This window comes from Stegostoma tigrinum, chromosome 20 (genome assembly GCF_030684315.1).
Source record: "Stegostoma tigrinum isolate sSteTig4 chromosome 20, sSteTig4.hap1, whole genome shotgun sequence".
NCBI classification, from domain to species: Eukaryota; Metazoa; Chordata; class Chondrichthyes; order Orectolobiformes; family Stegostomatidae; genus Stegostoma; species Stegostoma tigrinum.
In genome coordinates, this window is record NC_081373.1 from 55,953,919 (window position 1) to 56,098,097 (window position 144,179).

The 144,179-nt window shown below is 43.9% G+C and overlaps 1 protein-coding gene across 1 annotated transcript; it reads right to left on the reverse strand.

Annotated features, from left to right (window-relative positions):
• Positions 1-15,081: 15,081 nt before the first annotated feature.
• Positions 15,082-120,412, reverse strand: LOC125462063 (broad substrate specificity ATP-binding cassette transporter ABCG2-like). Its single transcript, XM_059652940.1, has 16 exons — positions 120,366-120,412; positions 118,044-118,103; positions 112,296-112,410; positions 107,265-107,417; positions 84,832-84,989; positions 72,459-72,610; positions 68,871-69,002; positions 65,747-65,752; positions 63,003-63,241; positions 62,811-62,893; positions 55,738-55,827; positions 49,744-49,868; positions 47,930-48,084; positions 39,846-39,935; positions 34,812-34,930; positions 15,082-15,229 (listed from the first exon to the last, which is right to left on the reverse strand). The coding sequence occupies exons 1-16, from the start codon at positions 120,386-120,388 to the stop codon at positions 15,082-15,084; spliced, it is 1,848 nt and encodes a 615-aa protein (XP_059508923.1). The 5' UTR covers positions 120,389-120,412.
• Positions 120,413-144,179: the final 23,767 nt, after the last annotated feature.

A 144,179-nucleotide genomic window follows, 5' to 3' on the forward strand; every position in this document is an offset into this window, starting at 1 on the left:
CTTGTTTGAAAGTTCTGGCGATGAGGCATTCTGCCAAACGACTTTGGCAGTCTGTGTGGGGAACCACATGACGGGATCCACCCTCTACTTTTCCCAAAGGTTCTCGAGGATACTACGTGCTGACCACTGCCTGATGGCCTTGTGGTCAAAGGTGTTTCCCTTCAAAAATTTCTCCACGAAGGACAGGTGGTACGGGACGGTCCAACTACTCGGAGCGTTCCGCAGCAATGAGGCCAGGCCCATCCTTCGCAACACCAGGGACAGGTAGAACCTCAGTAAGTAGTGACGCTTGGTTATTGCGTACTGAGGATCTACACACAGCTTGATGCAGCCGCACGCAAAGGTAGCCATCAGGGCGAGGGTGGCGTTTGGTACGCCCTTTTCCGCCATTTTCCAGGTCTTTGTACATGGTGTCCCTGCGGACCTGGTCCATCCTCGATCCCCAAGTGAAGTGGAAGAGGGCCTGGGTGACTGCAGCGGCGCAGGTCCAGGGAATATGCCAGGCCTGTGCCACAGACAACAGTACCGAAAGCCCCTCACACCTGACAACCAGGTTCTGACCGCGATGGAGAGGGACCGGAGCGTCCACCTGCACAGCTTCTGCAGTTTTACGATACAGTCCTCCCAAGTCTTACTGCACACCCCAGCTCCACCAAACCAAACTCCCAGCGCCTTCAGGTAGTCAGTCTTGACAGTGAAGGGGATGAAGGAGCGGTTGTCCCAGTTCCCAAAGAACATGGCCTCGCTCTTACACCTATTGACTTTGGCATCCGAGGCCAGTTCAAACTGGCCGCAGATGTCCAACAGCCTACTCACTGACCGACGATCGGTGCAGAAGACGGCGACATCGTCCATGTACAGGGAGGTCTTGACCTGAAGGCCTCAGCTGACTGGGATAGTCACGCCCTTCAGGCTCACGTCCTTCCTGATGGCTGCGGCAAAGGGCTCCACACAGCACACGAACAAGGCAGGAGAGCAGGGGCAGCCCTGCCTGACTCCAGATCTGACAGGAAAATTGTCTGATTCCCACCCGTTGATCGAGACTGCACTAACGATGTTGATGTAGAGCAGCTGGATCCAATTGCGGATGCCCTCCCCGAACCCCAATTTGGAGAGGACGTCCCTCATGTAAGCATGAGAGACCCTGTCGAAGGCCTTCTCCTGGTCAAGGCTGACGAGGCAGGTGTCCACCCGCCTGTCCTGTACGTAGGCGATCATATCCCTGACGAGCGCGAGGCTCTCAGATCTTCCTGCCCGGCACAGCACAGGTTTGGTCAGGGTGAATCACCGACTCCAGGACAGACATGACCCGGTTGGCTATGACCTTGGCCAGGATTTTGTAGTCCACGTTCAATAGTGAAATGGGACGCCAATTCTTAATTTCTTTCCTCTCCCCCTTCCTCTTGTAAATGAGGGTGATGATGCCCTTCCTCATGGACTTGCACTTTCCCCCTGCCCGAAGCGCACTATCGTACACCTCCAGCAGGTCCTGGCTGACTAGGTCCCACAGAGCGGAATACAGTTCGACTGGTAAGCTGTCGCTCCCGGGAGTCTTATTTCTCTCCAAGGACTTGAGGGCTCTGGTCAGCTCATCCAGGAATATCGGCCGGTCTAGCCACTCCCTCGTGCTGTCATCTAAGACCTCCATGATAGACGACAGGAACGACTCGGAGGCCGTGCTGTCCATGGGCTTCGCATCGTACAGTCCGGCATAGAATGATCTGCTGATCCTCAAAATGTTGGGCCGAGACGACGTCACTGAGCCATCGTCCTCCTTCAGTCGGCTAAGCACAGAGCTCTCTTTGTGCACCTTCTGAAAGAAGAAACGCGAGCACGTCTCGTCCTGCTCCACGGAGCGGACCCTGGACCGGAAGATTATCCTGGAGGCCTCTGCGACAAAGAGCGAGCCTTGCTGGCCCCTCACTTCGCGGAGGTCCTCCGTGACATCGACCCCCATCAACTGCAGAAGGAGCAGGTTCTGCACCCTTTTCTGGAGTCGCGACAGCTTTCCCCGCCTCTCTCTCTCGCCTTCCGTACACCCTTGAGGACAAAGAACCTCTTGATGTTCTCCTTCACCGTCTCCCACCAGTCGCCCAGAGACTCAGAGGGGTTTCACAGTTCTCCAACCGGCGTACTCCCTCTTAAGCTCCTTGATGTTCTCTGGAGTCAACAGATTCGTGTTGAGCTTCCACGTCCCCTTGCCAGCCTGCTGGTCATCCCGTAAGTGACAGTCAGCCAACAGGAGGCAGTGGTCAGAGAAGAACACCGGCTCGACGCCGGTGGACCTGACCAAGAACGCCCGTGACACAAACAGGAAGTCTATCCTTGAGCGGATAGACCCGTCTGGTCGCGACCAGGTATATCTCTGCTGCGCTCCTCTATCTTGGTGCCTTTGGTGTTCAGGAATTCTTGGGTGGAGCAAATGGAGTGGCGGGAGTCTTTTACTAGGTGTTTTTAGTCTTTGGTGTAGTTCCTTGGCTAATCTGTAGGTTGGTGTTCCAAGAATTCCTGAGCACCATCAAAGACACCAAGATAGGAGAGGATGAAATAATGGTCTCCTTTGACGTAACAGCCCTGTTCACATCCATCAACATCAACCTGGCCAAAGAAACACTGACTAAACTATTAGAAGAACCGAAGACACATACACCAGACACCATCTACCTCATCAGCAAGGATAACATCATCAAGCTAGTGGACCTATGCCTTACCACCAATTTCACTTTCAATAACAAAACCTACAGACAAACCAACGGTACACCCATGGGATCTCCGACATCAGGGTTCTTAGCAGAGGCAGTAATGCAGAGAACTCGAACAAACAGCTCTGTCAATCATCCAACCCAAACTTTGTGTCCGCTACGTGGATGACACCTTTGTCATCACTAAACAAAACAAATTAGAGGAAACATTCAAGACTATCAATAATACCCTTCCTGGCATAACATTCACAAAAGAGGAGGAAAACAACAACAAACTGCCATTCCTAGATGTCACAGTAGAACAAACAGTCAATGGGGAACTTCAAACCAGCATCTACAGGAAAACAACACATACGGATCAAATACTGAACTACACTGAACATCCACAAACGAAGCAGCATTAGAACATTATTCCAGTGAGCCACCACACAGTGCAGCACAGAGGAACTACGAAGAGCAGAAGAAAATCACCTGTACAGCGTATTCAAAAAGAATAGGTACCCAATGAACACAGTCCGCCGATTTTTCTCAGCAACAAACCCAAACAAACAGACAAAACGGGCTCAGAAACCATAACCACTCTCCCCTACATCAAAGACATTTCAGAAATGACTGCCAGACTACTCAGACCTCTTGGCATCAGGGTAGCCCACAAACCCACCAACACACTAAAACAGCAGCTCATGAACTTAAAAGACCCTATACAGACAACAAGCAAAACGAACGTCATCTACAGAATACCTTGCAAGAACTGTGACAAACACTACATTGGACAAACAGGCAGAAAGCTAGTCACCAGGATACATGAACATCAACTAGCCACAAATTGACATGACCCACTATCACTCGTATCCTTACGTACAGATGAGGAAGGACACTACTTTGATTGGGACAACACATCCATCCTCGGACAAGCCAAACACAGACATGCATGAGAATTCCTAGAAGCATGGCATTCCAACCGGAACTCCATCAACAAACACATTGATTTGGAACCAATCTACCATTCTCTGAGAAAAAGGACAGGAACTGACATCACCAATGCAGGAAATGACATCACCAACCCAAGGAAACCTAAACAGATAAATAGAAAGCGGGACATAACACCAGCGCTTCGTTGGAGGCTCACTGATGATGTTACCTAGAATGGTGACAAAACATCTGGGAACAAACCTTCAAGCTCAGTGAACCAGCTTACATCTGGAACAAAATAAAGACCCACTCTCTTGTGGACCGAGAGGAGGAGAGTGCTGTCTTGGAGGTGAAAGGAGGACGTCGGGTTAGCTGTGCACCCTTGTGACCAGTGGATCTTAATGCTGGCTTCGGCCTAACGCTGGTTCAGGGGAGCAGCCAACCTGCAACGATAGCTGCGGCAAGTGCTCGTGCCTCAGGCCAGGGGGTCCGGAACACCATCCGTGTTTCTGTAAAGAAGGTGGATGAAGGTGCACCTGTGGACCGCACTTTCTTCGTGAAGAGGGTCCTGTTGGACTGTTGTGGGTTCATTGCTGTGGACACTTACTGCCTGCAGGATTTCCCCGGAGGAGGTTTTTACGACGTGACCTTCAGGAGTGCCAAGCTTTGCGAGCGCTTCCTGGAGGTTTTCAAGGAGAAAGGAGGTGAGGGCCCCCTCTCTGTATTGACCGCTGTCCCGCTGTTTGTGATGCCAGCACAGAGGAGACGTATGGTGACTGTACATATGTACAACGCATGTGCCAGCAGTTGATGTCCTGACCTTTCTCGGAAGGTCAGGACATGTGAAGGTGGAAGGGGACCTAACTGACATCATGGACCCCTTTGGCATCTGGACAAGTAAGAGGCAGGCCAAGGTGATGCTGAGGATGGGCGCGGACGAGAATGTCGTACACCCACCATCCAGCTTCGCGATCGGCGGGAGCAAGGACTACCTGACCTATGCAGGGCAACCTAAAGTCTGCCATGCCTGTGGCAGGTCAGGTCACGTGGCGGCCGACTGCAAAGCCACCATCTGCAGGGAAGAGGGACACCTTGCAAAGGATTGCCCACAAGAGAAATGCTGCAACCTTTGCGGGGAAGCGGGCCGCCTCTATAGGGCATGCCCGCAGCGGGGGACCACCTACGCCCAGGTCGCCGGCAGGGGCAATGCGGGGCCAGCCCCCCCGGAGGAGAGGAAGGCACCAGGGCCCAGCAAGGACCCCACTAATGTGCAGGAGGGCCCAGCCCCGCAGGACGGACCTGAAGGCCAGCAAAGCGCCCCTGCAGGCTCCGCTCCGCTTCCCGCTCTGGTCCCCGTGCCCCCCACCGACAACCCGGAGTTGATGGAGGCTGCGACAGGTGACCCAGGGGAGTGGACGACGGTCCGGAAAGTGAGGAGGAAGGTGCATCGGCGGGCCCAGGAACCGCAAACATCAGGCGGGAAGAGGCAGCTACAGGGGGGCTATAAGAGCTCCTCTGCGGAGGAGGATTCAGAGAGGGCCCGCCCGAAGCAGAAGTTAAAGATCTCAAGGGAGAATGAAAGCAGCACCACGCTTCCAGGTGACGGAAGGCAACCCGAGGCTCCCTCCGACACCCAGTCACGTGCTGCTGGGGCACTGGAGGGCCTTCCAGGCGGGAAGGAAGAAACAGCGCGTCCCCAGCCTGACCCAGAGCCGGACTCTCCTGCCTCCGTACCCCCGACCGGGGGCTGCTACCTGGAAGGCAGCACAGACGGTTTCCTCAGCCCGGAGAGCATCCAGCATTTAGCCCGGGCAATGGGCATGAAGGGACAGATGGAGGGGCTGGACCTTGGACTTGGGGAGAGTACTGCGGTCACAGCCCACAATGGGCGTACGGGTTGCGAGCATTAATGTGCGCAGCGCAAGATGTGTATCCACGTTGGCCGACCTGAGCACCATCAAGGCGGACCTCCTGTTTCTGCAGGAGTGCAGGATACTGCACCTCGGCAGGTACGGGAAATGGTCCGGCGCCTGGACCTGTGGGCCTCCGATCTGGTCGGGGGGTAACGACTGTCGCTCCTCGGGCCTGGCTATTCTGCTGCGGGGGCGCGACTTCACCACCTTCGGAACTTGAGAGATGGGAGGGAGGCGCCTCCTAGTGGCTGACGTCACCTACAGGAATGCTCCCCTAAGGCTGATCAACGTGTACGCCCCTGCGGTACGGAGTGAGCGGCTGGCCGTCCTGCAGCAGCTTCCACCCCTGCTGGCTACGTCCAGGCCGGTCATCCTGGGCGGAGACTTCAACTGCATCATCGATGCAGATGGAAGATCCGGCGTGGGGACAGTGGGTGGGGGGAGTCAACTGGACGTCACGTCCAGATTCCTGATGGGCACGGTGAAGGATGCCAAGCTGCTCGACGTCTTCAGCACCCCTGCAGACGGAGTGCAGCGGAGGTACACCTGGTCGCAGCCAGACGGGTCTATTCGCTCAAGGATAGACTTCCTGTTTGTGTCACGGGCGTTCTCAGTCAGGTCCACCAGCGTCGAGCTGGTGTTCTTCTCTGACCACTGCCTCCTGCTGGCCGACTGTCACTTACAGGACGACCAGCAGGCCGGCAAGGGAACGTGGAAGCTCAACACGACTCTGTTGACCCCAGAGAACGTCGAGGAGCTTAAGAGGGAGTACGCCGGTTGGAGAACTGTGAAACCACTCTTTGAGTCTCCGGGCGACTGGTGGGAGACGGTGAAGGAGAACATCAAGAGGTTCTTTGTCCTCCAAGGGTGTTCGGAAGGCGAGAGAGAGGCGGGGAAAGCTGTCGCGACTCCAGAAAAGGGTGCAGAACCTGCTCCTTCTACAGTTGATGGGGGTCAATGTCACGGAGGACCTCCGCGAGGTGAGGGGCCAGCAAGCCTCGCTCTTCACCGCGGAGGCCTCCAGGATAATCTTCCGGTCCAGGGTCCGCTCCGTGGAGCAGGACGAGACGTGCTCGCGTTTCTTCTTTCAGAAGGTGCACAAAGAGAGCTCTGTGCTTAGCCGGCTGAAGGAGGACGATGGCTCGGTGACGTCGTCTCGGCCCAACATTTTGAGGATCAGCAGATCCTTCTGTGCCGGACTGTACGACACGAAGCCCACGGACAGCACGGCCTCCAAGTCATTCCTGTCGTCTATCATGGAGGTCTTAGATGACGGCACAAGGGAGTGGCTGGACCGGCCGATATCCCTGGACGAGCTGACCGGGGCCCTCAAGTCCTTGGAGAGGAATAAGACTCCCGGGAGCGACGGCTTACCGGTCGAACTGTATTCCGCTCTGTGGGACCTAGTCAGCCAGGACCTGCTGGAGGTGTACGATAGTGCGCTTCGGGCAGGGGAAATATGCAAGTCCATGAGGAAGGGCGGCATCATCACCCTCATTTACAAGAGGAAGGGGGAGAGGAAAGAAATTAAGAATTGGCGTCCCATTTCACTATTGAACGTGGACTACAAAATCCTGGCCAAGGTCATAGCCAACCGGGTCATGTCTGTCCTGGAGTCGGTGATTCACCCTGACCAAACCTGTGCTGTGCCGGGCAGGAAGATCGCTGAGAGCCTTGCGCTCGTCAGGGATATGATCGCCTAGGTACAGGACAGGCGGGTGGACACCTGCCTCGTCAGCCTGGACCTGGAGCCCTTCGCTGCATCCATCAGGAAGGACGTGAGCCTGAAGGGTGTGACTATCCCAGGCAGCAGAGGCCTTTAGGTCAAGACCTCCCTGTACATGGACGACGTCGCCGTCTTCTGCACCGATCGTCGGTCGGTGAGTAGACTATTGGGCATCTGCGGACAGTTTGAACTGGCCTCGGGTGCCAAAGTCAATAATAGGGGTAAGAGCGAGGTCATGTTCTTTGGGAACTGGGACAACCGCTCCTTCATCCCCATCACTGTCAGGGCAGACTACCTGAAGGTGCTGGATGTTTGGTTTGGTGGAGCTGGGGAGTGCACTAAGACTTGGGAGGGGAGTATCACCAAATTGAAGCAGAAGCTGGGCAGGTGGACGCTCTGGTCCCTCTCCATCGCGGGTAAGAACCTGGTTGTCAGGTGCGAGGGGTTTTCGGTACTGTTGTCTGTGGCACAGGCCTGGCCTATTCCCTGGACCTGCGCCACTGCTGTCACCCGGGCAATCTTCCACTTCATTTGGGGGTCGAGGATGGACCGGGTCTGCAGGGACACCATGTACAAAGACCTGGAAATTGCGAGAAAGGGCGTTCCGAACGCCACCCTCGCCCTGACAGCTTCCGTTTGTGTGCGGCTGCATCAAGCAGTGTGTAGATCCTCAGTACGCAAACACCAAGTGTCACTACTTACTGAGGTTCTACCTGTCCCTGGTGTTGCGAAGGATGGGCCTGGCCTCGTTGCCGCGGAACGCTCCGAGTAGTTGGACCGTCCCGTACCACCTGTCCTTCGTTGAGAAATTTTTGAAGGGATACAACTTTGACCACAAGCCCATCAGGCAGTGGTCAGCACGTAGTATCCTCGAGACCCTTCGGGAAAAGGAGAGGGTGGATCCCGTCGTGTGGTTCCCCACGCAGACTGCCAAAGTCGTTTGGCAGAATGCCTCATCGCCAGAACTTTCAAACAAGCACAAGGAAATTGCTTGGCTGGTGGTGAGAGGGGCTCTGCCAGTAAGATCCTTTATGTATGCCCGGAATCTCTGCGCCACGGCACGCTGCCCTCGAGATGGCTGCGGGGGGGATGAGACTGTGTCTATCACTTCCTTCTGGAGTGTGCCTATGCGCAGGAGGTCTGGAGGGGGATGCAGTGGTATTTGTCGAGGTTCGTCCCGAGCACCTCCGTTACGCGGGACTCTGTGCTCTACTGGCTGTTTCCCGGGACGCACACTGAGACCAACATCAACTGCGCCTGGAGGACCATCAATGCGGTGAAAGACACTCTTTGGTCTGCCCGCAACTTGCTGGTCTGCCAGCTGAAAGAACTGACCCCAACCGAGTGTTGCAGACTGGCGCACTCCAAGGTCCAGGACTACGTGCTGAGGGACACACTAAAGCTCGGGGCAGCCGCTGCCAAGGCGCGGTGGGGAAAGACCACGGTATAAAACCCCTCATCCAGAATAGAAAAAAGGGCCCTGTCTGGTAACTGGGCCCAGCTGGCGCCTTCCCCAACTGGTCAGGGGGCCAACTGGGACTGTGCGGGGTGACGACTGCCGGGGTATTTTCTTTGCTTTGTGTTTTTTTCTTCTTTGTTTGTTTGTTTTCCTTTTAGTTGGTGTACGCACCCCCTGGGTAACCCGGAGCGGCTTGCATGACTGGGTAGGTGTATAAATATGTTTTATTTTTTGTACATCTTATGAATAAAGTATATTTTTTCAAATAAAAAAAAGTGACGAAACGTCTGAAAACTAACCTTCCAGCTCAGCGAGCAAACTCACATCCAGAATCATGGCTTATGGGCATTTCAACTCCACTTACCCGTACTCTCCCCGTAGCCCTTAAATTCTTGCAAGATCAAGAATTTATCAATATCTGCCTTGAGACATTTACTGTCCCGGCCTCCACTGCGCTCATGGCAATAAATTCCACAGGCCCAACACTGTCTGGCTGAAGAAATGTCTCCTCATTTCCATTCTAAGTTTACCCCCTCTAATTCTAAGGCTGTGCACACGGGTCCTAGTCTTCCTGCCTAACGGAAACAACCTCCCAACGTCCACCCATTCATTATCTTGTATGTTTCTATTAGATCTCCCCTCAAACTTCTAAATTCTAATGAATACAATCCCAGGATTCTCAGCTGTTCATATGTTAGGCCTAGCATTCCAGGGATTGTCCATATGAATCTCCACTGGACACGCTCCAGTGCTAGTATGTCCTTCCTGAGGCGTGGGGCCCAAAATTGGACACATTACTCAAAATGAGGTCTAACTAGAGCTTTATAAAGTCTCAGAAGTACATCGCTGCTTTAATATTCCACCCTCTTGAGATAAATGACAACATTACATTCGCTTTCTTAATCACAGACTCAAACTGCAAGTTAACCTTTAGAGAATCCTGGACTAGCACTCCCAGATCCCTTTGTACTTCGGCTTTATGAATTTTCCCACCGTTTAGAAAATAGTCCATGCCTGTGTTCTTTTTTCCAAAGTGCAAGGCCTCGCATTTGCTCACATTGAATTTCATCAGCCATTTCCTGGACCACTCTCCTAAACTGTATAAATCTTTCTGCAGCCTCCCCACCTCCTCAGTACTACCTGCCTGTCCACCTAACTTCGTAGCATTGGCAAACTTCACCAGAATGCCCCCCATCCCTTCATCCACATCAATAACATATAAAGTGAACAGCTGCAGCCCCAACACTGAACCCTGCAGTACACTACTTATCACCGGCTGCCATTCCGAAAAAGAGCCTTTTATCCCAACTCTCCAACTTCTGTCGGACAGCCAATCCTCAATCCATGCCAGTAGCTCACCTCGAACACCATGGGTCCTCACCTTACTGAGCAGCCTCCTGTGAGGCACCTTATCAAAGGTCTTTTGGAAGTCTAGATAGATAACATGCACTGGGTTTCCCTGGTCTAACCTACTTGTTACCTCTTCAAATAATTCTAACAAGTTTGTCAGGCACGACCTCCCCTTACTAAATCCATGCTGACTTGTTCTAATCCGACCCAGCACTTCCAAGAATTTAGAAATCTCACCCTTAACGATAGACTCTAGAATTTTACCAACAATCGAGGTTGGGCTAATCGGCCTATAATTTTCCATCTTTTGTCTTTATCCTTTCTTAAACAAGGGGGTTACAACACGATTTTTCAATCATCTGGGACTTCCCCTGACTCCAGTGACCTTTGAAAGATTGCAACCAACACCTCTGCTATTTCCTCAGCCACTTCCTTCAGAACTCGAGGTTGTAGCCCATCAGAGCCAGGAGATTTATCAATTCTTAGGACTTTCAGCTTTTCTAGCGCTTTCTCTTTTATAATGCCTGCCATAGTTAACTCTGCCCCCAACACTCCTTAACTGTTTTGATATTACTCAAGTCTTTCACTGTGAAGACTGAAGCAAAGTACTTACTAAGTTCTTCAGCTATTTCCCTATCTCCCATCACGAGCCTTCCAGCATCAATTTGGAGCAGCCCAATGTCTACTTTTGCCCCTCGTTTGTTTCTTATGTATTGAAAGAAACTTTTACTGTCATTTCTAATATTACTGGCTAGCCTACCTTCATGTTTGAACCCTCTCCTTCCTTATTTCTCTCTTTGTTGTCCTCTGTTTGTTTATGTAGCCTTCCCAATCTTCTGATTTCCCAGTGCTCTTGGCCACTTCGTAGGCTGTCTCTTTTTCTTTGATACATTTCCTGACTTCCTTTGTCAGCTATGGCTGTTTAATACCCCCAACACTCCACGCACCCCCACTGCCCCCCCCGGCCGATTTAATCTTTCTTTTCTTTGGGATGAACCTCTGTACTGTGTCCTCAATTACAGCCAGAAACTCATGCCATTGTTGCTCTACTGTCTTTCCCGCTAGGCGCTGCTTCCAGTCAATTTTCGTCAGTTCATCTCTCATGCCCCTGTAATTACATTTATTTAACTGTAACAGCATTACATCTGGTTTTGCCTTCTCTCTTTCAAACTGCAGAGTGAACTCTATCATATTATAATCACTGCCTCCTAAGTGTTCCCTTACTTTAAGATCTTTTATAAAGTCTGGTTCATTACATAGCACTAAGTCCAGAATAGCCTGCTCCCTTGTGGGCTCCATCATAAGCTATTCCAAAAAGCCATCCTGTAAGCATTCCATGAATTCCCTTTCTTTGGATCTACCGGCAACAATATTTCCCCAGTCCACCTGCATATTGAAGCTCCCCATGATCACCATGACCTTGCCTTTTTGACATGCCCTATCTATTTCCCAGTGCATCTTGCACCCCTGGTCCTGACCGCTGTTAGGGAGTCTGTACATAACTCCCATTATGGTTTTTTTGCCTTTGTGGTTCCTCAACTCCACCCACACAGACTTCACATCATCTGACCCAGTCATCATTGCCATAGATTTAATTTCATTCTTAACTAACAAGGCAACCCCGCCACCTCTGGCCACCTCCCTGTCTTTTCGATAAGTTGTAAATCCTTGAATGTTTAACTGCCAGTCCTGAACGTCCGGCAAACACGTCTCCATGATGCCTACCACATCATAATCATTCATGATAATTTGTGCTATTAATTCATCTACTTTGATATGAATACTACGAGATTTAGGTAAAGTGCCTTAATGCTAACTTTCTTATTATTAGAGATATTGGAAATCATAAGATGTCCTAAGTTATCCTTCCTTTTTGCTGCATTCCTAGTCTGCCTCGAGCTTAAACCCACCTGCACACATGCTATCCTGCTGCTTATCTTTCCATTTAACTCCATACTCCCTGTTGCTTTTGCTTTCCCTCCCGCCCCCCCCCCCCCCCCACGACTCAGAAGTTTAATGTCCAACTGACCACCCTATTTATCCTTTTCGCTAGAACACTGGTTCCAGATCGGTTCAGGTGGAGACCGTCCCAACAGTACAGATCCACCCACCCCGCACCACTCCCCCCCCCCCCCCCCCAACCCCCGGTTCCAAAACTGATGCCAATGCCCCAGAAATGGAATCCCTCTTTCCCACAACAATCCCTTCGCCACATGTTTACTTTCCTAACTTTCTTATCCCTATGCCAATTGGCATGTGGCTCGGGCAGCAATCCGGAGATTATGATCCTTGAGGACCTGTACTTCAATTTCCTTCCTATCCCTGAATAGGTCCTCTACCCTAGCTTTCCCTATGTTGTTAGTCCCAAAGTGGACCACAACAACTGAATCCTTCCTCTCCCACTCCAATATCCTTTCAAGCCGGTCAGAGATGTCCTGCACCCTGGCACCAGACAGGCAACACACTATGCGTGACTCCCGATCTGGCTTGCATAGGATACTATCTGTCCCCATAATTATAGAATCCCCTATAACAACTACTTGTCTTTCTACTCCCCCACTCTTGAATGGCCTTCTGCACCATGGTGCTGTGGTCAGCTAGCTCATCTGGTACACAGCCTTTTCCCTCATCCATTCAGGGAGCAAGAATCTCATACCTGTTGGACGAGGTCAAGGGTTGAGGCTCCTGCACTCCTGAACTCAGAATCCTCCTACCTGCTTCACTTACAGTCCCTGAACACTTATTGAATTTGAATTACTTAATCTACCGAGTGTGACTGCCTCTTGAAACAAAGTTTCCAGGTAACTCTCCGTCTCCCCGGATGTGCCGCAGATTTTGAAGCTCAGTTTCCAGATCATTAATTCTGATGCAGAGTTCTTCCAGCAACCAACACTTGCTACAGATGTGGTTGCTGCCGATCACAATGGGATCAGCCAGCTCCCACATCATACAGCTACAGCACATCACCTGTCCAGCCATAACTACTTATTTAATTCACTTTTACAATTTATGTATTAAATAATTTCTAGTACTTCTCTGCTCCGGTCTTATTCAATTAACCAATTAAACTTTTAATCAATCACATGATACACAAGAAATATAAATTGAAACGCCTTACCTTAACAACATACGAGAGTCCTTTTTGGTTCGAACATCCATGCTTAAATAGCAATCACTTGCCTTCCCAACCACCTCTCTGCTCCGACTTCACTTCCACCCAGCTTCTGCCACTCTCTGCTGTCAATTGAACTGCTGTCTATTGAACTGCCTGTTGAACTACTGCTAGTGCATGTTGTGTAGGTTCATCCACAAAGCTGTTAGGAAGTGGGTTCAAGGCCTTTAACCCAGTGGCATGAAGAAATGGTGATGAAGTTTCAAGTCAGGATGGGGTGTGGCTTGCAGTAGAATTTGCAGGTGTGGTGTTTCTGTTTCTGCTACCCTGTTTTTCTATGTTGCTGAAATGGTTGGTCTGGCAGTGCTTTTGAAGGCATCTGGGTGAGTTGCTGTAATACATCTTGGAAATGGTACACACTGCTGCCACTGTGGCATTACAGGTGGAGACACTAAATGTTGAAGGTGCTGTTGGAAATGATCATTGCCCGGCAGTTGTGTAGTGTGTTACATGCCAAAAATCAAACAAAAGCCTGAAAACTGTCCAGTTGTTTCTGTATATGAACATGGACAACTTCATTATCTGATAATAATAGTGCTAGGCACAGTGCAATCATCAGTAAATATTCCCACTTTTTACCTTATTGTGCAGTGAAGGTTTTGTTGAAGCAGCTGAAGATGGTTTGCTCAAGGATACTAGGCCTGATACTAGTTTGAGGCCTGAGGAACCCCTGCAGTGATGTCTAGGAGTGGAGATGATTAACCTCCAACAACTACAACATCTTTGTGCTAGGTATGAGTTCTGTCAACAACAAAAACAGAAATTGCTGGAGAAACTCAGCAGATCTGGCAGCATCTTTGAAGAGAAAGCAGAATGAATATTTTGAGTCCAATGACCCTTCTTCAGAACAGTCCTTCTGTGCCTTGACTGTGGCTTATGATTTCTGTGTTGTAGCTCCACCGGGTTGGTACTTCAGTTTAAAATGTACATGCTACTGTTCCTGGCATGCCATCCTGAATTCTTTATTGCAGCAGGCTTGACAGGAACATTGGACTGAGGAGTATGCCAGCTGGTGAGGTTATAAATTCTGGTTGAATACAATAATGCTGCAGTCAATGGCCTACTGCATCTCATGGTATGCCAGTTTTGAGTTGCTAGTTAAAAGTATAACTCATTTTATCTAGTCTACTAAAATATTCTCAAAACTGTTTAAGTGCTTATGTAAAAGTATAGCAATCATTCTTAGTTCCAGAATGTGCCTTTTTTCGATTTTAATATTTCTAATACAATTTACATATAACTTCCCATCACAGTTATAATAATTCAAAAGGCAAATCTGAACCAGAATCTTAAGTAATTTTCTTCACTTTAAGACAGATAAACATAAGAAAAAAGTTCTTGTGTATATACAGTATTTTTCATGACATCACAGTGCTGAAAAGCCAATGAAGTACTGTTCAGGCATTGTCACTGATGTAATATAAGAACATACATCAGTCAAACAGTACAAAATCAATTGAATAGTATGTAATAAATGGCTCAACAATCTCTTTCAATAATGTTGGCTGAAAGATAAAAGCTGGCTCAACTAGCTCCCCTGTTCTTTTAAATAGCACTATGGGATCTTCCATTTCAACTTGATGGAACATTAAGGCATCACATTGAGTACTACAAAAGAAGACAACACCTCTGGCAGTGATACATTCCCTCAGTACTGCAGTGTGCTCTCAATTCACACCATGTGCTGAAATTTCAGGAATGAGTTGTTTTGTTCTACAAATTAGAGTGTTGCTAGTTAGCCAAGCCTGACAACCTATCTCAGTTATGATTATCCATTGAAACAATGAAAGAACTAGTTCTTTATTGGTCTTGAGGATAATATATGATCAGTGTAATTTTTAGGAGAGTTATGTGAATTTCTTCATATGCCTAAGATTAACATATGCAATGATCAGAAAAATTATTGTGATGCATGCAAGTGCAGTAATGTTCTTCCATATGGCCCACAAATCAAATCCACTTCCTTGCCCACACAAGTACTCTTCACCATAACATCTAAAAGAAAAACAAAATTCAGTTTTAGATGCACTGAGAAAATACAAATCATATCATATCACGAACACATGTAAGATATAAATTTGGCAAAGCTGAAATCTAATTACAAAAAATCAATGAGTCAGCTGGACTCTACTCAAACATAAATTATTCTCCAGCCATGTTTCCATTGGATTAGGTTTAGCACTGAGATGGCAGCTTTGAAAACTCAACCCTCTGAAACAAACCAACGCAATGATCCAAATCATACGGTATGAGAGCAGCAAATAACTCAACTTAAGTCATTGATACACCTTGGAACTCTGAGCATGTCCCAATATATAGGCATGTGCAGTACTTATGCTGTCAGCTAAGTACGAGTAATAGGGCAAAAACAGACATTGCTGGTAAAACTGAGTAGGTCTGGCAACATCTGTTGTAAGAAAGCAGAGTTAAAAATTCAAGTCAGACGACTCTTCATTGTGCATTACGATGAACCCGAAACATTAAGTCTGCTTTCTTCCCATAGATGCTGCCAGACCTGCTGAGTTTAAACAGCAATTTTTGTTTTTGTTTCGGATCTCCAGAATCTGAAATTCTTTGTTTTATTTTACATGAATAATGAGGTTTGGCTGAGAGCCTGGAATTTCATTACACTGTTGAAAGAGAGAAAGAAAACATTACTTTATTGACAGTTTTATAAATTTAATTTCCGGGATTTGTTTTGTCACTGTTTATTTAGACAAGATGATAAAGTGTAAAGAGCTAATAGCTTCTGTTGCCTATACTTTAAAGGTCTGGTTGATTTACACATTTAATGGGGTTGTTGCAATAGCAATTTTAAAAGGAAGTGTTATGATTTCAGCTGATGATATTAAGGAACCAGTCAGATCCCAGACAGAGCCCTGGTAATAGATCATTTGTTTTATCCGATAAGACCATAAGATATAGCAGAATTTGACCATTTGGCTCATCACGTCTGCTCCACCATTTGACTATGACAGATACATTTTTCAACCCTATTCTCCAGCCTTTTCCCCATAACCTTTGATCCCCTTATTAATTGAGAACTTATCTATCTGTATGTGAAATACACTCAATGACTTGGCCTCCACAACCTTCAGTGGCAATGAGTTCCACAATTAACCATCCTTTGGCTGAGGGAATTTCTCCTCATCTCAGTTCAAAACGATAAACTGTTTACTCTGAGGCTGAGATCTCAGGTTCCAGTCTCTCCTACTGGTGGAAATATTTTCTCCACATCCACTCTATTCAGGTCTCTCAGTTTTCTGTAAATTTCAATGTGATCTCCCTCATCCTTCTGGACTGCACTGCGTACAGACCCAGAGTCCTCAACTGTTTCTCATATGACAAGTCCTTCATCCCCAGGATCATTCTTTTGAGTCTTGTCTGCATCCCTTGCTACAGCAGCACATCATCCTTGGATATGGGGCCCAAAACTGCTCACAAAATTCCAAATGTGGTCTGAACACAGCCTTATATAGTCTCAGCAGTACATTCCTTTCTTGTATTCTAGCCCTTTTGTAATGAATATTAACATTTAATTTGCCTTCTTAACTGCCAACTGAATCTGCACGTTAATCGTAAGAGAATCATGAACTAGGACTCGCAAGTCCCTTTGTGCTTCAGACTTGCAAAACCTTTCCCCATTTAAAAATACTCTATGCCCCATTCTCCAACCAAGTGCATAACCTCACATTTTCCCACATTGTAGTCTATCTGCCATTTCTTTGCTGACTGTTCTTGCCTGTCCAAGTCCTTTTGCATACTTCTCTTCAATACTACCTGTCTCTTCACCTATTTTTGTACCATCTGCAAACTTAGCAACAATGCCATCTGTTCCTTCACCCTCATCATTAAAACGTAACACGAACAGTTATGCCCCAACACTGTCTCCTGCAGAGCTCCACTCATTACCAGCTGTCTTCCGCCAGTTAGCCAATCCTCTAACCATGGTATTAAACACTCTTTTATCTTAGCAGTCGCCTGTGCAGCACCTTGTCTATTTGGTAGCCTGAATAGATCATGTCCACTGGCTCTGACTTGCTTGTTATCTTCTCAAAGCATTCTAACAGATTTGTCAGGCATGACCTCCCCTTGATGAAGCCGTACTGACTCAACCTTATTTTACAATGCACTTCCAAGTATTCTGCAATCTTACCCTTAATAATGGACTCTACAATCTTTCCAATGACTGATCTGAGGCTGACCGACCTACTGTTTCCTGTACTCTGCCTCCCTCCCTTCTTATACAGGTTTATTACATTAGAATTTCCAGTCTTCTGGGACCTTCCCTGACTCCAGTGATTTTTAGATAACAAGGTGTGGAGTTGGAGGAACACAGCATGCCAAGCAGCATCAGAGGAGCAGAAAGGCTGACATTTTGGACCTAGACCCTTCTTCAGAAATGTTCCTGCTCCTCCGATGCTCCTTGGCCTGCTGTGTTCATCCAGCTCTACACCTTGTTATCTCAGATTCTCCAGCATCTGCAGTTCCTACTATCCAGTGATTCTTATATGGGTGGCACAGTCGTTAGCACTGCTGCCTTAAAGCCCCAGGGACCTGAGTTCGATTCCACCCTCGGGCGATTATGTGGAGTTTGCACATTCTCCCCGTGTCTGTGTGGGTTTCACCTGGGTGCTCTGGTTTCCTCCCACAAGTCCAAAAATGTGCAGGTTAGGTGGATTGGCCATGCTAAGTTGCCCACAGGGGCGTGTAGATTTGGTGGGTTATAGGGGGATGGGTCTGGTTTGGATGCTCTGATGTTCTGAGTGGACTTGTTGGGCCGAAGGGCCTGTTTCCATACTGTAGGGATTCTATGATTCTTGAAAGATCACCACTAATGTCTCCTCAATCTCCTCAGCGATTTTCTTCAGAACATTGATAAGGGCTACCATAGTGTTAAAGATTTGAATGGTGAAGAATTTGTCAAATCCGTTCAAGAAAATTTTCCTTATCAAAATGTGGACGCTCCTACTAAAGAAGAGGCAAGCCCAGACCCTTTTTTAGGCAATAAGGCAGGGTAGATGACTGAAGTAAAAGTGGGGGAGCACTTTGGGTCTTGTGATCGTAATTCTATTGCTTTCAAAATGGTTATGGAAACGGGTAATCCTTCCATGAAATTTAAAGATTTTGATTACAGTAAGGCAAATTTTAATGGTATGAGACAATAACATTCAAAAGTTGATTGGAGTAGACTGTTCTCATGTAAAAGACTGTCTGACAAGTGAAAGGCATTCATGAGTGTGATGAAGAGATTTGAGAAGAATCTTGTTCCTGTTAGAGTGAAGGGTATGGCTGGGAAGATTAAGGCACAATAGATTTAAAAAGATATTGATGTTCTAGTCAAGAATAAAACAGAATCTTATTTCAGATATAGACATCTTCGTTCAATTGAACCTCTTAATCATTATAACGAATGTGGGGCATTCTTAAGAGAGAAATCAGGAACGCAAAGAGGGGATACGAGATAGCATTGGCGGATAAGGTTAAGGATAATCCAAAGAGATTCTACAAATACATTAAGAGCAAGAGGGTAATTAGAGAGAGGGCAGGGCCTCTGAAGGATCAAAGACATCATCTTTGCATTGAACCCCAGGAGATAAGAGAGATACTAAATGAATATTGTGTGTCTGGTGTTTTTACTGTGGAGAAAGAAATGGAGTCTAGAGAATGCAGAAAAATAAATTTTGTTTTAAAAACAGCACACAATACAGAAGAGAACATTTGGGAGGTCTTGGAGAATATAAAGATGGATAAATCTCTGAGACCTGATCTAATATATCCCACAATGTTGTGGGTAGTAAGGGAGGCAATTACGAGACACCTTGCAGAAATATTTGCATCATCTCTAACTACAGGTGCAGTGCTTGATGAATAGAGGGTGAAGAATGTTGTACCTTTGTTTAAGAAAGACGGTAAGGAGAAACCAGAGAACTATAGACATGTGAGTATGGCTTCAGTTACACATAAATTGTTGGGGGTGATTATAAAGAATGGGATTTATGGACATTTAGAGAGGTAAAAATTGATTTAGAGATAGCATGGTTTTGTGCGAGGAAAATCATGTCTCACAAACTTGATTGAGTTTTTTGAGGTTCTGCCAAAAAGACTGATGATGGCAGAAGAGTGTCGTTTATTTGGATTTTATTAGATCCTTTGACAAGATTCCACATGGTAGACTAACTGGTAAAGTTAGGTCATATGGGATTCAGGGTGAGCTTGCCAATTGGATACATAATTGACAATGACAGGAGACAGAGAGTAATGCTGGAGGGTTGATTTTTGGACTGTGACTAGTAGTGTTCCACAAGGTCTGGGTCCCCTTTTCTTTGTCAATGATATAAATGATTTAGATAAGATTATAGGCATGGTTAGTAAGTTTGTGGGCAACACCAAAATTGGTAGCATAGTAGACAGTGAAGAAGTTCTGAGGAAGGGTCACCAGACCTGAAACGTTAACTCTGTTTTCTCCTTCACAGATGCTGCCAGACCTGCTGAGGTTTTACAGCAGCTTTGTTTTTGTTCCTGATTTACAGCATCTGCAGTTCTTTTGGTTTTTAGACAGTGATGAAGGTTTTTTAAGATTACAGAGGGATCTTGATCAAATGGGTCAATGGGCTGAAAAATGGCAGTTGGAGTACCAGCTGGATAAATGTGAGACATTGCATTTTGGTACAACAAACAAGGGTAGGGCTTATACAATTAATGGTAGGGCCTTGAGTAGTGCTGTAGAACAGAGGGACTTAGGGGTGAAGGTACATAATTCTTTGAAGTTTGCGTCACATATAGACAGGGTGGTTAAAATGCATTTGGCATGCTTTTCTTCATTGCTCCTTTGAATGTAGGTGTTGGGTAGTTATGTTGAGGTTGTACAGGACATTGGTGAGGCCTATTCTGGAATACTGTGTCCATTTCTGGTCACCAAGTTATAGAAAGGATATTATCAAGCTAGAGAGGGTTCAGAGGAGATTTACCGGACGTTGCTGGGTGTGGAACGTTTGAAAAGTAAAAAAGGCCCCGTACACTGGGATTTTTTCACTGGAGTGTAGGAAGTTGAGAGGTGACCTGATAGACATTTATAAAATAATGAGGTATAGTTAGAACACTACAGCACAGTACAGGCCCTTTGGCCCTTGATGTTGCTCCGACCTGTGAAACCAAACTGAAGCCCATCTAACCTACACTATTCCATCATTATCCATATGTTTATCCAGTGACCATTTAAATGCCCTTAAACTTGGCGAGTCTACTACCTTTGCAGGCAAGGCATTCCACACCCTTACTACTCTCTGAGTAAAGAATCTACCTCTGACATCTGTCCTATATCTATCACCCCTCAATTTAAAGCTATGTCCCATCGTGCTAGTCATCTCCAGCCTAGGAAAAAGGCTCTCACTGTCCACTCTATCTAATCCTCTGAGCATCTTGTATGTCACTATTAGGTCACTTCTTAACCTTCTTCTCTCTAATGAAAACAGCCTCAAGTCCCTTAGCCTTTCCTCATAAGGCCTTCCCTCCATACGAGGCAATATCCTGGTAAATCTGCTCTGCACCCTTTCCAAAGCTTCCACATCCTTCCTATAATGCGGCTACCAGAACTGTACACAATACTTCAAGTGCGGCCGCTCCAGAGATTTTTACGGCTGCAACATGACATCATGGCTCCGAAACTCAATGCCTCTACCAATAAAACCTAACACACTGTACGCCTTCTTAACAACCCTATCAACCTGGGTGGCAACTTTCAGGGATCTGTGTACATGGACACCAAGATCTCTCTGCTCATCCATACTACCAAGAATCTTTCCATTAGCCCAGTACTCTGTATTCCTGCTACTCCTTCCAAAGTGAATCACCTCACACTTTTCCTCATTAAACTCCATTTTCCACCTCTCAGCCCATCTCTGCAGCTTATCTATGTCCCTCTGTAACCTGCAACATGCTTCCGTACTATCCGCAACTCCACCAACTTTAGTGTCATCTGCAAATTTACTAGCCCATCCTTCTATGTGCTCCTCCAGGTCATTTATAAAAATGACAAACAGCAGTGGCCCCAAAACAGATCCTTGTGGTATGCCACTAGTAATTGAACTCCAGGATGAACATTTCCCATCACTCATCATCCTCTGTCTTCTTCCAACTAGCCAATTTTTGATCCAAACCGCTAAATCACCATCAATCCCATGACTCCGTATTTTATGCAATAGCCTACCATGGGGAACCTTATCAAGCACTTTACTGAAATCCATATACACCACATCAATCGCTCTACCCTCATCCTCCTGTTTAGTCACCTTCTCAAAGATCTCAATAAGGTTTGTGAGGCACTGCCTACCCTTCACAAAACCATGTTGACTATCCCTAATCAAATTATTCCTTTCTAGCTGATTATAAATCCTATCTTTATAATCCTTTCCAGCACTTTACCCACAACTGAAGTAAGGCTCATTGGTCTGTAATTACCAGGTTTAGCGAGTTTTGAGAAGATTTGTAACTCAGGTTGAGGTTCTGTATGTGAGTTTTGCTGTCTGACCTGGAGGTTAGTTTTCAGATGTTTCATCACCATTCTAGGTAACATCATCATCAGTGAGCCTCCGATGAAGCGCTGGTGTTATGTCCCGCTTTCTATTTATCTGTTTAGGTTTCTTTGGGTTGGTGATGTCATTTCCTGTATTGATGATGTCATTTCCTGTTCCTTTTCTCAGAGGATGGTAGATTGATTTGGAGCCAATGTGTTTGTTGGAGGAGTTCCAGTTGGAATGCCATGCTTCTAGGAATTCTCATGCATGTCTTTGTTTGGCTTGTCCTAGGATGGATGTGTTGCCCCAATCAAATTCCAACCGGAACTCCTCCAACAAACACATTGGCTCCAAATCAATCTACCACCCTCTGAGAAAAGGAACAGGAAATGACATCATCAATACAGGAAATGACATCACCAACCCAAAGAAACCTAAACAGATAAATAGAGAGCGGGACATAACACCAGCGCTTCGTCGGAGGCTCACTGTTGATGTTACCTGGAATGGTGACGAAACATCTGGGGACAAACCTTACAGCTCAGTGAACCAGCTTACATCTCAAACACAATAAAGACCCACTCTCTTGTGGACTGAGAGGACGAGAGTGCTGTCTTGGAGGTGAAAGGAGGACGTCGGGTTGGCTGTGCACCCTTGCGACCAGTGGATCTTAATGCTGGCTTCGGCCTAACGCTGGTTCAGGGGAGCAGCCAACCTGCAACGATGGCTGCGGCAAGTGCTCGTGCCCCAGGTCAGGGGGTCCGGAACACCATCCGTGTTTCTGTAAAGAAGGTGGATGAAGGTGCACCTGTGGACCGCACCTTCTTCGTGAAGAGGGTCCTGTTGGACTGTTGTGAGTTTGCTGCTGCGGACATTTACTGCCTGCAGGATTTCCCCGGAGGGGGTTTTTACGATGTGACCTTCCAGAGTGCCAAGCTTTGCGAGCGCTTCCTGGAGGTTTTCAAGGAGAAAGGAGGTGAGGGCCCCCTCTCTGTATTGACCGCTGTCCCACTGTTTGTGATGCCAGCACAGAGGAGCCGTATGGTGACTGTACACATGTACAACCTGCATGTGCCAGCAGTTGATGTCCTGACCTTCCTCGGAAGGTATGTGAAGGTGGAAGGGGACCTAACTGACATCGTGGACACCTTTGGCATCTGGACGAGTAAGAGGCAGGTCAAGGTGACGCTGAGGATGGGCGCAGACGGGAATGTCGCACACCCACCGTCCAGCTTCACGATCGGCGGGAGCAGGGGCTACCTGACCTATGCAGGGCAACCTAAAGTCTGCCATGCCTGTGGTAGGTCAGGTCACATGGCGGCCGACTGCAAAGTCACCATCTGCAGGAACTGCAGGGAGGAGGGACACCTTGCAAAGGATTGCCCACGAGAGAGAAGCTGCAACCTTTGCGGGGAAGCGGGCCACTTCTATAGGGCATGCCCGCGGCGGGGTACCACCTACGCCCAGGTCGCCGGCAGGGGCAATGCGGGGCCAGCCCCCCCGGAGGAGAGGAAGGCACCAGGGCCCAGCAAGGACCGCACTAATGTGCAGGAGGGCCAGGCCGTGCAGGAGGGCCCAGCCCTGCAGGATGGGCCCGAGGCCAGCAAAGCACCCCTGCAGGCTCCGATCCCCCCCGACAACCCGGAGCCAATGGAGGCGGCGACAGGCAACCCAGGGGAGTGGACTACAGTCCGGAAAGCGAGGAGGAAGGTGCGTCGACGGTCCCAGGAACCGCAACAATCAGGAGGGAAGAGGCAGCTACAGGGGGGCTATAAGAGCTCCTCTGACGGGGAGGATTCGGAGAGGGCCCACCCGAAGCAGAAGTTAAAGGTCTCGAGGGGGAAGGAAAGCAGCACCCCGCTTCCAGGTGACGGGAGGCGTCCTGAGGCTCACTCCGACACCCAGTCAAGTGCCGCTGGAGCACTGGAGGGCCCCCCGGAACTTCCAGGCGGGAAGGAGGAAACAGCACATCCCCAGCCTGATCCGGAGCCGGACCCTCCTGCCTCCGCACCCCTGGCGGGGGGATGCCACCCGGAAGGCAGCACAGACGGTTTCCTGAGCCCAGAGAGCGTCCAGCAGTTAGCCCGGGCAATGGGCATGAAGGGACAGATGGAGGGGCTGGACCTTGGACCTGGGGAGGGTACTGCGGTCACTGCCCACAATGGGGGTACGAATTGCGAGCATTAATGTGCGCAGCGTCAAGTCAACCGCGAGATGTGTGTCCACGTTGGCCTACCTGACCACCATCAAGGCGGACCTCCTGTTTCTGCAGGAGTGCGGGATACCGCACCTCGGCAGGTACGGGAAATGGTCCGGCGCCTGGACCTGTGGGCCTTCGATCTGGTCGGGGGGTAACGACTGTCGCTCCTCGGGCCTGGCTATTCTGCTGCGGGGGCACAACTTCACCATCTCTCAAGTTCAGGAGGTGGTGGGGGGGCGCCTCCTAGTGGCTGACATCACCTACAGGAATGCTCCCCTGAGGCTGATCAACGTGTACGCCCCAGTGGTACGGAGTGAGCGGTTGGACGTCCTGCAGCGGCTTCCACCCCTGCTGGCTACGTCCAGGCCGGTCATCCTAGGCGGAGACTTCAACTGCATCATTGATGCAGATGGAAGATCCGGCGTGGGGACAGCGGGTGGGGGGATTCAACTGGACGTCACGTCCAGATTCCTGATGGGCACGGTGAAGGACGCCAAGCTGCTCGACGTCTTCAGCACCCCTGCAGACGGAGCGCAGCAGAGGTACACCTGGCCGCGGCCAGACGGGTCTATCCGCTCAAGGATAGACTTCCTGTTTGTGTCACGGACGTTCTCGGTCAGATCCACTGGTGTCGAGCCGGTGTTCTTCTCTGACCACTGCCTCCTGTTGGCCGACTGTCACTTACAGGACGACCAGCCGGCCGGCAAGGGGACGTGGAAGCTCAACACGACTCTGTTGACCCCAGAGAACGTCGAGGAGCTTAAGAGGGAGTACACCGGTTGGAGAACCGTGAAACCCCTCTTTGAGTCTCCAGGCGACTGGTGGGAGACGGTGAAGGAGAACATCAAGAGGTTCTTTGTCCTCAAGGGTGTTCAGAAGGCAAGAGAGAGGCAGGGAAAGCTGTCGCGACTCCAGAAAAGGGTGCAGAACCTGCTCCTTCTGCAGTTGATGGGGGTCAATGTCACGGAGGACCTCCGCGAGGTGAGGGGACAGCAAGCCTCGCTCTTCACCGCGGAGGCCTCCAGGATAATCTTCCGGTCCAGGGTCCGCTCTGTGGAGCAGGACGAGACGTGCTCGCGTTTCTTCTTTCAGAAGGTGCACAAAGAGAGCTCTGTGCTTAGCCGGCTGAAGGAGGACAACGGCTCGGTGACGTCGTCTCGGCCCGACGTTTTGAGGATCAGCAGATCCTTCTATGCCGGACTGTACGACACGAAGCCCACGGCCAGCACGGCCTCCGAGTCGTTCCTGTCGTCTATCACGGAGGTCTTAGACGACGGCACGAGGGAGTGGCTGGACCGGCCGATATCCCTGGACGAGCTGGCCAGAGCCCTCAAGTCCTTGCAGAGGAATAGGACTCCCGGAAGTGATGGCTTACCGGTCGAGCTGTATTCTGCTCTGTGGGGCCTGGTCGGCCAGGACCTGCTGGAGGTGTACGATAGTGCACTTCGGGCAGGGGAAATGTGCAAGTCCATGAGGAAGGTCATCATCACCCTCATTTACAAGAGGAAGGGGGAGAGGGAAGAAATTAAGAATTGGCGTCCCATTTCACTTTTCAACGTGGACTACAAAATCCTGGCCAAGGTCATTGCCAACCGGGTCAGGTCTGTCCTGGAGTCGGTGATTCACCCTGACCAAACCTGTGCTATGCCGGGCAGGAAGATCGCTGAGAGCCTCGTGCTCATCAGGGATACGATCGCCTACGTACAGGACAGGCGGGTGGACACCTGCCTCGTCAGCCTGGACCAGGAGAAGGCCTTCGACAGGGTCTCTCATGCTTACATGAGGGACGTCCTCTCCAAATTGGGGTTCGGGGAGGGCATCCGCAATTGGATCCGGCTGCTCTACGCCAACATCGTTAGCGCAGTCTCGATCAACGGGTGGGAATCAGACAGTTTTCCTGTTAGATCTGGAGTCAGGCAGGGCTGCCCGCTCTCTCCTGCCTTGTTCGTGTGCTGTGTGGAGCCCTTCGCCGCCTCCATCAGGAAGGACGTGAGCCTGAAGGGCGTGACTATCCCAGGCAGCGGAGGCCTTCAGGTCAAGACCTCCCTGTACATGGATGATGGCGCCGTCTTCTGCACCGATCGTCGGTCGGTGAGTAGGCTGTTGGACATCTGCGGCCAGTTTGAACTGGCCTCGGGTGCCAAAGTCAATAGGGGTAAGAGCGAAGTCATGTTCTTCGGGAACTGGGACGACCGCTCCTTCATCCCCTTCACCGTCAGGACAGACTACCTGAAGGTGCTGGGTGTTTGGTTTGGTGGAGCTGGGGCATGCACTAAGACTTGGGAGGAGCGTATCTCCAAATTTAAGCAGAAGCTGGGCAGGTGGACGCTCCGGTCCCTCTCCATCGCGGGTAAGAACCTGGTTGTCAGGTGCGAGGGGCTTTCGGTACTGTTGTATGTGGCGCAGACCTGGCCTATTACCTGGACCTGCGCCGCTGCGGTCACCCGGGCCATCTTCCACTTCATTTGGGGGTCGAGGATGGACCGGGTCCGCAGAGATACCATGTACAAAGACCTGGGAAATGGGGGAAAGGATGTACCGAACGCCACCCTCACCCTGACGGCTACCTTTGTGTGTGGCTGCATCAAGCTGTGCGTAGATCCTCAGTACGCAAACGCCAAGTGTCACTACTTACTGAGGTTCTACCTGTCCCCGGTGTTGCGAAGGATGGGCCTGGCCTCGTTGCCGCGGAACGCTCCGAGTAGTTGGACCGTTCCGTACCACCTGTCCTTCGTGGAGAAATTTTTGAAAGGAAACACCTTTGACCACAAGGCCGTCAGGCAGTGGTCAGCACGTAGTATCCTCGGGACCCTTGGGGAAAAGGAGAGGGTGGATCCCGTCGTGTGGTTCCCCATGCAGACTGCCAAAGTCGTTTGGCAGAATGCCTCATCGCCAGAACTTTCAAACAAGCACAAGGACATTGCTTGGCTGGCGGTGAGAGGGGCTCTGCCAGTGAGATCCTTTATGCATGCCCGGAATCTCTGCACCACCGCACGCTGCCCTCGAGGTGGCTGCGGGGGGGACGAGACTGTCGATCACCTCCTACTGGAGTGTGCCTATGCGCAGGAGGTCTGGAGGGGGATGCAGTGGTATTTGTCGAGGTTCGTCCCGAGCAGCTCCGTGACGCGGGACTCCGTGCTCTACGGGCTGTTTCCGGGGACGCACACCGAGACCAACATCAACTGCGCCTGGAGGACCATCAATGCGGTGAAAGACGCTCTTTGGTCTGCCCGCAACTTGCTGGTCTGCCAGCTGAAAGAACTGACCCCGACCGAGTGTTGCAGACTGGCGCACTCCAAGGTCCAGGGCTATGTGCTGAGGGACGTGCTAAAGCTTGGGGCAGCCGCCGCCAAGGTGCAGTGGGGAAAGACCACCGTATGAGCCCCCTCGTCCAGAAAAGGGAAAAGAATCCTATCTGGTAACTGGGCCCAGCTGGCGCCTTCCCCAACTGGTCAGGGGGCCAACTGGGACTGTGCGGGGTGACGACTGCCGGGGCGGTTTCTTTGCTTTGTTTCTTTTTTCTCTGTTTTGTTTTTTTTTCCTTTAGTTGGTGTACGTGCCCCCGGGTAACCCGGAGTGGCTTGCATGACTGGGTAGGTGTATAAATGTTTTATTTTTTGTACATTCTATGAATAAAGTATATTTTTTCAAATAAAAAAAAAAGTGACAAAACATCTGAAAACTAATCTTCCAGCTCAGCGAGCAAACTCACATCCATTACCAGGATTGTCTCTCCTCCCCTTCTTGAACTAGGGGACAACATTTGCTATCCTCCAGTCTTCTAGTACTATTGCTGAAGATAATGATGACATAAAGATCAAAGCCAAAAGTTCTGCAATCTCCTCCCTAGCTTCCCAGAAAATCCTAGGATACATCCCATCTGGCCGAGGGAACATATCTATTTTCACACCTTCTAGAATTGCTAACACCTCCTCCTTGTGAACCTTAATCCCATCTAGTCTAATAGCTTGTATCGCAATAGTCTCCTCAACAACATTGTCTTTTTCCTGTGTGAATACTGACGAAAAATATTCATTTAGCACCTCTCCTATCTCTTTGGACTCCACGCACAACTTCCCACTACTGTCCTTGGATGGCCCTAATCTTTAGAGTTGATGGTAGATGCTTTTTTCCCCCCAGGATGGGGGATTTCAAGATTAGGAGGTACATTTTCAAGATGAGAGGAGAGGGATTTAAAAAAGACGAGACACAGCTTTTTACACAGAGGGTGGTTCGCATGTGGAATGAACATTCTAAGGAAGTGGTGGATGCAGGTACAATTACAACATTTAAAATACATTTAGGTAAATTCATGAATAGGAAAAGTTTGGAGAGATATGGGCTAGGAGTAGGCAGGTGAGACTAGTTTAGTTTGGAACTATATTTGGCACGAACTAGTTGGACCAAAGGGTCAGTTTCCATGCTGTATGATTCTATAACTCTATGGTGTAGCCCATCTGGTGCAGATTATTTAGCCACCTTGAGGCCTTTAGCTTCCCCATTGCCTCCTCTGTAGTGATGACCACTGCACTGAGCTCTGTTCCCTGGCTCTATTGAAGTTCTGATATGCTACTGTTTTAACAGAAGTTTATCAACAAAAGAAACACAGAAAATATTGAATAAACCAAAACAATCTATGATAAACAAAATAAAATCCATTCACTGCACTTCCAGGCCTCAAAAACTACTTTAAAAGAAGTCACCATGACTACTAGATAACCAAGTGCGAGGCTGGATGAACACAGCAGTCCAAGCAGCATCTCAGGAGCACAAAAGCTGACGTTTCGGACCTAGACCCTTCATCCTCTCTGATGAAGGGTCTAGGCCCGAAATGGCAGCTTTTGTGCTCCTGAGCTGCTTGGCCTGCTGCGTTCATCCAGCTTCACACTTGGTTATCTTGGATTCTCCAGCATCTGCAGTTGCCATTATCTCTGATCACCATGACTACTGATGTATTTAAAGTCAATTATTGACTTCGGACATACAGAAAACCCATAAATTACAAAATCAAAAATCAGTGCATCGATTTCCCCTAATCTGCCATGTTCTCTGGGAGTACCTACTGTCGTGCAGAACAGCTTCAGAATAGCAGCACCTTTCTGAATACACAATGGTGTTTTAAATATGGTGCCAGCCTCAGGAATGCCAGTTAATACAGGACATCAGAGCAGTGGTGGTTTCTTCTGGATATGATGAATTGGAGAAGCCAATGTTGGATGAGAAAGATGACAGGTACCATAGGAGGGGTAAGTAGTTAATGAGGTGAGTATTGAATTATCTTCACAGACGCTGATAGCCCATCACTAAGGAAAGACAGGCAAAAAGGAAAAGGCAGTGGAGTGGCCTTGCTAGTCAAAGAGGAGGTTATGCAATAGTGAAGAAGGATCCCAGCTTTAACAATGTGAAGCAAAAAACATCTTGGTGTATTTGTATAAAGAACCTAAGATTTAAGAGTTACTGGAACAATTCCTATGGATTGGAGTGGAGCTAACGTAATTCCTCTATTTTAAAAGGGAGGTGGAGGTAAAACTGGGATTTAGACCTGTCAGCCTGATTTGGGCAATGGGAAAAATGATACAGTCTATTCTAAAATGCTTAACTGTTGAACACTTGAGATGGTGGGATCATACAAAATTAGTGTGGATTTATTAATGGGGAAATCATGCTTGACAAATCTATTGGAATGGTTAATGAGAGACAGCCAGTGGATTTGATTAATTTGAACATTCAGAACACTTCTGACAACGTCTCACAGAAGAGTTTAGACTGTAAAATCAAATCAAATGGAGTTGGAGGTAGTGTATTGAGATAGATAGAATTGAGACTAATAGATTTTTTTGAGTTAGATAGATAGAAAATGGTTGGCAGACAGGAAATATATAGTAGGAATAAACGAGTCTTTTTCCAAATGGCAGGCAGTGACTCATGGAGTAAAGGTAAAGTTGCCATAGTCCCAGAAGACCGTAGGGCCACTCTATCATTGGACAGACAACTGGTGGTGGTTTAATCTGAGGGACACCACGCCTCAGGCAAGGGGAAAGGTTGAAAAGGAGAGTCCTTTATGGTAACCTCAGCTGGTGTGAAGAATTGAACCCATGCTGTTAGCGTCATTTTGCATTGCTAACCAGCCTGTGATATGGTTAGTGGCCTGTGGCCTGTGATGGGTCCCAACCTGGTCTCTCAGTGGCATGTTGGTCGGTCTCTCGGTGGCTCATGGCAGAGTCACAGTTGGTGTGTCAGTGGATCTTGCCCGGTCATGTTCCCAATGCACAGAAGGAGATTGGAGAGGTGCAAGTTTGAGCAGTAGCGATGGTATCTGCGGCAGCAGCGTCAAGAACTGACAGCTGAGGTCTCTGATCAGCGAGATAAGCAAAGGACTCGTCAACTAAAAATTGAAAGAACTACAGATGCTGTAAATCAGGAATAAAAACAGAAGGTGCTGGAAAAGTTCAGGTCTGGCAGCATCTGTGAAGAAAAAATTAATGTTAATGATTCAGGTTCAGTGACTCTTACTCATTTCTGTTTTTGTTGTTGTGAAAAGACTCATCAAAGACTGTTGAACTGTTAACTTATTCCTTCATTTTTCTAGTTTACACTACAAAAGACTTTAATATTAACAATTACCTTACTTCTTTATTTTTCCAAGTGTTCTACGAATCATGTTTAACTTTTTAACTCTCATTAGTGTTATTACTTTGTCCCTCTTAACCTTAGTGCTTCCCAGCTTCTACCCTTCATTATGTATTCCCATGTCTTGTTTGCCCTGCCCAAGTGCATCACTTCACATTTATCTGGACTGAGTTCCATTTGCCACTGATTAGCCCACCTGACTGTTTCTATCCTCTAGTAAATTAAGATTATCCTCCTCACTTAACTGCCATGCAAATTTTTGCATTGTCTGCTAAGCTATTGATCAACCCTTCCACATTAAAGGTTGAATCAATTGTCGAAACCTCCAACAGCAAGCTCCAACACTAACTCTGTGTGACCTCAATGAACACAAACTTCCAGTCAGAAAATCACCCCACAACCATCACTCTCTGCTTCCTGACACTCAGCCAATTGTGGAGCTAATTTACCAAATGTCCTTGGATTCCATGGGCTCTTATCTTTAGTTTCAGTTTCCCAGCTGAAGTCCAAGCATATTCCATCAAAAGCATTTCCCTCATCTACATATCTGATCATCTCTTCAAAAAATTCAAGCAAGCCAGTTAGACATGACATCCCCTTAACAAAATCATGCTGACTTTCTTGAATAATCCCCGCCTCCCCAAATTAAGATTAATTCTGCCCTCAGAATTGCTTACAATAGTTTCCCCATCAATGAGATTAGACTGATTGGTCTGTAATTTCCTAGCTATTCCATGCTCCTTTCATGAATAACGATATCATATTGGCTATCCTCCAGCCCTGTGGCCAGAGATGAATTAAAAATCTTTGCAAGTATCCTGCTATTTCCACCCTTGCCTCACTCAACAAACTAGGATACGTTTCATCTACTTTTAAACCTGCCAGACTGCTCAAAACCTCAACTCAGTCTGTTTTTTAATTGTATCACAAACTTTCTCCCTGATTTCTATAGCCATATCGTTCCTCTCACTGGTGAACAATGACCCGAAGTATTCATTTTGAACCCGACTTATATCCTCCGGTTCTACGCACCGTTATGGGCCCTACTTGTTCCCTCATTATCCTTTAATCCTTAATGTATCTATTGAACAATTTAGGACTTGCCTTTATTTTAACTATCAGTATCCTTTCATAATCCTCTTTCAGATCTCCAAATCTCCCTTTTTAAGTTCCGTCTTGCACGTTCTTCTAGGGCCTCAGCAAGCCAGGTAGCAACTGAAGAGCAGCAAAGTTGATGTTTCAGGTCAGGACCCTACTTCAGAAAGGATCCCAACCCAAAACGTCCACTTTCCTGCTCTTCTGATGCTGCCTGACCTGCTGTGTTCCTCCACCTCCACACTGTGCGATCTCTGATCCAGCGCCAGCAGTTTTTACTACCTTTTCTAGAGACTATGCTGTTTTCAGCCCTTGGTATCTGTCATATCCCTTCCCGTTTTCTCTTAAATCAATGGTGTATATCTTTTGATATCCAGGATTCACAGGATTTGATGATTCCACTGTTTTCTTTATTTGCATATTCTGGCCCTGTACTCTCCACATTTCCTTCTAGAACGCTTCTCACAGTTCTGGGACAGATTTACCTGAATTTATCTGTTCCTAGTCCACTCTGGCCAGATCATATCTAATCTTATGAAAACTGGCCTTTCCACTTTAGGTCACTAATTTTAGGCCAATCCTTGTCCTTTTCTAATACAATCTTGAATCCAATAGAGTAATGATTGCTACAATCTTGAATCTACAAGAGTTAATAATCGCTAAAACTTTGAATCAAACAGAGTTATGATATTCAGCATCATTCACGATCCTTAGGTACTGAAGTAGGCTGTGTCAATATTCTGCAAGACATAGAGAATATTCAAGTTTGAACTGATAAGTAGCAAGTAACATTCATGCCACTAAAGGCCGCGCAATGGTCACCACCAAGAAGAGAAGACCTAACAATTGCCTCTTGACGTTCAAAAGCATTGCCACCACTGAACCCCCACCATCAACATCATGGGAGTTACCATTGACCAGAAACTGAACTGAACTAGCCACATAAATATTGTGGCTGCAACAGCAGGTCAGAGGCTACAAATCTTGCCTTGCGTAATTCATCTCTCATTTCCATAGAGCCTGTTCACTATTACACCGCACAAATCAAGACTGTGAAGGAATGCTGTCCACTTGCATGGAAGACTGCAGCTCCAACAACACTCAAGAGGGTTGACACCACCTGGAATAAAGCTGTCCATCTATTACCTTTAACATTCGATCCCTTTACCACCAATTCACAGTGGTCATAGTGTGTACCATTTACCAGATGCACTGCACTAACTCATCAAAGCTATTCCAACAGCACTTACTAAACCTGCAACCTCTGCTACTAAGAAGAGCAAGGGCAGATATATGGGAATACTACCACCTGCAAGTTCCCGTGCAAGCCATATACTTAACTAACTTGGAACTATATGACCAATTCTTCACTGTTGCCAGTTCAAAATCCTGAATGCCCTTCCTAATACTGTTGTGGTTGTTTCTACACTCCAAGAATCGCAGCACTTCAAGAGGGCAGTCCAACAGTACCTTTTCTACAGCATTGGGAATGAGTAACAAATGGTGGCCCACATCCCATGAACAAATAAAAAGAACTTGCCTGTGAGCTCACAATTGTTATAATTACAGTAAAACATACACCATGGGTTATTAGCAAATAGCCTTGGAATAAAACAGGGTCTAACTTTGCTGCAATCAAAGTACAACATACAATTCACAGTACTTTTGATTTGACCATTAAATTCAAACAATAATAAGGTGAAATCTAGTTCATTTATTTTTCCTTGTGGGCATTTGTGGATCACCATTCTTTTGATCAAGTTGCTGTTAGTACTTATTGTTACTATTGTCCCTCTCCCTCAAGCTGCTGTTTGTTCGGAATAAACTAGCATGTACGATAAGCTGGAATAGTTTACTGAGGGCAAGTAAGATACAATGAATCAGAAAAAACAGCCTGGAATCTGTAAACTATTTTGGGAATACAAATAGCAGACAGATCCATTTATTTGTATGTCAGCGTCCCTTTAAATACTATTCTAGTGGCTTTGAGAGATGATTTTCTATGACCCCACGGTAAATTCAACTGATAGCTTTTACTGGTAGGTTGCAACTGACGAGTTCAACTGGTGGCTACTTACACTGTATTGAAATGGTGTTGGGATTTGAAATACATCGCGGAGCCTGAATTTACATTTTCGGGCATCCCTGCCTGTTTCACAGTAACTTAGTCGAGTTAGAAAAGTGTATGATGAAAATAGCTAATAAAGGAAGCAAAGCAGTAGTACCTGTGGATCTGGTACCATTTGCCAGATGCACTGCACTAACTCATCAAAGCTATTCCAACAGCGCTTACTAAACCTGCAACCTCTGCTACTAAGAAGAGCAATACTACCACCTGCAAGTTCCTGTGCAAGCCGTATACTTAACTAACTTGGAACTATATGACCCATTCCCATTGGACATAGTGATCTGAAGAGTTCTGAAGAAGGGTCACTGGATCCGAAACATTAACTGTGCTGCTGACTTTCTCCAGTAATTTCTGTTTCTATTCAGATTTCTAGCATCCACAGTTCTTTGTTTTATTTATTATACAGGATACAAACCTTGTCATAGTTTAATTTTCAACTGAATTGGGCTCAAACAGTGGGAATAATTGGTCCAGGACAAACTAATGTAATCTAGTTCTCATATTAAGATGACACATTCATATTTACATTAAAAATTCCTATTTCAACACTCTTAATGGAAATTGTTCATGCAAATTGGTCACATTGTAACTATACTCTTCCACCATTGGCAGAACTATAATGTCACCAATGCCAAGTTCGGGTTACAACGACAAATATTTGTAACATAAAATGTTGACAGGATTTGTGCACAGAATATTTTTGATACAGGTGTGATAGGCAATTATTTTTAAAAGATTTGGATTAAACAATGTCTTAAGAGATATCATAAGTCAATAATGTCAGTTAGGGAAGACTGGAAGAAACTGCATATTTTTAATCTTTCCATTACAATTTGCCATCTCTACAAAGTGTCATAGGATCAAAAGGGCCAGCAATGTAAATGCCAAAAGGTCAGAGGAGGTGAAAGCAACCCTTTTTAATTATTGTATCGAGGTCAATCAGCCATTTCCAGCAAAGTTAATAATTTTAAACTTTCTCCTTCAAGCACATAACAAATGAACACTTACATCCCTTTACTTGGTGACAGGTTCCCCGAGCAATTGGCTATTGCCTGTGATAGTGCTGTGACATTCCTTTGCTCATGATTACAGAAGTACAGATTTCTGAATTCATTTATCTGCAGTGCCTTAAAAAAATACATTTAAGAGTTATTTAAATTTATTGTCAAAAGTATGTCTGCTTCCATGTGAATGCTGATGAAATCCAATCTACCTCACAATTGTCGCTCTTGATCCCTTCATTGGCAATGTGTTGATGGATTGTTTAGACATTGGGAACTGTTTTTTCTCATTCCCTATGTCCTATATGATGCTGAGGCAAGCTTCAAACCCTGGTGTATCATGAAATTGATTCCAAACCATTGCTGGCAGTGTATCTTTAAAAAAACAATATGCTATAATGGCATGTCATAATCTCATAGAAAGGTAGCCTCCTTACCCTCAGTTATTCTCTCTGTGGCATGGAGTGAGTGTAGTACATTCAGTTAGGTAAGCATGCAGAGTAATATCAATAATCACAGTACCCAGATTATGTAGACAATCTTATTAGTCTTAATGGTGTGGGCTATGGTGAGATTTGTGGCAGAATCAGATTTGACTTTGGGAGCGTTTTGCTCCATTGTTAAGATATTTCCTCATCGACCTGTTCAAAGATGTTATTACACGCCTCTGGATCAGACAGGACTTACACCTGGGTCTCCTGGTTCAGAGGGAAGGATATTACCACTGTACCACTAGAGTCCATTTCTCCATCTTTTATAGTTTTGGCAAGTAGTGTAGTGAGTTTCTCACTGGGCAGTGATGAATTACCAATTACAGGGGATTACTGCTTATTAAACACCTTGTTAACAGCCTAACCCACCTCATTAATATCAGTTTTCTATCTCACTCAAAGTGCCAATCAAGTTACATGTCGTGAAAAGTTGATATAGAAACTAGAGCACGTATCTGCCAAATTCAGTTCCTTTGCTTGCTCCATAAAAACTTCATGTTAGATATCAGGCACCAACATCTCAGGGCACACACCGTGGAAGTGGACACAAGCACCCAACATCCAATGGTATCTGCTGTGCCTTGGCTTCTAAAAATCCTCATGGCACATCGCCAACATACTTACGTGACTCTTCTAGACTCTGATGCTCCACTGGCAACTATCATTGTAATGCTTCACTCAGGGACATATTAGTCAGCTCAAGGACTGGACCAGGCTGCATCTCTTGGCTCTTTACTCACTGTACCCCAATCTCTTGCAACACTTTCTCTTGCCTTTTTGTGCTCTGTCTCCCCAACCAGAGATGCTAGGTTCATATAGTATCAGAGATAATGGGAACTGCAGATGCTGGAGATTCCAAGATAATAAAATGTGAGGCTGGATGAACACAGCAGGCCAAGCAGCATCTCAGGAGCACAAAAGCTGACGTTTCGGGCCGAGACCCTTCATCAGAGAGGGGGATGGGGGGAGGGAACTGGAATAAATAGGGAGAGAGGGGGAGGCGGACCGAAGATGGAGAGTAAAGAAGATAGGTGGAGAGAGTGTAGGTGGGGAGGTAGGGAGGGGATAGGTCAGTCCAGGGAAGACGGACAGGTCAAGGAGGTGGGATGAGGTTAGTAGGTAGCTGGGGGTGCGGCTTGGGGTGGGAGGAAGGGATGGGTGAGAGGAAGAACCGGTTAGGGAGGCAGAGACAGGTTGGACTGGTTTTGGGATGCAGTGGGTGGAGGGGAAGAGCTGGGCTGGTTGTGTGGTGCAGTGGGGGGAGGGGATGAACTGGGCTGGTTTAGGGATGCAGTAGGGGAAGGGGAGATTTTGAAACTGGTGAAGTCCACATTGATACCATATGGCTGCAGGGTTCCCAGGCGGAATATGAGTTGCTGTTCCTGCAACCTTCGGGTGGCATCATTGTGGCAGTGCAGGAGGCCCATGATGGACATGTCATCAAGAGAATGGGAGGGGGAGTGGAAATGGTTTGCGAATGGGAGGTGCAGTTGTTTGTTGCGAACTGAGCGGAGGTGTTCTGCAAAGCGGTCCCCAAGCCTCCGCTTGGTTTCCCCAATGTAGAGGAAGCCGCACCGGGTACAGTGGATGCAGTATACCACATTGGCAGATGTGTCAGGTGAACCTCTGCTTAATGTGGAATGTCATCTTGGTTGTGTTAAGTTCCGAGACATATGCAAGCAATGGGATGTTCAGTGCTTTAGTTGTTCCTCTTCTCACTACTCTCAGTTGAATGGTCTCACAGAAAACATTGTCCATACCGTAAAATCCATGATAATTAAATGTAAAATGACTTAAGATTTTCAAATAGCTATCTGTCCAGTTGATCAGGCATTTGTACATAATGTACACAAAAATCATCAAGCACAAAATCCAGACTAAGTATGTAGATTGGTGATATTATAGCCATGTAATTAATTCATGCTGTAAACAAACTTTAACACTAATCTGAGCACCTCCCAGTCGCAAACCATTTCCACTCCCCCTCCCATTCTCTTGATGACATGTCCATCATGGGCCTCCTGCACTGCCACAATGATGCCACCCGAAGGTTGCAGGAACAGCAACTCATATTCCGCCTGGGAACCCTGCAGCCATATGGTATCAATGTGGACTTCACCAGTTTCAAAATCTCCCCTTCCCCTACTGCATCCCTAAACCAGCCCAGTTCATCCCCTCCCCCCACTGCACCACACAACCAGCCCAGCTCTTCCCCCCCACCCACTGCATCCCAAAACCAGTCCAACCTGTCTCTGCCTCCCTAACCGGTTCTTCCTCTCACCCATCCCTTCCTCCCACCCCAAGCCGCACCCCCAGCTACCTACTAACCTCATCCCACCTCCTTGACCTGTCCGTCTTCCCTGGACTGACCTATCCCCTCCCTACCTCCCCACCTACACTCTCTCCACCTATCTTCTTTACTCTCCATCTTCGGTCCGCCTCCCCCCTCTCCCTATTTATTCCAGTTCCCTCCCCCCATCCCCCTCTCTGATGAAGGGTCTCGGCCCGAAACGTCAGCTTTTGTGCTCCTGAGATGCTGCTTGGCCTGCTGTGTTCATCCAGCCTCACATTTTACTATGCTAGGTTCATATCACTTGTTTGCCTATCATAGTTGTCAGTCATCCTTGGTCAAGACAAGGGTGATAGGACTTCAGGAATGTCAGGGCTCTATCAGGGAGTTCTGGCACAGCACGTTAAGGGCAGTCTCAGATACCAATCTAGGGATTGAGCACAATCAGTCAGCCTCTTGGGGTAGTCAGAGTCAGGATGCTGTCCACAGAAGGAATGAGGAACCTAATGCTGGGAAGCTCACCACCTGTTTTCAGTCCTAATACCCTATTGTTGGCTATTTCCCTCGTGGAATGAGACAGAGAGGGGTATTAATGGAGATGAAAGTGAGTGGCACAGCTGTTATTTTTGGTGCAGAGAAGGTGGTGTCCCAAGTGAATGAATAGGCAGTGCAGATGGCAAGCTAACTGAGTGGTGTTGGGGTTTGGGTGGGTGAGAGTAACTGAAGTAAGATGTTGTAAGAAATGGTGAGAGTGGTAGATCATGAGCTTTGGTGAAGGGTGGGTACAGAAGTGGTGATACAGAGGCATGAGGTATTGTATAAGATTACTACTGATATTTTCCATGTCCATGGGCAGTTACATTCTGGTGACTGACTATTTCATTAAATTCCCTCTTGCAAGACAAATCAAAGATACACAGTGCAACAGTTATTTACACATTGACAACCCTGATCATTACGTTTGTTTTACTTCAACAAATTATGTTTGACAATGGTCCACCTTACACTCGGGCACCCTTCCGAGACATATGCAAGCAATGGGATGTTCAGTGCTTTAGTTGTTCCTCTTCTCACTACTCTCAGTTGAATGGTCTCACAGAAAACATTGTCCATACAGTAAAATCCATGATAATTAAATGTAAAATGACTTAAGATTTTCAAATAGCTATCTGTCCAGTTGATCAGGCATTTGTACATAATGTACACAAAAATCATCAAGCACAAAATCCAGACTAAGTATGTAGATTGGTGATATTATAGCCATGTAATTAATTCATGCTGTAAACAAACTTTAAGACACCCATTTCAACAAAAACACAACCCTCTGTGGTAAACATTATGTGGACAAACATATAAAAGATCTCAAAATATATCAAATCCTATATGCTCACAAAGGTCACTTCTAATGGTCTCTCAGTCAGCTTCCACTATTTACAAATGTAAGCTCATCCAGAACTCTGGTATTCATATTAATTTTCACATCAACTCCCATGCACTCATCTCTGTGCTCACTGACCTATGTTAGAGCTTCAAGTCGAACAACGGCTCAATTTTAAATTTTTCACCTACCTGTTAAATTCCAACAATGGATTAGCTCTTTTTCTGTAACTTCATCTAGCTCTATAATTGTCTGAGAATTCTGCCTTCTTCCAACTCTAACCTGTTGTGCATTCTCCACTTTCATCACCCAGCATTGGTATCTATGCCCTCAGGTTTCAAGTGCTATAATTTCCCCAATAATCCTCTCAATCTTTCTATTCCCTTAAAGGTGTCACCATAATACCAACAATTTTACCAAGTCAATTTAATGTTTCCTCCTTTGGCTCAATATCAAGTTATGGTAATGCTCCTGTGAAGCACTTTAGGTCATATTTCTACATTAATGGTAGTATGCAGTTGCATACTGCCATTGCTTTATTTGTTGTCTATTAAAATATGCAATGCATAGAGTTGGAGTGAAATTAACTGTGTGAAACAGTGTTTCCAATGAACTAAATTTAGAGTCAGAGAAAAGTATATAACACAACAGGGCCAATTTTCCAATTCAAGGATCGTTTCAATGAAGCTCAACACCAAATTATGCCTATGTGTTTAGGTGCAGGTCTAACATATGTGTAAATGTCACTTATGTCTGTCCTAGTACCTCCTTGTCACAAATAGTTTTAAATTCAAAAACGTAGGCTTTTGGAGCTTGGATGTTTGTATCATTACAAACTGTTCTGGCCTCCTTAATGTAGCATGAAGATCAGGAATAACTTACCTCAAAGCTATACCTAGGGATACTGAAATATTGCAGCCAGTTCAGCCCCTTTGAAATACTTGGCAAGTTCACAAGAAGGCCAGAAAAGGTCTGTGGATAAAAAGTATTCATGTAATTAGAAAAGTGTAGTGCTATATTCTATTTGCTAATTAATCATACCAGAGCAATAATATTGCATCACATTTTTCACCACCTTAAACATATTCTCCTTCCATTTTTGATGCACTTCGGCTACAATATACAATACAATATACACAATCTACAAACTGCAAGGTTTCTTTCACAACATCTTCCCTTGAACTGTTACCAGTAGATAACCAAGGAGAGGATACATGGAAAATAACCATTTGTAAGTAAGACAACATGCTGGCATATAAAGTAAGGGAAGGGAAGGAATAGAAAAAGGAAAGAGGAAGGAAAGGAAAGAAAAAAAGGGAAGAAAAGGGAAACAAAAGTGAAAAAGAGAGAGAAAGGGGAAGGAAAAAGGAAACAAATTCATCACTGGGTTAAAACATATTTCGACGACAGTGATTCAAGAAAATGGATTACTTGTATCATCATAAGAACAATTAGGCCTGCCCTTGCCAGTTGTTGCAATAATGTCGGGGAGAATATGTGAATAATTGAGCCTGACAATTCTGCAACGCATGCAAATAGCGACTGCTGACTTAAACCACCAAGGTGATCTATTTACCTGACTGACTGCTATTCAGGATAAAAGAAATTCACAATAATTATTTTACCATTAACAGAGAAATAATATTATCTATTGTGAAAAAAACTTAGTATTTAGCAAATAGCAAAAATAGATTGCCCAATTTACTATATTACTTCAAAACACCAAACACATACACATTCATTCATGAATAATACAGGCAAAAACAGAAAGTTCAATGTAATCTTATGGGTGACAAAATACAATCAGAGAAAAATTATTTCCACTGATCAGAGATCAGACCACAGGGTGGGATGAGTTAATTCTCACAGTCTTTTTGTTTCCTAGCAATGATGACAGAGTGTTGTCCCCAGAGAGATGGTCAATCTTCAATTCAGTAGCAAATTGGGTGGACTTTGGTTCTTTCCTGTATTGGAAATTTTTTCTTTTTAGAATTCCTAATCCCAAACTGATGGATGTGGTGATGCAAGGGAGGGCCACCCACTTCCTGAAGAACCAACAGAGAAGGCCATGTCACCAGAACCTGACCTGAGGTCGCCACCTAGGTCAGTGTGGTCTCCAAAGTCTGGAGGAAGGGCCAGTAGCATCATAAAAAGATCAATTAACTTCTCTGCTCCATAGGACCATAAGACATAGGAGTGGAAGCAAGGCAATTTGGCCCATCGAGTCCATTCTGCCACTTAATCATGGTTGATGGGCATTTCAACTCCACTTACCCACACTCTCCCCGTAGCCCTAAATTCTTTGAGTGATCAAGAATTTATCAATCTCTGCCTTGAAGGCATTTAACGGGGTATTGAGTACAAGAGTTGGAAGGTTGTATAAGACTTTGGTTTGGTGACATTTAGAGTACTGCACACAGTTTTGGTCACCACATTAACAAAAGAATGTGGACGCTTTGGAGACGGTGCACAGGAGGTTCACCAGGATGTTGCCTGGTATGGAGGGCACTAGCTCTGAAAACAGGTTGAGTAGATTAGGATTATTTTCATTAGAAAGACGGAGTTTGAGGGGGGACCTGATTGAGGTCTACAAAATCATAAGGGGTATAGACAGGGTGGATAGCAAGAAGCTTTTTCCCAGAGTGGGGGACTCAATTACTCGGGGTCATAAGTTCAAAGTGAGAGGAGGAAAGTTTAAGGGAGATATGAGTGGAAAGTTCTTTACGCAGAGGGTGGTGGGTGCCTGGAATGCGTTGTCAGCGGAGGTGGTAGACACAGACACGTTAGCGTCTTTTAAGATATGTCTGGATAGGTACATGGATGGGCGGGGAGCAAATGGACACAGCCCCTTAGAAAATAGATGACAGGTTAGACAGAGGATCTCGATCGGCGCAGGCTTGGAGGGCCGAAGGGCCTGTTCCTATGCAGTAATTTTCTTTGTTCTTTGTTCTTTGTCCCGACCTCCACTGCGCTCATGGCAATGAATTCCACAGGCCCAACATTCTCTGGCTGAAGAAATGTCTCCTCATTTCCATTCGAAATTTACCCCCTCTAATTCTAAGGCTGTGCCCCCGGGTCCTAGTCTCCCCGCCTAACGGAAACAACCTCCCAGCGTACACCCTTTCTAAGCCATGCATTATCTTGTATGTTTCTATTAGATCTCCCCTCAAACTTCTAAATTCTAATGAATACAATCCCAGGATTCTTCATCGTATGTTAGGCCTAGCATTCCAGGGATTGTCCATGTGAATCGCCACTGCACACGCTCCAATGCCAGTATGTCCTTCATGAGGTGTGGGGCCCAAAATTGGACACAGTACTCAAAATGGGGCCTAACTAGAGCTTAATAAAGTCTCAGAAGCAGATCGCTGCTTTTATATTTCAATCCTGTTGAGATAAGTGACAACATTACATTCGCTTTCTTAATCACAGACTCAAACTGCAAGTTAACCTTTAGAGAATCCTGGACTAGCACTCCCAGATCCCTTTGTACTTCGGCTTTATGAATTTTCTCACCGTTTAGAAAATAGTCCATGCCTGTGTTCTTTTTTCCAAAGTGCAAGACCTCTCATTTGCTCACACTGAATTTCATCAGCCATTTCCTGGACCACTCTCTTAAACTGTCTAAATCTTTCTGCAGCCTCCCCACCTCCTCAGTACTACCTGCCTGTCCACCTAACTTCGTATCATCGGCAAACTTCACCAGAATGGCCCCCATCCCTTCATCCACATCATTAATATATAAAGTGAACAGCTGCAGCCCCAACACTGAACACTGCAGTACACTACTTGTCACCAGTTGCCATTCCGAAAAAGAGCCTTTTATCCCAACTCTCCAACTTCTGTCGGACAGCCAATCCTCAATCCATGCCAGTAGCTCACCTTGAACACCATGGGTCCTCACCTTACTGAGCAGCCTCCCGTGAGGCACCTTATCAAAGGCCTTTTGGAAGTCTAGATAGATAACATGCACTGGGTTTCCCTGGTCTAACCTACTTGTTACGTCTTCAAAGAATTCTAATAGGTTTGTCAGGCACAACCTCCCCTTACTAAATCCATGCTGACTTGTTCTAATCCGACCCTGCACTTCCAAGAATTTAGAAATCTCATCCTTAACGATAGACTCTAGAATTTTACCAACAACCGAGGTTGGGCTAATCGGCCTATAATTTTCCATCTTTTGTCTTGACCCTTTCTTAAACAAGGGGGTTACAACAGTGATTTTCCAATCATCTGGGACTTCCCCTGACTCCAATGGCTTTTTAAAGATCACAACCCACGCCTCCGCTATTTCCTCAGCCACCTCCCTCAGAACTCAAGAATGTAGCCCATCGGGGCCAAGAGATTTATCAATTTTTAGACCTTTCAGCTTCTCTAGCACTTTCTCTTTTGTAATATCTACCATACTCAACTCTGCCTCCTGGCTCTCCTTAACTGTTGGGATACTACTCATGTCTTCCACTGTGAAGACTGAAGCAAAGTACTTACTAAGTTCTTCAGCTATTTCCTTATTTCCCATCATTAGCCTTTCAGCATCAGTTTGGAGCAGCCCAATGTCTACTTTTGCCTCTCGTTTGTTTCTTATGTATTGAAAGAAACTTTTACTGTCATTTCTAATATTACTGGCTAGCCTACCTTCATATTTGACCCGCTCCTTCCTTATTTCTCTCTTTGTTATCCTCTGTTTGTTTATGTAGCCTTCCCAATCTTCTGATTTCCCAGTGCTCTTGGCCACTTCATAGGTTGTCTCTTTTTCTTTAATACATTTCCTGACTTCCTTTGTCAGCCATGGCTGTCTAATCCCGCCCTCACCCCCTCAGAGAATCTTTCTTTTCTTTGGGATGAACCTCTGTACTGTGTCCCCAATTACACCCAGAAACTCCTGCCATTGTTGCTCTACTCCCTTCCCTGCTAGTCTCTCCTCCAGGGTAATTCCAGACGCTTTGCCTCCTCATCCTCACTCTGCCTCTCCTACTGCACCCACACTCCACTATGTCTCATGTGTTGCCACTCAGATTATTGCCTGCAATATCTTCCCTCACTCACTCTAACAGACTCCAACTTCACACACCACTTAGTCTGCAGAGCCTCTGCACTGCATCCTCACTATCGTGAAAAACCTCATCACCTTCCATCAATTTGCATCAGGAGTATTTACTGTAATTTCACTCAGTTTCTCGAATTCTTTCATTCTAGGAGAATTCAGCACATATCAGGGCACAGACAGTCCCTTCAGATGGATGAGTGCCAAATATTTGGATCTTTTCCCCATTCCCAAGAAGAGAATCTTGGCCCTTGCTGCAGAAGACCAGGACCTCCAGGAATGCCACTATACCGGTGTTCTATCAACTAAGTAGGTAGAGTTCTTCATTCCATTGCAACTCTCACCTTAACCCTACTGTCACAGTCTCATTCATTGCACACTACATCCACACATTGGCCACAATGTCTTCTATTTCTCATGTATTGGAGGTACTGTCAGCACATGTATCACCTCCAGGGTGAAACAACCAGCTCCCCCACTCATTTGGGCAAACTGGAGTATAGTAAGATATAGTGGCAAGGGCAACAATGTGCTAAATGTTATTTTGCACTTCTTTAATAACTGTCATTGATTTCGTTTTATATCTGGTTGTTCAACTCTCTGTGTAGCTATGAATATCACTTTTATAGGATTAGAAGCACTTCATGGCCACAAAGGACAAATGTATATGCTGAGAGTCTGCTGCATTATCCAGAAATAAAAGAAACAAGAACTATACAGAGGTATGGGCACTGCTAATATCTTTGGCCCTCTTCATACATCCCTATTCTTTTGCAGCCCCTCTGTCCAAACATGGTGGCATGAATGAGTTGATCAGCGATGTCTGGAGCAGGAATGTGCCACGTAAACAGACAATGTATTCGGACAACCAGGTAATAGGAATATCCTGCTGTTGTGTGTCCTGTGCAGCAGTAGGCCTGTGTACCATGTTGTTTCCCTTTAAAATCCCTTACATCTGTGGCTCCTGCATCCTCCTCTCTCGGAAATTAAGTCACTTACCTTGCCCACTCCAAGCGTGGTTGTATCAGTGATAATGGGAACTGCAGATGCTGGAGAATCCAAGGTAACAAATTGTGGAGCCGGATGGACACAGCGGGCCACGCGGCATCTCAGGAGCACAAAAGCTCACGTTTCAGGCCTAGACCCTTCATCAGAGAGGGGGATGGGGAGAGGGAACTGGAATAAATAGGGAGCGAGGGGGAGGCGGATTGAAGATGGAGAGAAAAGAAGATAGGTAGAGAGGAGAGTATAGGTGGGGAGGTGGGGAGGAGATAGGTCAGTCCAGGGAAGACGGACAGGTCAAGGAGGCGGGATGAGGTGCTGAGTAGGAAATGGAGGTGCGACTTGAGGTGGGAGGAAGGGATGGGTGAGAGGAAGAACAGGTTAGGGAGGCGGGGACAGGCGGGGCTGGTTTTGGGATGCAGGGGTGGAGGGGACGAGCTGGGCTGGTTTTGGGATGCAGTGAGGGAAGGGGAGATTTTGAAGCTTGTGAAGTCCACATTGATACCATTGGGCTGCAGAGTTCCCAAGCGGAATATGAGTTGCTGTTCTTGCAACCTTCGGGTGGTATCATTGTGGCACTGCATGAGGCCCATGATGGACATGTCGTCTGAGGAATGGGAGGGGGAGTTGAAATGGTTCGCGACTGGCAGGTGCAGTTGTTTGTTGCGAACTGAGCAGAGGTCTTCTGCAAAGCGGTCTCCAAGCCTCCGCTTGGTTTCCCCAATGTAGAGGAAACCACACCGGGTGCAATGGATACAATATACCATATGTATATTCCTCTACATTGGGGAAACCAAGTGGAGGCTTGGGGACCACTTTGCAGAACACCTCCACTCGGTTCTCAACAAGCAACTGCACCTCCCAGTCACGAGCCATTTCAACTCCCCCTCCCATTCCTCAGGCGACATGTGCATCATGGGCCTCCTGAAGTGCCACAATGATGCCACCCGAAGGTTGCAGGAACAGCAACTCATATTCCGCTTGGGAACTCTGCAGCCCAATGGTATCAATGTGGACTTCACAAGCTTCAAAATCTCCCCTTCCCCCACTGCATCCCAAAACCAGCCCAGCCTGTCTCTGCTACCCTAGCCTGTTCTTCCTCTCACCCATCCCTTCCTCCCACCTCCAGCCGCACCACCTCGTCCTGCCTCCTTGACCTGTCCGTCTTCCCTGGACTGACCTATCCCCTCCCTACCTCCTCACCTATACTCTCCTCGCTACCTATCTTCTTTTCTCTCCATCTTCAGTCCGCCTCCCCTTCTCTCCCTATTTATTCCAGTTCCCTCTCCCCATCCCCCTCTCCGATGAAGGGTCTAGGCCTGAAAAGTCAGCTTTTGTGCTCCTGAGATGCTGCTTGGCCTGCTGTGTTCATCCAGCTCCACACTTTGTTATCCAAGCATGGTTGTGTTGTTTTCTTCCAATTTCCAGCACAATGGAAGCAAGAGTGTTCATCTCTGGTCATGGCTTCCAGCTTCCATCTTAATGTGGGTGCATATGAAGTAACCAAAGGGCATATAGCCATGTACAGTGTCCTCCCCCACAACCTTGAAGCCAACGTGTTCATGACTGTGGATGAACACTCCCTATCACATAAGCCACTTCCAGTCCACACCACCAAACTCAGCCTTGCAGATACTGTTTTTCCCTTCATAACTGTGATCCCATTTTCCCCCAAGCCTGCAGGCTCCAGTCCCAAAGAATAACTTGGCGAGTCTCCTTCCCATGCTAGCAGTTGCCCTTGTCCCACTATCTCCCCTCTCCTTGGCTTCTGCGGGTGGCATCAATGGACTATGGCCCATCCCTTGAGCAACCTAACCAGACCTAGACAAGAAGTGCCTAGATCCCTGACTGGTAGTTATAAACTCCTCTGCCAATGTTACAACTACCACCTGGATTGGTGCTATGAAGCCATAGAATTAACTATGATCTACTCCCTGGCGGAGGCAGGGAGCCATTAACTGCGATTACTCCAAGCAGATACCTGACCATGGCCAATTCCCTGGATTGCTATGGGAGCCTAACCTTGACTGAATGTGTTCAGGTGCCCAAATTGATGGGTGCATCAGGAATTAGTTGAGAATTACTCTCCTGAAACTTTCAGAGAGGTCTGCATGTGCCATGAGCTTGTGCATAAACTGCTGGCAAATTACGCAGTTGTGAGATTGACATAGCACACTGCTTTACAGTAAGATATTCACTCCCTTGACTGAGGACAACTGACCAGCAAGGCAAGTTGCCTGGTTGTGTGACTGCATCAATTGGCACACAAAACATGATAGTGTAATATCAGCAAGAGCTACAAAATCGAGAGAATAGCCCTGAAATGCAGTCTAGTCCAAACTGTGGGCTGGGTACCTGTCTGGGCTCATAAAGTGTCCCTGCTGCAGCCTTTCAATGCTAGTTATCAGTCCACCTTGCAATGTATATCCTTTTTTCCAGACAATCATGGCAGTATACCAGAGACGATCATCATGGGGATTGGCAAATGCCAGGTGCCAATGACCCTGGATGAGCAGGTGGTTGCTGTGGCTCACACACCGCAACAGTTTTGATAAGATAGAGAACTAAAATATTAATGAAGTGAGGTGGTCTGTTAATAAGGCATTTAACGAGCAATATTTCTCCTTAATTAGCAACTCATTGTTGAGCAGTGAGAAACTTGCCATACAGTTTGTCAAAACACAACAGATGCAACAAGATGTCCCTAACATGGAGATGGGCTTCGCCAGACTTTCCATCTGGTTCTACCATAAGCCGTGTCATTCAGGATTAAGATTCAGCTCTAATACTCTATAACAATGACAGCAGGTAAAGAGTTATTCATGGTGAAATGAGGTGTAAATGGTGACTAAGTCACAACAATGACTGGGGCAACATGCAAATGAGCAAAGCACTGAGGCCATGAGATATCAGAACTTACCATTGCAAAAACGAAAATACCATTGATTACCACACCTGCAGTAGTAATTGTATCTAATCCAGCGCTAACGGCCATAGCCAGGGATGTAGCTGCATATGACGTCAGTAACAGAATTAGCATAAAGAATAAAAAATTGGCAAGATTCCTCTGATAACCTGCAAAAGAAAAATAATCCATGATTCGTTATTTGGGTAATCAACCTTATAGATATGTTCTAATCAACATCCTTAGAGATGTTATTATGCTGGGGCAGGTAGGACTTGGGCCTGGGCTCAAAGAAAGGAACACTACATCATGCTATATCCCTCTAAATGGCTAAAGAACTTAAAGTATTACATCATTGACAATTCACCGGAATTATTCAAATGAGATTTTGTTATTTTATTCTACGGACCTTCTAGACAGGCTTAAAGAGTTCCAACATCACAGGAACAATCAATACGCTGAATTTTCCTGACACAGCTTAGTGTTCATTGCATCTGTCGGCTTTAAAAGTAGCAGCTTGGAATAATTTCAGGATTATGCACTGGAAATTTTCATTAGTGAGGGAAAGGTGCTAAGGTCCAAGCCCTCACCCAACTGTCCCGGGATATCTGGTATCAAGGTTGGAAAGTGGACATTTCAGACCTTCCACGTTTTTATAGAGTTTGGCTGCTTTTTGGTGATTGCATTTCACATCTGCACAGACGTGGCATGAACAATGAGGAGGACATGGTATGAAATTGTGGACCATTCTAAAGGTAAATTCAAAGGATGTTGGCAACTTCATTTGCCTTGATGCCTTGCTGTATCAAAACTCATATGTTTTAATAGGTAATAGGATCAAGGAAAGTTCTGAATGCTTCTCTTTGAACTCCTCAGGGGCTAAGAAAGAATGCCTCATGGAACATCCTTGGGTTATCCAGCCCAATTCTTCCAATGTTCAGTAAATTTCCAGCCCAGTTTGCCATCTCTTAGATCACACAAAGGGTAAGTATCCAATCTCATTGAAATTACTGATACCTCTCCATACTTTCTGGATCCCACTGATAGATAAATAAATCTCCAGTTCTACCTAATTCTAAATGCAATTGTTGAGACATTAAAAAGCCCACTGATGTCCAGGCACAGTTACCACATGTGTGCTCCTGCTTGCAGACATGAGATTGGCAGGGCTTCCAGATTCCTGGCATGTCAGTGCAGCCTTCTGACGGCTACTCCTGCTACCCTGTAGAATTGAATCAATATACTTGAAACCAAGACTAGAGACTTAACGTTGATGGTCACATGAGATTTAAGGAAGACAATGGAACTGGACACAGGTCAATTTGTAACTATTTTTGGGATGGATGATATAACAAATCCAAGGGAATACAGACACACAAGTAATTATCAAAATAATCATAATAAATACTCCTATAAAGTTTCAGAGTGGATATAATTTGTGGATATATTCATTTTCTTATCTTTGTAGAATTAACATTGGATTCAAGTGTTTGGTTAGCTCAGTCAGCTGAATGGTTGATTTACAATTCAAAATAACACTAATGGTATTAGTTTATTCCTGTACTGGCTGTGGTTACCATAAAGGTCCTGTCTTCTCAAACCTAGCCCTTGCCTGAGGTGTGCTGACCTGAAAAATGAGAGCAGCGCTATGATCCTCTGAGATTATGGTGACATTAGCATACCTTTACTTATATCAACTTCTACACTTTATTAGATGACAAGATCTCTGAACATAATCTATGCATCCAGAATTGGAAAAACATCATAGGTGATAATTATACATGCATTCTAAGAATGACTTTAAAACTTTGTAAACGTTATATATTTACCAACCATCCAATAGGTTATACACGAAAATACAATGGCAGGCAGAGTTCGTATGGGTAATAAGTCCCCTATTATTGTTGCTAAGAAGTATGCCGAAATCCTATAATATCCACTGATATATTCATGACTAAGAAAGGAAAGAACTGTATTAGTGAAATAAAAATAACAACTCTTTAATGAGATTGTGAAAGTTTTTGTTGTTTCTTTTACCATATTGATTAATCATATGACTTAAAGTTTTACATCATTAACAATTCAGTCCACTATTTGAAGTCTGCTTTCCACAAATTTTAACACCTGTGCTTGTTTACTCCAAATAGGTGCTTTCAATGCACTTCCTCTGATTTGAAGTAACATGTGAATCATATAAGGTATGGAAACTAGCATTTTTTTCAAAACTGAGTGTTTTCAGCAAAACATTCTTCAAAAGTCTTTTAGGATTACATTCCTATCTTTAATGTACTGAAACTGCTGCTTAGACAGAATATGTATTTCATGCTCAATTCCAGACAGACAATTGCTGAAGGATAAGACATGGATCATCATATACTATTGTATTTATTTAAAGTTTCAGTTTATTCACACACGCTTCCAAATCCAACAATCAGTTTCAATTGAGATAACAAAGTGTGGAGCTCGATGAACACTGCAGGCCAAGCAGCATCTTCAGTTTCAGTTTGTTTCTTTTTATGGCTCAAATGAACCTCCTGTTAATTCACAGCATCTAGAAACAACCAAGCACAATTACTATAAAAAAAACTTGGTGGGTGATTTGGTGATGCAGAAAAAGCCATTCTGTTGTGTGCTAAGAGCTCTTCAGGATATAAAAAACTAACACTCATATCTACTCACATTACAAGTCCACCCCAATTCTTTTCCTTCTATGCACTTTCTCAAATTCTTCATTACCCTCCAACCTGATCCTTCTGTAACTTGATGCCCAAATCAAAGTCACAGGGTCTAATGATAATGGGAACTGCAGATGCTGGAGAATCCAAGATAACAAAGTGTGGAGCTGGATGAACACAGCAGGCCAAGCAGCATCTCAGGAGCACAAAAGCTCACGTTTCGGGCCTACACAATTCTTCAGAGAAGGGGTTGGGGAGAGGGAACTGGAATAAATAGGGAGAGAAGGGGAGGCGGATTGAAGATGGAGAGAAAAGAAGATAGGTAGAGAGGAGAGTATAGGTGAGGAGGTAGGAAGGAGATAGGTCAGTCCAGGGAAGACGGACAGGTCAAGGAGGCGGGATGAGGTGGTAGGTAGGAAATGGAGGTGCGGCTTGAGGTGGGAGGAAGGGATGGGTGAGAGGAAGAACAGGTTAGGAAAGCGGAGACAGGCTGGGCTGGTTTCGGGATGCAGTGGGGGGAGGGGAAGAACTGGGCTGGTTTTGGGATGCAGTGGGGGAAGGGGAGATTTTGAAGCTTGTGAAGTCCACATTGATACCATTGGGCTGCAGAGTTCCCAAGCGGAATATGAGTTGCTGTTCTTGCAACCTTCGGGTGACATCATTGTGGCACTGCAGGAGGCCCATGATGGACATGTCGTCTGAGGAATGAGAGGGGGAGTTAAAATGGTTCGCACCTGGGAGGTGCAGTTGTTTGTTGCGAACCGAGCGGAGGTGTCCTGCAAAGCGGTCCCCTAGCCTCCACTTGGTTTCCCCAATGTAGAGGAAGCCACAACGGGTACAATGGATACAATATACCACATTGGCAGATGTGCAGGTGAACATCTGCTTGATATGGAAGGCATCTTGGGGCCTGGGATAGGGGTGAGGGAGGAGGTGTGGGGGCAAGTGTAGCACTTCCTGCGGTTTCAGGGGAAGGTGCCGGGTGCGGTGGGGTTGGAGGGGAGTGTGGAGCAGACAAGGGAGTCGTGGAGAGAGTGGTCTCTCTGGAAAGCAGACAAGGGTGGAGATGGAAAAATAGCTTGGGTGGTGGGGTCGAATTGTAGACAGCAGAAGCGTCGGAGGATGATACGTTGTATCCGGAGGTTGGTGGGGTGGTATGTGAGAACAAGGGTGATCCTCTGGGGGCAGTTGTGACGGGGGCGGGGTGTGAGGGATGTGTTGCGGGAAATGCGGGAGACGTGGTCAAGGGCGTTTTCGACCACTGCGGGGGGGATGTTGCGGTCCTTGAAGAACGTGGACATCTGGGATGTGCGGGAGTGGAATGCCTTATACTGGGAGCAGATGCGGCAGAGGCGGAGGAATTGGGAATAGGGGATGGGGCAGAGGCGGAGGAATTGGGAATAGGGGATGGGAATACGGAATAGGGACCTGGGCCATCTCCAACACATCCCTCACCTTCCTGGACCTCTCAGTCTCCATCTCAGGAAACCAGCTAGAAACTGATGTCCATTTCAAGCCCACTGACTGCCACAGCTACCTAGAATACACCTCCTCCCACCCACCCTCCTGCAAAAATTCCATCCCCTATTTCCTCTACATTGGGGAAACCAAGTGGAGGCTTGGGGACCACTTTGCAGAACACCTCAGCTCGGTTCGCAACAAACAACTGCACCTCCCAGGCGCGAACCATTTTAACTCCCCCTCTCATTCCTCAGATGACATGTCCATCATGGGCCTCCTGCAGTGCCACAATGATACCACCCGAAGGTTGCAAGAACAGCAACTCATATTCCGCTTGGGAACCCTGCAGCTCAATGGTATCAATGTGGACTTCACAAGCTTCAAAATCTCCCCTTCCCCCACTGCATCCCAAAACCAGCCCAGTTCTTCCCCTCCCCCCACTGCATCCCGAAACCAGCCCAGCCTGTCTCCGCTTTCCTAACCTGTTCTTCCTCTCACCCATCCCTTCCTCCCACCTCAAGCCGCACCTCCATTTCCTACCCAGCACCTCATCCCGCCTCCTTGACCTGTCCATCTTCCCTGGACTGACCTATCTCCTCCCTACCTCCTCACCTATACTCTCCTCTCTACCTATCTTCTTTTCTCTCCATCTTCAGTCCGCCTCCCCCTCTGTCCCTATTTATTCCAGTTCCCTCTCCCAATCCCCCTCTCTGATAAAGGGTGTAGGCCCGAAACATCAGCTTTTGTGTTCCTGAGATGCTGCTTAGCTTGCTGTGTTCATCCAGCTCCACACTTTGTTACCACAAGGTCTAATGCTGTGGTGATATTCAACACAAGTGAACATCTCAGGCATACAAAAGAACTGCATGTTAATATCAGAGAAGTAAAAACGGCCTGGGCTGGATCCTCCAACTTGCTCTTTCATTCAACAAGTTCATGACCGATCTGATTACTCAACATTCCCACTCTCCCAACAATCCTTTACTTATCAAGGATATATTCACCTGTCTTAAAAACATTCAAAGACTCTTCTTCCACTGACTTTTCAAGAAAAGAGGTCCAAGGAATCTCAAGCCTCTGTGGAAAAACAATGATCAATGTCTTAAATGGAAAGCCCCTTACTTTTAAATAGTGATCTCTCTTTGTAGGTCTCCTATAAGAGGAAACTCCTCTCCACATCTAGGCTGGCAAGACCCGTCAGTATCCTGAATGCTTCAATAAAGTTGCCTCTTACTCTTCTTAGTTCCAACGGACACAAGTCTCATCTGTCCAACCTCTTCTCATAAGACGAAGCCTCGCCATCATCCCTCCTCACATTTCACATGTTAGTCTAGTAAAACGTCACTGAACTGGCTTCAATGTATTTATATCCTTAAAGAAGGGCACTAGTACTGTGCACAGTACTCCAGATGTGGTCTCAGTGAGGTCCACTGTAGCTCAACTTCCATACTTTTGTATTTCATTCTCCTCACCAAAATGAAAATATTCCTTATGTTTTCTGTACAACGTATTTTGCTACCTTTCTCTTAAACATCAGCAAATTTGGCAACCATGCATTTGGCCCCTTCATTCAAGTCTTAATTTTAAAATGTTGAGGCTCCATCAGTGATCCCTGTGGTACACCACCCATTACAACTTGTTAACCAGAAAATGATCCATTTATGCCTAATCTCTGTTTACGTTAGCTAGCCAATTTTACCCCTACACTAGGAACTTTCATTTTCATAGTAACCTTTGACCAGCCAAGGTGAGGTGCTGGGCAGCCATGATTTGTTTTGCGCTCTTCACCATTTTTTTCTGCTACTTTGCTTCTGAAGGCATGGATAACCTGTACACCACTTTCAAACATTCAGCTGACGCAAAGTGTTAAAGGAGATTTTTTAAGAGAATTTAATTAGCTTCAACTGGAAGAAAAATGGTGAGGGCTATTGTGGCACAATGGAAGTTTCGACCAGGAGGTCTGAGCTCAAATCCCACTTGCTCCAAAGGTGTGTCATAGCACCTCTGAATGAACTGATTAAAAATGTCAAAAATCACACCTCTGATTCTCTCACTTCATTTCATCTGGAAGGAGAATGGTATCCCTGCTCCTGCTGGTAAACAGTCAGAACCAGGAATGGCCTTTTCTATAATTGATACACAACTAGATTACAATATTTATGGACCTGCAAATTCAGGCCCCAGAATTAGGCATGTTGGAGCCAGTATCTGGATATGTTTACATTTTTGCTGACTGTAACCCTCACTTGTGCCAAAGTGTACTCCTCCACCTGTCTCCATACTAAAATTGCCACCTTTCTCCCTCCTGGTAAGAGGATAATTGTGATCAAAATAAACTGCAGAATAAACATTTGTTCCTCAGAAATCAGTGATTTTTCCTGAAACAGTTTGGAAAACATGTCAATTGCAGCCTGAAGATTAGAAGAATAGTGCTGCTTGTCCCAGTTTGTGACCTTATGTGACCTTAAACATTTTGCAAATTTCAAAAAACATCCGGGGAATTATGGCAGATGAACCAGATAGAATCATTGAATCCCTACAATGTGGAAACAGGCCCTTTGGAGCAACAAGTCCACGTTGACGCTCAGAGCATCCCACTCAGATCCATTCCCTTAATCTACACATCCCTGAACATGATGGGCAATTTAGCATGGCTAATCCACCTAGCCTGCACATCTTTGGACTGTGGGAGGAAACTGGAGCACCTGGAGGAAACCCACGCACACACGGGGAGAATGTGCAAACTCCACATAGACAGTTGCCCGAGAGTGGAATTGAACCCGGGTCCCTGTCTCTGAGAGGCAGCAGTGTTAACCACCAAGCCACTGTGCTGCCTGGCCACAAGATGACGAGGAGCAAATCCCCTTCATCTCTCAACTGTAGTTGGCAGAATTAAAATCTGCACAGGGACACCCTAATGGATTTCAAGTTCATCGTCTTAACCACTTGACCACGACTACATACGTACAAACCAAAGACAAGCAATTAGGGTTTGTTCAGGAATTGAACCTGGGACCTCTCGCACATCCGCAATTGCTAATTCCCAAAGCAAGAATCATACTCCTAGACCAATAAACTTGAAAACTTAATGATACTCTGTTCAGAATAGCTTCACATACAATTTCTTTTCCAGTAGAAGTCATCAAGCCGAAAAGGAAAAATATGCAATTTTATAGTCTGGTTGGAGCTGGAAGTAACTGATAGATTCTTTTGTCACTGATATACCCCTGAAGTATCTATATTGGTGACTTATCATACCATCAGTACTTCCTTAGTGCTTCACAGTTAGTGGGTTTCTGTTAAATTCCAGTCACTCCGTCTTTATTTTTATATAGGCAAAGTGGCCTAATGTGATTGAATTTTCCCAAGCTCTCAACACCAGCATTCCAAAGGGCTTCAGATGGTGGAGCCCAGCTGAAAAGTTTAGAGGTGAATTGTAGCTCAACAGTGTTTATAATGGTTGGACCCATCCAGCAAAGGCTTGAGAATCACTGAATGAGAATAGTTAATTTTGGTTGAAACAGTACTAAGTAGCATTGTATTTTCCAAAGTTGATGATTAAAAAAAATGATTTCACATGAACTGACAGATTACTCGGTAGACATGCTGCGCAATGTCAGTAATCAAACCATCTAAAAATTTCATAAATAGCCATTTATAGTTAATGAACAACAACTGTACGCTCACATGAAAATTTTCCTGTCTTGGATGAACAATGCCACGGCAGACACACTACTAAAGCACTCGTACGAAGCAAGGAAATGGAAAGAACCAACTCTACAATGTAAGAAATACAACAATTAGCAAACTTCATCTAAAGTAAGCAATAAACATACCAAAATGCATGCTTTTTGGCTGGTACTACATATTAGGAGCTAACGTCTGCCCCCCCCTTCCCTAATATTTACAACATCCAACTTTATCCTGGTAAATATTTTGAATTTTTCCTCAGTTAGCTTGACGTTTTGCAAAAAAAAGAGATGCAGAAAGTGTGGATTTTTAGGCAGGGGATCATGGATCAGCATACTGTACTTAAAAACAAGGTTGGTTAGACACAAGAATTGCTCTAACTTGCTCATTTCCAATAATAGAAGGCTGTATCTATTGTGCAGCCATGGTCTTCAGTTCAGTGTGAGTGTCCCTTGCAAATTCCAGGCAGCCCAACAGAGTCTGTAGAAAATATGCACTCTGACAGCCTCCCATTTAATTCTGTTAAAGGGAAGTTGTAGTGATGCCTACAGACTAATACATAACTATTTATGGCCAAAGACAAAGAATCCATCCCACACTGAGCGAGGAATTTCTTGATTCAATGGCGCTGCTGTGGATACATTCTGTTAAGAGGCTAAAGAAAGGGCGCCATGTTTCCAATAGGGAAGCAACACGTCCTTCAAAATAACTCTAAAAATTAAATGGAACACCTGGCGAGGTTGTCAAAGCCAAGAATGTGGCACCACAATACACCACACCTAATACCCATGTACGCTCATTTCTCATCGTGCTTGATCCACAAAACTCCCACCACCTAACTCAACAAGTACCAGACTCAAGCATTTGTGACTTACCCATACTTTTATACTTCATCTATATGCAGCTTCAAAACTCACATCTCACAACACCTAGGTATACTTCTAACTATTCAGCAATGGAAAGCATCACCCATCCACACTGACTCACATTCTGTCTTCTCTTTTGCAGGCAAAGGTGGTATACAAGAATTCAATTAAATAGAACAGAATAGAAAAGAATATCCTTTATTGTCACGTATACTTAAGTACAGAAGTGTAGGAGAACAGTGAAAAATTTACAATGTCACCTTTAATGGTGCCATCTTAGGTACAAAGTACCTAGGTACAAATTTTAGATACAAAAAGAGGAATAAAAAAGAAAAGTAGTTGCATTATGTTACAGTGATTCATAGCATAAGTAAGATATATGACATTATAGTCAGATAAACAAATTAGAAATAAATATTACATTGCAGTAGCTCAGTGCAGGGGCTTCAACACGTGGTCTGATCATCTACGCCAGATCTCCGTCCAACAACCAAAGAGCTCCACTTCCCCAAGCCTTCAGTCCTCACTGCACCAGCTTCAGCTGCTCCAAGGTAAGTTTTCTACGGGACTGCTTCCCCGTGCTGACCTCTGCTCCAGGACTGCTTCCCCTCACTGGCCTCCACTCCAGGTTTTGATTCCTTACACCGGCCTCCACTCTTATGCACCTCTTGTACCAAATCTTACCCCACAACCTGAATGATGCATTGAAATTGGATTGGAGACTTGCATCCTCTCCACTCTCCCCTTCCCTTATCCCTAACCACTCACACCTTGTACCCCCGACCCTGCCAATGATGGTTTCCTCTCTTCTTCTTCCAACTTCCAAGACGACCTCTGCCTCCCAGGTGGTAGCATCGGCACCTTCATAATACCAAAGTTCAGGAGGGGACTACATACTAACACAAACACATATCAAGTCTGTATTGCACAGAAGAATTCAATCATACCAATCAATGTAAGCAATTAAATACATGTTTTAGCAGACCCATTTAAATGCATGAATCTCATTGAAGGTCCTCCGATTGTGGGTAGTGGATTAATGGAAACGGGCCATGAATTATACGCAGGCCAAAAGTCTGGCCTTTATGGGTGACTCAGCTTGGCAAAAGCATCACACATCATTCCAGGATAACAAGCATTCACTAAAAGTGATTATCAACCAACTATATTTTTATTGTGTGGCAGCTCTGGTGGTTGTGGTATCACACTTCACTGGTCTGGGGATCCACACAGCCACATGTGTATGGTTGATGTGTCCTGTAACATCAGAAAGTCCACTATCCTAGTAAATTTAGGTGACTTTTCATCTAGTCTTCCCTCCTCAGAGAGAAGAGAATGAAATCCTCTATCATCTTGTCGAGCAGCTTGTGGATTCTTCTGTGGATGGTGAGTGGTGAGTATTAATGGCACCAGCTGCCATTTGAAAGGTTGCTAAGAAGGAAAGGGCAATGAAAATCTTCTCTGGCATTTGAAAGACTGTGTCTGTAAAAGAGACGATAGAATTCCATCACCATAATCTTAGTAAAGTGAAGTCTCCTGAGGCACGACTCCAGTTTCCCCTAGGTAGCGGCAGTCATAATATGGTTAAATTTTACATTCAGTTTTGGGGAGAGATATGTGGGTTCAGGCCTCAAAAAAAAGATAAATTATGAAGGTACGAAAGCAGAATTGGCTAAAGTGAATTGGCAAATTAAATTAAAAGGTAGGTTAATAGAGATGGAGTGTAAAACATTTAAGAGGATATTTCAGAATATACAGTATAGACACATTCCAGTAAAAGAAATTTGAAGTGACAGACCCACCATCTGTGGTTAAGTAGACAAATTAAAGATCATATCAGACTTAAAGAAATAAAAACGATAACTTTGCAAATGCAAGTGGCAGGTCAGATGATTAAGCAGAATATAAAATAAATTAGAAATGATTTTAAGAAATTAATCATGAGGGAAAATAGAGTCCAAGAGGAAGTTTGCCAGAAATATAAAAACAGGTAATGGCAGTTTCTATAAATTTTTATAAAATTAAAATTAACAAAATAAGTATTGATTCAAAAAAAAGTCAGACTGGAGAATTAATAATGGAACGCAAGAAAATGGAGAGGAATTGAACAGGCATTTTGTATTAGTCTTCACTATAAAGATGCATGGAACATCCTAGAAGCAACATTAAGTCAAGAAATAGAAGGGAAGGAGAAACTCGAGGAAAATCATAATCACCAGAGAAGCGCTACTGTGTAAATTGTTGGTGCCACAGCTGAAAATTCTCTTTCCTGACAGACTTCATTCCTAGGGTCTTATAGGAAATGATGAGTGAGATAGTTGATGCATTGCTTTTAACTTTCCAAACTTCTCTTGATTTGGGACTGTTCCATTAGATTTAAAGATTGTCAATATATTTCTTTTATTCAAAAAGGGGAAGAGGTTGAAAGCTGGAAATTGCAGTTAGCTTAATATCTATCACAGGAAAAGTTTTAGAAATTACTATTAAAGAAGTTGATTCTGCATGATAGACTGGTTAGTAAGGTTAGCTCACATGGATATAAAATTGGTTTGAAGATATGAGACAGAAGGTGATGGTGGTGTTAGGTTTGTTTTCGGAGATTCTCGCAGACTTGATGCAATAACAAGACACTGACCTGTTTAGAAAAACACAAATCCTTTAATACAAAGCAAGTACAAGCTGTGGAGGATCACTGTACTCAACCCAGCACAGAATGCAGAGTCTCGTAAACAATTCTTCCTGAGCAACGGACAGTCCCCGCTTTTTATACCTTATCGAGTGCATAATACATAAAGTAATTTTACATCTCACAATGGCATGATTCATGAAACAACCACTACATCGAACAATGACATGATACAAAAACAATTACAATATCCAAAACATAAAGACAGCAGGATACAGTATTGATCGTTCGCGAAGTGACTGCTAATGACAGGGGATGATTTCAAGTTGCCGAAGTGATAGAAGGTAATGTCAAGCCGCCGAAGTATCTGGCTTGAACAAAACTCAGTGCCCTGGCCCCTTTACCAGAAACAGAAGTTACATACTTTACAGGATTTCAGAAGTCTCACGTCTTTACTAATGCTTCCCACCTCATCTTATTTGAGACAGTTTCCACATACCCCTATGCAGGAAGATAAAGATTTACAAAGTTTATACCTAATTCTAGTCAGGCAGGAAGTTTTAAGGCAGTGTCTGCATACCTCTGTGTAAGCAGATAAAGAGCATTAAATTATAGAGAATATAGAAATCAATGAGATGTTATCCCAATAACATCTCAGTGGAGGGGGATCAGAGATAATGGGAACTGCAGCTGCTGGAGTATCCAAGATAACAAAGTATGATCCAGCTTCACATCTCAGTGGAGGGTTGTTTTTTTTTGGAGTGGAGGCCTGTGACCAGTGATGTGCCATAAGTGTTGGATTCACCGCTTTTTAACATAAATATGAATAATTTGGATGTGAATATAGGAGGAATGGTTAGTAGGTTTGCCGATGACATCAAAATTGGTGGGTAATAGACAGTGAAGAAGGTTAGCTCAGAGTGCAATGGGTACTTGATCAAGGGAACTTGATCAAATAGGCCAATGAATGACGGGTAGAGTTTATTTAGATAAATATGAGATGTTGCATTTTGGAAAGGCAAATCAGGGCAGGACTTATGCTCTCAATGTTAGAATCCTGGGGAGTGTTGCTGAACAAAGAAGCCTTGGGGTTCAGGATCAAATTTCCCTGAAGGTGGAGTCACAGGTAGACAGGGTAGCGAAAAAGGCATTTGGTATGCTTGCCTTTATTGATCAGTGCACTGAGTAAAGGAGTTGGGAGGTCATGTTGTGGCTGTACAGGACATTGGTTAGGCCACTTTTGGGAAATTGTGTGCAGTCTGGTCTCCCTACTATAGGAAAAGTGTTGTGAAACCTGAAAAGGTAGCGAGCAAGATTTACAAGGATGTTGCTGGGGTTGGAAGGTTTGAACGAAAGGGAGAGGCTGAATAGCTTGGGGCTATTTTCCCTGGAGCATCAGAAGCTGAGGGGTTACCTTACACAGGTTTATAAAATTGTGAGGAGCACGGATAGGATGAATAACCAAGATTTTCTTTTTCAAACATAGAGGAGTCCAAAACTAGAAGGCATAAGTTTAAGGTGAGTGGGGAAAAATTTAAAAGGAGCCTAAGGGGCAACTTCTTCATGCAGAGAGTGGTGCGTGTATGGAATGAGCCGCCAGAGGAAGTGGTGGAGGCTAGTACAGTTACAATGTTTAAAAGGCATCTGGATGGATACACAAATAGGAAGAATTTAGAGGGACATGGGTCAAATGCTGTCAAAAATGACTGTATTAATTTAAGATATCTGATCAGCATGGACGAGTTGGGACTGAAGTATCTGTTTCCGTGCTGTACAATTGATGAATTTAAGTTATAACTGAGTATTTTGAACTTATCTAAGTAACCAGGCAGAGTCAGTATGATTTTATGTAACTATTGACCAAGCTATTGGAGTGCTTTGAGGCCATAATAGGTGCTGTGAATAAAGGAGAATAAGTGGATGTATTATACTTAGATTTCCAGAAGGCATTTGATGGTGCCAGACCAAAAGTGATTATGAAAAATAGAAGCTCATGGTGTAGGGAAGCATGGTGACATGGAAAGAAGATTACTTGGCTAACAGGAAGCAGCAAGAGGGTATACAAGGGTCTTTTTCATAGCAGCATGATGTAATGAGCGTGTGCCACAAGGATTGGTGATGGGAACTCAGCTATTTACAATTTATATAAATGACTTAGATCAGTGGTCTCCAAACCTTTTAATCACAAGATCACATTTTGAATTTAAGTGCAACATAGGACATAACCCAGAGAAAATATAGAACGCACACCTTAATTTTGGTGCTTTACAAATCTAGAATACAAATCTATATGTAATTATTCATAATTTTGTCTTCTGTTCTATAAATAATTTTGCCCTCTATTCACCATGTCTCATAATATGTGACTGCATATTATCTGCCAGTGCCTTGAATTCTGTTACCCATACCTAACTTTCATGAATCTTTTTTCAATAATCAGCTTTAGATCATAAGAACTAGGGGCTGCAGTAGGCAATTCAGCCCTTCCAGCCGCTTCCGCCATTTGATACGATCATGGCTGATGTCATTTCAGCCTCAACTCCTCTTTCTCCTCCTTAATTTTATTTAATGTTCGTGCATCTGCCGCATTCTGGAGTAGTGAATTCCATAAAATTCAGACAAGTAATTTCTTGTCATCTATTTTAAAACTGTTACCCCTCATCTTATAACTATGATCTCACATTCTAGATTACTCCATTTGTGTTTGCTCAATGGTTCCCACTTTGGCAGAACTCTAACAAACCTAAAAATCTGATTTTCAGAACCTTTCGTACAGTCTCATGCCTTCCTCCCACTGTAACTCCCTCCAGCTCATATTTCTTCAAGATCTTTGCACCCCTCTAGTTCTGAAGTGAGGTTGCACCATAAATAATCTCCTTTTTAGATATCCACCATAAAATTATTTTATAATGGGAACTGCCAAAAGCAACATACATTGTGTTCACACTCTCCCATCCATAATGCTATTGTAATGCTAACATTAGCAGTAGGGTTTGAAATGCTTACAAAACTGATTTCCATTATAAATGTGGAGATAGCAATATAATAATGGTCAAAGCCAGTAAGAAATCTGTGTAGATTAATTATTTATAATATATTATGAATGGATAGAGTGATTGGATGAATTAGTGTATTCTATTAAACTCCTGCTAGGAGGCCACAGGAATATGGCTAAATCCATTGGAAAGCAATCGGTAGAAGGTTTCACTGAGTCCCTGTAAATTCTTGGATTTTCCAGTTGGTCTTGCAAGGTCTTGCTCCTTAAAAATGCTAGTAATCTCAGTTTTTGGTGAAAAGAAGTGTCAAAATTCTGATAGATGACAGATATCTGACAGATCAATTGCAGAGATCCAGGGTCCTATGAGATCCAGTGTCACCTGAGCAAATACCCACTCCACCATGCGCATGGCAGGTCACATGCCAGTTGCACAGTTATCTACTGGTCTCTTTCACTAACTCAGAAATTCCAGGATCACGTCTTTGATTTTTTTCATGTCCTGATCATTCTCAGGAGGCAAACAAGCTGGTAAACTGCAAGAAGTTAACAAATCCTTTTCCACAATGAATTATCTATGTACCTGTTTTGAATTCCACTTGAATCAAGTTTTAGTCCAAAATAAATCGCACCAAGAAACAATCCCAGAAGACTATTAAGAAAAACCTGCATTGAGATTGTAGAAGTAATGTTAAGTCACTTCAGCAGAGGTACGCACAAAATTCTCATATATTTAAACAAGTGCTTAAATCAGTTTGTATTTAATTCGTCTCACCTCAGCAATAGATGACTGCGGGTTTCGAATAAAGTTCTTAAATATCCGGTTACTAACCCAGAAAAGTTGATTTAAGAAGCTTGTTGTATATGTAATTGACTGCATTTGTATTTCTTTTATTCCTCTATCAACCCTAATCGCATCTATCTGCATAAGCATTTCCACTGTCTCTTGATATTGGCTTGATTTCATATAGGATTCAGCCAGCTTCTCTGCAAAGGTTTTTTCTTGTTCCGTATCTGAGGTTGATTTTCCTGCAACTGAAAGAATTAGCAAATCTACAAAAATATTAGGATTTCACCTTGAAAGGCAACAGACCCAAAACGTTAACCACATTTTTGTCCAGAGGTACTGCCTGACCTGCTGAGTTGGTCAGTTCATATATAAGAATTTGAGGATTTCAGTATTTTGTTCTGAAAATAATAACTATTCATGAAAAATTCTAATTACCTAGCACTTTTAATGTTAAAAAGCATTCTTAGGTGCTTCACAAAGAAAGGAAGCAAGTATCACTCCTTTGTAGAATGTTTAAGAAAGGTGCCTGGATTTGGAGGATGATTTTAGATAATTAGAGTTAGATTGATGCTAAAGATTGGGAAAGGCATTCTAAAAGTAGGGTCTGGACAGTTAAAGAATCCGTGATCAAAATGCAGTGATTTTTCTATATTAAATTTATCTGTGATAGAGTAGGAGGACCAGAAAATGAAGGATATGCAAAATTGAAAGGAATTTCTAATATAGGGCAGACCCAAGAAGAATTTGTAGACTGGGGCAATGATTTTAACTCATCCATTTAAGAAGGAGGTACACTTGCATATCACTGCAGATGACTAAGTGAAGCTTGGCGAAAAACAGGGCATTGGCTTTTATGTAGGTGCAGACTTTTAAAACATGCACTAACACTTTATTTCCCTTCCTTACAATGGTGGCAGAGGTATGAAAGAAGGTATAAACAGTGCAAAGCCGCTAAACACAGTGAATTAGGGCACTCAGAAGAAATCGTAGTGGCTTAGTAGTAAATCTACGGCAACAAGCGATATCCAAACTCCACCACGCACTAATCAAGAGGAGTATTCAGTCCTTATATCAGCAAACATAATGGTATGGATGAGGAAAAGGCTTAGAAATTGTGTGCAACTGATACAATATAATGAATCCAGGGATAAGAAGCTGTAATTGCAAGAGACTTGGGCCAATGTTAATTTCCACATATAATTAATAGTGGGTGATAATGGGTAAACTGTCCTTCATACAGCCACTCAATCTTTGATGATGAAATGTTTACAAATTCAATCTTCTGAAGTGAACTTACCAAATCCTCTCTTTTAATAGCAAGGAAATACCAAGGACTAGTGCTTGATTGTAATAAGTAAAGATACTGACAAATCCTTACGTACTTGAAGAACTGGTCTAACAACCCGTTGGTTCTTATCTACTAAGAAGACCAAAAGCTGGAGATCACAGTAGTTCAGGCAGCATCCATGGAGTGACAGCAAACTAACATTTCAAGTATAGATGATTCTCCATCACAGCTGAAGTAAAGTCTGGAGGTGATAGCATTTATGCTGTAGTTAAGGGGGACAGGCAGTGGTGGGGTAGGGAGTTTAGGATCCTGGGGAATAAAAGATGCTGACAGTTCAAATTAAGTGATTGGAATGTGGGACAGGCAGAAAAATAGTGTGTCTCCTGTCAGATTTGAAAGGCAGACAGTGGGGGCAGGGGAGAAAGGGCATGATAACAAGCTAAAAGAAAGGGGAAAAATGTCAGTGTTTGGTTTCTTCAGTCTAGAGTGAGCCATATTGGTTGAAGTGAATACAATACACAAGATTGGAGGAAGTAGAGATGAAACAAAAAGCAGTATTCCATATGTAGCTCCTCCAATCTTATATACTGCATTCATTGCACCATTGTGGCCCATTCTACATTGGAGAAACCAAACTCATGCTGGGTGACCAGTTTGTGGAACACCTCTGGTCTATGTGCAAGCATGACCCTGACTTTCCCGTAGCCAGACATTTTAGCACTGCATCCTTGGCATGCTGCAGTGTTCCAGTGAATCAAACAGCAAACTGAAGGATCAACATCGCATCTTCAGACTCGACAATTTACAACTTTTGGACCTAATATTGAGTTCAATACTTTCAAACTGTGAACCATTTCTTCCCTATTTTAAGCTTGTTACTATGTCCTTTCTCCCTCCCATCATCCCAGTGTCTGTCCTTTCAAGTCTGGCAAGAGACACACCATGGTTCTGCCATTCTCACATTCTGATAATCTCATCTGAACTATCAGTATCTTTTAGAATCACAGAATCCTTTAAATGTGGAAGAAAGCCCATCAAATCTACACCTTACCTCCAAAGAGTAGCCTGCTCAGTCTTACCCCCTTACCATATCCCTGTAACACACTGCATTTCCCATGGCCAATCCCACTTAACCTGTACATCTTTGGACTGTAAGAGAAAACCCACACAGACATGGTAAGAATGTGCAAACTCCACATCGTCACCTGACATGGAATTGAATGCTGGTTCCTAGCACTGTGAGGCAGCAATGCTAACCACAGAGCCACTGTGTGGCCCAACAGTGTTATTGGACTTGAAAGATTAACTCAGTTTCTCCTTCCACAGATGCTGCCAGACCTGCTGATTTTCTCCAGCATTTTGTTTTTATCACTACTACAATGTTCTATTCCTTGTAAGAAAGCACGGCATGCCTTCTTAATTACATGCTACACATGCAGACTAACTTCTTGACTCATGCACCAGAACACCTAAATCCCTCTGTCCATTAAAATTCTGCAGTCACTCTCCACTTAAGTGAGACTATTTTTTGATTCATTCTGCCAAAGTGAACAACTTCACACTTTTCCATATTATATTCCATCAGTCAGACTTCTGCCCATACACTCAACCCATTTATAACCATCTGCAACTTCCTTACTTCTTCGTCATAACATACATTCCTACATATTTTGGTGGTGCCTGGAAACTTAGCCATCATTCTTTCAGCCCTCTCATTTAAGTCATTCAAGCCAATTGTAAAATGTCGAGACTCCAGCACAAAACCCTGCAGACCACTTCTCATTACATCTTGCAAATCAAAGATTCATTTATGCATACTCTAGCCCTGACCCAATCTTCAATCAATGCTAATATGCCACTACCTACACCATGAGCTTTTTATTTTCCACAATAATATAGCACCCTATCAAACACCTTCTGCAAGTCCAAATATGGTACATCTACGTGCTCCCCTTTAACCACAGGCCATTTTGTTCCTTCAAAGAGCTTGAATAAATTGTTAAGCACGATTTCCCTTGGACCAAAATACTGGCTCTTTCCAATTATCTGAACGTCTTATTAAGTGGAAAAACTCTAACATCTTCTGCACAATAGATGTCAAACGAACAACCTATAGTTTCTTCTTTGCTGGCACCCCCTTCTATAATTTGAGGGGCTTTATTTGCTACTTTCAGGAAGGAATTTGAAATCAAGGATGAGAAACTAGAAAGCTGGTGTGTGGAAGTTGTTCAGAAGGAACAATCAGGATTAGTTGTGGTACCCATACAGTCACACAACATTTGAACAGAAGCTGCAGGTATGAACATGTAAATATCTCTTCACTGTTTTGTTTAAACATTGGTCCTCATGCAGAGACAAGGTAGTGACTATCAGCGGGTTGTTCAGTTAGTGGCAGTGGCACCACTATACCCAATTCTGTCCTCAAACAACATCTACAAAATACATGTTTTCTGTAGGCAAATGGGCAAAGGAACCCTTTGCTTTTCTCCCTAAAGGGATCAATGCCGGCATAATTCAACTGAGGTGCATTTAGCTGGAGATTGAAACAGAAACAATCCTGATCTATACAGTCAGGTGCCAGCTATGCCTATGATAATTTCATCCCTTTTTAAAGTAAAAGATATAATATATATCAGGCCATTTGTTTTGACAAACGGAAGAACTGTTTGAAGAGAAGTGAAAATGGTATTGAAGCCCTAACATTAAAAATCATTTCATCCTCTTCTAGATCATATCACAAATTCGATCCATGTCAACTTCCATTTAACCACAAAACAATAATTAAAACCTCTTTGCTTTGTCTGGTGATTATTTCTGAAAGTAGCATAAACTAAAGGCTGACCATGTGCCTTCTGGTTTTGAAGTTGGTTCAAGTCCATAAGGCTTTAGAAAGGTGTGCAATACTGGACTCTGTGCTACAGGTAGAAAGTTGAGAAGTAGAGAGATGACAATGTCGATTCAGAAGGACAATTGTTTAGAATGAGGACATTCAAATCCAAAAAAAGACAAAAAAAAATGAAACTGTTCACTTTAAATCAAAGATAAAGGATAGAATAGCTAGAATAGAATCCCTAGTGTGGAAACAGGCCACTTAGCCCATTTCGTTCACACCGACCCTTGGAGCATCCTATCCAAACCCATCCTCCTATAACCCACCTAAGCCACAAATCCCTGAACACAATGGGCAATTTAGCATGACCAATCCACCTAGTTTGCACGTCTTCAGATTGTGGGAAGAAACCGGAGTACCTGGAGGAAATCCACGCAGACACAGGGAGAACATGCAAACTCCACACAGACAGTCACCTGAGGGTGGAATCAAACCGAGGTCCCTGGCACTTTAAGGTAGCAGTGCTAACCACTGAGCCACTATGCCGCCCTAAATGAAATGGTGATGATATGATAATGGTAGGATGAAATGGTAAAAATATTTACAATTGCGGAGACAAGAAATATGGGATCAGACAGTTTCCAGTGAATGAAGCACATGGGTAGAAGATTGAATGTGAGAGATTCAGGATAAATTAAGAGAGGAAGAAAATTTGTTTATACAGTAAAGGTTGTAATGTTGTGGTTTCCATTGCTGGGAGTTTGTGATTTTAAAAATATTTATCAATATTTAAAAATTGTTGGATTACTGGTTGAAGGAGAGGGGAAATAACAGAGCAGGAAGCAGCTAAGATCGGGAGTGTGATGAGAAGTAGTATGAGGTTGGGGCAAACACCTGTTATAACTTCTATGTAAATAGAAGATAAATAACAAACCTCTACCTCAGCATCCAAGTAAAGTTGCAATCCCTGGATGTATTTATCCAACTCTATTCTGAAAAGTTCAAGGGTCTTTTTCTCCAACAGCACCCTACACCCGCTTCCCCAACCCTGCCACTCCCAAACTATAGCTTAAATGCTGTCCACTTCACACATCAAGTTAGCTGTAATGAAGAGTCATATAGCTTCAAAATGTGAGCTTGTTCTCTCTCCGTGGGCGTTATCTGACCTGCTGTGGTCTCCAACATTTGTTGTTTTCAATACAGATTGCACCATTTGCAGTAATTTACTCCTACTTTCTTATCTATTACCTGCTCCATGTGCACATGAATCTCTTTTTCCCTGTCATTCGTTTGGCTATACCTACCTAAAATAGTACTGAAAGAAAATTTTGGGATTTCAGTTTACTTAGAAAAACTGAAGTTACTTGGCAGTATCCATTATTAGCTATTCAAAAGAGATCAGAAGAATAAATTTTACAAGTTTGTAACACTGGCAGTTCTGCGACCTGACATTTGCTTTGGGAACGTGAATAGAGTTCAGTACAAGAGTGTGTAGCATTTTAACATTGCAGAGAATCAAACTGGTTACGATGCTCTGTTTGGCCAAACTCCCCATCCTAACGTTCCAATAATATGAACTCCTGGATTAGGATGCACATAATGAAACACATAATTTTCTTTCTCCAGTTTTAAGTTCAAAAAGTTAACCATAACATTTTTCATTTTTCTGTAGATGAAAAATCATTAGTTTTAGGAGGAATAATTAACAAAATTTCTGAAATATCAGCATAAGTACCTGAATTTTCATTGTCTAAACCTACTGCCAGCTGACGATTTTCTTTACTATTAGTGACAACTGGAATGGAGTCTCCATTAATAACATCTAAAAAGAAATCTGCTGGATTGTTGAAGGTTTCACACTCATAGCCTGAAACAAAAGACACAACACCAATACTTATATACTGGATTTTCCTTGCAGTATCAAGTACCTGAGAATTTTGAAGAAACTGATTACTTTATACCCCTCTTTAAGGCTTTCCTACTGTTACAGAAAGAGGAGGAGAGACACGTTCAAACAAGTAATTTTGTTCCTCTCTATCTGCAATCATCATGGTTTAGTTTTGAAAAGGTGTGTTTCTAAACCTCTGCTAGTACGTAATCAATTTTTATAGACCAGCAGCAAACTTTTGTGGGTTTGGGCAAAGATACACTTATCCTGAAAGATCTAATGCTACATCAGTCACATTGCACATGTTCAGGAAAAATATAATTAGGGAAGGCAGTGCCCTTCTACTGGTATTAAACCAAAAGAATGGTTGAGGTTATAGATTTGCTCACCAAGCCGGTGTGTTTGATTGCAGAATTTTATCACCTGGCTGGGTAACATCTTCAGTACGTCTCCAGTGAAGCACTGTCCCGCTTGTTATTTACATGCCTCGGTTTGCTCGGCTGGTGGGCATTAATTCTGATTCTGTTTCTCAGTGGTTTGTATATTGGGTCCAGCTCAATGTGTTTGTTAAAGGAGTTCTGGTTGGAATGCCAAGCCTCCAGGAAGTCCCTGGCATGTCTCTGTTTGGCCCATGCTATTATGGATGTGTTGTCTCAGTCAAATTCATGTCCTTCTTCGTCCATGTGTATTGAGACCAGCGAGAATTGGTCATGTCTCTTGTGGCTAATTAGTGTTTGTGTATCCTTATTGTCAGTTTTCTTCCAGGTTGGCCTATGTAATGTTTCTCACAGTCCTTACATAGTATTTTGTATATTATGTTAGTTTTATTGGTTGTGGGTATGGGATCCTTTACATTCATCAGGAGATGACGTAGGGTGGTTGTTGGTTTGTGGGCTACTCTGATATCTGACCCTATCTGATCAATCAACAAACACATTGAACTGGATCCACTACACAAACCACTGAGAAACAGAATCAGAAGTAATGCCCACCAGCCTAGCAAACTGAGGAATGTAAATAACAAGCGGGACAGAACACCAACATTTCACCTGAGGTGCACTAACAATATTACCTAGCAGGATGACAAAACTTCTGCAAACAAACACACCAGCTCGGTGAGCATGTCTACAACCTCATCCACAACCCAAGCTACAAATCTACTCAAAAACTTCAAGACAGTAATTATCAGTTTGTGTGTCCTTGATAGTTCAGTGAAGGAGGAAGTCTTTCCCACTCCTAATTTGGATTTGAGATAGCTGGGGTTGGATATCCATAATAATTGCAGGTTTCTTTGAAGAGAATGCTGTTTCAGTAGTTTATGTAGACAGACACTTATGGCTGTTATATCAGGGGCCTAATTTCCTTACGGGAGAACCTAAAACTCTGAAATGATTATTAAGCTTCTCAGTTCTTGAAAGTTAAAGTTGGTAGAGCCTTTTTCTACACCTGCTGCTTTGTCATTTTTATTCAGAAAAGCAACGGGATAACAGGGTTTCAATATGAGGAAATTCAGCAGGACAAAATTAATCTGCATTTGGACAGGAAGGGATTAATCAAGAACTTCAGCATGATTTTATTAAAGGTGGTCATGGCTTACTAACATGTATTTTTCAAAGAGGTTTGGGAGATAGATGAGGGCAATGTTTTTGATGTAGGTCGACTGGGACTTCAGCAAGGCTTATGATAAGGCTGCATTGGAGACTGATAGCAAAGCCAACTGGATCTGAGGAAATTTAGCAAAGTGTATCCACAATTGGCTGAGGAGCAAGAAGCAGAGAGTGACAACTGAGGGGTGTATTTCCAACTGTGAGTCCCAGAGGAATCATTGTTGGGGCTCTTGCTATTTGTGATTTATAATATTTGGAATACTGCATTCAATTCTGGCCTCCCTGCTTTAGGAAAGATGTTGTTAAACTTGAAAGGGTTCAGAAAAGATTTACAAGTATGTTGCCAGGGTTAGAGGCTTTGAGCTATAGGGACAGGCTGAATAGGCTGGGGCTATTTTCACTGGAGCATTGGAGGATGAGGGATGACCTTACATCATTGTGAGGGGCATGGATAAGGTGAATAGTCATGGTTGTTTCACCAGGGATGGGGAGTCCAAAACTAGAGGGCATAGGTAAAGGTGAGAGGGTAAATATTGCCAAAGGGACCTAAGGGGAAACTTTTTCACACAGAAGGTGGTGCATGTATGGAATGAACTACCAGAGGAAGTGATGGAGGCTGGTACAATTACAATATTTAAAAGGCATCTGGATCGAATTATGAATAGGAAGGGTTTAGAGGAATAAGGGCCAAATGCTGGCAAAGGGATTAGATTAATTTGGTATATCTGGTTAGCATGGACAATTGTGCACAGTTATAGAGTCATAGAATCATTTGACACAGAAACAGAAGCTCAGTTCAATCCATTCCATGTTGACCAAGTTTCCCAAACTAAACTAATCCACTTGCCTATGTTTGGCCTATATACCGCTAAAGCTTTCGTATTCTTTTACCTGGCCAAGTGTCTTTTTAAATATTGTAAGTGTAACTGCATCGACCACTTACTCTGGCATTCCACATACAAAACACCCTCAGTATGAAAAAGTCATCCCAAATGTCCCTTTTAAATTTTTCTCCTCTCACCCAAAAATATGCCCCCTGGTTTTAAACTCCTGCATTCTAGGCAAAAGACCTTATCTATGCCCCTCATGATTTTATAAACCTCTACAACGTCACCCATCAACCTCCAACGCTCCAGTGAAAAATATCCCAGCCTATCCAGCCTCTGCTTATAATGTAAACACTCCAGTCCTGGCAACATTCTGGAAAGTCTCTTCTGAATCCTCCCCAATTTTATAATATCCTTCCTATTGCAGGGCGACCACATTACAGAGTCCACATTACAGATGAGATTATGCTGGAAGTCTTAAAATGCATTAAAATAAAACTGGGACCTGTTGAAGTATATTCCAGGACTTTGTCAGAAGATAAGCAAAAAATTGAGGGGCCCCTAGCAGAGATATTTGTATAATCAACAGCCACGGGTAAAGTGCTCAAAAATTGGAGGGTGGCTAATGTTGTGCCATTATTTAAGAAAGGCTGCTGGGAAATGCCTGGAAACTACAGACCATTGAGCATAACATCTGTGGTTGTTAAGTTGTTAGAGGGGATGCTGAGATACAGAATCTACAGGCATTTGGAGAGGCAAGGACTCATTTGGGATAGTTAGCATGGCTTTGTGCATCCCCATATTTATTTGTAATTTGATTGTGTAGAAATCTATCAATCTCAATTTTGAACATTTCTAATGAATGAACATCCACTCTCCTCTGGACAGATAATCCAAAGATTCACCACTCTCTGAGTGTAAGCAATTACCACTGAGTGCCCCGAAACTTTCTGCACTTAATCTTAATCTATACGGTTAACATCTGCTTAAGTGTTTCTCACCAATAGATAAAAAGTACTGTAATGCAGTGTTGGCTGGACCATGATATACCATTCTTCCATTCAACAGCAATGTCAGGCTATCAAAAAGCTTAAATATGAAGTATTGAGGTTGGTGGATAGAGAATATAACTGTTCGACCATATTTTGATAGTCTAGAATGAGAAAAATAAGAATTCACAAAGTGTATTGAGAATATGCTTAAAATCCTACACAGGAAACTCCACAGCCTCTTCTCATTGATAGTTATGACTTCAGCAGGACATCACAAAATCCTCCTTTTTCATATCTGGGCAGAGTCATTGCCAATTTTTAACTTAAGACGAACATTTCTGGGACTTAAGTATAAAGCAAATTTCAATTACAGAATCCATTGTCAGATACAGCAAGGGCTTTCAAAATATTCAAAAGTGACAAGAAACTTTACCCATTACCTGCAACTATTGAAAACATCACAGACATTTTGGTACTGCTTCTGAGATGATTTCTCATTGCCACATACAGAGATAATGTGGGCATCCGAATTAACATTTGAATAATCAGGAGAATAAATAGACAGGATTGTTACTGGAAATTATGCCCTGCCTACTTTTTTCAATTGGTAAGATATATTTGGAGCTGATTGTGTGCTATCCTTTCCCACTTAGGTGAAAATTAGGTGGAGTGACACTAAAACGATTTGAAGACGCTATTGGTTCAGATCATTATGGCACCCATTTGGCAGGGCCTGTGCTTGAAACAGAAGGGAACACTGAATGACTGACAGTCTTGTACTAACTTTCAGCCATGGAGCCTTCCAGCTGCTATTCAAAATATTCCTAAAAATCTACCCATGACTGGGGAAAAATGGTGGTAATTAACTGTTCCAGCCCTAATGGCCTTTATGCCTGCTACTTTCAGATTCTCCATTTCCGTTGGCTGCTGCTCACCCAGCAGTAAGTTAGGAAAATGACTGAAGAGACATTAATGCATTTAAACCTTTTAGAAAACTTCACTGCAATTGAACTTCCGATTATCTTACACGACTCCAAAGACTCCCCAGGACAATGCGATTGGGTTAAAAAAAATCTTCAGTTGGTGCAACCCAAAAAACAATCTAACAATTCAAGATGGCCTAACATATAAAATTGTTATGCGAGCTTATAGTCTTAAATTATTATTACATCTAAGTGCATATAAGCGAGATTACGGTCATTTCAGATGACCGAATCTTATGCATCTTTGGCTGAGTATGAGTTGCATCAACTTTTTTTTGGAGGGATTCCCTTTGTAAAGCCAGCAAAATTTCTCAACAGATCTTATCAAACATGCCTAATTAACCACCTCATTCACATTTATGGTGTCCCTCATATCCGATTCTATTTCAATGTTACCACTCAATGTTCCCAGAACGACTTGCTACTTAACGGACATCCACCAAAAGACTAACATCACTGGCACCATCTTTAAAAGAGTGCTGTGCACATGGATGAGTATTGGCAACTCAGCATTGCTCTTAATCAGCAGCGTAATGGCACAGCAGCCACACTGCTCACAGCACATGGCCAGCATGTCTGACACTGCCTTGTGCATACAATCCATTTTCTCACCCTCCTCACTATTTAACCATCAGTTGACACACTTTACCCATTCTTAGACACTTACCATCAGAAGGCCTTCTCTGATTCCCCACTAATTTTTCCCCAATGCCCACTGGAAACCTACATTTTGTCTTTGTCCAGTAGGAGAACATTACATACTAGCAAGCATTCAGTTAAGAACAAACATGAGCTTTTATTGACTGCCAACAAAAGGAAACAGGCCGCAGTTCACACCCACAATGCAAACCAAATGCTGGCATCTTGACCTTAAGAGTCCATAATGGTCTTCTCACACAGCTGGCATCTACTGGAACCAAGTGTCAATCCGGTACTGTCTGCATTGCGATGCAGCCGAGTTCTGTCAAGGAGAGCTTCATCCAGCTCAATTACCTCATCTTTCCTCTTGGGCAACTGCTCCCATTTCCCTTGTTCATCAGCATGTCAGGATGTTGTAGCACAATCTGTCTGAACTACAGTGAATGGCTCCCAGACGGAAGCATACCTTGAACAGCTTTATCATCTAACACACCTCAGCCCAGCTTAATAATCAAGTGTACCAGCTTGGTGAAGGTACTGCACCAGCTGAGAGACCAACACATTGCATCCAATGGGATGTACAGGGGGGGTCTGCAATGGTCTAACTCTGTTTCCACCCCAGATCTCTTTAAACATTCCACTTTCTATTGCATTCATTAGATTCCATATTTACATGGCTTATGATGTTCCTCTTGTCCTGCAGCACCCTTGGAACTTCCATAAATGGTGGGCACTTTTGGCCAGTAGTCACATTTCCTAAAGTTATTTCTACCAACGTTTGCATCTCTGAGATGTCAATACTTGTTTAGTTAGCTCTAATGACACGTAACATTTACAAAGGCAAAATAAACTTGGAGGACAAGTGTCGTATATGGGTTTGAAATCATTAATACTGAGGAATACCATAAGCACTATCCACAATGATGATGTCATATGGACTTATGGGAATAACTTAAGAACTTGAAAGAGTGAGACGTAACATCTGTACCTCCTCAAAGTCTCTGTAGCAATATTTATCACATCAATGTACCCTGTAACTAGTTGCTAACTTGCAATTAGCAATATCTTATTAATTACAAGAGACCTTTCTGGTTGGACAAGGAAGTGCCTTTTCTCTTGCACACTAGACAATGGAGGCCCTGTATTTCCTTAAAGTTAAAGGGTGAAGGCAATCATTTTAATTTGAGCAGCAACATAATGAGCTAACATGCACACATAATACTTACCGTGATTAAATTTTGACTCCTTTGTCAATACCCCTATCCACCTCTGAACCAAAATTATTCAATGATTGCCTCCACTGCTCTGTGGGGAAGAGAGTGCCAAAGACCCTCTAACAGAAAAAAATTCAATCAATGGGGGCACCCTTTAATTTTACACTGTTCCCCCGGGTTTCATTCTCTCCAGCAAGGTATTCTTTCAGTGCTCACACATGTCTTAATTTTCTACATCTCAGTAAGAACGCCACTCATTCTTCTAAACTTTAATGATGAAGGGTCTAGTCCCGAAACGTCAGCTTTTGTGGTCCTGAGATGCTGCTTGGCCTGCTGTGTTCATCCAGCTCCACACTTTGTTATCTTCAATGCAGATTGTTCCAGCTTTTCTAGCCTCTCCTCATCAGGTAATCCTAGCTAGGTATGATTCTAACTGCTACAGAGTTGTTCCAATGACCCCCAGTGAATTCAGTTTTGCTAGGGCTCCTTGATTTCACACTCAGTTAAATCCACAGAACAGAATCTGTAGAATCCAAACAGAGTGTAAGCAGGTCATTCACCCGAGTCCACACCTACCCTCTGAAGAGGGTACGCCAGTCAACCACCCTATCCCTGTAACCCTGTTTTTCCATGGCTAATCCACCTAGCCTGCACATCCCTGGACACTATGGGCAATTTCTCACAGCCAATCCACTTAACATGCATTGTGGGAGGAAACTGGACATCCAGCGAAAACCCACACTGAGACGGCAAGAATATGTGAAAACTGCGCAGAGGTAGTCACGTGAGGCAGGGATTGAACCTAGGTCCCTGGTGCTGGGAGGCAGCAGTGCTAACCACTGTGCAACCTTTGATGTCAAGGGCAATCAATCTCGAGTTCAGCTCTTTTGTCCATGGTTTGATCATTTAGAACCACCAAATACTCACCAATTGTTTAATTACTTGTTTTCTGCAATTTCTCATTTTGATTTTTATATCATCCTGACTCTCAGCTTCTGCTTTAAAATAAATTGTGTCCAACCCACTACATTTTCAACATATTTGGGTCTACTGTAAACCAAAAATCAGGACTATTGAATCTTGTGCCATTGGATTTTTAATGAACAGTTCAGAGCAATGACCAAACAGTCAAAACAGTACAATCACCACATCCAACACTATTGCTTTATAGGGCAGAGGCATTCTATTCCTCTAACCAGACACATTGGCCTAACAAAGTACATCTTGAAATTTAAAAGGTATAAATGCAAATACTTTCTTTTTTGTTGAATGTCTGCCAAGAAAATTTCAGTTGATGCTTTTCCTGATGTATTTGCATAGGGGCTCACATGAAAAACAAAAACTTAGCACCAGAAAACAAAACATAGAACATAGAACATTACAGCACAGTACAGGGCCTTCAGCCCTCAATGTTGTGCCGACCTGTCATACCGATCTCAAGCCCATCTAACCTACACTATTCCATGTACGTCCATATGATTATCCAATGACGACTTAAATGTACCTAAAGTTGGCGAATCTACTACCATTTCAGGCAAAGCATTCCATTCCCTTACTACTCTCTGAGTAAAGAAACTACCTCTGACATCTGTCCTATATCTTTCACCCCTCAATTTAAAGCTATGCCCCCTCATGCTCGCCGTCACCATTCTAGGAAAAAGGCTCTCCCTATCCACCCTATCTAACCCTCTGATTATTTTATATGTTTCAATTAATTCACCTCTCAACCTTCTTCGCTCTAATGAAAACAGCCCCAAGTCCCTAAGCCTTTCCTCGTAAGACCTTCCCTCCATATCAGGCAACATCCTAGTAAATCTCCTATGCACCCTTTCCAAAGCGTCCACATCCTTCTTATAATGCAGTGACCAGAACTGTACACAGTACTCCAAGTGCGGCCGCACCAGAGATTTGATCAGCTTCACCATAACCTCGTGGTTCCGGAACTCAATCCCTCTATTAATAAAAGCTAAAACACTGTATGCCTTCTTAACAGCCCTGTCAACCTGGGTGGCAACTTTCAAGGATCTGTGTACATGGGCATCGAGATCTCTCTGCTCATCTACACTGCTAAGAATCTTACCATTAGCCCTGTTCTTTGCCTTCTGGTTACTCCGACCAAAGTGCATCACCTCACACTTGTCTGCATTAAACTCCATTTGCCACCTGTCAGTCCAGCTCTGCAGCTTATCTATGTCTCTCTGCAACCTACAGCATTCTTCGTCACTATCCACAACTCCACCGACCTTAGTGTCCTCTGCAAATTTACTAACCCATCCTTCTACGCCCTCATCCAGGTCATTTATAAAAATGACAAACAGCAGTGGACCCAACACCGACCCATGCGGTACACCACTAGTAACTGGTCTCCAGGATGAACATTTCCCATCAACTACCACCATCTGTCTTCTTTCAGCTAGCCAAACTGCTATATCTCCCACAATTCCATTCCTCCGCATTTTGTACAATAGCCTATTGTGGGGAACCTTATCGAACACCTTGCTGAGATCAACCGGTTTACACTCATCTACCTGTTTGGTCACCTTCTCAAAGAACTCAATAAGGTTTGTGAGGCACAACCTTCCCTTCACAAAACCGTGCTGAATATCCCTAATCAATTTATTCTTTTCTAGATGATTATAAATCCTATCCCTTATAACCTTTTCCAACACTTTACCAACAACTGAGGTTAGGCTCACTGGTCTATAATTACCAGGGTTGTCTCTACTCCCCTTTTTGAACAGGAGAACCACATTTGCTATCCTCCAGTCATCTGGCACTATTCCTGTAGACAATGACAAGTTAAAGATCAATGCCAAAGGCTCGGCAATCTCCTCCCTGGCTTCCCAGAGGATCCAAGGATAAATCCCATCTGGCCCAGGGGACTTATCTATCTTCACCCTCTGAAGGATTTCTAATATCTCTTCCTTGTGAACCTCAATCCCACATAGTCTAGTAGCCTGTATCTCAGTATTCTCCTCGACAGCATTGTCATTTTCTAGAGTGAATACTGTTGAAAAATATTCATTTAGCGCTTCCCCTATCTCATCTGACTCCACACACAACTTACCACTACTATCCTTGATTGGACCTAATCTTACTTTCATCATTCTTTTGTTCCTTAAATACCTACAGATCCTATCGCCAACAACTTCTCATGTCTCCTCCTCGCTCTTCTGAGCTCTCTCTTTAGGTCTTTCCTGGCTACCTCGTAGCCCTCAAGTGCCCTAACTGAGCCTTCACATTTCATCCTAACATAAGCCTTCTTCTTCCTCTTGACCAGAGATTCTACCTCCTTCGTAAACCACGGCTCCCGCACTCTACAGCTTCCACTCTGCCTGACAGGTACATACTTATCTAGGACACACAGGAGCTTTTCCTTGAATAAGCTCCACATTTCTACTGTGCCCATCCCCTGCAGTTTCCTTCCCCATCCTATGCTCCCTAAATTTTACCTAATCGCATTGTAATTGCCTTTCCCCCAGCTATAACTCTTGCCCAGTGGTATACACCTGTCCCTTTCCATCACTAAAGTAAACATAACAGAATTGTGATCGCTATCACCAAAGTGCCCACCTACTTCCAAATCCAACACCTGGCCAGGCTCACTACCCAGTAACAAATCTAATGTGGCTTCGCCCCTTGTTGGCCTATCTACATACTGTGTCAGGAAGCTCTCCTGCACACACTGGACAAAAACTGACCCATCTATAATACTTGAACTATAGTGTTCCCAGTCAATGTTTGGAAAGTTGAAGTCCCCCATGACAACTACCCTGTCTCTCTCACTCCTATCGAGAATCATCTTTGCTATCCTTTCCTCTAGATCTCTGGAACTATTTGGAGGCCTATAGAAAACTCCTAACAGGGTGACCTCTCCTTTCCTGTTTCTAACCTCCGCCCATACTACCTCAGTTGACGAGTCCCCAAACATCCTTTCTGCAACTGTCATACTGTCCTTGACCAACCGTGCCACACCTCCGCCCCTTTTACCATCTTCTCTGTTCTTACTGAAACATCTAAATCCCGGAACCTGCAACAACCATTCCTGTCCCTGCTCTATCCATGTCTCCGAAATGGCCACAACATCAAAGTCCCAGGTACTAACCCATGCTGCAAGTTCACCCACCTTATTCCGGACGCTCCTGGCATTGAAGTAGACACACTTCAAACTAATGTCTTGCTTGCCGGTGCCATCTTGCTTCCCTGAAACTTTATTTTGGACCACCCTACTCTCAACCTTTTCTATAGTCGAACTACAATTTTGGTGCCCATCCCCCTGCTGAATTAGTTTAAACCCACCCGAATAGCCTTAGCAAAATTCCCCCCCCAGGATATTGGTACCCCTCTGGTTCAGGTCAAGACCATCTTGCTTGTAGAGGTCTCACCTACCCCAGAAAGACCCCCAATTATCCAAGAATCCAAAACCCTCCCTCCTGCACCATCCCTGTAGCCACGTGTTCAACTCCTCTCTCTCCCTATTCCTCGCCTCACTAGCACGTGGCACGGGCAACAAACCAGAGACAACAACTCTGTTTGTCCTAGCTCTCAGCTTCCATCCTAGCTCCCTGAATTTCTGCCTTAAATCCCCATCTCTCTTCCTATCTATGTCGTTGGTGCCAATGTGGACCATGACTTGGGGCTGCTCCCCCTCCCCCTTAAGGATCCCAAAAACACGATCAGAGACATCACGCACCCTGGCACCTGGGAGGCAACACACCAACCATGAGTCTTTCTCGTCCCCACAGAACCTCCTATCTGTCCCCCTAACTATGGAGTCCCCAATGACTAATGCTCTGCTCCTCTTCCCCCTTCCCTTCTGAGCATCAGGGACAGACTCTGTGCCAGAGACCTGTGCCCCACTGCTTTCCCCTGGTAAGTCGTCCCCCCCAACCGTATCCAAAATGGTATACTTATTTTGAGGGGAATGGCCACAGGGGATCCCTGCACTGCCTGCCGGTTCCCTTTCTGTCCCCTGGCCGTAACCCATCTGCCTTTTTCCTGTACTTGAGGAGTGACTACCTCCCTGTAACTCCTCTCAATAACTCCCTCTGCCTCCCGAATGATCCAAAGTTCATCCAGCTCCAGCTCCAGTTCCCTAACGCGGTTTTCAAGGAGCTGGAGTTGGGTGCACTTCCCGCAGATGTAGTCAGCAGAGACACTAGTGGTGAACCTCAGCTCCCACATTCTGCAGGAGGAACATTCAACTGCCCTGACCTCCGTTCCCATTATTCTAAATTCCCAAGACTTAAAAAATAAAGAATAAAAAATAAACTTGTTACCTTACCAATCAGGCACACAGAACCATTTTTTTTTGGTTAGAGGAGGATGGGTGGGACACACTATCCGGGTAGTGTTTCGGGTCACGCAACCACACAAATATATTACCTCACTCACTCACCAGTCCCGAGTCGGCTCCTGCTCAGTTCTTTTCTGTCCTCTGCCACCAAAATTCTCACATTTGCCTTTGACTCTTAACTACTTAAATGCTTTCTATATGGTCTTCTTTCCTCCATCCTTCATAAACTTCTATTTGTCAAAATCCCAGCTGCATGTATCCTCTTCGACACTAAGTGGCTGATCAACATCCGGTTCCTTAATGATTTAAATTTGAAGTGTTGTCTTCTCAGATCTCAGTCCACCCTATTCAGGTACTCTCCTCCAGCCCTATAACCCTCTTCCCCTGAGTACAGTCCACCTGATGTTTGAGTACTACCCCAGTTTCATAGCCTTTTGCTGCCTGACCACATTCTGAAATTTCATCCTTCCCCTCGATCACCTTCTTTTCCTTTAACAATTGCTTCAAAACCTGTGTCTATAACCAAATCTTTGGTTCCCCTTCCAAATCCCTCCCTTCTGACTTGTTGCTAGTTTTCCTATTGCCTAGCTACAACATTATATTTTTAAAATGTCTTTAATTAATCAAACTATTATGGGATGACCTAGGCATAGAGTTTGTTAATATTCATTTTTCACCATGATTGCATAATTTGTTGATGATCACTATAAGGTGATGTCAGCTCAGCCATTTTCAGGTTGAAATGGTGCTTGGCAATTAGCATTTTTTTAACACCACATGATAAAGAATATATTATCTTCTCAAATAAGCCCGGAGAGGTGTCTCAGTTGACAGAAACACAGGTTATGTAACTGGCAGAACAATTTTTTTTAAATTCTCTTGTGGGACGTGGGCTTGCTGGCCATTTATTTCCCATCCCTTGCTGCTGTTGACAAGGTGGTAAGCTGTCTTTGTGAAACGCTGCAGTCCATGTGCTGTAGACAGACCCACAATGCTGTGAGGGAAGGAATTCCAGAATTTTGACCCAGCAGGGAAGGAACAACAATACATTTCCATGTCAGAATGATGAGTAGCTCGGAAGGGGACTTGCAGTTAATGGTATTCTTATGCATCTGCTGCCCTCTTCCTTCTGGATGGTTGTAGGTATAGAAAGTGCTGTCCAAGGATGTTTGGCAAATTTCTGCAGTGCATCTTGTAGATAGTATATAGATGTTTGTGGATGTGATGCCAATCAAGTGTGTTGCTTTGTCCTGGACGGTGTCAAGCTTCTCGTGTGTTGTTGAACTGCACCCATCTAGGCAAGTGGGGAGTATTCCATCATACTCTTGACTTGTGCCTTGTAAGTGGTACACAGGGGAAGCAGGAAATGAGCTACTTGCTGCAGTATTCCTGGCTACTGTATTTATTTGCCAAGTCTAGTTGAGCTTCTGATCAATGGTAATGGATGTTAATAGCAGGGGATTAAGTGATGGTAATGCCATTGAATGTCAAAAGGTACTGGTTAGATTGTCTTTTAATTAGAAATGGCCATTACCCCGCTTTTGTGTGGCATGCATGTTACTTACCACTTGTCAGCTCAACCCTGGATATTGTCCAAGTCTTTTGAACATGAACTGTTTCAGTTTCTGGGTCAAGAATAGTGCTGCACATTGTTAATCATGGCGAACATTCTCCCTTCTGACCACATGATGGAGGGAAGTTAATTAATGAAGCAACTGAAGATAGTTGGACCTACAACACTACTCTGCAGAACTTTGGAGCAGAAATGGCTGAACTCCAGCAACCACAACCTATTTGACATGTATAAGTCCAACCAACTGAGAGTTTTCCCCCAAATTCCACTTATTCCAATTTTGCTAGGGCTCCTTGATGATGCACTCAGTGGAAAGCACCCTTGATGTTAAGAACTGTCACAGCTACCTCACCACAACAAAATGTGAGGCTGGATGAACACAGCAGGCCAAGCAGCATCTCAGGAGCACAAAAGCTGACGTTTCGGGCCTAGACCCTTCATCAGAGAGGGGGATGGGGTGAGGGTTCTGGAATAAATAGGGAGAGAGGGGGAGGCGGACCGAAGATGGAGAGAAAAGAAGATAGGTGGTGAGAGTATAGGTGGGGAGGTAGGGAGGGGATAGGTCAGTCCAGGGAAGACGGACAGCTCAAGGAGGTGGGATGAGGTTAGTAGGTAGATGGGGGTGCGGCTTGGGGTGGGAGGAAGGAATGGGTGAGAGGAAGAACAGGTTAGGGAGGCAGAGACAGGTTGGACTGGTTTTGGGATGCAGTGGGTGGGGGGGAAGAGCTGGGCTGGTTGTGTGGTGCAGTGGGGGGAGGGGACGAACTGGGCTGGTTTAGGGATGCAGTTGGGGACGGGGAGATTTTGAAACTGGTGAAGTCCACATTGATACCATTAGGCTGCAGGGTTCCCAGGCGGAATATGAGTTGCTGTTCCTGCAACCTTCGGGTGGCATCATTGTGGCACTGCAGGAGGCCCATGATGGACATGTCATCTAAAGAATGGGAGGGGGAGTGGAAATGGTTTGCGACTGGGAGGTGCAGTAGTTTGTTGCGAACTGAGCGGAGGTGTTCTGCAAAGCAGTCTCCAAGCCTCCGCTTGGTTTCCCCAATGTAGAGGAAGCCACACTGGGTACAGTGGATACAGTATACCACATTGGCAGATGTGCAGGTGAACCTCTGCTTAATGTGCAATGTCATCTTGGGGCCTGGGATGGGGGTGAGGGGGGAGGTGTGGGGGCAAGTGTAGCATTTCCTGCGGTTGCAGGGGAAGGTGCCAGGTGTGGTGGGGTTGGAGGCAGTGTGGAGCGAACAAGGGAGTCACAGAGAGAGTGGTCTCTCCGGAAAGCAGACAGGGGTGGGGATGGAAAAATGTCTTGGGTGGTGGGGTCGGATTGTAGATGGCGGAAGTCTCCGTGACTCCCTTGTTCGCTCCACACTGCCCTCCAACCCCACCACACCCGGCACCTTCCCCTGTAACCGCAGGAAATGCTACACTTGCCCCCACACCTCCCCCCTTATCCCCATCCCAGGCCCCAAGATGACATTCCACATTAAGCAGAGGTTCACCTGCACATCTGCCAATGTGGTATACTGCATCCACTGTACCCGGTGTGGCTTCCTCTACATTGGGGAAACCAAGCGGAGGCTTGGAGACCGCTTTGCAGAACACCTCCGCTCAGTTCGCAACAAACAACTGCACCTCCCAGTCGCAAACCATTTCCACTCCCCCTCCCATTCTTTAGATGACATGTCCATCATGGGCCTCCTGCAGTGCCACAATGATGCCACCCGAAAGTTGCAGGAACAGCAACTCATATTCCGCCTGGGAACCCTGCAGCCATATGGTATCAATGTGGACTTCACCAGTTTCAAAATCTCCCCGTCCCCAACTGCATCCCTAAACCAGCCCAGTTCGTCCCCTCCCCCCACTGCACCACACAACAGCCCAGCTCTTCCCCTCCACCCACTGCATCCCAAAACCAGTCCTAGCCTGTTCTTCCTCTCACTCATCCCTTCCTCCCACCCCGAGCCGCACCCCCATCTACCTACTAACCTCATCCCACCTCCTTGACCTGTCCGTCTTCCCTGGACTGACCTATCCCCTCCCTACCTCCCCACCTATACTCTCTCCACCTATCTTCTTTTCTCTCCATCTTCGGTCCGCTTCCACCTCTCTCCCTATTTATTCCAGAACCCTCACCCCATCCCCCTCTCTGATGAAGGGTCTAGGCCCGAAACGTCAGCTTTTGTGCTCCTGAGATGCTGCTTGGCCTGCTGTGTTCATCCAGCCTCACATTTTGTTGTCTTGGTTTCTCCAGCATCTGCAGTTCCCATTATCTCTCTCTCACAGCTACCTCACCTCTGGAATTTAACTCTTTGTCCATGTTTCAGCCAAAGTTGTAATGAGGTAAACTTCCAATTTCCTGTCTAATTTAACACTTCCTCATAAGCAGATATAGAACATAGAACATAGAACATAGAACATAGAACAGTTCAGCCCACGATGTTGTGCCGACCATTGATCCTCATGTATGCACCCTCAAATTTCTGTTATGACACAATTCTAAAGCAGACGAGACTTAAACCTGGGCCTTGCATCTTAGACATAGTTACACTACCACTATACCTCAAGAGCCAAAGTCTTGTAATCTTGGGACAATATTTTTTCGGTGCTTTAAAAATCTTTCATTCATTGATAGAAGGAAAGCATTGTAGTGTCATAATAAAATTAATACCTTTTCAACAGTGTCAACACTGATTTTGCAGTGTTAGAATCCAAGCCTGTTGTGGGCTCATCCAAAAACAAAACAGAAGGATCAGTTATGAGTTCCATACCAATATGTGTTCTTTTTCTTTCCCCGCCAGAGACACCTCGGATCAATTCTGTACCAACCTGAAAAAGACAGGCTGTTTAAACATACTGTCATTATACAAATGTCATCCTCTTAAACTTTAATTAATTATTGAATTAATTTATTTACCACAATAAGTAGCTTTAGCATAATTTATATTTTAAATTTTTGAATTTATTGACAAATTTCTATCACATGTTTCAATCAAATAAATTCTACTCTGAAATGCAAAGTAGATGTCAACAGCATTGGGAATTTAGTAGATTAGTGGGATTGCCTTGTTTTTCGAATTTAAATATTTTAACAATGATATTGTGTCAAAGATTACTGCAAAAGGCTTTTTCTTCCCCTGCAGTAATAGCCAGTGTACGAACAAAAGCGCTAAATCATATTTCATTCAGCGTTGCAACTTAGTGAGGATGTGCATGTGCATCTAGATTACTTCTGGTTTAAGTGCAAAGTCAACAATTCCATGACGGGGGAGGGGAAATAAAAACTCCACATGCAGGAAAAATCAACTTGTGGCTAAGTAGAAAGATTAACATGAGAACTAGAAGAACGAGTCGGCTGTTCAGTAAGGCATTTGATAAGGTTCCCCATGGTAGGCTCATTCAGAAGGTCAGGAGGAATGGGATACAGGGGAACTTAGCTGCTTGGATACAGAATTGGCTGGCCAACAGAAGACAGCGAGTGGTAGTAGAAGGAAAATATTCTGCCTGGAAGTCAGTGGTGTGTGGAGTTCCACAGGGCTCTGTCCTTGGGCCTCTACTGTTTGTAATTTTTATTAATGACTTGGACGAGGGAATTGAAGGATGGGTCAGCAAGTTTGCAGACGACACAAAGGTCGGAGGTGTCGTTGACAGTGTAGAGGGCTGTTGTAGGCTGCAGCGGGACATTGACAGGATGCAGAGATGGGCTGAGAGGTGGCAGATGGAGTTCAACCTGGATAAATGCGAGGTGATGCATTTTGGAAGGTCGAATTTGAAAGCTGAGTACAGGATTAAGGATAGGATTCTTGGCAGCGTGGAGGAACAGAGGGATCTTGGTGTGCAGATACATAGATCCCTTAAAATGGCCACCCAAGTGGACAGGGTTGTTAAGAAAGCATATGGTATTTTGGCTTTCATTAACAGGGGGATTGAGTTTAAGAGTCGTGAGATCTTGTTGCAGCTCTATAAAACTTTGGTTAGACCGCACTTGGAATACTGCGTCCAGTTCTGGGCGCCCTATTATAGGAAAGATGTGGATGCTTTGGAGAGGGTTCAGAGGAGGTTTACCAGGACGCTGCCTGGACTGGAGGGCTTATCTTATGAAGAGAGGTTGACTGAGCTCGGTCTCTTTTCATTGGAGAAAAGGAGGAGGAGAGGGGACCTAATTGAGGTATACAAGATAAAGAGAGGCATAGATAGAGTTGATAGCCAGAGACTATTTCCCAGGGCAGAAATGGCTAGCACGAGGGGTCATAGTTTTAAGCTGGTTGGTGGAAAGTATAGAGGGGATGTCAGAGGCATGTTCTTTACGCAGAGAGTTGTGAGAGCATGGAATGCGTTGCCAGCAGCAGTTGTGGAAGCAAGGTCATTGGGGTCATTTAAGAGACTGCTGGACATGTATATGGTCACAGAAATTTGAGGGTGCATACATGAGGATCAATGGTCGGCACAACATTGTGGGCTGAAGGGCCTGTTCTGTGCTGTACTGTTCTATGTTCTATGTTCTATGTTCAATCCCTCAAACTTGCTCCACCATTTGATAAAATTATGGCTGTTCTAAGAGATAATGGGAACTGCAGATGCTGGAGAATCCAAGATAACGAAGTGTGGAGCTGGATGAACACAGCAGGCCAAGCAGCATCTTAGGAGCACAAAAGCTGATGTTTCAGGCCTAGACCCTTCATCAGAAAACGTTATGGCTGTTCTAGTACTGGTCTCAGCTCCAACGACCTGTTTGCTCCTCATAACTCTTCCAGAGAATCCCGACAATGTGGAAACGGACTGTCCAGCCCAACAAGTCCACACCTGCTCACCCCCCCCCTACCCTATCCCTGTAACCCTTCCTTTCCCATGGCTAATCCACCTAATTTGCACATCTTTGTACTGTGGGAGGAGCCCAGAGCACCTGACGGAAACCCACACAGACATGAGGAGACAGTCACCTGAGGCTTAAATTGAACCTGAGTCCATAGTGCTGTGAAGCAGCAGTGCTCATCACTGAGCCACAGTGCCACCCCAATCTCTTCATCTTCTTGTTGACCAATAGTCTATCTAATTCAGCCTTGAACATATTCAATTGCTTAGGTGAGAAAACCCCACAAAGGCTAGCATCCTGTCACTAAGTCACTCTTTTATTTACATATGACAGTCTTCAACACTGATCCAGCTCCCTCACAGCCAGCTTCTCAGAGTGAGTGGATGTCTGACACTCAGGGCTCCCTGATTAAACCAGATTAACAGCATCAGTCAGGGAACTCATATTCGAGAGGTTCACTTGGCTGATCTCATCACAATCAATGCAACATTCTCCACAAGTTTTTGGAGTAGAGAATTCCACAGACAAATGAGAGTCAAAATTTATCCTCATCTCTATCTTAAATGGGAGACCATTATTTTCAAGCTGAATACCCTAGTTCTAAATTCCCCAAGGGAAAACATTCTTTCAGCAGGTACATTGTCAAACTCCCCCCGGATCCTACATGTTTCAGCGATGCCATCTCTTTATTATTTTAAATTCCAATGATATACTCTTAATCTGTTCAACCTTTCCTCATAAGGTAACTCTTTCATCCTGGGAGAAGATGTCTTTATTCTTTATTCCGTTATTCATTCACAGCTGAGTGCATCGCTGGCTAAGCAGCATTCATTGCCCATCCCTAATTGCCCAGAAGACAGTTAAGAGTCAACCACATTGCTGTGGGTCTGGAGTCACACATAGGCCAGAATAGGTAAGGATGGCAGTTTCCTTCCCTAAAGGACATTAGCAGACCAGATTTGATTCACTAGTGTCCTTTGGGGAGTGAACCTTCTCTGAACTTTTTTAATGTGATTATATTCTTTTACAAATTAGCAGGCCAAAACTGCATGCAGTATTCCAGATGTAGTTGCAGTATAACACCTGTGCAGCTACAGCAATATTTCCCTACTTTTATACTCAATTCTCCATGCAGTAAATAAATTGCTTTGAGGACAGCATTAGATTAAAAGATGTTTACAATATTGCAAAAAGTATGCCTGACAATTTGGAGAATTTTAAATATCAGGGCAACCAAGAATTGATAAGCTGGGAGAAAATAAAATACGAAAATAAACTAAGTAGAAACATAATAAAGCGTTTATTAAGAGCTTCTACAGCAGTGTCAATTATATGTGCTTAATGACTACCACATACTACATACATCGGCATCCAAAGCAAGCCAGGCAGTACATGAAGGGCACAATTGCATTTTTTCCAAAGGCGGCACGGTGGCGCAGTGGTTAGCATCTGCAGCCTCACAGCGCCAGGGACCCGTGTTCGATTCCTGCCTCAGGTGACTGTCTGTGTGGAGTTTGCACATTCTCCCCGTGTCTGCGTGGGTTTCCTCCGGGTGCTCCGGTTTCCTCCCACAGTCCAAAGATGTGCAGGCTAGATGGATTGGCCATGCTAAATTGCCTGTAGTGTTCAGGGGTGTGTTGGTTATAGGGGGATGGGTCTGGGTGGTATGCTTCAAGGGGCGGTGTGGACTTGTTGGGCCGAAGGGCCTGTTTCCACATTGTAGGGAATCTAATCTAATCAATCCATTATTTTTGTTTGTAGTTACAAGCTATGCAAGATACCCAATGTTCACGGTCACAAAGAAAATAATCACTCATTAAAGAAGTGTTGACTCTAGTCAGTTTCACTTTTCGCATTCTTTGCATATGTATTGCATATATAGTCTGTAAATAGCCTAGTTCTCCCAGTGTTATGTATTTGCTTTGCTGTTCAATGTTCCTCTGTCTCTGCTTGTTCCTGGGGTGATGTTCCTTCTCTGGGGTGTTGTTTTCTTGCAAGTGTGGTTACCATGTTGTTGCTGGGGAACAATAGATTCTGCAGCAGGTGGAATCACTTCTTCCTAATCTGCTGCTTGCTGTGAAGGCACAGCTTCTCCAAATGATAACACAGTGTGGAGCTGGAGGAGCACAGCAGGCCAGGCAGCATCAGAGGAGCAGGAAAGTTGACGCTTTGGGTTGGGACCCATCAGAAATGGGGGAAGAGGGAAGGGAGCTCTAAAATAAATAGAGGAGGGGTGGGACTGGGGAAGTAGGTGGGATGGTGATAGGTGAGTGTAGGTAGGCCATGGTGGGGATTGGTCAGAGAGGTGGGAGGAGCGGATAGGTGGGACAGAAGATGCACAGGTTGCATCAGGTCAAGGAGGAGGGTTATGAGAGGGAGGGCTGGTCGTGGGAAGAGGCCGAGGGTGAGGAGATTTTGAAACTAGTGAAATCCACATTGAAACCATTGGGTTGTAGGCTCCCCAGGTAGAATATGAAGTGCTGCTCCTCCAGTTTCCAGGTGACACTGGAGGAGGCCCAGGGTGGACATGTCGCCCAGGGAGTGGGAGGGGGAGTTGAAATGGTTCACGACTGGAAGGGTGTTGTTTGTCGCAAACAGAGTGCAGGTGCTCTACAAAGCAGTCTTCAAGCCTCCGCTTGGTCTCACCAATGTAGAGGAAGCTACATCAGGAGCAGCAGACTACATTCGGGGATATGCTGGTGAACCTCTGTCTGATGTGAAAGGTTTTTATGGTTCTTTTGATGGAGGTGAGGGGCAGATGTAGCACTTCCTGTGATTCTCCAAATGTCTGTTGGTCATTCACATTCACTAAGTATGACTGATTCTTCATAGTTCCCAAGCTACCAGATGTACTGTCTTTTACTGAGAGTTGAACACTAGCATTCTGACTAGCTCTCCAGTGCTCACCCCTGACAATGAATTATGGAAGTGAAACTTGGGTTTTAATCATTTAATCTTGGTAATGTCATTCACAGTTGTTACTGGATTTACTCAAGTTTCTTTATGATCCCTTAATTTCCCTTATGATAAAGATGAATTTTTCAATGAATTGAGGGCCATGGTCCCTCATCACAATATCTAGAATGCCATAATAACTGAAATAAGCTTTCAAACATTTTGAAATCTTACTTAGTAATCACTGATATCAGTTGGTTTAACTCACAGTAATCGGAATAGTGATCAATTTTGAGGCTGACTTGTGGTAGTCACAGTATCCTTACCTCTGGGCCAGGACACCTGGGTTAAATTCCCACCTATTATAAAAGTGTGTAACAATATTGCTGAACAGGGTTTGATTAGAAAATATTTAGTACTTAACTCTGATAAGATAATCAGTTCCTGCAAAACTGAAGAGGTCTACTGCATACTTCATCTGTAGTCTATTTGACATGCAATGAATCAGATTCAGGTTTTAATGTCACGTACTCACGTACAGGGATACAGGAGTACAGTGAAAAGTGTACACAATAGCCATTCTCCAGTGCCATCTTAGGTACAAAGGTACCTAGGTATAAATTCTTAGGTATAAAATAGAAAATAAAGAAGTAAAGTTAAAAGATTAGCATTCTTAAGTGCTTAGCAATGGACCAGGTACCAGTCTTACCACCCCAATGCTGAGACCATCACCAGCACGAGCCCCCTCACTGTGCCGTCCCAGAACCGTATCACTATTCTTTGGCACCAGCTTGCCTCTACCAATGACGTCGCTGCCATGAGACCACACCAGGCCAGTCTCACCAATGCAGCCGCCACTTATAATTCCAGGTGCTCTCCACAGAAGGTGAGTAAGGTTAAAGTTTAAAAAAAAGAGAAAAATCAAAAAGTAAAAGCAGACTTATGTCATCCAAGGACAAGAGGTAAGCAGAAAGGAAAAAAAAACACAAGAAAAGAGAAAAATAAGAAAAGAAACTGATGGAGTGGATAAGCTCTGGCTCAGGAATCCTACAATAAGTGGCTCTTTAGTTTGCTTTGCTTGACATTCTTTACAAGAATTGCATTGGCTGATGTAGTTCTTAATTTTATTATTCCTATTTGGTGAGTATACTACTTCTCTTTTCTTTCCTCAGACTCAATTTCTTGATGTTTTACTCAGATTTAGATTTAGATTTAGGTTTCATTGTCATATGTACTCAAGTACGGCGTTCAAGAGTACAATGAAATGTGTACAATGTCACCACACAAAGCGCCATCTTAAGTACAAAGTACTTAGATACAAAATCTCAGTTACAGAAGTAGAAAAATAAAGCATTAAGCTAAACAGTTCAGCTCATCAGTCTTCTGCGTAGAAAACTAAAGAAGTAAAGTTAAAATTTCAAAAATAACAGTCCTTTCTTAAGCAATGGGCCAGTAGATGCTCCAGTCTGGGCTTTACCCAAGAGGGCTCACTCTCCCCTGTCCTGGGCATGCTTTCACCCACATTGGGCTAAAACCCACCTATGCTCACTAGTCATCTTCTCTGTCAACCGTCACTGCCGACCACCATCAGGCATGCCAGGCTTCACCACCGCTCGCAAGGCTTGAACCCAATTGTCGCTTCACCAAAGACTGCTGCTGCTGCCATCCTTCACAACTAACCACTGCTGCCTTGTCACTGCAACCATCCTGGCTCATGCTGGGCCCCAGCTGCTGCCACACTCTATTGCCACATTAGCCGCCTCGCTGCAGAGTCCCGCTCCGGCATCACTCCAGACATCGATGCTGCCAACCATGACCAGCCACCGACCGCAAGCATCTCAGTTGCACCTCAGCATCTTTTTTCTTACTTTGAGGTCATGACTCTATTTCATTTGCAATAAATCATTGCACTGCTTTCACATCTGTTTGCCACACATTGCTGCTACAGCTCTCACCTTGTCAGGATCTGGACAAGTTCTTTCCTTAGCAGTACATGACCTATCTACTTGACTTAATTACAGCATTTTCTTGTTGAGTTTCATCTGGTAGTTCTCTCTAGCAGTCGCACCAGATTCTGATTTTGGTCTGCAATGCCTTCTTCCATTGTTTTGTTTCTTTCTAGTTCAATGTTTGAGTGCAAAAGTGATTCAATTTTCTGCAGTTAAAGCAATGATATCCCCCTGTTGGATATGTGTCATTTCTTTTTAACTTTCCCCACAATATTTATATCATGGTGGCACGGTGGCTCAGTGGTTAGCACTGCAGCCTCACAGCGCCAGGGACCCGGGTTCGATTCCAGTATCGGGTGACTGGCTGTGTGAGTTTGCACATTCTCCCCGTGTCTGCGTGGGTTTCCTCCGGGTGCTCCGGTTTCCTCCCACAGTCCAAAGATGTGCAGGCTAGGTGGATCGGCCATGCTAAATTGCCCGTAGTGTTCAGGGGTGTATGGGTTATAGGGGGATGGGTCTGGGTGGGATGTTTCAAGTGGCGGTGTGGACTTGTTGGGCCAAAGGGCCTATTTCCACACTGTAGGGAATCTAATCATGTCCTCTGGCCTTGGTCCTTCTTCAGTCTTTGCTGCAAATATTTGATCCATTTTTCCCCAATCTGTCATTATCATTCAGCCTGAATGTCTCTCAGCACATCTCAGCACATCAGCAAAGCCTCACCTATTCTCTAATTAATACATTTCAGTTGTTTGTCAGCCTATGAGTTTCTGCACATATCTGAAGCTTTCTTGAGAGCAAATTTCTCACCTCTCAGCTGATGTCCCCTCACAGCAAGATGCTTTTATCCTCAAGACAACCCTATCTCTGCAAAGATCATCTTTTAATTATCCAAACACACAGGATTAAGCTAGATAAACTAGACTGCAGTCACATATTCATCAACAGTCCCCATCTCCCCTAGAGCTCAGACGCCGAACAAATGTTATTCATAAGTAACATTCAAATGGGATTCAAACTGTGTCCTCAAAACCCCTAAAATCTTTCCTGTCTATTTTTTCTGCTCCTTGGTGAGCCATAGGCTGCAATATGCATTATTTCCCTCACACTATAGGCAGAGTTGCAATTCTTATATGCTAGGTCTTTTTAAAAATTAATTATGTTGTTTGTTTTGTAGTTATGCCATGGAGATTAGAAGAAAATTCAACTCTATCTGATATTTCCTCTTATTTTCACAGCAACAGAGTGAAGAAATATAAGCTATTTTGACTTACCCAATTCTACCCAGCGATAGTGTGGGCGTTTACTGCAAAATTTTCAATAAGTCACTTAGGATAGTCTGGGATTACTGAAAAACAGTTCAAAACCGTACAGGCAAAGACTTAAGATTTGTAAATAAGTGAAGGAAAAATAGAGTAGAATCCATGTAAGAAGTGATGACGGACTGCCTATATAGACTGGAAAATCAGATGGGCAATGGTGGCCCAGAAGAAGAATTCATTGAATGTTTCCCAGATAGTTTCTTAGAGCAGCACATCCTGGAGGCAGCCTGTAGAGCATCCTATACTAGATCTGGGATTGCACGACATGGAGGATTAATTAATGATTTCATTGTGAAAAAACTCCAAGGTAGCAGCAATCATAAAATGATTCAATTTTATTTCAGCTTCAGGGAAAGAGACGTCGGTCCAAGACATGTGTTTTAAATGTAGATAGGGGCAACAATGCAGCACAAAAGCATAAAATGAACTGGCTTATTAGATTAAGGAACAGGTCAATAGAAATGCAGTAGCTGACATCTAAGGATATATTTCAGAATACACAGAGCAAGCACATAGAACATAGAACATTACAGCACAGTACAGGCCCTTCGGCCCTCGATGTTGTGCCGACCTGTCATACCGATCTCAAGCCCATCTAACCTACACTATACCATGTACATCCATATGCTTATCCAATGACAACTTAAATGTACCTAAAGTTGGCGAATCTACTACTGTTTCAGGCAAAGCATTCCATTTTCTTACTACTCTCTGAGTAAAGAAACTACCTCTGACATCTGTCCTATATCTTTCACCCCTCAATTTAAAGCTATGCCCCCTCGTGCTCGCCGTCACCATCGTAGGAAAAAGGCTCTCCCTATCCACCCTATCTAACCCTCTGATTATTTTATATGTTTCAATTAAGTCACCTCTCAACCTTCTTCTCTCTAATGAAAACAGCCTCAAGTCCCTCAGCCTTTCCTCGTGAGACCTTCCCTTCATACCAGGCAACATCCTAGTAAATCTCCTATGCACCCTTTCCAAAGCGTCCACATCCTTCTTATAATGTGGTGACCAGAACTGTACACAGTACTCCAAGTGCGGCCGCACCAGGGTTTTGTACAGCTTCACCATAACCTCTTGGTTTCGGAACTCGATCCCTCTATTAATAAAGCTAAAACACTGTATGCCTTCTTAACAGCCCTGTCAACCTGGGTGGCAACTTTCAAGGATCTGTGTACATGGACACAGAGATCTCTCTGCTCATCTACACTACCAAGCATCTTACCATTAGCCCAGTACTTTGCCTTCCGGTTACTCCGACCAAAGCGCATCACCTCACACTTGTCTGCATTAAACTCCATTTGCCACCTATCAGTCCAGCTCTGCAGCTTATCTATGTCTCTCTGCAATCGACAGCTTCTTTCGTCATTATCCACAACTCCACCGACCTTAGTGTCCTCTGCAAATTTACTAACTCATCCTTCTATGCCATCATCCAGGTCATTTATAAAAATGACAAACAGCAGTGGACCCAACAACGACCCTTGCGGTACACCACTAGTAACTGGTCTCCAGGATGAACATTTCCCATCAACTACCACCCTCTGTCTTCTTTCAGCAAGCCAATTTCCAATCCAAACTGCTATATCTCCCACAATTCCATTCCTAAACATTTTGTACAATAGCCTACTGTGGGGAACCTTATTGAACGCCTTGCTGAAATCCATATACACCACACCAACCGGTTTACTCTCATCTACCTGTTTGGTCACCTTCTCAAAGAACTCACGACCTTCCCTTCACAAAGAACTCACGACCTTCCCTTCACAAAACTGTGCTGAATATCCCTAATCAATTTATTCTTTTCTAGATGATTATAAATCCTATCCCTTATAACCTTTTCCAACACTTTACCAACAACTGAGGTAAGGCTCACTGGTCTATAATTACCAGGGTTGTCTCTACTCCCCTTCTTGAACAGGGGAACCACATTTGCTATCCTCCAGTCATCTGGCACTATTCCTGTAGACAATGACAAGTTAAAGATCAATGCCAAAGGCTCGGCAATCTCCTCCCTGGCTTCCCAGAGGATTCAAGGATAAATCCCATCTGGCCCAGGGGACTTATCTATCTTCACCCTCTGTAGGATTTCTAATACCACTTCCTGTGTATCTCAATCCCATATAGTCTAATAGCCAGTATCTCAGTATTCTCCTCAACAACATTGTCGTTTTCTAGAGTGAATACTGTTGAAAAATATTCACTTAGTGCTTCCCCTATCTCCTCTGACTCCACACACAACTTACCACTACTATCCTTGATTGGCCCTAATCTTACTTTCGTCATTCTTTTATTCCTTAAATACCTATAGAAAGCCTTAGGGTTTACCCTGATCCTATCCGCCAACAAATTCTCGTGTCTCCCTCCGGCTCTTCTGAGCTCTCTCTTTAGGTCCTTCCTGGCTACCTCGTAGCCCTCAAGCGCCCTAACTGAGCCTTCACATTTCATCTTTAACATAAGCCTTCTTCTTCCTCTTGACCAGAGATTCCACCTCCTTTGTAAACCACGGTTCCCGCACTCTACAGCTCCCTTCCTGCCTGACAGGTACATACTTATCTAGGACACACAGGAGCTTTTCCTTGAATAAGCTCCACATTTCTAATGTGCCCATCCCCTGCAGTTTCCTTCCCCATCCTATGCCCCCTAAATCTTGCCTAATCTCATCGTAATTGCCTTTCCCCCAGCTATAACTCTTTCCCAGTGGTATACACCTATCCCTTTCCATCACTAAAGTAAACATAACAGAATTGTGATCGCTATCACCAAAGTGCTCACCTATTTCCAAATCTAACATCTGGCCGGGCTCATTACCCAGTACCAAATCTAATGTGGCTTCGCCCCTTGTTGGCCTATCTACATACTGTGTCAGGAAGCCCTCCTGCACACACTGGACAAAAACTGACCCATCTATAGTTCTTGAACAATAGTATTCCCGGTCAATATTTGGAAAGTTGAAGTCCTCCATGACAACTACCTTGTCTCTCTCACTCCTATCAAGAATCATCTTTGCTATCCTTTCCTCTACATCTCTGGAACTATAGAAAACTCCCAACAGGGTGACCTCTCCTTTCCTGTTTCTAACCTTAGCCCATACTACCTCAGTTGATGACTCCCCAAACATCCTTTCTGCAACTGTCATACTGTCCTTGACCAACAATGCTATAGCACCTCCCCACTTTTACCATCTTCTCCGTTCTTATTGAAACATCTAAATCCCGGAACCTGCAACAACCATTCCTGTCCTTGCTCTATCCATGTCTCCAAAATGGCCACAACATCGAAGTCCCAGGTACCAACTCATGCTGCAAGTTTACCCACCTTATTCCAGACACTCCTGGCATTGAAGTAGACACACTTCAAACCAACCTCTTGCTTGCCGGTGCCATCTTGCTTCCCTGAAACTTTATTTCGGACCACCCTACTCTCAACCTTTTCTATACTCGAAATTTCGGACCACCCTATTCTCAACCTTTTCTATACTCAAAACATTCCAAAGGAAAAACTAAATATATGTGATTAATTAGTCAGTTAAAGATAGTATTAAACTTAAAGAAAAAGCGTAAATATAGTGAGATGCTGGAGTCAAAGATAACAAAAGAATCCAGATCCAAAACATTAACTTCCCTGCTCCTCTGATGTTGCCTGGCCTGCTGTGTTCTCCAGCTCCACACCGTGTTATCACAAATATGGTGATATATTCATAGATTGCAAAATAGAAAAATTCAGTTGGAATAAAAGATTAATAAGAACAGAAAACTGGAGTGTGAGAGAGAGCTACCTGAAAACATAAAAACAGAGTAAGAGTTTCTATCAATATTTTAAAAAGGAAAACAACTAACAAAGTGAACACTGATTGTATAGAAAGTGAGTCTAAGGGACTAACAATGGAAAATAAAGTGATGACAGATGTATTGAATGGATATTTTGCATTAGTCTTCCTTGTCCATGTTGTCTACATGGACTTTAGTAAACCATTTGACAAGGTTTGACACAGCAGAATATAGATCAACTAGAAAGTTGGGCAGAGAAACAGCAGATGGTGTTTAGTCTGGGCAAGTGTGAGGTGATGCATTTTATGAGGTCAAATGCAAGAGGAGAGTATACTGTTAATGGCCAGACGATTAGCAGCGTTATATTAAGAGGGACCTTGGAGTTAGCAAGCCAAGCTGCAGTTGTATAAGACTTTGGTCAGGCCACTTTTGGAATATAATGTGCAGTTCTGGTTACTGCACAACAGGAAAAACATGGAGGTGTTGGAGATGGTGCGGAAGAGGTTTACCATGCTAATGCCTGCATTGGAGTGTAGTACCTATTAGGAGAGGTTGGACAAACTTCGATTGTTTTCACTGCAAGGTCACAGCCTGAGAGGCAACCTGATAGAGGTATATAAAATTATGAGAGGCATGAAAAGGGTGGATAGGCAGTCTTTTTCCTCGGGTGGAAAGGTCAAAAATTAGGGGTTGTAGGTTTAAGGTGAGAGGAGGGAAATTGAAAGAAAATGTGCCTGGAAACATTTTTACACAGAGGGTAACAGGTGACTGGAATGCACTGCCAGGGTGGTGGTAGAAGCAGATACGACAACAAAGTTCAAGAGGCATTTAGATAGACATATCAGTAAGCAGAGAATACAGGGATTTGGACCATGTGCCGGCAGATTAGATTAGTTTAGAATATCAAAATGGTTGGCACAGAAATAGTGGGCTGAAGGGCTGCTTCCTGTGCTGCACTGTTCTATGAAGAGGAAAGAAGTTACATCCCAGAATTATCTGTAAATCATGAAACAGAAGGGAGACACGCAACAAAATTACAATCACCAGGGAAGTGGTATTGGGCAAATTATTGGAATTACAAGCTGACAAATTCCAAGATGTTGATGGACTTAATCCTATAGCACAAGAAGAAGTGGCTAGCCAACGTATTGATAGAATTATATTGGTATTCATTTGTAACAATTCCCTAAATTCGGGGAAGGTTCCATTAGATTGTAAAATAATGAATATGAAAGGAGAGAGATTGCAGGAAACTACAGGCTTTTTAGCCTATTTGTCAAAAGGAAAACATTAAAAGCAATAAGGAAATATATTATTACAGGGTATGTAGAAAAGCTCAAGGTGTATAAGTGGAATCAACTTAGTTTTCTAAACATGTAATCATAGAATTCCTTGCAGTGCGGAAACAGGTCCTTTGGCCCAACAAATGCACACTTACCCTCAGAGCAACCTACCCAGACCAATGCCCCTCTAGCCCACCTAATCTACACATTGTTGGACACTTCATTTCATCTGGAAGGAGAATGCTTTCCCTGCTCCACCTGGTGAACATTGTCAGAACCAGGAATGGCTTTTTCTGTAACTGATATGCAACTAAATTTCAATATTTTTGAGCCTGCAAATTCAGGCTCTAGAATTAGGCATGTTGGAGACAGTATCTGGATATGCTTATGTTTTTGCCAACAATAACCTTCACTTGCACCTAAGTGTACTTGTCCACATGTCTCCAATTTAAAATTGCCATCTTGCCCCCTCCTGCTAAGACGGTAATTGTGATCAAGGTAAACAGTAGAATGAACTTTTGTTCCTCAGAAATCAGTGAATTTTCCTGAAACAGTTGGGAAAACATGTTAATTGCAGCCTGAAGCTTAGAAGAACAGTGATGTTTGTCCCAGTTTATGTGACCTTAAACTTTTTGCAAATTTCAAAAAAAATCAGTTGAATTACGGTAAATGAGCCAAATAGCATCACAGAATCCCTACATTGTGGAAACAGGCCCTTTGGCCCAACAAGTCCACACTGACACTCAGGGCATCTCACCCAGAGCATCCCACCCAGGCCCATTCCCCTAATCTACACATCCCTGAACACTATAGGCAATTTAGCATGGCCAATCCATCTAGCCTGCACTTCTTTGGATTGTGGGAGGAAACCGGAGCATCCAGAGGAAACCCACGCAGACACGGGGAGAATGTGCAAACTTCACACTGATGACTGCCCGAGGGTGACAGTCATGTTTAACCAATCTTTTGGAGTTCTTATGGAAGTAATGTGTTATGGATAAATGAGACACTGGTGGTTATGCTATAGATGAATTTCCAGAAGGCATTTGATAAGATTTTGGAGTAGATTTGTAGCTCGGGTTGTGGGTGGTTGGCTTGCCTGCCGAGCTGGTTCACTGTTGTTCCGCAGACGTTTCATTACCCTGCTGGGTAACATCATCCATATAACCATCCATATAACATCCATATAACATCATCCATATAAGTGAGCTTGATTACCTCACTTCCGGTTTTCCTTCACAGTGGAGTGCATATGGGATCAAGTTCTATGTGTTTGTTGATGACTTCCTTCATGGAGTACTAGGTTTGTAGGAACTCCGGTGCCTGTCTCTGCTTTGCTTGTCACAGCATCTTGGTGTTGTCCCAGTCGAATTGGTGGTTCTCCTAATCCATGTGGATAGAGATGAGTGAATATTGGTTGTGTCTTTTTGTAACTAATTGGTGTTTGTGTAACCTTGCTGTTAATTTCATAGAATCATAGGATCCCTACAGTGTAGAAACACACCCTTCAGCCCAACAAGTCCACATCCTTGGAGCATCCCACCCAGAGTCATCCCTCTATAATCCACCTAAGCTACACATCCCTGAACTCTACGGGAAACTTGGCATGGTCAATCCACCAAGCCTGCACATCTTTGGACTGTGGGATGAAACTGGAGTCCCCGGAGGAAACCCACGCAGACACGGTAAGAAGGTGCAAACTCCACATAGACAGTAACCCGAGGGTGGAATCGAACACGGGTCCCTGGCACTGTGAGGCAGCAGTGCTAACCACTGAGCAACCGTGCCACCCACAGTGCCTTCCTGTTTGTCTGTGTAGCGTTTATCACAGTCTCTGCAGGGAATCTTATACATGACATTGGTCCTGTCCATAGTGTGTAGTGGGTCTTTGATTCCGATGAGCAGTTGTCATAGAGTTGATGTGGGTTTGTGTACCACTCTGATGCCCAGCGGTCATAGGAGTCTTGTTGTTAGTTCCAATGTGTTCCTGATGTGAGGTAGCACGATGAGTGAGTCAGGACGTGTAGTATCTTCTTGGTGTTGCTCCCATATTGTGAATGGGTGCTGTTCTGGAGTCCATTTGCAAGTTGATTTGTATGCAAGTCAGAACACAACTAAGGACAATATAAAGCAGCCAAACATGAGTACTGGAAATGTTTGTATGTCAGGTATTTAAAATTATACCCTGTATGACATCACGTTCGTAAGTATGAGCATCCGTAAGTTGGACATCCATAAATTGGAGACCATCTGTAGGCTTAAATGGGTCATTATCTGTCCAAGAGGATGTAGGAAGTCATGTGCCACAGGAATCAGTGCTAAGCACTCAACTTTCACAATTTATCAAAATGACTTAGATAAAGAGATGGAAGTCACAAGATCTAGGATTGAGATATAATCCCCATATTCTACAATGCTGGACCAAGACCCTGGACTTTTCTAAAATCTAAAATAATGGGCAAAAGCCTGAACTCAGGTGCAACAAGTATACAGACAGCTAGAATGATTTCGGTCTGTGACCATTGTTCAGCCCGAAAACCTTCACTGCAAGAGAACAATCAACCAGACCTAAAACTCCAGACTCAAAATAACTTTTACACTTTGAACTACAAAACAGACATTATGGGACCTGTACACATATCAGATACTCAGCTTCAACCAATCTTCATTCAGAGAGATATCAGGCATTCAACCTCGATCAAAATACATTTAGACATACTCTTAACTGTAAGGAAGACAATTGGTCTTAAAAGGAACACCAGTAACACAACAGCAAGTGCAGATTCGGCACAGAGGTAAGAGGGCCGCAACTAGTATATTTGCAGGCTCCAAACTTCACCTAAAGAGCTATCCCCACAACTATCTCCAGAAGGGGGATCTGACAGAGCTATTTCCCTTAGATCTATCTGCACAGCTACCTCCAGGATAGGGATCCAAACTGCAATCCCAAAACCTACTGACACAGGCCTGTTCCATACAAGGGGAACTAACAGCAACCAACCATGACCAGCAGACCTGAGAAACAACAACCTCCAAAAACTACTGACTCGACCAACACCACAAGGCCTCAGACATATCCTGAGACGAGAATCAGCTCGCGAAACCAGCAGAATGTAAGCAATACCAAGTACATACCCAATAAATCCAAACCACGTCTTACTGTTTCAGCAGGCTCACATAGATTGAAGGCTCACACCATCTGAAGTCTTTGTCAAAACACCGGGTACAGCAAGCAGAAACAGCCACTGTACCTCAAAATAATGTTTTCTCCCAGTGGTGAGTTTGAACTTTTGAGACCCCAAAGTTTCCACCTAGCTAGCAGAAAGGGGAAAGTGGGTGGTGACAGTGCAGGAACCCCAAGAGTAGGAAGTCTGATTAAAGTTTCTGTGGTTAAAACTGCCATTTAGTTCTAATAGTGTTTAACCTGTATTTGACTTAATAGTGTAATCTCTGTCCTCTGTATAGTTGATTGTGTAAATTTCACTGTTTATTAGATTTGCCTTTGCTTCTTGGATTGTACTTGCCCTTGGCATTTAATAAATGCAGAGATTCTTTCACCATGAAACACCTCAACTGCCTTCTTTATTTCACATTCCTAAATAAGTTGTGTCAGCATCAGAGATCTGAGGGTGATTCGAACCACCTAAAAATCGGCAAATTACTGATCGCAAACCAGAAGACTACAGGTAGCTAAGATAACAAAGTGGGGGGCTGGATGAACACAGCAGGCCAAGCAGCATCTTAGGAGCACAAAAGCTGACGTTTCAGGCTTAGACGCTTCATCAGAAAAGGGGGATGGGGAGAGGATTCTTAAATAAATAGGGAGAGAGCAGGAGGCCGACTGAAGATGGATAGAGGAGAGTATGGGTGGGGAGGTAGGTGGGGGATAGGTCAATCCGGGGAGGATGGGCAGGTCAAGGGGTTAGGATGAGGTTAGTAGGTAGGAAATGGAGGTGCGGCTTGAGGTGGGAAGAGGGGATAGGTGAGTGAAAGAGCAGGTTAGGCAGGCAGAGATGAACTGGGCTGGTTGAGATGCAGTAGGGGGAGGGGAAATTTTGAAGCTGGTGAAATCCACATTGATGCCATTGGGCTGCAGGGTTCCCAAGTGGAATATGAGTTGCTGATCCTGCAACCTACGGGTGGCATCATTACGGCACTGTAGGAGGCACAGGATGGACATGTCGTCTAAGCAATGGGAGGGGGAGTTGAAATGGTTCACGACTAGGAGGTGCAGTTGTTTATTGTGAACTGAGCCTAGGTGTTCTGCAATGCGGGTCCCAAGCCCGTTGAGGGCATTCTCGACCACTGCTGAGGGGAAGTTGCGGTCCTTGAAGAACGAAGACATCTGGGATGTGCGGGAGTAGAATGCCTCATCCTGGGAGCAGATGCAGCGGAGGCTCAGAAATTGGGAACAGGGGATGGAATTCTTGCGGGAAGGTGGGTGGGAGGAGGTGTATTCCAGGTAGCTGTGGGAGTCGGTGGACTTGAAATGGACATTGGTTTGTCGGTGGTTGCCTGAGAAGGAGACAGGAAGGTCCAGGAAGGTGAAGGATGTGTTGGAGATGGTCCAGGAGAACTTAAGGTTGGGGTGGAAGGTGTTGGTGAAATGAATGAACTATTCGAGCTCCTCTTGGGAGTATGAGGCGCGCCGATACAGTCATCAATGTAACGGAGGAAGAGGTGGGGTTTAGGGCCAATGTAGGTGCGAAGGAGTGACTGTTCCACATAACCTACAAAGACGCAGGCATAGCTTGGGCCCATGCGGGTACCCATGGCCACCCCCTTTGTCTGTAGGAAGTGGGAGGAATCGAAAGAGAAGTTGTTGAGGGTGAGGGCAAGTTCGGCTAGGCAGATGAGGGTGTCTATGGAAGGGGGCTGGTCAGGTCTGCAGGACAGGAAGAAGTGGAGCGCCTTTCATCCATCTGCATGGGGAATACAGGCGTATAGGGACTGGGCATCCATGGTTAAAATGAGGTGTTGGGGACCGGGGAATTGGAAGTTCTGGAGGAGGCAGAGGGCCTGGGCGGTGTCACGGATGTAGGTAGGGAGTTCCTGGACCAAGGGGGAGAAAATGGACTCCAGATAGGTGGAGATGAGTTCAGTGGGGCAGCAGCAGGTGGAGGTGCCCATTTCAAGCCCACCAACTCCCACAGCTACCTGGAAGACACTTCCTCCCGCTCACCTTCCTGAAAAAATTCCATCCCCTATTCCCAATTCCTTCGCCTCCGCCGCATCTGATCCCAGGATGAAGCAGTCCACTCCCATACATCCCAGATGTCCTCTTTCTTCAAGGACCGCAACATCGCCCCTGCAGTGGTCGAGAACGCCCTCAACCGTGTCTCCCACATTTCCCGCACCTCATCCCTCACACCCTGCCCCCGCAATAACCGCCAAAAGAGAATCCCCCTAGTCCTCACATACCACCCCACCAACCTCTGGATACAACGCATCATCCTCCGACACTTCCCCCGTCCACAATCCAACCCCACCAGCAAAGACATTTTTCTAACCCAACCCTTGTCTGCCTTCTGGAGAGACCACTCCCTCCGCGACACACTTATCCGTTCCACACTCCCTTCCAACCCCACCACACCCGGCACTTTCCCCTGCAACTGCAGGAAGTGCTACACCTGTCCCCACACCCCCTCCCTCACCCCTATCCCAGGCTCCCAAGATGACTTTCCACATCAAGAAGATGTTCACCTGCACATCCGTCAATGTGGTATACTGCAACTGCTGTACCTAGTGTGGCTTCCTCTACATTGGGGAAACCAAGCGGAGGCTTGGGGACCGCTTTGCAGAACGCCTACGCTTGATTCGCAATAAACAACTACACCTCCCAGTCGCAAACCATTTCAACTCCCCCTACCATTCCTCAGATGACATGTCCATCCTGGGCCTCCTACAGAGCCATAATGATGCCACCTGTAGGTTGCAGGAACAGCAACTCATATTCCACTTGGCAACCTGCAGCCCAATGGTATCAATGTGGATTTCACCAGCTTGAAAATCTCTCCTCCCCCAACTGCATCCCAAAACCAGCCCAGTTCGTCGCCGCCTGCCTAACCTGCTCTTCCTCTCACCTATCCCCTCCTCCCACCTCAAGCCACACCTCCATTTCCTACCTACTAACCTCATCCCGCCCCCTTGCCCTGTCCCCAGACTGGCCTATGTCCTCCCTACCTCCCAACCCATACTCTCCTCTCCACCTATCTTCTCCTCTATCCATCTTCAGTCCGCATCCCTCTCTCTCCCTATTTATTTCAGAATCCTCTCCCCATCCCCTTTTTCTGATGAAGGGTCTAGGCCCGAAACGTCAGCTTTTGTGCTCTTAAGATGCTGCTTGGCCTGCTGTGTTCATCCAGCCCCACACTTTGTTATCTTGTATTCTCCAGCATCTGCAGTTCCCATTATCTCTGACCACAGGTAGCTAAATTTGCTGATGACACAAAGATGAGTAGAGTAAGCTGTGAAGAAGAAGCAAGCAGTAAAAGGATATAGGTAGTTGAGCTGAATAGCCAATTATATGCTATATGATGCTTAATATGGGAAAATGTAAAATTGCCATTTTGACAAGAAGAATTAAAAAAAAATCATTGGTGACAGACTGAAGAACTTTAAAATACAGCGGGAGCTGGAATCTTAAAACAGTAGCAAGCAGTTTGTTTTTATAGTCACAAATAAGGCTGTTGCTGACTAGACCAGCATTCATTGTCCATTCCCAGGTGCCCTTGAGAACGTGGTAGTGAGCTGCCTTTTTGAGCTGCTGCAGTCCACTGTTGATGGTGGAGGCCGTGCATGTTTGAGGATGTGGTACCAATCAATTCAGCTGCTTTGTTCTGTGTGGTATGAATCTTCTTGAGTACTGTTGGAGATGCACTCATTCAGGCAAGTGGTGTGTATTCCAGCACACTCTTGATCTGTGCCTTGCCACTTCCGAGCCCAAGGCTGGATATTGTCTAGGTCTTGCTAGTTTTTTTACAGTGGGCTCAATGGCCTTTTTCTGTGCTGTAGACTTCAAAGGTCCAAGAAACTGTTGGACATACTGAAATAAAAGGCTTGCAACTTTATTGTGCAAAGAAAATAATATCATCATTTTTTGTTTTTTTAAATATTTTTCATGTATGTTGATCTATTTAAAAAAGATAAAAGAGAATCTGTTATGATCTATGTCTAAGATCTAAGGAACCAAGGAAAGGTGTAGCTATATTAATTAACAGTTAATTGTATATGAATTGGCGGTATAAATGTGCGTAATTAGAAGGCAATCATGTGGAAGTTTTATGGAGTATGGTGAAGTGAAGTGCAGGCTTGCACTCAGTTCAAAAGCCAGTGTCTTGTAGTGATGCTTCTTACACACAAAAAATAAATTTTCGTTCATTACAATTTTGTTGTTGCTGATAACTACAATTGCCTCAGTGGATAATTCTGGCACCTTTGGAGAGAGTGCTGAGAAGGTTCACCAGGATGACGTTCAGTCACAAGGGCATTGGCTATGAGGAAAGGTCAAAAAGACTAGGATTGTTTTCACTGGAAAGACGGCGGCTGAGAGGACATCTGATCGAGGTCTACAAAACTTTGACAGGCATAGATAGGCTGGATAGTCAGAGGCTTTTTCCCAGGGTTGAAGTTTCGATTACAAGGGGGTACAGGTTCAAGGTGAGAAGCCAAATGTTTAAAGGAGATAGAACAGAGAACATAGAAAAGTACAGCACAGTACAGGCCCTTCGGCCCACGATGTTGTGCCGGGGAATAATCCTAATCCAAAAATAAAACAACCTAACCTACATTCCCCTCAATTCACTGCTGTCCATGTGCATGTCCAGCAGTCGCGTAAATGTCACTAATGGCTCTGCTTCCACGACTACCACTGGTAAACTATTCCATGCGCTCACAACTCTCTGGGTGAAGAACCTCCCTCTGACGTCTCCTCTATACCTTCCTCCTAACACCTTAAAACTATGACCCCTCATGGCAGTCAATCCTGCCCTGGGGAAAAGCCTCTGGCTATCGACTCTATCCATGCCTCTCATTACCTTGTACACCTCGATCAGGTCACCTCTCTTCCTCCTTCTCTCCAGAGAGAAAAGTCCGAGCTCAGTCAACCTCTCCTCGTAAGACAAGCCCTCCAGTCCAGGCAGCATCCTGGTAAACCTCCGTTGCACCCGCTCCAAAGCCTCCACATCTTTCCTATAATAGGGTGACCAGAACTGGGCACAATATTCCAAGTATGGTCTCACCAGGGTTTTGTAGAGCTGCAGCATAACCTCACGGCTCTTAAACTCGATCCCCCTGTTAATGAAAGCCAAAGCACCATATGCTTTCTTAACAACCTTATCCACTTGGGTGGCAACTTTGAGGGAGCTATGCACTTGAACACCAAGATCCCACTGTTCCTCCACACCGCTGAGAATCCTGCCTTTAATCCTATATTCTGTATTTAAGTTCGACCTTCCAAAATGCAGGAAATGGTAATTCCTACCAAAATGGTAGGAGCTGGGGTGGTGTGAGTGAGTGGATGGTGGTAGGTGGTAATCAGCTGGTGTTGTTTGATCTGATGCCTTGAGACTTCATGGGACCCTGAGTCAGTGTTGCTGATTCTTAGGGCAACTCCCTCCTGAGTGCATGCCACTTGTCACCACCGCTGATAAGTCTATCCTGCTGATGCGATAGGACATACTCAAGCACGGTGGCTATGTTTCTTGGATATTGGTCTGTCAGGTACAATTTTGTAAGTAGGTGTGTGCTTGACTAACTGTGGAACAGCTCTATCAATTTTAGCACAAGCCCACAAATGTTAGTTAGGAGGACTTTGCAGAGTCAACAAGGCTGAGTATGCTGTTGTTTCCAGTGCCTGGGAGACTAGAAATACACAAACAGGTCATCATTCATGTAAACAGAAGTAGCGATAAATTTATAACTTTGAAAATTGAAGTGAATAAAACCTTTACTTGTGAAATTTCAAAAGCTTACCCAAATATAGTCATTTTTTTTCTCTTAGTTATTATCTGTGATTTTCCCTAACTGTTCTTGAAGTACAATTTGTTCATTCATCAACTTCCACCTACATACCTTGCTGTCAGACACCTTTGTTAGTCCAAGTTGTGAGATGATTTGCTCCACCTTTTCTTCTTTCTCCTTAAACCTAATTGAAGTGGGCAACCGCAAAGCTGCAGAAAACAGCAAATTTTCTCTCACTGTCAATGTTCCCATGAGAATATCATCCTGTAAAGCAACAGTTTAACATTTAGTTAAGTCAATACCTGACATTCATTTCTATAAAATAAATTCTTGATACTACTCATGGGTTAACTGTGGGTTACTAAAGTATTTGGGGCAATTGACTTGTGCTGCATTTTCTTGATTTTTTCTGTCTGGGTTAAAATGTGGACCATATGAGCAAAACAGTAATTCCATCAACAAACTATTATTCTTAAACAATTGTGAAAATAAGCATAAGTATGCTAAAGGAAATTATGGAAGAATTTGGAATTTCAGAGCAGGGAGAGGAAGAACGTGTTCTTGGTCAGTTCTTGCAAATCCTGCTGGAATAATATGGGGAGACAGTTGCACATTTTATGAAATATGCTGACGAAAGTACTGTACATCTCTACAACTCTCTATGACCTTCTCTAAGGCATGAGAAGCACTGGCAGGAAACACAGTATTAATCACCAAACATAGTGAAATAACTCTACAGAGGCTGGTATCCCATCACCATGACACTCTTTACTTACTTGTGCACAGTACCTGACACTGGTTTGATTTCCACTGAGCCAGGTCTCAGAGTGAACAGAACCACTGACATAACAAGGTGTAGAGCTGGATGAACACAGCAGGTCAAGCATCATCAGAGGTACAGGAAAGCTGACGTTTTGGGTCTAGACCCTTCTTCAGAAATAGGGGAGGGAAATGGAATTCTGAAATAAATAGGGAGAGAGGGGGAGGCGAATAGAAGATGGATAAAAGAGAAGATAGGTGGAGAGGGGACAGGCAGGTCAAATCGACAGGGATGGAACCAGTAAAGGTGAGTGAAGGTGGGGAGTTAAGGAGGGGATAGGTCAGTCTAGGGAGGACAGACAGGTCATGGAGCTGGGATGAGGCTGGCAGGTAGGAGATGGGGATGTAGCTTGAGGTGGGAGGAGTGGATAGGTGGGAGGAAGGACAGGTTAGGGAGGCAGGGATGAGTTGGGTTGGTTTTGGGATGCAGTCGGGACAGGGGAGACTTTGAAGCATGTGAAGTCCACATTGATACCATTGGGCTGCAGGGTTCCCAAGCGAAAAATGAGATGTTGTTCCCGCAACCTTCGAGTGGTGTCTTTGCAGCACTGCAGGAGGCCCAGGATGGATATGTCGTTCAAGGAGTGGGATGGGGAGTTGAATTGGTTCGCAACTGGGAGGTGCAGTCGTTTTGAAATGAACAAAGTGTAGGTGTCCCACAATGTGGTCCCCAAGCCTCCGCTTCGTTTCCCCGATGCAGAGAAGGCCACATTAGAAACAGCGGATACAGCATAACACAAGAGCAGATGTGCAGGTCAACATCTGTTTGATGTGGAAGGTCTTCTTGGGGCCTGGGATGGGGGTGAGGGGGGAGGTGTGGGGGCAAGTGTAGCACTTCCTGCGGTTGCAGGAAAAAGTGCCAAGTGTGGTCGGCCTGGAGGTGAGTGTGGAGTGGACAAGGGAGTCACAGAGAGAGTAGTCCCTCCGGAAAGCAGATAAGGGTGGGGAGGGAAAAATTTCTTTGGTAGTCAGGTCAGATTACAGATGGCGAAAGTGCTGGATGATGATGCGTTGGATCCAGAGGTTGGTGGGGTGGTATGTGGGGACAAGGGGGATTCTGTTCTGGTTGTTATTGCGGGGAGGGGGTGTGAGGGATGAGTTGCGGGAAATGCGAGAGACACGGTCGAGGGTGTTTTTGACCATTGAGGAGGTAAAGTTGCAGTCCCTGAAAAATGAAGACATTTCGGATGTCCGGGAGTGGAATGCCTCATCTCGGGAGCAGATGTGGTGGAGGCCAAGGAATTAGGAATAGGGGCAGTTTTGCAGGAAGCTGAGTGAGGTGTGTATTCTAGGTCACTTTGGGAGTCGGTAGACATGAAATGGATATCAGTTTCCAGGTGGTTGCCAGAGATGGAAATAGAGAGGTCCAGGAAGAAGACAGAGCTGTCGGAGATGGTCCAGGTGAACTTAAGGTTGGGGTGGAAGGTGTTAGTGAAGTGGATGAACTGTTTGAGCTCCTTGTGGGAGCATGACACCGTGCTGATACAGTCATCGATGCAATGGCAAAAAAGGTGGGGGATAAGGCCAGTGCAGCTTCAGAAGAAGGACTGTTCCACATATCCTACAAAGAGGCAGGCATAGCTTGGGCCCATGCGGGTACCCATAGCTGCCCCCTTTGTCTGTAGGAAGTGAGAGGAATTGAAAGAGAAGTTGTTAAGGGTGAATATGAGTTCGGTTAAGCGGATGAGGGTGTCAGTGGAGGGGGACTGGGCAGGCCTGCGGAACAGGAAGAAGCAGAGGGCCTTTTGGCCATCTGCATGGGGAATACAAGTATTTGGTAGTTAGTGAAGCTGTAAGCTGTTTCTGTAAGCCTGCCTTCAATGCGTGGACTGCTCTTTCCACCGGATCATTGAACGATGGATGGTATGGAGCTGTCCTTATATGCCAATGCCATTCAACTTTAGGAAATCTTTGAATTTCCTGCTGGCAAATGTTGGCCCATTATCTTGCACCACACATAGGGGAACTACCAGCAGTAATTTTTTGTCCTTTTTGGAATTCTGGGCACTGCCCAACCAACACAACTATGCTTGCACCCAATCCTGGTCATCAGACATAAACTCTCACCAACATCTTTATTTTGGACACCCTTGGAAGACCCTACCAGAGTTCAGCCAGTAGCTGGCAGTGGCCTTTGCTCAGAACAATCACTCTTGTTCCCAATAATAATATGCTATCCTCTACGGTGATCTGGTCTGGCCAGGTCCAGAAAGGCTTCAATTCTATTTGTGATGGCCCCTTTATTTCCCCCATCACTACTGGCTGTTTTAGTTTTGCCAGGACCAGATCTTTGTATGTTCACTGCCTGACATAATCAACAATGACCGAAAGGGTACCCAGAAAGTTTAAAAGCAGAATGGACTTTTCTAGCGATGGCACAATAGGTGGTGTATCTGCCAGCGGGTTGCAGTTAAAGGCATTCACATTTACTACTTGGCCTCTGGACAGTGTTCCAATTTGTAATTATAAGCACTTAGAATGAAAGCCCAAAACAGAATTCCACCTGAAGCTATGGGTGACACGGCTTTGCACTCTCTAAATAAAAAGCAAAAGAACTGCACATGCTGTATATCAAGAACAAAAACAAAGTTGCTGGAAAAGTTCAGCAGGTCTGGCAGTATCTGCGAAGGAGAAAACAGAGTTAACGTTTGGGTTCCGGTGACCCTTCACCTTTGCAGGCCCTGCAGTCTCAATATTTACTGCTCTGGTGTGAATTTTCCTGTAAGTAGCTGCTCTCAGTCCATTTTTGGTCAAATCTTGTCTTATCATATTAACACTGCTGACCTTCCCCCAATTCGGGGAATTGGCTGGGGAGGCGATAGCCTAGTGGTATTATTGCTGGACTGTTAATCCAGAGACCCAGATAATGTAAAAACCAAAAGAACTGTGGAATCTGTAAATTAGGAACAAAAACAAAGTTGCTGGAAAAGCTCAGCAGGTCTGGCAGCATCTGTGGAGGAGAAACAAAATTAACGTTTTGGGTCCAGAGACCCTTCCTCAGTTCGAAATGTTAACTCTGTTTTCTCCTGCTCAGATGTTGCCAGACCTGCTGAGCTTTTCCAGTAACTTTGTTTTTGACCCAGATAAAGTTCTAGGGACCCAGATTCAAATCCTGCCATGGCAAATGGTGGAATTTAAATTCAATAAATATCTGGAATTAACAATCTAATGAATCCATCGTCGATTGTCGGAAAAAATTCATCTGGTTCACTAATGTCCTTTAGGGAAGTAAGCTGCCGTCCTTACCTGGTCTGGCCTACATGTGACTCCAGACCCACAGCAATGTGGTTGGCACTTAATTGCCCTCTGGGCAATTAGGGATGGTCAATAAATGCTGCCTGGCCAGAGATGTGCTCATCCCACGAATGAATAAAGAAAAGAAGTTCGGAAGTTTTTTTCCCCCAGTACACTTTTATCCTTAACCATAATTACCTTAAATGTTGCAAAAGTATGGTCAGTATCACCAAGAAATTCCCATTGATAAAATTAGGTCCAGCAATGCACCCAATACCCCACCACTCCATATTGTCTATCCTTATTAATATTGGGGAAGTTTAGATCCCCTACTATGATTACCAATTTATTTTCCACCTTCTCAGAAAATTGCCTACATATCAGCTCTTCCATCTCTCCCTGTTAGGAGGTCTATAACGCACTGCCAACATTGTGATTGCCCCCTATTTATTTTTGTGCACTACCCACATAATCATGGATGTTCTACAGCAGGGAAAGAGACGCTTTAGCCATATGTGTCTGCACAGCCATCAAACATCCATCTATTCTAATCCTGTACTCCAACACATGGCATCATCTTTTCCACACTAAGGTAAACAATCTTGACTGTTCTAATTTCTCCACATAATTGAAATCCCTCACACATGATTTCATCCTGGTAAACCTCCAATTTTGATAATCTGATAGGTTCAAAGTAGCTATGCTATGTCCTCAGAGCATTAGCTTGGATCTGTTGATTATTTAACCAGTGACATGACCATTGCGCCACCATAATCCCCTAACCTCAGTAGGAAAATTAGTTCGGACATCGCAATGCCGATTGTACCACTCTAGACCATGATTAAGTGTAATTTTGTGTGGAGCTGGAGGAACACAGCAGGCCAGACAGCATCAGAGGAGCAGGGAAGCTGATGTTTCGGGTTGGGGCCCTTCTTCAGAAACGTCAGCTTTCCTGCTCCCCTGATGCTGCCTGGCCTGCTGTGTTCCTCCAGCTCCATACTGTATTATCTCTGACTCCAACATCAGCAGTTCTTACTATCTCTGTGTAATTTTGTGAGGCTAATATTAAAGAAACATAAATACACATACCTGAACAACATAACCAGAGATGCATTTGAAATTGGAAGGTTGCGGAATTCCATCAATTAGGACTTGCCCAGATAGCCCTCTGCGATCCTTTCTTGCTGCCAGAATATCCAGTAATCTGATATAAATGATTTTTAAAAACTTTAATATGGCCATTACACACTGGCAATGTCAAGAAGGTAGCTCACCAACAGCATCTCAATCAATAGGCAATAGACAATAGGTGCAGGAGTAGGCCATTCGGCCCTTCGAGCCAGTACCACCATTCATTATGCTCATGGCTGATCATCCACAATCAGTATCCTGTTCCTGCCTTATCCCCATAACCCTTGATTCCACTATCTTTAAGAGCTGTATCCATCTCTTTCTTGAAAGTATCCAGATCAGTGGAGAGTTTCCCCCAAATGCCATTGGCTCTCGTTTTGTGAGGCTCCTTAATGCCACACTTTGTCAAATGTAGCTTTGATATCAAGGGCAGTTATTTTCAGTTCAACTCTGGGGTTCAGCTCTTTTGTCTATGTATGAACTAAGGTTGCAATCAGGTCAAGAGTTAAGTGGTCCCGGCAGTAGCTCAAATGACTCTGAGTAAAGTTAAAAAGCTGCTGTTCAGCCTTAGACATACAGAATTGGGGCAAAATGAAGTTAGAATTTCAAGAAAGAGAAAGAACAAAAAGAGGCAAGGAATTTCAAGGAGCAAGAGAGAAGGGCATGTAGAGAGGGAATTTAAATTAAAGTAGGTTGAAATGCATAGGGACAGGGGTCCTGACATCTGTGCTGCCTCACAGGGACCCGGGTTCAATTCCAGCCTCAGGCAACCGTCTGTGTGGAGTTTGCACATTCTTCTGCTGTCTGTGTGGATTTTCTCTGGGCGATCCGGTTTCCTCCCACAGTCCAAAACATTGTGTAGATTAGGTGGATTGTCCATGTTAAAATTGCCCATATGTCCAGGGATGTGTAGGTTAGGTGGATTAGCCATGGGAAATGCAACTGATTCTGTAGGTGGGTGCGATGATCTTCAGCGAGTCGGTGTGGACTTGTTGGACCAAATGGCCTCTTTCCACATACAGATTCTATGACTCTATGAAAAGGTACTTCTGGTGACGGAACTGAAATCTTGCTCAGGGCAAAGTGTTGAGTTTTTGAGGTTCCTGCAGTTAAGCGTGAACTTCAATGAAAGAAATATGGAAGCCCATTTCATCTCATTTGAAAATGTTGCAAAGCAGTTTAAGTGTCCAGTGGAGGAAGGAAAGCCTAAGATATGTGTACCTTGCTGTCTGATGACTATTCAACAGACTACTGAATAACCAAAAATACTATCCTCAGTGATTATGAATTAGTGGCAAATAGTCAAGGGCGGTCCAAAGATGCTGGGGAGGTGAAGAGAGCGAGCCGAGTTTGGCAGAGGTGCCAAAAAACAGGAAAGGCTCAGAGGTCCTTCAGGATATAGAATCTCTGAGGGTTGAAGCTGCTCAGAAGAGGCCACTTCTGTTAGAAGAGATGATACTGGGTCAGCAGAGTATAAATGAGCCAGGATAAAACCCCAAGAAACTAAAAAGATTGAGGTAGGACAAGTCAAGGTAAAGAAGATCGAGGGATAACTCATGGCACTTAAAGGGGGAAAGGAGGCCATTTAGCCCAACATTTCTATCATTGCTATATCAGGATTGAAGTTAGTGTCAACCTCCTGTCATTTCCCCATAACCTTCTAGTTGGTTTCTATTTAAATAATTACCCAACGCCCTTTTGAATGCCTGAATTGAGTCTGCTTCCGCCATACATGCAGTCTTTGTATTCATACCCTAACTATCTACTGGTGTGAAAAGGTTTTTTATTACCTCATATTTGCTTCTTTTGCAAAGCACTCTAAAACTGTGCCCTCTGGCTGTCAATCCACTTCCAAGTGAGAGCAGTTTGTCTCTATCCAGTCTGTCCAAACCCTTCAAGATTTTGAAAAGTTCTATGCCTGCAGCCTCTCAGCCTTCTCCTCTTCAAGGAAAATGGTTCCAACTTCTCTAATCTTTCCCGATAACTGAAGTGTCTCATCATATGGAAATCACAGACAAAGGGAAACATTTCCGAAAAATTCATGGAAGAAACAGAAATAATTATGAGACATGCAGACAGCAAAAATTGGCCAGAAAAAGATCTATGATTAAAGTGGTTATTAAAGCTGCAGGCAGCAGGAGGCAGAAACCCTTGTAACATTTAAGAATTATTTAGATGTGCACCTGGGGCTGCCAAGTCATACAAGGTAATGTGCCAGAAAATGGGATTAGGAAAATCAGGTGGCTGTTTGACTTGCGTAGATGCAATGGGCCAAAGGGCCTTCTTCTGAACTGTTGATTTCTATATGGCTCTAGGATTCATTCAGTAAAGCAATTAAGCAGACTGGAATTGTTTACTTAGGCCACAATAGTGGGATTCATCCAGCGAAACCACAAAAGATGTGAGAGTCTTCCATTTTACTCAAAGAAAGCAGGAATCCTCAATATTTGCAACTTAAAGCGGTAGTGTTAAATTTTAGAAATAACAAGTTAGGAATCCTCCATATTGATACAAAAATGCGGGAAAACCCTTAAGTTGCAATACAGAGCAGCAGCATTGCTCTTAATGCAAATAAAAGCCTTCTAAACAAGAAGAATAAATAATCGCATTAGTAAGACATGGTATCTGAAATAATATTGCCAGGAAGACAATTTTAGAGATTGGCAAAATACAGCACAGAGTTGGATAACTTGACGAAAATAAAAATACAGAAGTTTCTAAATTAGAAATATTATATGCTGAATGTGTTTATATAAGTCTGTACAATTAAAAACATAGCTAGTGACATTATAGAATGCCAAGGTATCAAGATATAAAACAACATACATTTCAAGACACACTGAAAGCCTTTGACAACTACTTTAACCTCAGAACAAACAGAAGATTTCAGCATCCAGATGAATCCATAGGTAATTTCATTGATCAGCTCCTCAATTAGTGAAGAAATAGCTGCTAAAACTCAGACATCATTAAGACACAGAACTGCTCCATTAGAGTTGCTGATGATTCTTTGTCAGATTTATTACAGTCAAAAGAAGAATTGGCCCTAGAGAAAGGCACTCAGTTGGTAAGTTAAACCAAAGTTCAGAAGCAGCACAGATCAATCTTTAATGAAGAAAATGAACCTTATCACAGGGGATCAGCAGCATTCATTCAATTATTAAGGTATAAAACCACAAAACACACATAGTAAGTAAGACAGATACCAGATATTGAAGGTCCTTATCAGCATTGTGGAGCAAGGAACCCTCACAAGCACAGGCAGTACTCAACTACTAAAAGGAATTCTTTACCTGTAACACAATAGGTCACTAGCAGAAAAATATGGCAAAATGGAACACAGTCACAGAAAAGCAAGCAGTCAAGTAACTGCCCACACAAATATTAATTTGGTAGAATAATCTACAATAGAAGAAGAATCAAATGAGTTATGTGAGGAAATAAGTTATTCAGACCTAACCTTTGGCAAGAGAATATTTATGTCAATGAGCATCTCACTAATTTGAAGCTTAATACAGGAGCAATTATCTCCATATTATCAGATAAATGAACCATCGATGAGAAAACTGTCTAGAGATGACAACAGTGCAACTACATGGTCCCAGAAGTATGACACTTAAAATTGAACGTATGCTATAAGCAACTCTCCAACTCAACAAGCATCAGTTAGTAGATAACTAGTGTGCACTTCACAATCAAGAATTCTCACTCTTGAATCAGAAGGTGTGTCTTGACTTCAATATTCAGTAAAAGAATGGAAGGAGTCAAATCAATGAAAATCAAGAAACAACTGGTCTAGAAACAGCCATGCATGGAACAATGGATCAATGAACATTCAGTTAAGGAACAGCCAATGTCCAACAACCAATCAAAGCACAACTGGCAGAAAATAGGACTCAACACAGAATCTAAACCAAAGACAAAATTCATTGCGAATAGCTATATTGATAAATTTTTCCATATTGTCACCAAGATAGAAACGTGTAACTGTACTGCATTGGCAAAAAATATTTTCCAGTGTTATCAATACTGATGAGAGTTCGGTCTGCAAGGATTGTCAGCAAACATAAGCAATGAAAGCCAAATGAGCAGAATACCTCAAGCTCACAAGTAAATCTTCAACTGAGGTAACTCAGGAAGCAATACATTTCATGAAAGGATAGTTTCAACAGCTTTAATTCTATCTTACGCCATTTGATTTAGGAGACACAAGTTCAACATGGCATTTCATTTCCTTACCTTCCCAGAAAGAAGCCTCAGTAACAGTGGCACAGATTGTGTCAAACAAGAAGAAATCCTCAAATAGCAGAACTAAGGAAGTGAACATGGCATTTTCACCAATACTGCAGCAAATAAAACCATCCAAGCTAATCCAAGATAATGAGTCTACCACTTTAACACAATCTACAGGCAGACTGAGACTAAATATATGTTGACACAGATTGAATATGTGGTGCACACAATTCTGTAGAAGCTACTACAGAGAGAGGATGACCAATATCCTAAGATTTGGTCAATAAGAAATTGCCTGGTTCAGTGATCAGATTATTGAAAAAACAAAATCAATTGCTTCCATACAGTAGCTGTCCTTGGCAAAGGAAATAAGTGTTAAAAAGTCCTCCAGCTAAAACAATGGAGTGGTCATCTGTTTCAACAGGAAAGAGATTCAGTGTGAAGGAAATATAAGGCACGAAATATTCTCTAGTTTAAAGGCACTTTCAGCCTTCATAGTATCAGGAACAGAAATAAAGTCAACAGTCTTCAACTCGAAGATTTAGCAGTCTTCTAAATTGGAAAAAAAATGCATTCTGGCAGAACAGTGAAACTTTTGGGCCCAGAATTTGTGAAGTCAGAAATATTTGGGGGCTGGGGTGTGGGTGTAGGTGTGTGGGTGTGCGTGTGCACAGGGGGGCAATGGGATAATAGTAAATATAATTGGATACACAATGTAAAATACAATAATGAGAAAAAGAGCTCAGGCGAGATTTCAAGATAACAAAGTGTATAGCTGGATGAACACAGCAGGCCAAGCAGCATCTCAGGAGCACAAAAGCTGACCCTTGATGAAGGGTCTAGGCCTGAAACATCAGCTTTTGTGCTCCTGAGATGCTGCTTGTCCTGCTGTGTTCATCCAGCTCCACACTTTGTTATCTTGGATTCTCCAGCATGTGCAGTTCCCATTATCTCAGGCGAGATTTCATCTATGACCTCCTCGTCAACACCTCTTAGTCGCTGTAACAATATCTATCATGTCACTGTAACTTGTATATAGTTGTGAACATGCAGTAAACTTCAACTTATTTCAAACAAGAGCCTTTTGTCATTTTACTAGCAAATAGTTTTCCTCCACCACACCAGATCAAGCGGGCCCTGTAGATACCTACACTAAAAGAGACTGACAGCAGTAAACCTACCCCATGGTGAGTAATAGTGCAGACACTCTCACATAATAAGGTGGTCAGTGGTGACGATTGCTCATAAAATAAGATCCACTACTGTACGTCTGTGCAAATTCTCAAATTAAGGTAATAACATCTGAATTCCGTTAGCATTCATTAGAAACAATAATTCGCACCTCATTTGTGTAACAAAGCATCAATACAGACACTGAACAGCTGTATATGACAGATTACATACAAAAATATACAATATTAATGTAGCTACAATATTAATATAAATCTTAGATTGCCAGTAATTTCAACTTACGAAGACTTTCCACTGCCTGTTGGGCCAAGGATAGCATTTAATCCAGGGTTTAAAACGCCACTATAAAGAGACAAAACTAATTTTAACAAACTACTGGTGAAGACTTCTCTCTCACTGTATTATTTCACATCAGATGCATTAACATTCGATAAAATATACCGTGTAACACAAATCAAAGTGTAAAAACATCACTACGGGTGCATCTCTCAAATAGGAATAGAAATTATGATGATACAATATCCTGCAGCAACAAATTTTCAACTGCTTTAAATTCATTGAAAACTCCAACATCATCACCTCAAATGTGGAAAGGAAAAGAAACTAATAAACACAAATGGAAAGAAATTGAGCAGGGAGTGGATTGCTGAACTTTCCTCTAACTTCAGATAGAGTCAGTCATACAGCACGGAAACAGACCCTTCGGTCCAATTTATCCATGCTGACCAGGTTTCCCAAACTAAACTAGTCCCACTTGCCTGTGTTTGGCCCATATCCCTCTAAACCTTTCTTAAGGTTGTAACTGTACCTGAATCTACCACTTCCTCTGGCAGTTTATTTCGCATGTGAACCATTCTACATGTGAAAAAGTTGTCCCTCAGTTCTCATTTAAATTTTTGTCCTCTCACCTTAAAAATATGTACCCTAGTTAAATTAGAATTCCCTGACCCTAAGGAAAAGACCTTTGCTATTCTCATTATCTAAGCCCCTCATGATTTTATACATCTCTATAAGGTCATCCCTCAAACTCTTACGCTCCAGTGAAAATGCCCCAGCCTATACAGTCTCCCCCTATAAGTCAAACCCTCCAGTCCTGGCAACATTCTGGTAAATCTTTTCTGAACCCTTTCCAATTTAATAATATCTTTCTAATAGCAGGGCAATTAGAACTGTACCCAGTACTCCAAAAGTGGCCTCACCAGGATCCTGAACAACTGCAACATGATGTCCCAACTCCAAACTCAATGGTCTGAGCAATGAAGGCAAGCATGCCAAATGTCTTCTTTACCAACCTATCTCCCTGTGACACAATTTTCAAAGAACTATGTTCCTACACCCCCATGTCTCTCTGTTTGACAACACTACCCAGGGCCCTACCATTTACTGTATAAGTCTTGCCCTTTTTTGCTTCATCAAAATCCAATACCTTGCAATTATCAAAATTAAACTCCATCTGCCTCTCCTCAGCCAATTGACCCAATTGATCAAGATCTCTTTGTAATCTTGGTTAGCCTTCTTCACTGTTGACTATACTACCAATTTTGATGTCATCTGCAAACTTACTAACCATGCCTTATAAATTCTCAGCCAAATCACTTAAATGACGAACAACAGTAGATCCATCACCGATCCCTGCGTAAGCCCACTGGTCACATGTCTTCAGTCCAATAAACCCTCCACCACCATTATGTCTCCCACCGTTAAGCCAAATTTGTATCCAATTAACAAGATCTCCCTGAATCCCATGCGATCTAACTTTACTAATCTACTACGCGAAACCTTGTAAAAGACTTTACTGAAGTCCATGTAGACAACATCTACCACTTTGGCCTCATCAATCCTTTTGGCTGCATCCTCAAACTACTCAATCAAGTTTGTGATACACGATTTCCAATGAACAAAGCCATGCTCGCTATCTCAAATCAGTTCCTGCCTCTCAAAAAACATGTAAATTCTGTTTCTCAAAAACGCCTCCAACAATTTACCCACCACTAATGTCAGACCATAGTTCCCAGACTTCTCCTTACGGGCTTTCTTGAATGAAGACACAACATTAGCCACTCTCCACTCCTCTGGCACCTCACCTGTGGCTACAGATGATACAAATGTCTCTGCGAGGGGCCCTGCAATTTCTTCCCTAACTTCCCATAACATCATGGGACACGGAGATTACTTCACCTTTATGTTTTAAAGACCGCCAACAGCTCCTTTTCTGTAATGCGGACTTTTTTCAAAGCAACAATATTTATTTCCTGATTTCCCTAGCCTCTATGTCTTTCTCCACAGTAAAAAATGACACAAAATATTCATCTAGTATCTCTCCCATCTCCTGTGGTTCCACACACAGACAACCTTGTTAATCTTTAAGGGGTCAGATCTGTACTGGCATTGAACAGATCTCAGAGATATTTTTGAAGCAAGCAACTTCAAGTTAAGAAAAGGCTTTAAGACAATGAAGGAAAATTAAGACAGATTCTGGAGTGTAAAAAGAAAAACAAAACTGCAAAATTTTAAATTGAACACTGCCAGACATGTACAGTAGAACTACAGATTTTTTTTAACTTACAAGAAGAGAAAACAACGGTTAAAATTAAAAATGAGAACCTGATTCCAATCTGCCCCCTCATGATTTTAACAGCTGCAGGGTGGGGTGCAACATCCAACCACTGTCTCAGCTATGTAGATTATTCATTTCTTTTTTAAAAGAGGCTGCTTGTCTACATTTTAAATTAATTTTCTTTTTTTTATTTTGGGTGCTGGATTTACTGGGTTTTGGAAAATCCAGCAGTTTGAAAGGATGGAAGAAGGCCAGAATCCATCAAGTATCTTTAAAGCACTTTTGTTGTGCAGAGGCAGCAGGTGGGCTCCTTCCTAGTTTACCAAGCTTTGTTATTTGGGGAGGGTATACATTGGGAATTAGGCCTTTGCAGGGTCAAGAATTTCTGTTTTAACCTTTGTAGAAGAGCAGAGATAATGGGAACTGCAGATGCTGGAGAATCCGAGATAGCAAAGTGTGGAACTGGATGAACACAGCAGGCCAAGCAGCATCTTAGGAGCACAAAAGCTGACGTTTTGGGCCTAGACCCTTCATCTAGGCCCGAAACGTCAGCTTTTGTTCTCCTAAGATGCTGCTTGGCCAGCTGTGTTTATCCAACTCCACACATTGTTATCTTTGTACAAGAGCAGCACTGGAGACACATAAATTCATTTAAAACCTATCCATCAATAGCAGCCACATGAAAACAGCCTGAATTAAAAGAGGAGTATGTCGCCTATCACAAATACTGGTAATTCCACTGTCTGATCTGCCTTTGAGAATGTGCACCATTATTTATAAAATATAGTTTGTAAGGAATTCAATGAGATTGATTGTTCAAACTTTTGACCATATTTTGAAACTCAAAGCACGGATTGCAAAAAAAGGTCACTCTTGTTCAGTATAATCTATATTCAGCATCAATCTTTAAAGACATACTATTTCAAAAATATTTCTGAGTGAGAATCTGAGATCCCAAATGGGCTTCCCAAATAAAGAAGTGCAACAGGAGGCTGCAAGATAAGTCAAATAATTCAGTCAACACTTGATGATCTTGGCAACATATATCAAGGAGGATCCTTAGTCTCAAGCACAATTTGTAAGATGTTTTATTGGAATCACATCTGAGGGACCTAAATTTGTTGATATGGCAGCACTCTATTATAACCAAATTTGAAGTAAAAGTTCAAGGAGCTCAACCTTAGTTCTGAACTTTCATGGGTATTTTCATTCTAAAGGATCACTAGGATCTTTTGTCAGTTCAGCTAATTTGTTGAGTATTCCACTCTTGCAAGAAGTATCAAATATCTCTTTGCCAGGGCAACTCAATTTCTAAACTTTAAAAGGATTCAATATGAATGAGTTATATTTTTCAAAATTTTCAGATTCCACATGATCATGAGATTGTTAGTTTTATATCTATTGTTGAGAAGATATTAGAGTGAATTATAAAACAGGCCTTCAGAAATATGTAATGTGATTCAGCAAAGTCATTATGGCTTCATGGTGGGGAAATCATGCCTGACAATTTATGAGTAATATTCAGAAGACAAAGAGCAAATAGATAAAGGGAGAGTAATGGATATAATAAATTTGGATTTTCAAAAGGCATTTGATAATGCATCACACATTAGTCTACTTAATAAGGCTACAGCTCATGGTGTTAGAGATAGTGCATCAGCATGGAGAGAGGATTGACCAACAAATAAAAGACTTAGAGTTGGGATATGGGGTGCATTTTTAAAACAGCAAAACTGTAGCTAGTAGAGTGCCATTTGGATCTGTGCTGGGATCACAATTATTAATAATATATACTAATGATTTGGATGAGAAAAATGAACCATACCGTAGCCTTGTTTTTCTCTTTCTATACATGCTGCCAGACCTTGTGAGTTTCTTCAATATTTTCTGCTTTTTATTTTAGCTTGTAATTTAGTTGGAAATAAACTCTCATAACTATAAACAGAATAGTGACGCAGTTCTGCATATGTGCTGTGATCATAAACCAGCTGAATAAGGATGTGAATTTTTTAGAGATTGGTTAAAATATTGGATTGATTAAGCAACTTACAAAGCAATGTGTCCAGCCTATGGCATCATGGGACCTTTGGAAAGCCTATTCAATAGGAAGAGTTTACGACCCTCTTGCCCTCCTTCTCTTTTGGGAACAAAATGTTTATGCTCTTCATAGCAAACAGAGCCTTGACTACCTCCCAAATGAAACAGTATAGTGCAAGCTGGGAAATGTTATCATTATTACCTGCTGAAGCTGGAAAGAGGTGCTCAAGAGCTTGAAAGCTGAAGTTCACAGTTAATTTGATAGCAACAACAGTGTTGTTCATGTCATGGTGCTAGACTGGAATTGTGACTGCAACAGATGAAAAACTTAGTGACAGCTTCCTTGACGAAGCAAATACACATGATACAAGGATCTGGGAGAGTGCCCAGGAAAATGCTCTCAAGAAGAAGCTGCTCAGGTTTTCTGGAGTCCTCTTGCTGATCCCCGATCATCTTTCAGAACTGGCAACAGTCCTATGAAACATCCCATGATGGCAGAAAAACTATCTATGAAATTTCCAACAACTTTGAGACTGTGTTTCCTTAACTAATATACCCATGCTTTATCAAGTAAATTTATTTTACAAATCCGCGCTACCTGCAAGTAAAAAGAAACATACTGACTATTGCAGACTCGTCTACTGGAGATAGCAGATGGTTTAATGTCTCATCTGAAAGGAATAGCTATGGCAGTGTAGAACTCCCTCAGACATTGTACTCAAGTCTCTAGTAGAGAAGCTGAAACATAACCCCTAAGTCAGCATGGAGTACAGCAATAAGTACCATCTTAAACCTTCTTTTATTAATCCGTTGCTAGGACTATCATTATTTTTATTTTTCTCATTTTTGGTTTGGAACTGAGTTGAAGTTGAAATTTGACCTTTGAGTAGCAGCTTGTTTTGTAAAGTAAGAGAGAACAAACAAACTGATATCTGTTATGAGAACTGGCCTGGAAAGATAATTGTACGTTGATTGCTGCTCCCAAAACACTATGCCGTTTTCGCCACTGACATGTGTTGCTCATGGACTAGCAGCTGGTTGAGTGTTGAATGGGTCAATCAAGGGAGGAATGGTGTTGACCAGCCAATCACAAAGAATGTTGATTGGAAACAGAATCTATTGTTTGAACTGGTTTAGTATGAGATTCGGGCAAAAGGCCATGTGCATAGAAGTTGCTATGTGCTTGGAATACAACACATAATTCAAGGATTTCTGAAGTAGTACCCAAAAATCATTGGGGGAAATATGAGAAATACCAAATACTTCCAGGAGTGAGTCAACAGATGTAATTTGAGTTACTGTTTAAGCAGCTTGAACATGAAAAGGAAATCAAATAGCATGAGATGGACGAGGAATAGGAGTTGAATAGGATGGGGATGGGAATGGAGATGAAAAGAATTGAAATTGAACTTCAGGCAGAGTGGAAAGATACAGAGCATTTAAGAGGGTGAAACTAGAGACTTGGAAGTGAAGGATAAATTGGAAATTGAGAAAGAAATACAAACAAAAATAGACGCAGTTTATAAGAGAAGCCATGGGGCAGAAGGAGGTTCTGATCAGGAGAACATTACCTGTAATCTAAAGTCCAATAAAGAAATGTTTAAACTCATGCAGGTCTGAATGGAATGAGGAAGCAGATGTGCAGTCACTCTTTATGTCATTTGAAAAGGTAATAAAGCTAACAGAACGTTTGAAGAAAATCTTCATATTGCCCAAGCAAAGTACATTGTTAGGTAAACACATGAAATTTACAAAGCACGATCTGAATAAGTTTCTGTGGGTTATGAAGCATAAAAAAATGTTATGCTTGGTGCATACAAGTTAGTTCCTGAATCATAAAGGCAAAGGTTTTGAAATTTAAGGATAAGCATGTAAAAACCTACATTCAATTTGAAAGGACAAAGCAAAATAATTTTGGTGGATACAGGCAAATACTGTGCACGAAGCTCTCAAAGAGAACATTCTCTTAGAAGAATTTAAAATCTCACCATCTCCAATAATTAGTAGCCATGTTGAAGACACCTGTGAGACGGATACCAGGATTGGCTGACAATTATGAGCACATCCTTAAAACTAAACCATTTCTCTATCGCCCCTCTAAACCTGTAAAGGACAGATGATGAGAGAGTGGAAGGAAGGCAAGTAACAAGGGTAAAGAAGAGACAGATGGGAATGCCCCAATATCTCCTCCTCAGACCAAAAAAGAAATTTCTTAAGGAAGAAGTAAAAGTCAAAGGCCTAAGTGTTTCCATTATAATAAAATGGAACACCTTCATTCAGATAGCTGAAAGATCATCGGAAGCTCAGGGGACTTCTGGATTGCAAGAGTGAGGCCAAAAAGGCACTCACAAGTAAAATACCACCAGTTAAATTGTAGCTTTAACTAAAACAATGAGCCTGAAGGAAAACATTGCTGAGAGTTCAGGATGGGTCAATAAGGTAAATAAGGGATGTAAAGGCTTTTTGTCAAAAGGAAAAGTGATCCCTTTTTCTTCAAATGCTACAGTTAAACTCAAAATTATGATAAGGCATACAGAAAAAACTCAAACATCTTTTGCTGGAAAAGGATATGGCTTTCCTTCCAAACAGTGCATTGAATAAATGGGCTACATTGAGAACACATACCCATTTATCTGATAGCAGTATACTAAGAATGTGATTTGATGTCTAAAACAGTGGTAGTTTGATAAATTATCCATGGACAAAGCTGTGTTATTCCTAGACAATAGCTTGGCTAGAGTCAAAACTATATCACATCATAGAATCATGGAATTCCTACAGTATAGATACAGGCCCTTTGGCCCAAAAAGTCCACACCGAACCACCCAAAGCACCCACCCAAACCCAACCCTATAACCCACGTAATCTACACATCCCTGAACACTATGGGTGATTTAGTATGGCCAATCAACCTAGCCTGCACATCTTTGGACTGTGGGAGGAAACCGGAGCACTATAAGAATGTGGAAACTTCACACAGGCAGTTGCCCGAGGGTAAATTGAATCTAGGTCCCTGGCGCTGTGAGGCAGCAGTGCTAATCACAGAGCCACCCCAGTTACAATCACAGAAAGTCCTTAAAGAGACACAGCAACTACAGGAACAAGTTTCAGGTATCTTTCCATCATCTGTGGGAACCAGAGACACAGTTATACAAAGTAAACAGCAGAAATCAAAGTAATGCCACATGCAGCTGTTAGGGTAGCCAAAGCCTTCTTTTAGGATGGGGATAATTTTTTTTAAAAAGTGTCAGGTACATCTTCTTTAATTAAGGCTCAGAAAGTACAGAATAAACAAGTTAACCATAGAACAGCTTCCACTGAAACTGAAGCTAAATAAGTTCTGGAGCATTGTTATATTGAAACAGAATTCTGATGAGAAAATGGAGTTATCTTCACGGACCAACAGATGAGAAATGAATGGTTGTTCATCAGATTTGTGGCACTACCGAGATATTGTAAGGAGATATTATGAGTCGTACATGAAACTCCTATGCCAGGACATGGGGAATATAGAAGACGTAAACATCAAGAAAGCAGGCATGTTACGAGCATTGGAATATAAGAATAGGAACAGGAGAAGGCAATTCACCCCTGTTCCACCATAGAAAATAATCATGCCTGTTGTCATCTTGGCCTCAACTTCACTTTCCTCCTCACTCACCATAACCCTTCAACCCATTACTAATTAAATATCCAGAGCAGCTGACGGAAACCCACGTGGACACAGAAAATCACCCAAGGCTGAAATCAAACCCAGGCTCCTGGACCTGTGAAGCAGCAGTGCTAACCACCATGCCAAAAGAGTGCTAGTGATTTATGTAGGACCATTGCCAAAACAAAAGTGGAGCACTAATATATCTTTACAATTATAGATATAATCAAATTTCCAGAAGATATGCCTTTGATGACAATTACAATTAAAGCAGTAGTGGAAACATTAATTCAGTTTTCTCACTTGTAATGGACTACCCACAGAAATATAGTTGGACTAGGGTTCCAACTTCATTTCCAAATATTTTCACAATACAACAAGTAATTAAGTATAATATAATTGAAGTACACTGCCTGATGTTGAGATGAACATATTGTCACAAATACACTCAAAATAGGGAAAAAAGGATTGGAGTTTTTGTTACTTGCTAGCTCAAATGATTACCCAAATCCAACTATTAAATTTAGTCCATTTCAATTGATCAAAGGTCATGAGAAGGAGCCCAATAAAACTGCACACAGAAAGGCTTTTAAGCCAAGAAGAAACATCTTAGGTGCTAGATTATGTGGCCATGTTTCTTGAGAGATTCATAGGAGCATGAAAAGTACCACAGGAGCTTTTAAGATCTAGTAGAGTTATACACCAGGGTGTGTAATGTTAGCAAGGCATGATGTGGATATAGCCAATCAGTGCCAATAAAATGACATCCTTACATGTTAAGCCCAGAGAAATAGGTTCAGGTGGACATGGAGATTCAATACATGCCAGAAAATTACTTGACTGAAGATAGCCAAAGCAACTGGAGTTCATTGGTGGTGTTAGGTATTAAACAGCGTAGGTCAAGTAGATAATGCATAGAACACATATAAATCAATACAGTAACCAAAGGAGATTCACACCCGGTTTTTTGTTTGGAAGGTTGTATTGATAGAATTGGCAGTGCCTCATTTGTTTCTAAGATTGATGTATTGAAAGGCACTGCCAACTATCACTAACATCTATAGCTAGAGATATTTGCTTTTGTTACACGAAATACATTGTTTCAATGTTGAGTCATGATATTCAAGTTTTAAAATGACTCAGCTACATGGCAAAGATTTATGAATCAAATCATAATTAGTGATCTAATGTGTTGTTTATTTAGACAATGTCGTAATATACATCAAGACCTGGAAAAACCATGTAAAGGAATTAGAAGAGTTATTTATGCAGTTAAAATTAATTGGCTTAGTAATAAAAATTGCTAAGAGTGATCTCGCAAAAGCAAGGGGAACTTAGCTAGGATATACTTTAGGACAAAGGCAAATACTTCCAAGAACAGAGAAAGTGAAAGCTAGGATAGAAATTCCCATTCCTAAAACAAATGGAAAGTCATGGGGTGTGCAGATTTTGTCTGAAATTTGGCCTAACTTCAACACTGCAACTGCACCTCTAAAAGATTTATTGCAGAAAAGAGGCAAAGGTAAAAGAATGTCGAACAGCTTTTGAGAAGCCAAACACAAATAATGAACCATTGTTAGCTTTATTAAATATTTTAAAATGGGAATTAATGTTAGTGACTTGAGGGTTGGTTCAGTTTTATTGTAACATGATGAATCAGGAATAGAAAAGTCAGTAAAGTGAACTTCTATGAAACTAGGCCAGTACCAGAAGAACTACAGTAAAAAAAGAGGCTCCCGGTTTAATACTGGTTCTTAACGTTATGTCACTCACAACCACTAATGTACATGGACAATAAATATAGACAATTGGTTTTTGCCAAGAAATTCAGAATTCAAAATGCCAAATTATTTTGATGGAGTTTGTTAATTCAACCGCATAACATGAGAATTGTTCATATCACTGGAAATGGTAATGTAATTGCAGGCACATTATCAAGAATGTCATGATACTGAGTAGGTTGAAAATTTGAGAAATAGAATAGGACGTAAAATTGTATGCGTCCTGTGTAAATAATGAGTGCGTGTGAATGAAAATGACTTTTTTATGTTTTATTATATATTTCTCATATTTTTCCTATGACGAAACACATTTAAAATGCAGCTTTATCTCACCAAGGGTCATGATATGTAAGGGCCACACAAGTTTTATATAGAATATAAACTGGAAAGGGAATATTTGGATTGCTGTAGTGTCGAGAATTAACTTTTAACAACCTAAAGCAGAAGTGGAACTGTGTGTGCTATTCACTCATTGATTACATTTGGAAAAGCTGAATTTGATCCTTTATGAGGCTAACTGATGCCAGGTACCCATAGGTTGAGAAAGATACTGCCTGGCAACAGCTTTTGGATAGTTTTAGGGAGCAATTTTTCACAGAACTGAGAGAAATGACCAGTTTTACTCAGGCCTCCAAATGCCTGAAAGCAAGCCCCAGCTATCTCTAAGGGAATCTGAAAAGAAAAAAATTCAAACTCAAGCAAAATCATAGGCCCAAATGACCAATGTGATATTATTATCAAAAATTAAAAGAACCATGAAGGGTCACATTCATCCCCGTTATTTGGACTCCCCCACAGGATTTGTTTATTTTTGCATACATTATCTGCCCACAAAATTGCTGCAAAACTGTCTGTCCTGTCCATCTAATCGTAAATAAATTGTGTGCATTTGGATTTAAAGAGGGTATAGTTTAAATTTGTAAATTAGTAACTGATAATATGTGTTGCCATTGTTAAAGTTTGTACCAATAAGTAGGTTTTAATGGTTTTGTTGACTGGAGGAGCCTGGTGTGAGTTTCATTTATTTTAGATAGTTTACAGTCACCCTAGTGATTAAATTAGTAATTTTAACATTTGTGATGACTTGTGGAAGAGTGGAGCTTGATTTTTCAATGCACTTTTCCCATCAGTCAGATACACAGTATGTCTTTGATGCCAATTTAGTTTTCCAGAGTGGTCAAGTCACTGGTTCCAAAAATGCTACTCAGGAGGTACTTTTAAAAAAGCCTTTGGTGCTGATTTTTGTGAACACTTGAAGAATTCCACACCTCTCTTCGTCCCACTTAAATCTTACGGCCTATTGATTAAATTCCAGTGCCCCCATCAGGAATTGCCTTCCCTCTTCTGTTAAGTGCCAATTTCCAATTTAACTTTGCTTTTGGATTAAAAACAGGAACAAAAACAAAGTTGCGGGAAAAGCTCAGCAGGTCTGGCAGCATCTGTGAAGGAGAAAATAGAATTAATGTTTCGGCTCCGGTGACCCTTCCTCAGAACTGATGGTGGCTGGGAAACCGTCAGTTTATATGCAGAAAATAGGGAGGTGGGTGGGGTAGGGAGTAAATGATAGGACAGAACCCAAAGAGAGAAAAAGACAGTTGCGCAGACAAAGGAGTTGCTAATGATCAGGCTGAGAGGGTGAGTAGTTGTTAATGGGAACTGTTAGTGACTAACAGCAGGGGGTATGTCATGGCAGGCTATGTGGTAAAGAGGCCTGCTGTGTAGGGTAGGGGCCAGGGACATGGGAGAGTTTAGACCCTAAAATTATTGAACTCAATATTGGGTCCAGAAGGCTGTAGAGTCCCCAAGCGGAAACTGAGGTGTTTTCAGATTAGATTCCCTACAGTGTGGAAACAGGCCCTTCGGCCCAACAAGTCCGTACTGCCCCTTGAAGCATCCCACTCTGGCCCATCCCCCTATAACCCACACACCCCTGAACACTACGGGCAACTTAGCACAGCCGATCCACCTAGCCTTCATATCTTTGAACTATGGGAGGAAACCGGAGTACCCAGAGGAAACCCACGCAGACACAGGTAGAATGTGCAAACTCCACACAGTCGCCCAAGTTTGGAATCGAACCCGGGTCACTGGTGCTGGGAGGCAGCAGTACTAACCACTGAGCCACCGTGCCGCCCTAGTTAGATTAGACTTCCTACAGTGTGGAAACAGGCCCTTCGGCCCAACAAGTCCACACCGCCCCTTGAAACATCCCACCCAGTCCCAGACCCATCCCCCTATAACCCACACACCCCTGAACACTACGGGCAATTTAGCACAGCCAATCCACCTAGCCTGCACATCTTTGGACTGTGGGAGGAAACCAGACCACCCGGAGGAAACCCACACAGACACAGGGAGAATGTGCAAACTCCGCACAGACAGTTGTCCAAGGCTGAAATTGAACCTGGGTCCCTGGTGCTGTAAGGCTGCAGTGCTAACCACTGAACCACCATGCCATTCCTCCAACTTGCTTTGGGCTTCCCTGGAACACTGTAGCAAGCCGGACACAGGGATGTTGGCCAGGGAGCAAGGTAGTGCATTGAAATGGCAGGCAACAGGTAGTTCAGGGTCTTTTTTACGAGCAGAACGTAGATGTTCTGCGAAGCAGTCACTAAGTCTACACTTCGTTTCCCCAGTGTAGAGGAGACCACATTGTGAGCAGCAAATGCAATAGACTAGATACTTTGAACTGCAGGTGAAGTGTTGCTTCACCTGAAAGGTATGTTTGGACCCTTGGATACTGAGGAGGGAGGAGGTAAATGCGCAGGCATTGCACTTTTGCCAGTTACAGAGGAAGGTGCCGTGAGGAGGTGCTGGGTGTGAAGGAAGTATGGATCAGGGTGTCCCGGAGGGAAGGTCCCTGCGGAAGGCGGACGAGGGGGGGGGAGGGGAAATTGTGTCTGGTGGTGGCATCTTTCTGGAGGTGGCAGAAACGGCATCTGATGATCTGCTGGATGTGGATGCTGGTGGGATGGTAGGTGAAGATAAGGGGAACCCTATCGCGGTTACGGGAGGGAAGAGAAGGTGTGACGGCTGAATTGCAGGAGATGGGTCGGACCCGATTGAGGGCCCTGTCGACAACGGAGCTGGGGAATCCTCAGTTGAGGAAGAATTTGGACATTGCGGAGGCTCCCTAGTCAAAGTTGGCCTCATCCAAACATATGCAACGGAGGCAGAGGAACCGAGAGAATGGAATGGGGTCTTTACAGGAAGTGGGGTGTGAGGATGTATACTCCAGGTTGCTGTGAGAGTCGGTGGGTTTGTAATGGATATTAGTGACCAGTCTATCCCCAGAAATGGAAACAGAAATGTCGAGAAAGGGAAGGGAGGAGTCACAGATAGACCAGGTGAAACTGAGGGCAGGGTGGAAATTGGAGGCGAAATTGATGAAGTTTTCCAATTCTAGATGAGAGGGAAGCAGCACTGATGATATCATCGGTGTATCGGAGGAAGAGTTGTGGGTGGGGGCCGGAATAGGATTGGAACAAGGAATGTTCCATGTACCCCACAAAGAGACAGGCACAACTAGGGCCCATGCAGGTTCCTATAGCAACCCCGCTTAACTGAAGAAAATGACAGGAGTTGAAAGAAAAGTTGTTGAGGGTGGGGACAAGCTCAGCCAGGTGGAGGAGGGTGGTGGTGGGTGGGGATGGTTCAGATCTTTGCTCCAGGAAGCGGACAGCCCTAAGACCCTCCTGGTGCGGAATGGATGTGTAAAGGGATTGTACATCCAAGGTAAAAAGGAGGTGGCTGGAGCTGGTAAACTGGAAGCTTTGAAACCGGTGTAAGGCGTCAGATGAATCACGGATGTATGTGGGTAGGGATTGGACCACGGGGAGAAGACTGACTCAAGGAAGGAAGAGATGAGCTCTGTGGGGCATGAGCAGGCTGAAACAATGGATCCACCTGGACAATACTGTTTGTGGATTTTTGGCTGGAGGTAGGAACGAGCTGTGCGGGGTTGGGGGACCATTAACTTGGAAGCGGATAAGGGGATTTCACCAGATGAAATGAGATCCGTAACTGTAGTGGGTAAAGTGGCCTGATGTGCCATGGTGGGGGTCATGGTTCACAGGAAGGTAGGAGGAGGTATCTGAGAGCTGGCGCTCAGCCTCTGCAAGGATTAGGTCAATACGCTAGACAACAACAGCACCACCCTTATCGGCAGGCTTGATGATAAAGTTAGGGTTGATCTGAGTGCAGTCAGTTCAGAGGGAAAAAGTATAGATTTGTTGAGGGGGCAGTGAAATTGAGGCGACTAATGTCACGTCATCAGTTCTCAATGAAAAGATCAAGTGCAAGTAAAAGGCTGGAGGGAGAGTGTTCAAGTTGGGAAAAGGGGTCTGTGGGACAGGGAGAGGACTCTTGTCCAAAGAAATAAGCACAGAGGCAAAAACGGCTGAAGAACAGTTCGGTGTCACGTCGTGCCCGAAATTCGTTAAGGTGGGGACACAGAGGGATAAAGCTGAGACCTTTCCTGCGTACAGAGTGTTCAGCATCAGACAGCGGAAGGTTAGGAGGGATGGTGAATACCCGACAGGAGGTGGGTTTGTTGGGGGAGGGGATATAGTCAGCGGGAAGGGGAGGAGAGGAGGTTCCAGAGGGCCATGGGTACATTTGAGTTGCAGCATCTTGTGGGCATTGATGCCTGGAAAGAAAAAAAACGAAAAAGTTTCTTGTTGCAAAGTTCCTTGTTTCTTGGGCAGAGATAATGGGAACTGCAGATGCTGGAGAATCCAAGATAACAAAGTGTGAGGCTGGATGAACACAGCAGGCCAAACAGCATCTCAGGAGCACAAAAGCTGATGTTTCGGGCCTAGACCCTTCATCAGAGAGGGGGTTGGGGAGAGGGTTCTGGAATAAATAGGGAGAGGGGGAAGGCGGACCAAAGATGGAGAGAAAAGAAGATAGGTGGAGAGGAGAGTATAGGTGGGGAGGTAGGGAGGGGATAGGTCAGTCTGGGGAGGACGGTCAGGTCAAGGGGACGGGATGAGGTTAGTGGGTAGGAAATGGAGGTGTGGCTTGAGGTGGGAGGAGGGGATAGGTGAGAGGAAGAACAGGTTAGGCAGGCAGGGATGAGCTGGGCTGGTTTTGGGATGCAGTGGGGGGAGCGGAGATTTTGAAGCTGGTGAAATCCACATTGATACCATTGGACTGCAGGGTTGCCAAGTTGAATATGAGTTACTGCTCCTGCAACCTACAGTTGGTATCATTATGGCACTGCAGGAGGCCCAGGATGGACATGTCATTTGAGGAATGGGAGGGGGAGTTGAAATGGTTTGCGACTGGGAGGTGCAGTTGTTTTTTGCGAACCGAGCACAGGTGTTCTGCAAAGCGGTCTCAAGCCTCTGCTTGGTTTCGCCAATGTAGAGGATGCCACGTCGTGTACAGCGGATGCAGTGTACCACACTGGCGGATGTGCAGGTGAACACCTGCTTGATGTGGCATCCCTATGGGCAGGGAGCAACACAAAACAAAGTAAAAGAGATTCAGGCAGAATTAAATTAGGTAGCAGACAGCTAGATAACACTCACCTCCTGCCTGAGCAAAAAAACATACACATAGCAAGGCTCAAATGTAGACCTTGATTAGGAGATATATCAGTGAAAGTATACATCACTAAAGCAGTAAGGTGGTACCTTTTCCAATACACAGGCATAAGGGTATGGAGGTATGGTAATCTATCTGTGCTGTTTTCACCTGAATTTGAGCTTTATGGCATTGGTTTAATTTCAACAATTTCAGTGAGTTGAAGTCAACATAGCGTGAGGGTGAGAAACCAATCAGAATACCAATGAAATAGTTAAGTCTGGTCATGGCTAAAACATGGATGAGAGTCTCAACAGCAAATTTGTTGAGGCAGGATGCAATATTAGAGATGTGGAAAACAGTTGTCTCTGTGCTAGAGAAAACAGAAGATAAGAAACTCAGCTCCTGGATGCCAAAAGTGCCAAAACCTTCAACAGTCTGATTCAGAATGAGATTGTAAATAGGCAGCAAAGGAATAGGTGGATAATGGTAGCAGAAATCAAGGATGGTTTCAGTCTCTTACTCATTAATCGCAATTCAGCCACAACTAGACACAGGAAAATAATATGGAATGACAATACTGTGGGCTTAGTCAGAAGGGTCGAGAAAGATTGATGAATGGTATAGTTAGGTATCATCTGGTTATAACTGAAAGCTGACCCCATGTCTGAACAGCTTTTGAGAATAAGAGGTCAGCTTATTAAACATAAAAAATTCTTGGTGGGGGGGAGCTCAACTAGGTAGATATGGCAAAGTTGTTTCCCATTGTGGAAGAGTCTAGCATCAGAGGGAATATTCTCAGAGTAAGGGGTCCCCCAGTTAAGACAGAGATAAAAAAGAAATTCTTTCCACAGAGAGTAGTGACTCTGTGGAATATTTTACCACGGAGGGCTATGGATGCTGGGTTGTTAAGTAAATTTAAGGCTGAAATAGGCAGATTTTTATTTAATAGGGAATGAAATGTTATATAGAAAGGGAAGGAAACTGGGGTTGAGAATGATCAGATCAGCCATGACATCATTGAATGGCAGAGCAGATTGAATATCCTAAATCTGTTCTGAGGTTTTATGGTGTCCAGCACTATTAGGGGGACAGTCAAAACTGAAAGGATGATTGTAGATTGATTAATTGCAAGGCAGAAAAGGATTTATGAAACAAAGGGGATAGATAGGCTACAGAAATCATTGTCAAAGAAACTGACCAAAATATTCCAGAACTCTCTGGATTACAGGAGTGCGCTACAGTTTGGAAAACGGCAAATGTGATGGCTCTGTTCAAGAAAGGAGGGATACAGAAAGAAGAGGGCTACAGTTCAGATAACCTAAAAATTAAATTTAAAAAATTAAAATATTAAAGTAAAGGTAAGGGATACCAGTAAGAAATCCAACAAGATTAGGGTGGTATTAATAGGCAGGGTTAGCTTGCAACAAGTTTGATAGAATGGGAAGATGACCACGCAAAGAGAATGGGATATTTTGGATGACTGCTTGACAGCGACGGGTACCCTGACTGGCAGTTTTGGAGAAATCAAAGAATGGCTGGGTGTTTATCAAGACTGAATGAGAGACTGCAGAATGCTCTGGTACAGAGGGATTTTCGCAGAATCACTACAGTGTGGAAGCAGGCCATTAGGCCAATCAAATCCACACAGAACCTCCAGAGAGCATCCCACAGACCCACCCACTACTGTATCTCTGCATTTCTCACCCTAGACACTCTGGGCAATTTAGCACAGCCAATCCACCCAATCTGCACATCTTTGCATTGTGGGAGGCAACTGGAGCACCCGGAGGAATCCCACGTTTATACAGGGAGAATATGCAAACTCCACACAGTCGCCCAAGGCTGGAATCGCACCCGGGTCCCAGGTGCTGTGAGGCAGCAGTGCTAACCACTGAGCCACTGTCCCGCCCCAAGGATCTGGGAATCCTTGCACATGAATCACAAAATGTTTGCATGCAGTACAGCCAGTAATTAGGAAAGCAAAATGAACTCTGGCTTTTATTGCAAAGGGGGTGAAGTATAAAAGTAGGTTGGTCTTGTACTGGTCTCACCAACGCCCTGATCTAGAGTCAAAATCGGAAATTGCTGGTAAGGCTCAGCAATGTATGGCGGCACCTGTGGGCAGAAATCAGAGTTAACATTTCGGGTACAGTGACCCTTCTTCAGAACAGATCTAAATATGTAGTTTCGGTCTTCTTTCTTATAAAGGAACATACATGCATTGAAAACAGTTCACAGGAAGTTCACAAAGTTGTTTCTAGGACGAAAGGCTGCTTTATTATGAAAGGTTGAGCAGTTTAAATCTCTCCTTATTGGAGTTTAAAACATTGACAGGCCATCTTACCAAAACATATAAAATTCTGTAAGAGCTTGACAGTATTACAAAGAGATAAAGTGTGGAACTGGATGAACACAGCAGGCCAAGCCGCATCAGAGGAGCATGAAAGCTGACGTTTCGGGTCTGGACAATTCTTCAGAAATTGGGGAGGGGAAGGGAGCTCTGAAATAAATAGAGAGAGGGGGAGGCGATGATAGAAGATGGATGGTAGAGCAGATAAGTGGAGAGAAGATGGACAGGTCAAGAAGACGGGAATGAAGTCAGTACAGGTGAGTGTAGGTCAGGAGTTGGAATGAGGATTGGTCAGGAAGGTGGGAGGGTTGGGTAGGTAGGAAGGAAGGCAGATAGGTCAAGTAGGCAGGGATGAAGTCAGTACAGGTGAGTGTGGGTCATGAGTTGGGATGGGGTTCGGTCATAGAACATAGAACATAGAACAGTACAGCACAGAACAGGCCCTTCAGCCCACAATGTTGTGCCGACCATTGATCCTCATGTATGCACCCTCAAATTTCTGTGACCATATACATGTCCAGCAGTCTCTTAAATGACCCCAATGACCTTGCTTCCACAACTGCTGCTGGCAACGCATTCCATGCTCTCACAACTCTCTGCGTAAAGAACCTGCCTCTGACATCCCCTCTATACTTTCCACCAACCAGCTTAAAACTATGACCCCTCGTGCTAGCCATTTCTGCTCTGGGAAATAGTCTCTGGCTATCAACTCTATCCATGCCTCTCATTATCTTGTATACCTCAATTAGGTGACCTCTCCTCCTCCTTTTCTCCAATGAAAAGAGACCGAGCTCAGTCAACCTCTCTTCATAAGATAAGCCCTCCAGTCCAGGCAGCATCCTGGTAAACCTCCTCTGAACCCTCTCCAAAGCATCCACATCTTTCCTATAATAGGGCGCCCAGAACTGGACGCAGTATTCCAAGTGCGGTCTAACCAAAGTTTTATAGAGCTGCAACAAGATCTCACGACTCTTAAACTCAATCCCCCTGTTAATGAAAGCCAAAACACCATATGCTTTCTTAACAACCCTGTCCACTTGGGTGGCCATTTTAAGGGATCTATGTATCTGCACACCAAGATCCCTCTGTTCCTCCACGCTGCCAAGAATCCTATCCTTAATCCTGTACTCAGCTTTCAAATTCGACCTTCCAAAATGCATCACCTCGCATTTATCCAGGTTGAACTCCATCTGCCACCTCTCAGCCCATCTCTGCATCCTGTCAATGTCCCGCTGCAGCCTACAACAGCCCTCTACACTGTCAACGACACCTCCGACCTTTGTGTCGTCTGCAAACTTGCTGACCCATCCTTCAATTCCCTCGTCCAAGTCATTAATAAAAATTACAAACAGTAGAGGCCCAAGGACAGAGCCCTGTGGAACTCCACTCACCACTGACTTCCAGGCAGAATATTTTCCTTCTACTACCACTCACTGTCTTCTGTTGGCCAGCCAATTCTGTATCCAAGCAGCTAAGTTCCCCTGTATCCCATTCCTCCTGACCTTCTGAATGAGCCTACCATGGGGAACCTTATCAAATGCCTTACTGAAGTCCATATACACCACATCCACAGCTCGACCCTCATCAACCTTTCTCGTCACATCCTCAAAAAACTCGATAAGGTTTGTAAGGCATGACCTACCCCTCACAAAGCCGTCAGTGAGGAGGGAGGGACGGGTAGGTGGGAGGGAAAGCGGACAGGTCACGGAGGCGAGGATGAGGCTAGTTGGTAGGAAGTGAGGTTGGGGGTTGGTCAGTGAAGTGGGAGGAGTGGATAGGTGGGAGAAAAGACAGACAGGTCAAGGAGGCGCGGAGGAGATGGGTGCTAGTCTTGGGATGAGGTTGCGGGTGGGGAGATTTTGAAGCTTGTAAAGTCCACATTGAGACCATTGGGCTGCAGGGTTCCCAGGCAGAATATGAGGTGCTGTTCCTCAAGCCTTCAGGTGGCATCATTGTGGCACCGGAGAAGGCCCAGGATGGACATGTTGTCCAAGGAACGGGAGGGGGAGTTGAAGTGGTTCGCAACTGGGAGGTGCTGTCATTTGTCACAAACCCAACGTAGGTGCTCCAAAAAGTGGTCTCTAAGCCTCCGCTTGGTTTCCCCGATGTAGAGAAGGCCACATTGGGAACAGCGGATACAATATACTACATTAGCAGATGTACAGGTGAGCATCTGTTTAATGCGTAAGGTTTTCTTGGGGCCTGGGATGGAAGTAAAGGGGTAGGTGTAGGGGCAGATGTTGCACCTGCTGTGGATGCAGGGAAAATGCTGAGGGTGGTGGGGCTAGTGGGGAGTATGGAGGAGACGAGGTAGTCACGGAGAGCGCGGTCCCTCCAGAAGGCAGACAAGATTGGGGAGGAAAATGTATCCTTGGTAGTGGGGTCAGATTGCAGGTGGTGGAAGTGACGGAGAATGATGCGTTGATTAGATTTAGATCTCCTGCAGTGTGGAAACAGGCCCTTTGGCCCAACAAATCCACACCGCCCCTTGAAGGATCCCACCCAGACCCATTCCCCTATAACCCACACACCTCTGAACACTACGGGCAATTTAGCATGGCCAATCCACCTGACCTGCACATCTTTGGACTGTGCGAGGAAACCGGAGCACCCGGAGGAAACCCACGCAGACACGGGGAGAATGTGCAAACTTCACACAGACAGTCGCCCGAGGCGGGAATCGAAACCGGGTTCCCTGACGCTGTGAGGCTGCAGTGCTAACCACTGAGCCACCATGCCACCCTGAATCTGGAGGTTGATGGGGTGATATGTGAGGACAAAGAGAATTCTGTCTTTGTTGTTATTGCGGGGAGGGGTTGTGTGGGCAGAGGTGTGGGAAACACAAGAGATGCGGTAGAGGGTGTTTTCAACCAATGTGGAGAGGAAGTTGTGGTCCTTGAAAAATGAGGACATCTGGGATGTCTGGGAGCAGCTGCGGCAGAGGCAAAGGAATTGGGAATAGAGGGTAGCATTCTTGCAGGAAGGTGGGTGAGAGGAGGTGTATTCTAGGTAGCTGTGGGAGTCGGTGGACTTGAAATAGAAATCAGTTTCCAGTTGGTTACCAGAAATGGAGACAGAGAGATCCAGGAAGGAGAGACAGGTATCAGAGATGGTCCAGTTGAACTTAAGGTTGGGGTGAAAAGTATTAGTGAAGTGGATGAACTGTTTGAGCTCCTCGTGGAAGCATGAGGCGGTGCTGATACAGTCATCGATGTAACAGAGGAAGAGATGGGTTATAGTGCCAGTGTAGCTGCAGAAGAGGGACTGTTCCATGTATCCTACAAAGAGGAAGGCATAGCTTGGGCCCATGCGGGTACCAATGGCCATCCCTTTTGTCTGTAGGAAGTGGAAGGAGTTGAAGGAGAATTTGTTGAGGGTAAGGGCGAGTTCAGTTAAGCGGATAAGGGTGTGTGTGGAGGGTGATTTGTTGGACAAAGAGAACGTTTCTCCTCATTAGGGAATCAACAACTAGGGGGCATAGATTAGACATAAGGGATCTCCCATTTAGGATGGAGATGTGGAGGATCTTTTTTCTCTTAAAATGTTGTTTCTTTTCGAAACTCTCTTCCATAAACATAAGGGTTACAGATCCAGAGCAGCTACGAAATGTGTATGTGGACAGGCACACAATAACGTGGTAAATGTACGTCAAAGCTTGTAGCTATGAAGGCTTCAGGTTCCACTGTGCAAAAATCGAATCTATCTATCAATGGCTTCTAGTTTGACCCTGATATAACAAATCTATTGGACAAGCAAAGCAATGGTGTACCTGAAGCACCAGCAGGATCTGCAAGAATAAGATTTTCTGTTATTATTTTCAATTATTAACCAAAATGAAGAAAGTAGTAGAAAACCTACTTGATATTGTACAATATTTGTTTTCTGGTCACTTTGCAAATGTATGGCATGCCACTGGAGATATTGACCGAATATTGTACATTGTGGAAGCTGACTACAGACCCCCTGGAGCTTTGCATCAAATCCATATTTACTGACGAGCACTGGGATGTTGTTTCATTCTCCTCATGCAATACCTCAGGAATAATATTGCTTCGAGCTTCATTGACACACGGGTTGAGCTCTTTTGGATCTCTGTTGCTGGCCAAAGTCTTTCGGTTAACTTTATTTCCCGTTAGTGTAAAATAACAGCTTCAAAAAATTGCATTCATGCTACAGAAAGAGAATAACAAATTACTGAGTGACAAGATGTTTTAATCACACTAAAGAAGTAACCAAAAAAGTAGAAAGGAAAAGCTACAATGTTGGAAGTCTGGATTTAAAACAAGCTAATTAATAAATTATACTTTTTTCTGATAATAGGCAGCAATATAAATTCTGCTGAAGCATCTTGTGTTCAATTGTTCTCATAAACAGGGCAGAATAAGGGCAACCCCAAGTTCAGGCCCAATCCTTTAAGCACGGCAATTAAAATTGTTGATGGTTCATTGAGAGGCATATTCAACAGGGTGCACAATTAGCCCTTGCAATGCAATTCTACCTCACTACCTCTGATCAAGAAACTCCATTCCCATCCATTTTGGAGATGTGTAATCACATATCCAAACTGGCTGATTAAAACTATATCTCAGAGGTCACTGATGCCTTATTTGTAAGAGATGGGCAGATCTTTAAATATCAAACAGAGAATAGAGCAGAGAATAATTGTCAAAATTTCATAAATCAGCGGGGAAAGGTCCTTGAGATTGGTATATGGAACAAAATATATAAATCTGAGCTATTCAAGGACTGATAGAGCAAAATATCGATCCATTTACTTTTATCAACATTAATCAAACCCAGATGCAGATGGGCAGTAGTTGCAGGAGCTGCTGTTGAAAGGGCAGCTCAATTCTCCAGGACTTCAACCTACATTTTTTAAAAATATTAGGCTCTCTAGCCCACACTTCCCATGCCCCATCCATTCCATCTCAAGCTCCCAACCATTGCCTCCACCCCTCTGTTTGATGTCTTACTTTCCTTACTCCAGATAATGTCAACTTATGCCAGCCAGCCTACCCAGCACCTTTTCAATCTGCAAGCCAACTCACATAGCATCTAGCATGAGCAGAGCAGAGATATGGCAAGACTAAATAAAATAATGTTCTAAATATCAGCTCCAGCCTTTCCTTTAGTAAAAATCTCCCAATCATGAAAGCCCATTCAAAATATTTAAATTCCCTCAAATCTTAATTCCTTATAAAAACAAACTAACTTGTATTTCTAAACCAACATCAAAGACATATGATCGTTTAATTGCCTTTAAACACTGTCAATCAAGCTGTGAATTTAGAATCTAAAATTGAAATAACTGAGCAACCAAGCATTATGATACAATGATAACATTTGGGGAGACATCAACAAACAGCTAGAACAGTTTTTTTTTCAAATCTCACATAGCAAGCAGCCTATTTTGAGCATTTTTAAGGGCTAAGGATTTAAGTAATTTAAGTTTGATAATTCTATAGACTTATTTGGGCATTTTTAACTACATTAAAAATGCTACACTGCCACACTATGGGTAAAGGCCCATGCTACAGTGAAAGTGGAGTCTGTTTTGATTTCAAATGGTCCTGCAGAGTTCAGGTTTCCCTCATGTTTGAGTCATGACCTGCAACCTTTAACCTACTAGTGCTGGGATTCTGCTGGGAATGGAGGCAGAATGGAATGACTCCATTACTCTAAATACTGAAACGCAAAAACGTTGTGCAAATAGATCTTGTAATATTTCAAATATGCTAGAGAAGAAAAAAATGAGGCAGAAATGCACTCTAAGCATATGGCAGATAAAAGAATAATTATGGCAGAGCTAGAGACCTGATTCGACAGGATGATACAAAATCTGATGCTTCTCAAAGGGAGCAATGGCAGCAGCAGAAGAAACAGGCAATTTTAAAGAAAGACAGAGTTGCAAAAGTGCTTTCCACAATCAACAGACATCTCAAAATATTCTAGCTAATGAAGAATGTTTTGAAATGTAAGCACTATTCATAAAATCACAGAGTACAGAAGAGGCTCTTCGGCTCATTGAGCCTATGTCAACAAAAATTACACTAAATCTACTTGAGTCCCTTTGGATCAAAAGGTTTTTCCTCAAATCCCCAATAAACGTCCTGCCTTTCACATTAGAATTATGCACCCTGTTACTGAGTCTTCAACTAAGGGGAAAAGCTGTGTTCTATTTACCCTCTCCATGTCTTCATAATCTTGCACCCCTCTGTCAGGTCCTCCCTCAACCTTCTCTGTTCCAACCAAAAACAATCCAAGCTTATCCAGCCTTGTTTCATATCCCAGTTAATCTCTTCTGCACCTCTGACAGTGCAATCACATTCTTCCTATAGCACAGAGACCAAAAGTGCTCACAGTACTCCAGTTGTGGCCTAACCAAGGACCAGTACCACTCCAACCTAACCTCCCCGCTCTTATAATCTGTGTCTATACTGTCAGAGCTAAGGATCCCCCATATGCTTTCTTACCGACTTATTAACCTGCCCTGCAATGTCAGGGATTTGTGGACAAGTACCCAAAATTTCTGTTTCTCTGAACTTCTTAATGTCCTACCACTCAGCACTCACTTGTCTTGTTACTTCTTCCAAAGTGCATCATCTCACAGTTATCAGGGTTAAATTCCATCTGCCACTGACCTGCCCATCTGTTCAATTCATTTATATCTTCCTGTAACCTAATACCTACTTCCTCATTGTCAATCACCCAGCTAGTCTTCACGGCATGCACAAACTTACTTATCATATCCCTATACTCTCATTTACATTGTTTATATACATCATGAACTGTAAGGGATCTAGCACCGATCTCTGTGGAACAGTACTGGACACTGGACACCAGTCACACGAACAGACTTCTATCACCATCCTATGTCCCCTGCCACTAGGCTAATTTTGGATTCAACTTGTCAAGTTACTCAGGGTCCCATGTGGTTTTACCTTCTTTATCAGTCTCCAATGTAAGACCTTGTCAAAGGCTTTGCTGAAAGCCATATAAACTACATTAACTGCAGTACTCTTATCCAAACACTGGGTAATTCCTTCAAAAAATTCAACCAGATTTGTTACAAATGAGCTCTCGCTGACAAAGCCATACCAGCGATTCCTGATCCAACCTTGCCTCTCTAAACAGAAATTAATTCTGTTTTTTAGACTGTTCTCCAAATGTTTCTCTACCACTGACATGAGACTCACTGGTCTATAATTCCTGGTTTATCTTTGCCACCCTTCTTGAAAAGCCAAAATACATTTGTTGACCTCTGGTAATTTCTTGATGACCAGACAGAAATTAAATATTTGGGCAGGGTCCCTGTGATTTCCCCTCTCACCTCCCACAACAGCCTCGGATGCCTCTCACCCAGAATCTACAAGGCACAAGTCAGGACTGTGATAGAATACTCCATGCTTGACTGTATAAGTGCAGATCCAACAACCTTCAAGCAGCTTGGCATCATCCAGGATAAATCAGCCCACTTGATTGGATACTTGTGGATTTAATGCCACTCAGTAACATCAGCGTGTACTATCTACAAGATAGTAGAAATAGTACAAGGCTGCAGAAATTCATCAAAACTCCTCAGACAGCATCTTCCAAACCCATGATTACTTTCATTTAGAAGGACAAGGGTAGTTGAGCAGATAAATGGGAACACTCCCACCTTCAATTTCCCCTCCAAGCCACTCAGTATCCTTCCTTGTAAATATATTGCCGTTCTTTCACTGTCCTGGAATTCCCTCCCTAATGGCATTGTGGGTCAATCCACAACAGCTAAACTGCAGCAGTTTAAGAAGGCAACTTGCCACCACCTTCTCAAGGGCAACCAGGGATGGGCAATAAATGATGGCCAGTCAGCAACTCTCACATGCCAAAAATGAACAAACTAAAAGATGCAGCTAAGAAATTTCCTCTGATTGGGGAGTCTAGGAACAAATAAAATTACTTCAGAGGCTGGTATCCTGTGACCAAATCTCAGTTTATTTGCACATGGAATGTCCTTGACATGGTCCAGCTTCCTCAGAGCCAGCTTTCAGACTGAACAGAACCTCTGACATGCCTGTTCATATCTGTCAGTTATGGTCCCATGATTTGGACCAGATTAACGGCCCCAATCAGCGAACTCATTTTCCATGAAGTCCACCTGGCTGACCTTATCACTAACATGACAATTTTCTGTAGTAATATTTCTTGTACTTATTGCTGCTCTTCTTTTTGTCCTTAATTATTTAGTATTCTTAAAATGCTATAAGTATCTTCTTTCCAGGACAGATATGAAGTATTTATTCAACCCCTCTGCTGTTTTCTGTCTGAGGAGCTTGTGTTTATTTTGGCCTCCCTCTCTTCCTTTTGATATTTTTAAATAAGCTCTTGCTATCTGTTTTGAATTACTTGCAAGCTTATCTCAAAAATTATTTCCTCCCTTTATATTATTTGGTCAGTCAACTTTTGTTGGCTTTTAAAACTTAATCAATTCTGTAGTTTACCTCTAATCTTTGCAACATTGTAAGTT

Bases quoted from the DNA above. Each gene is read 5' to 3' on its own strand.
- LOC125462063 (XM_059652940.1), bottom strand. From the start codon at position 120,388: ATGAGGGGGCAGATTGGAATCAG. The intron at 107,418-112,295 runs GTATGTGTATTT...GTTGCTTTACAG, and splicing joins TCTCTGGTTATGTTGTTCAG to GATGATATTCTCATGGGAAC. The intron at 15,230-34,811 runs GTAAGTGTTCAT...TTTTTCTTTTAG, and splicing joins CTGTCACCAAGTAAAGGGAT to ATGTTATGGTGAAGAGTACT.